At 48.7% G+C, this 141,662-nt stretch overlaps 2 protein-coding genes across 2 annotated transcripts; one reads left to right on the top strand and one right to left on the bottom strand.

Annotated features, from left to right (window-relative positions):
- The first annotated feature begins 70,181 nt into the window (after positions 1–70,181).
- On the top strand, positions 70,182–97,087 carry ARHGEF26 (Rho guanine nucleotide exchange factor 26). Its single transcript, XM_021540846.3, has 14 exons — positions 70,182–70,347; positions 71,746–71,782; positions 73,598–73,743; positions 77,123–77,179; positions 79,051–79,211; positions 84,632–84,784; positions 85,449–85,578; positions 86,695–86,769; positions 87,547–87,636; positions 91,160–91,314; positions 92,815–93,015; positions 94,161–94,228; positions 94,392–94,496; positions 95,206–97,087. Exons 1-14 carry the CDS (start codon positions 70,279–70,281, stop codon positions 95,346–95,348), a joined length of 1,590 nt encoding a protein of 529 aa, XP_021396521.3. The 5' UTR covers positions 70,182–70,278; the 3' UTR covers positions 95,349–97,087.
- A 1,285-nt stretch (positions 97,088–98,372) lies between these two features.
- Positions 98,373–113,561, bottom strand: DHX36 (DEAH-box helicase 36). Its single transcript, XM_021540829.2, has 25 exons — positions 113,352–113,561; positions 113,148–113,269; positions 112,039–112,240; positions 111,354–111,392; positions 110,457–110,627; positions 109,654–109,733; positions 108,712–108,786; positions 108,416–108,582; positions 107,775–107,856; positions 107,187–107,327; positions 106,606–106,708; positions 106,218–106,305; positions 105,333–105,388; positions 105,164–105,228; positions 104,530–104,673; positions 103,929–104,046; positions 103,479–103,577; positions 102,753–102,926; positions 102,376–102,462; positions 101,644–101,727; positions 101,446–101,545; positions 101,270–101,360; positions 100,752–100,872; positions 100,035–100,187; positions 98,373–99,406 (listed from the first exon to the last, which is right to left on the bottom strand). Exons 1-25 carry the CDS (start codon positions 113,559–113,561, stop codon positions 99,221–99,223), a joined length of 2,958 nt encoding a protein of 985 aa, XP_021396504.1. The 3' UTR covers positions 98,373–99,220.
- Positions 113,562–141,662: the final 28,101 nt, after the last annotated feature.

Genomic DNA, 141,662 nt, shown 5'->3' with positions numbered 1-141,662 from the left:
ACTGTTATCCATGTGCAGAATTTGTTTTAAGCAGCATTACATACCTGGGGATGAGACAGGAGTGGGCAGGGACCTTTTCCCTAGAGCTGGGGATCCCTGCAGCAGGCTCCGGCCCTGGTCAGTGAGGAGTCAGATCTTTGGCTCATTTGTACCAGAGCCCCCAGGCTGTCAGACACTGAGCACCCTTTCATCCTTGTGACTTCAAAGTGCTGCTCAGAACTGGGGAGAAAGGGGCTCCGAGTTACATCTGTAATTGAAGCAGATCTATTAGGCTGCCCTGCCTCGTCTCTGCAAAGCCAGTTGTTTGAAACCTTACAGCTAATGGATGTGTTCAGTTAGGGCATGGTCTCGTGGAATTATTGCAGCTCTTTTTAGCTCTCTGTAAATGCACCTTCTTGAATTTCATTTGAGAGGTAAATCAAACTACCTCATATCGTGTTCCACATAGTTCAAAAATATTCAAGGTTCTCAGAGAATTGGAAGTGAACAGTGTTATTACAAAGTTGGCCTTAGTGCTTCTGACATGGCCTGCAGATTTCATACTCTTTATCCAGAGGAGCTGAGAAAATTGTGATCAAAAAACCAAGCCTGGAGCTGTGTTCTGGTGGAGCAGCTACCTCGCTGCCAAAGGACTGTCAGAGTTAAAAGCATGATCTATTTTGGTGTGAGTTAGAAGTGCTGTTGGTAGAATCCTGCTGTGGTAGAAGGACAGCACTGATTAGAGGTGCTAGGGCTTTGGCCATGGAGACCCAGCCCAGCCCAGTGTGTGCCAGGACCCGGGACTAAACCAGTGTCCCCCACCATGGACCTTCACACTTGTGCCAGGCAAGGGACACGAGGGCTCCTGTTCAAGTCATGGCCAGCTGTGTCAGTATTCCAGGCTGGAACGTCCTGGTGGAAATTCACTGTTGCTATAGAAGTTGGTAAAAATGCAAGGCAGCCTTGTCTGAGGTGGAAGTGAGGTGTGGGTTCTGTCCCAGAGGGAGCAGCTCCTCTTGGGCTTCATCTGTGAGATTGCTTGATAATATGGAACAGAGGAAAACTTTAGTTAAAAATAATCAGGGTTGATTTTGAAGGTGTCAGGAAAGGAAGAGCCTTACAATGCCACAGGACTTGGGTTCTTTAAAAACCCAGTAAAATAACATGTTTGGAATTTCAGCTGTCTGATAGGGATACCGGGTAACCCCAGCCACACACTGGCTGGAGTCAGTGGCTATTGAATAGCAACCACCAGCTGCAGGCAGGCTTGAGGTCTAGCAAAGTATTCAAGAATTGCTGAAGCTGATAGTGAGGGAAAAAAAAGGAGAAAAGAGAATCTGGGATCCCTCACAGGAAATTGGGAAAAACATACATCTCACTGAGAAGCCAGGAAGCACACATGCACATGTATGTTCTTCCTGCTTCCTGAGTTTTCTTAGCATTCCCAATCCATGGGAAGTTCTAAAAAACATTTTAAAAAACACGTGACTCCAGCTCAGATTCAGTTTCCCTCAAGCAAAAAATGCTGCTTTTCTGCCAGATGTGTGGCCAGAGTCAGAGCAGGAGCTAGGACAGGGACGTTCCTGCTGCTGATGTTTGCTCAGTGTTCCATCACTGTCCTGCCTCAGTCTAAAGCCGTGCTGGGCAGCAGCCAATGGCAGCGCCGTGTCCTGGGCAGAAGGGTTGGCTCTGAAAGGGAACGTTTGCACCCTTGCACTGAACCACTTCCTTCTCAAAACCTCAATCTGTGTCTTTTAAGGATTACAAGGTTCCATGTAGGAAAACATAAAGCTTTTGTTGTTTTTACCAGAGGTGGTGCTTTTCCTTTGGAGGCTTTGCAGATCTCCATGAGACTCCAAGCTCCCTCTGAAAGTTGGAGCTGTTTCACAGGGGTTGCTAAGGTGATTTGCTGGGAAGGAAATGCACTGGTAATTTGCTGTTAAGTTGTTTACAGGAGAATATGAATAAAATTTTACTGCCTGAGCAAGGCAAGTGTCTGTGTCTGAGAGTGTTCCAGAAAGGCTTCACTAGAGAATAAAATAACTGTACAAATGCCCAATTTGTTACCCCCAAGGATGATAAAATGCGATGTCTGTGGGGCAGAGGCAGAAACATCTCGTGTCACCTTTTCATCATTTCAATCAGAATGTAAAGCATTTTCATTTTGCTCCCTTTTCTTTGATTTTTAAATGTATTTCTATATGTGAACGGTTTGTCAAGTGTTTACTGGAGAACATTTAGTGTTCCAAAGTAAATATTACACTGAGTCATCACAAATAGCTTTAAAGCTATGAACAAACCCTGCTGCCCCCATGCAGCTTTCCTCCCAGGAAAACAAGACAGCACAGCTAGTCTTTGGTGGGGGAGATAATCCTTCTTGACTCCAAATATCAGGACTGACTTATTCCTAGGATACAGTAATTCCACGTGCGGTACCAGCATGTGCTCAGCATCCTACCTTTTCCAATGTTCAGTCTCTCATGTTTTAGAAGGAAATAAAGTTATGGCTCATGGGGGAGAAGGTCTGAAGAACAAACAGTCTTGAAGCCTGGAGCCAGTGCAAGGGCGGTCTCAGGTATGTAAATTCGAGAGGGGAGCTGTGGCAGGGAGAGGCTGTTTGCCACCATGCCATCTCAGTTTGGCCTGGATTCCTCATTTCCTTCTCTAGAACTATTATTTTGGGATACTGACAGCAGATGATTAGGTGTGGTTCTTCACCTGGGCTTTCTGAGCTGGCGGAAGATGCAGGTCAGAAAGAGTACCTGTGTAGATCTGCTGACCTGACCTGTAAAGAGACTGCTGGAGAACTGTGGGATGAATTGTTCCACATCTTTCAGGACACTCTTGGGAGCTGGCTGGAGCTGTGGGGTTTGCAGCCCTGCACTCTGGCTGGCAGCTCGTTAAAGCCAATGGGACTGGTCACTGGATGGGCTCAGTCTGGGCTCTCATGGAGCTGTGTTAGCACAGGGGTTTGCTTCCTAACACAGCGATGGGTTTCACTAACGCAGAGGGCCTGACTCCATGTCAAAACACTCAAAATAAACACCATGAAATATTTACTGCCTTCTGCACAGCGAGTCTGAGCCACCTGAAAACCTGTCAGAATTCAGACATTGCTGAACCTCCTGAGTCTGTTCTGCATTTACCTTATCTGCAGTGTCTGTAATGAAAATACATTTCCAAATCTTATAATCTCCTCTATTCTTTTCCCTTTCATATTCTCTTAGTTTGTATTGCTCTATTACTCTTAATACAACTTTGGAAGACAAAATCATTTCCATGTCTAGGCCTTGACTTTCCACACTTCAGATTGATTTTCCCCAATGTCCTGGGCACAATGGTGATATTTAGAGTTTTAATAAAGAGAAGAAAGGGAAAAATAACTCAGTACTTTTCTGATAAGAAATGCAGATATTGTGACTTTGCAGGTGAGATAAAGTAATTTTTACTGAAGCAAAAATAAACCCTTTACTGAAGCAAAAATATTCCCATTTGTGTCTTTCTGTGCAAATTCTTACCAAGGAGAGGTGCAAAGAGGCAAGGGGGAATTTTATAGCTGCTTCAGTTTCTTTATGATTACTAAGATTTCCTTTTTTGCTCTTCCAGGCAGAAGAAGCTGTTATTTATTTTTTTCTTTTTCCAATGTAAATACAAAAAGTTTCACATCTTACATTCTGTGAGCTTCTGTATCTGTTGCAGGAGCATGCCTGGTGAAAAGAAAGCTGCTTTAGACAACTGCTGTGGCAGTCAGACTCTAGAGCACAGAGGGATGACTTTGGAAAATGACTGGCGTTTGAGTAAATAGCAAAACTCTAATTTCTTCACTGAACAAAAGTCCTCCCGAGAAAAGCTTCTTCCAAATTTTAGGCATTTGAATTAAATACAATCTAAAAATTCAAATGTTGCTTGCCAGGTTCCATTTGTATTCTGCAGAGAGCTCGTGCTAGCTCTCTGCATACATGCAGGTCTCATTCTGAAGGTAATTTAGCGTTTTTCTCACATAGTAGCTAAAAAAGCAGCAATTAACTCCATCTGTTTTCACCAGAAAAGGCAACATAAATGAGATTTCAAAGGTGCCAAAATGAGACTGGGAGGAGGTTTCCATTGGGTTTACCTGGTTCCAGGACACTGCTGCTCTAGTCTTGCCAAAGATATCACTGGAAATGTTTTATTGATAAAAATAGTCCCGTCTTGCATGTGTTGTTCCAAGGACACGCCTGCCATTTTCTGGCACTGCTCTGAATTTGAATTATAAAGAGCAGCACAAAGACAAAGCTGATGGAAAACAAATTCCTTTAAGAAGAACAATTCCTTATCCACCACACATTGATTTTGGAGTCTGTTTTTTCGTTTGTTTGCTGGCTTTAAGCATGAATTCATCTGCTTCCTTGTTTCACATGAAGGGAATTTTGCTGTGGGGGAGCACAGAGCAGGAGCAGAGGGGTGTGGGCGGGCAGGGTGTGCCCAGTCCCTGGGCAGGAGCGGGGCGGGAGCTGCTGCCCGGACAGTGGCAGAGCAGGGCTCAGCTCCTTCAGGGGCAGAAATCCTTCCCTTTCCTCCTTGCACCCCTACTGAAATGACCTTGGCATGAAGTCACACTGTTCTCTTCCAAGGAAACAGCCCCCCAGGCCTGTTCATTGAGTAATGTAAGCATCATCATTTTCACAGGCTAGTGTTTCAGATATTGGTTTCATTCTGATTTTTGTAGGCTGATACTCTATTAAAAGAAATTATGCAAATAATACAAGAATAACAAGCTAAGTTAGCAGGACACTTTGACTTATAATAGAGAAATCCAATATGCCAATGTAATTTTCTTTTTCAGGTGCACATATTAAAAACCTTTCTTTTAAGACACTTTTGATTAAACCAGATTAGGAAGGTTATTAAAACTGTCAAATTTCTTGTGAAGTTATATCATATTCTTGCTAAGAATTTTTCAACATGCTATTAATATAATAAAATAATTTCCACCCTTTTGATAGAATCAGAAGTTTATGTATCAGTCAGACATTAACAAACGGTGCTCAACAATGCATTCAGACTGTTCAGAATCCTGCAAGGCTCATCGTCCTTATGCAGGATGGTGAATACTGTTGTCAAAAAATAGAGTGATGCAGAAATTGCAGCTGCATGCTGGAGGAACTGGGGTTAAAGGGTAGATGTGGGGGAGCTTTTCTGTCTCCTAATGCACTTTGGTAGCTGAGGCAGGAGCAGCTGAATGGAGCCGAGCCTCCAGCGCTCCGGGTCCTGTGGGTTGGTGGTGCGGTGGAAAAGCGGCTGTAGCTGCAGTTTCTGAGGGATGGGGGTTACCATGGATACACTCAAGCGGCCAATTGGTGTGAATGCAAAGCTCTGATTTCTCTCTGCTTGCAGGAGGGTTTGTTCTGGTAAGAAACTTGTGCTGCTGCTGTCCCTCCTCCCACTTGGTACTGGAGCAGTGCAACTCTTGGATGCCGTGTGTGATGCTGAGGGACAGTTCTGATCATGTTTCTCGTATCTGCTGCCCACGGCTGGGTTCTCACACACCAGGGACGCTTCACCTAAATGTTATTTCAAATGAATGACAGAACTAAATAATGTGAGACCCTCCCCTGTTTTCAGACTGTGAGTATACAGGAGTGTGCCTGTCCTTCCACTGCAGGAGGAGATGTTTTTGTGGTGGAAAAAAATTCATTTCAATGCTATTTCAGTGATAGAGGTAATGATATCTGAATTGAATAACTGACCCCAAACTGACGCACATGAAAGAGAGTTACTAAAGTACACTGGCTGATACTGATAGTGTTGCTACTTCTAGATGTATTTCTTCTTGACCCATCAAAAAGTTGCTGAAGTCTTGCTGTTCCTCACCGTATTTATGGATTTCTCTTAGCTCAGTTGATACTAACTTGGCTGCTGTACACTAAATAGCCAGGTCCTTATGCTTTACATCTCTGCTGTTGGACTGTGAGTCTGTACTCATAAAAGCATAAATAACATAAAAGAAGTAGTTTGGATGGAGGAAGACCTATGTGCTAACCCTCATGGGGAGACAGGGGAACACAGGAAAAACCCCGTGTCCACTTGTATCCCTGCCAAGGAGATGGTATTAACATTATTTCAAATGCAATACAGCCAGAGCTGGAATGTTTCCCCTGGTAAATGCCTTTGGGAGGATGCTGCTATAAAATAAGTTCTTGTGCAGTGGATTGATTATTATGAAAAATACTTTTCCATAAGGACCCATAATTTTAGAAAGCACTATCCCTGAGAATAATAATGTGCCATGGTTGGTAAATGATTTCCTTTTAACTCTCAGTATTCAGATCTTATTTTGTGACATTACAAAAACTTCCCAGTTACATTTCCCCTTTCAGACCCCAATTAGATCCAAATGAAAGCTCGATTAACATGCTGATAAGAGCATTAACGTGCACTTAGGATCAATGCTTCTTTGTTAGCTGTGAGTGAAAATAGTTGAGTGCTGCTGTTTTCTGCTTTCATTAATGAGGTGTTTATCTCAGTTTCCATGCTGCAGGACTCAGGTGGAGCTGTCATTTCTTCCTGCCCATCAGAACTGCTGGATACCATGGGAATGTGTGATTAAGGACAGGCTAAATACCTAAGTAGGAGCAATGTGACTTTACCTGTCCTGGCTTGGGGCAGTCTGTGTTTGCCAGGCTGTTGTCAGGGTTTACAAGTTTTAGGGAGTTGGATATTTGACTCCCTAGAAACCAAGTATATGCCATAAATGAGTGTGAATATTTCTTCTGAAAAATCACTGAAAATAGCTGAATGTTCCAGATGAAATTGTAATAAAGCCTGGAGCATCAGTTTATAGAGTCAGCTGCCTATGGAGACATTTCTGACAGACTTCCAGCTATGAGTGGTGTGCTAAAGCTCTAAACCCCAAAGCTTTTATCCATTTTGTAATGTTTTGGATTGTCTCACTCCCACAAAATTTCCTTCTTGGAATTCCACTCAGTGAGTAAACTCAATAGTAACTAACAGCAACTTACTCCTCATGTAGTTTTTTAACTTCTTCAAAGTATTTTCTACTACCAGTTTTCCTTGAAAATCTGCAATTTTTTTATGGTCTTGTGAAATGTGTAACTTGCATTTGTTACATTTTTGCTGGTTTTGCAAAAAAATATGTTTGCAGTGGGACCAAGGATAAGATTTTATATGCCTTCAAATTGACTGCAAAATTCTAAATTCCTGAGTGCAGAGAAAAGCGAATCAGTTTTTAAATTCTCTCGTTAAGTAGTGGTAAGTTTCTAGATTAGGCTTTTAGAGAAAAATATAAAAATTAGAAATGTGCAAGACCACCCTCATACTGAATCCCTAATAAGAACGGATACCATTTGCTCTTTGCATGGGTCCTACTGCCAGGGTAGATCAGTGCCCAAGAATTTTAGAGTGGGAAAGCTCAGCTGAGAGGATATAAACTGTGAATGGACAAGCAAATGAGATGTGTGGGTACATCCAGGTGCTGCTGACAGCCTGGCAGTGGCATGTGCTGGAAAGGTTTTGGGTTAAAAACCAGATGTGTACAGGTTTTGCTATGTTTTCACAGGATGGTTGTGTCTATTCACCCAGATAGATGCTGAGAATCAGAGTCTTTCCATTCCAAGGAGCAGTGGCCAAAGCAGCCCAGAGGTCCTGAATGCCTTGATTTAATTGATTTCTCTCTTGCTTCAGAGTGCTGGTGACTTGCTCATCTCCTGGGCCGTGCTGTGTGGTTGTTGTTGTGACAGCTGTGCAGCTTGCTCCGAGCATTGCTTCAGCTCTTGAGTGTTCATATCTGGGACACCTTGAGAAAGGTGGCAATCCTTATTTATTGGCTTATCCTGAAGTGTGCCAGCCCTCACACTGCCTCCAAACTCCTGTGCTTTAAACTAGCTCTCTTAACGTGCAATGTGAATGTCTCCGAGGTCTGTTTAGGCATACTGAAAATGCTATTTAGTAGCAACTTGGGCTTTCTGTGCTTTTGAACCAGTTATGAGACCAGAATAGAGAAGAGTCTGAATCCATGCAGTAGCTTTTTCTGCAATTGTTTCCCTGTGTAGACAAGCACTCCCTATTGAGGAAAGTTGCAGGATTGGCACTTTTCCTGGCCTTGAGTGGCTGCCAGACCACAAAGGAGCTGAGATGTATCAACCTGTTGCAGAAAGCTGGTGAAAAGCTCATCCTTCACCTACTTTATGCCATCCTCTATGTCCTGGGGTTTGCTGATGGTGTTGGCTGAGTGTCACAAAGGTTCACGGCTTTCAGGCATGTTACTAGAGGGAAATAAATGTATATTCAGCAGGATTGTCTTGTGCTTTATCCTCTTCTGCAGTCATGGCTTGGAGAACGTGAGGCAAAAACCCCACAGTGAACGTGGAGGTTGGCCCCATCTGACATAATGAAATTCATCTTCCTGGGACATCAGACTTGATTAGAAATACTTTAACTTATGCTCAGAAGAGCTGGTGACAGCTTCAGCACCCTTTTACTGTTGTTTTCACTGCAGCTGCTGCAGCGAGCTGCTTTCCCTCTGCCCACGCCCAGCACGCAAGTCAGAGCTGCTGTGCTGTAGCCTTGCCTGTGAGCACCGAGGAGAACGGGAGGAGGGAGGGAGAGAGGGAAGGAAGAGGGAGAAGGGAAGGAGGGAGGGAGAGAGGCTGGCGGGAGGGAGAGAGGGAAGGAGGGAGGGAGAAGGGAAGGAGGGAGGGAGAGAGGCTGGTGGGAGGGAGAAGGGGAAGGAGGGAGGGAGAAGGGAAGGAGGGAGGGAGAGAGGGAAGGAGGGAGGGAGAAGGGAAGGAGGGAGGGAGAAGGGAAGGAGGAAGGGAGAGAGGGAAGGAGGGAGGGAGAAGGGAAGGAGGGAGGGAGAAGGGAAGGAGGAAGGGAGAGAGGGAAGGAGGGAGGGAGAAGGGAAGGAGGAAGGGAGAGAGGCTGGTGGGAGGGAGAGAGGGAAGGAGAGAGGGAAGGAGGGAGGGAGAAGGGAAGGAGGGAGGGAGAGAGGCTGGCGGGAGGCAGCACAGGAGACAGAGAGTTCTTTCCTAGGAAGGCATTTTTATTAGATCTCAAGATCGCATTTAGAAGAAAGCTGGTGTCACATTCTTCAGTGAGAGGCTGAGAGACATCCCAGGGTGGTCCTTGAGCAGTTTCCAGACTCTCACACAGGTCAGCAGCTGCTGGAGCCGTTCTCTGCTCACAGCCCGGGCTCTTAGAGCCACGAGTGAACCCCAGGCAGGGCGGTTGCACAGCATCCTGCTGAACCTCCCGGCAGAGGCTTTGATCTGGAGAGATAGTAAATGCATTTTACAGCTCTGAACACCTTCCTAAAAAGACGTGAAATGAGCAATTGTTGTTGTTTAACAGAGCAAAATGGAAACGGGCTGTTAAATATTTGCACTAGGTGCAATCCTAGTGCCGCTCTGTTCCAGAGGAGCCTCACTCCCTGTCATTCACTCTGCAGACCGGGCCGAGCCTCCCGGGAGCAATTCTGAGCAATTCTGAGTCACCACCCAAGGAATTAGGAAGTGTCATGAGCTAAACATGATCTTAACAAGCCACTATACACCTGCAAACAAAGGAGAAACCGCACAAGTATTAGTTTGGAATGTTTTTCAGATGAAAGTTACTGCCATTTGCTTGCACACAAATTATTACAAATTCTGAAGCAATAAAGAAGAAATTAATTGGTTTTGTAATCTTTTTGTTTTCCTCTGTGATTTAAAATTTGTTCCATTGTATTATTGCTCAGTGTCTAACTAATTGCATTTCTTCCGGGAATAAGAAAAGAATCAGTGAAGAGAATATGGAGAAAGACACAATGCAGTTTCACCTTTTTGATTCTGAGACCCTTTCCTGAATCTCAGGGAAAATGAGGAGATCCTTTTCCACCTTTGTGCCTGATTTAAGAGCCTGAGACAAATTCTGCAAAATTAAAATGAACTATTTTTCATAGCTTTGGTAGTCTTGGAGCCATGTTCTTGTCAAAATCTGAACTTTTCTTACAGCTTCCAAGGGGTGCCCCAGCAGCGAAGGGAATGTGTTCGAAGCTGAGTCTGCTAAAACTGCCCTGGGAAACAGGAGTAAAACCATCAATCTCATCCTGATTTTTGTTTGTATTTTGTCCATTTCCCCCCTTTCCCCTATGAAGGTGTAATGTCATAAATTATTTTGGGACATCAAGAGCTGAAAATTAATTTGAATTTATGATTAGCCAGTTGTGGAAAAGATTAAAATTTGACAGGAGATGAAATAATTTGTGTTCCTATGAGTACTTCTCACTTCTCAGCCACTGTAAACTCTTTGTGGAGGGATTTTCCACTTCTCTATTTTGAATTGCAGTAAAATGGAAAATATTTGAAATATGTCTTAAATTTTCAGTGGCTCCTATTATAAGCAGAAAAAAAGGGGAAACAAAACTTCTTGAGCAAGAAAGACTCAGAAGAACAGACCAGGACTGCCACGGATTATCTTTCTTTTTGAGAACAGGACTAAATTATTATTTCCTGGAAGAATTAAGCCTTTTTACATGACCTTTATTTTGTGTTTTATGAAAGTCAGTGGACTTTACTTTTATTGAAGCCCTACTTTTTTATCTCTTTAGGGAAAAACCCAAACAAAACAACCCACCCACTAGTGGCTCTCCTTCTACCATGAAGGAGTCTAATTGTGACATTTAAATTTATAAATGTGCTCAATAGTGGAGCAAATTAATAATTTAACTTAAATTTCTGTGAAAAAGCTCTTTCATCTTATGCCTAAAACTGGGGAGACTTTTTAAAGGAAACAATATGAAGATGCACCCTAAAACTCCATTCATCATTTCATTTAACTCCAGTAGTCAGCATGATTCTGGGGTTTTTATCTTTGGAGAGTAATAAAATAGAGTTAAATGTATATTTTTATTGTTTAACAATATTTTAACATTTGCTTTCTGGCATTACTCCAATACGCTGTGTGTTTGCCATTGAAGCTCAAATGCTTTTTAGTTGTTTTGTTCAGCTCCTTAAACACGGCTGTGCCTCTGGGTGCCCAGACAGCTTCACAGGCTGCTCTGCTGTGGGAGCATTCGCTTTCTGGGGTCTCAAGGTGTCCTTCTCCCCTGAGTTTTCTGATTTGAAAGTGACTGCAAGACAGAATGGGCCAAAGGTTTGCAGTTCTCCACAGGATTAATCTGAAAACAGAAACTTTCTCTGGAGTCTTTTTCTAGAAAAGACATTAACAGAAGTTATTGTTTTCTAAGCTAGCAAAGAGCACCCATAGCAGGGAACTCAAATGTGCTTTTGGGATATTTGATTTATTTATTTTATTCTTAATTACCTATTTTCTTTATTTATAAACTAGCATAGCCTATCACATGAAAGTGACTTGAATTATTAATTATTTTTAAAATTAGTATATTAAGAATGAGCACTGGTTTTAATAGATGCAAAAATGTTAATTTCATAGTAAATATGTAAGCATATATTTGGTTGGGTAGGGTGGCTGTGCACCAAGATGCAGGGAAGAAAAGGCCCTCAGTCTTCTTGTACAGAATGAAATTTAGATCTAGGGAAGCCAGTTTGGGAGGGCAGCTTTTGAGGGAGAGGCCCTGGTTTATGCAGGGTCAGAATGATGTTCATAGCCCCTTCCCTTCCCTTCCCTTCCCTTCCCTTCCCTTCCCTTCCCTTCCCTTCCCTTCCCTTCCCTTCCCTTCCCTTCCCTTCCCTTCCCTTCCCTTCCCTTCCCTTCCCTTCCCTTCCCTTCCCTTCCCTTCCCTTCCCTTCCCTTCCCTTCCCTTCCCTTCCCTTCCCTTCCCTTCCCTTCCCTTCCCTTCCCTTCCCTTCCCTTCCCTTCCCTTCCCTTCCCTTCCCTTCCCTTCCCTTCCCTTCCCTTCCCTTCCCTTCCCTTCCCTTCCCTTCCCTTCCCTTCCCTTCCCTTCCCTTCCCTTCCCTTCCCTTCCCTTCCCTTCCCTTCCCTTCCCTTCCCTTCCCTTCCCTTCCCTTCCCTTCCCTTCCCTTCCCCGTGGGAAGAAATTCCTGACCCTGTGGGAGAGAAACCAAACTTCCATGGAGTTTCATTTAATGAACACAGGGTAAGTTTCCTGCTGAGTAACTCTGTGTTAACGCTTGCTTAACCTCATTTTCTGAGCTCTGTACTGCAAGCATCCTGTGATTCAGCACAGAAAGAATTTGTTGTATGTTCTTCCTTGCTAACTGAATTTCTGAGCTTCACATACGTAATATCCTAACTATGTGAAGAAAGGGTAAAAACCCCATCTTCCAATACTGACTGCATAATAAATTAGAGAAACCAAAGCAATATGATAGTCACATAGTAGAAAAAGATAAAGAATACACAGCAGCATTGAAGAGATGAAAAATAATGTTATTTTTAGCATAATATGGGTGACCAGTAAGGCAAAGTATGGGACATTTTCTTTGCTAATATCACGTTTTGGAAGAGCCTAAGCATCCTGCAGAAATGAAGAGGCTTAAAGCTGAGGTGGATTTGGCTGGTAGACGGCTCAGTTGCAATTTAGTCTGGGCTCTAGGAAAGTGAGTGATGAGATTAGAAAGTTTTGGATAGATTTAGGAATGAAAAGGTTGAAATGTGAACGAGGGGCTCTCACTGTTGCGGAGCTGCAGCCTGTGATGGATGTGAGGATCCCGTCAGGATCCTGCCCAGCCGAGATGAGCCTGGTCTCCTCCAAGGCTGGGATTTCCAAGGCCTCCGGCACTCAGGGAAGTTGAACACTCACATCAGCTTTCAGGAAGTAATTCAGAAATAGAGTTCTGTGTGTCACTATGGGGAAATCCAAACTCATTCCTCCCCAGGAAGAGCAGCGTGGCGTTGCAGGTGATTGCAGCACTGCCAGCCTCTCAGCAATGAGCTATTTCTGGAGGGTTAGCTGCCAGTCCTTGTTTCAGTTTTAATCTGACTCTGCTGAAAAGGTCCAGTGCAGACTCAGCCCTGAGGTGGTGCTTATGTTATTCTGACTGGCAGTCTCTAGCTGTTTTCAGAATTCACAATTTGTGACAAAGGAGAATGAACAATGTCCACTAAAACAATTTGAAGTATGTCATTATGGTCTATAATTAAGCCATGATCTCTTTTTAAACTACAGGCCTTATAAGAACTGACCTTTCAGAATTCAAAGCCTAAACTAAAAGGGATTTACATAAGTATTTTTAATGTAACCATTATTTAAATCTTCCACTCTGTAATTAAATTTTGTCTCTTTGCAAAGGAGAATGAACTGTTCCTGGAAAAGCTTCTCATATGCTGAGCAGTATAATTAGAGAACTAGTTCTGAAAATGTCATACAAAAATGACCTTTAATGAAGCAATATCAAATGAAAAAGCTATTAAAGTTGTACAGCTTGAAGAATAGCTAAAAGTTGAATTATTGAAGTGGGTCCTGGGCCTGATGCTGTTCAGATCCCCCATGTGGGGTCCTTCTTGTGTGTAACAGAGAAAGGATGAGAACAAACAGTCATGTGGTGTACTTGGCACAGGAAATTGTGTAAGAGCTTGTGAAGGAAGGATTTCACTTTGTGCCATCACTGGCTGCAAAAAGATGCCAGGATGTGTTACCTACAGGGGCGGTGAAAAAGTAGCTTGTCTTCAAGGACAATTCCTGTTGGAATGACTTCTCTTGATGTTTTAGCTCTTGATTTAAAAGCACTTCTCATAAATCAAAGCACAAGATATCATTTAAAAAACAAACCACAGACAGCATCAAAAATCATGTTGTGAAAGATAGATGATATAATGACTCTCAAACATTTTGTTGCGCATTGCAGTTTTCCCTTTTTTACATTTATTGTGTGTCTAAAGAATTATCTCAGACCAGGTTGATTTTTCCTTAAAGTTTGAGTCGATGTATGTGGGAATATTATTGGAAAGGCAGAAAAAAGAGACAAAATACACAAAAATTTTTGTGTCCTGTTTTTTCCATCGTGGCTTGAAAAGCCACCTAGCAGGGAGTGTGCTGCAGGTGGTTCTGGCTTGTTAAGGGCACAAGCAAATGCAGAAAGGGGGAGGCTGAGAGCCTCTCCAGAGCCTGCTCAGTGTGTGGCACTGCTTTTCCTGGCCCTGCTGGGCAAAGGCTGCGGCGTGGGTCCATCTGAGAGCAGGGAGAGCCTCCTCCCGTGGGCACTGCCAGGGAGCTGGCTGGGCAGGCGGCCGCGTGGGGAGGTGCCAGCCTGTGCCAGCCGAGCTCTGCTCAAGGAGCCGCTTCTCCGAAACCCCCGAGCGAAGTGCTGACGACTTTCCCGAGACAAATCGGCGATTTCTGATTCATGCTGCAACGTGGGATGGAGATTTTTATTTGATTGCAATTTTTTTCATTCTGTAAGAGTTTGCTGGTAAAAAAGCAGTGCTGGTCTGTCAGAGTCCTCAGACACTTCATGCAGGAAGTTGGCACCAAAAGTTTATTTCACAATGTTTAAGTTTGTGGTGATTCATACTGCAGAAAAAAGTTACATTTTTTCCTCCAGATTTCTGCCAAATTGCGCTTCTGTGCTAGGACTCTTCTCATCTCTAACATCACAGCAGGGTTTTGATTGTCTGTCCTACCCAGAGGTAGTGCTGCTGTCCTTTTTTCTTCCCACAGACAGGAGTGGTCTGTGGATAGAGTACCACGACAGGGCAGCGTCCAGGATCTGGGAGCTGGTTTGGTGTCCTGCTCTAGCACGGATTTTCCCTGTGACCTTCAGCAAGTCTCTTAGCACGTCTGTGCTTTGCTGTCTCTATGTGTCCAGCTCTCTCAGAAGTGAGACTGTTCCTGTGGCTGCAATTCCCTTCTCCTCTATAGAAACAGAGTACTGGTATCTGATCTGCCCTCCAACGAGAGGGAAGGGTTTCTGTTCCTCCCCACTGCCTGAGGCAAGTGAACACCGGCAACAAGTAACAAACCTGCCTTTGCCGATGGGTTTGGGCCAAAGAGTTATTCACAGACCCAGAGCCCACATTCCCTCTACACCTTGACCTACTTCATCAGTATCAGGAGCCCATCAAAAATGTGACAGTAAATGGTTTCAGCCAGCAAGCTCTCATGCAAAATGTTTCAATGGTTGCTGAAGCATTAAGTGCTTTTCTCCTTAGCTGTACACTTAGCTGGCAGTGTTTTATTTAATCTTATTTACCTCTGTTTACTTGATCCAGTAGTGTAAAAGCAAAGCATTTTATGGAGGAAATAGATTTTGTTTGTTTGTTTTTTAAATGAGTAGTGGTTTTTTGCCTCTCCAGTCTTGTTTACTTTGAGTCAGTGAATTAGTCAAAAAAGGCTTTGCCTGTAAGTGCCTGAGCTGTCCCATTCAGATTCTTGGGTTTGAAGTCAGAAAATGGCTCCCTTCCTTTGCCAAATCCAGGCTATAAGCACTGGAACCGTGTGTCTGGGGGAGGTGGCTGCCCACAAACTTCTGAGCACTCACTCTGTCCTTGCACATCGAGCAGTTAGCAAACAGTACCAGAGCTGCTACAGCCTTCAGTGGCTCACCAGCTTCTGATTCTGACAGATGTGACTTGGTTTGCTGTGTGTTTGGGGAGTTTTTCACCCAACCCAACAAAATACTGCTCTGACTGCAGATGTTGAGAGAGACATGAGGCCAGGGAACACATCCCTGACTCACGGTGGTAATTTTCTCCTGTTTCCTCCCTAAGCCTTTGTTTGCCGACTCCTTGAGGGTGGGCTTCTGCTTTGATGTTTTATTGTCTCTCAAATCACTGGTTTTACTTTTAGCACCAGTAATTTTTGGAGTGCTTTGGAGGGAGGGGGGAAGGGAGAAAAAATAGATGTAGTAATTATTAATGTATTTGGTTGGATGATGAAGTCTCAAAGCTCATTAAAAATGAGAAACCATGGCAACCTCAACAATCCCTCCTACACACATTATATCTACCTAACAATGTGCAAAGTACATTTAGTGAAGAGAAATAAAGCATAAAGAAAGGGGAAGAAAAAGCATTCACTTTTTATATTACTATTTTTAGTTCTCAGCCCCTGCATACCAACACACTTGTGCTGGCAGCCCTTTGAACTCTTCCATGTGAAAAACAAGTAACTGATTATTGGATCTCTTCTCAGTATTGTTCTTTATTCTCCTGAGATTTCCTATGGTGCATTTTTAGTAAAGGACAGATTTTATGGGAGGTTGGTAGCTGAAGAAAGAAAATGTTTCTCTGGCCTTGTCCCCTCCTGAGACATTGGGAGTTTGGGGCAGTCCTGCCTCTCCTTGACTCTGCGGGTCACGAGTATAAATGTAACATTAGTAGTGGTCATCTGTCAAAAGAAAGCTGAAATTGCAGCTCTCTTAAGACCAGTTAAAGGATTTTAGAGAATACTGGGTCTTGCATCTAATTATGCCTATTTTGTGTTTTAAAATACAGAACATTTGCATCTGAAACTTAATTCAAAGTGTTACAGTGGTTTGTGTGGAACAGAAGACAACAGTGGTAGAGAATGCAAAAGCCAAGATGCTGTGACCTCCATCAGGCTTTCCTGATAAAGGTTTTTCATTTTCTGTGTCTGCATTGGTGCAGGATGTTTTGGTAAAACCTTGGAATAGTGACCCTGACATCACACTTGAACTGCACTGGCCTGCTCAGGAAGTTCTTCCTGCATTACAGCTCTTCAAAAGGCATGCTTTCCATAAGGGTCATTCATTCCAAGCTTACCCACGTTTTCTACACAGAGTGCCTGAATTCAGATTTGTCTGTTTAGTGAGACATTGGAACAAAATCCTGATGATGAGGCCTAGAAACGGAATACTGTAAACCAGAGCCCTTGGCTGAGCTCTGTGCCTCCCTGCATGAGCTGCTCCAGAAGGAGCTATCAGCGTGCTGTGAGAGCAGAGCCCAGCCCTGGGCTGAGGAGGAGGAGGAGGAAGAGGAGGGCAGTGCTGTGAGGAGGCAGCGTGGCTCAGCAAGCAGTGACTGTGCTGCTGCAGCAGCTGCTCGCCCTCCAGAGAGGCTGCAGCCCGCTGCAAGGTTCTGCTTTCCTCCTTTTCCTCGCTCATCTCCAGTGCCCTGGCAGGACAGGATAGCTTAGAGGTGTAGGAGTTCTCCAGGAGTCCATAGGTTCTGCAGGAGGAAAGATGCTGGGACCCCCCAAAGGCATTTGAGGTGACTTGCACTGCAGGGGTGAAAATTCCTTACAAACAGGTGGGGTTTACAGCTCCCAGGTAATCTCTGTAGCTAGGCATACATTTTTGTGAATAACTATGGGGGTATTCATTTATGCACACAGCAAGGGCACAACCTTTATTTAAGCAGTACTGGTTAGCTGACTCCTGGAATCTCCTGGTAGGAAAGGAAAGAGCTCCTGGTGCCTGGAGAATTCTCTAACAGGAATGTATCAGACAGCACTCCGTGTGGGAGTGCTGAGTGTGCTCACAGTACATGCAGTACCAAACTGAAATAGCATGTTTAGCACCCTGGAGACTGCCTGGGGACACTGATGCTTTCTGTGCTTTCTTTGCAGTGAAAAATAATATTATTTGTTTCGGCAGAAGGCTATTTTTATATTGAGGTGGTGTAATAACCTGGGGCTAAAGGAGCCCGTAGGTTAGCATAGCCACAGGGTCTGGGAGGATGTAAAAATGGGTTTGAGAGCTTCTGAGAAACTGTTTTCCCAAATGCTATGCATAGGGAGTTAAGAATCCCAAGTCCAAGGTTAATTAATTTCATTTATCTAATGTACCATATGCATGCTGTGATCATGGCAGCAGTGTATGAAATTTAGGGTTACAGTAAGAGGCAGTTTAGCACCAGGGTGCTGAGCATTAATGACCTGCTCTGCTCCATTCAGGCCATTACAGCACCTGGGTTTTAGTGGCATAAAACCCACAAAGGGATAGAAACCGAAGAGATGTTTACCTCTGTGTGAATTCATCAAATCTGATCATTATTGCTTCCTTAATGGTTTCTTTTTAGCAAAAGTCACTATTGCTTTAGCAAAAGTCACTGTGGCTTTTCAAGGAAGGATGAATTCTGCTGGTTTTCCTGCCAGCTTCTTAGGGCTGGCACGTTCTGTTCCTTTGCAGAGGGAATAATACTGAAATTATAAAGGTTAGCTGTAACTGGAACAACGAGCAAAAGGGGATGGCATACTTGGGATACTAATATTAGAGAATAAGGATGCTGCTGTTCCAGTGGGTGTGTAGTCCATTATCACCAGTATTTGGAGGGGTTTGAGAGACATTGCCTTGGAGTGGAGACAGATGCCTCACCAGAAGAGTAGGATGGAGTTGCTAATGGTTGATACAAAAGTTGTGACCTTCAAGTTACAGCTTCTGCAGTGTATTTTTTACTGAGACACCCAACTTTTTGCTTGTGTAAGCCATTATAATTCTCATTAGTATTTAACTATGTAACCCATCTTGATTTTTATGTTTGAAAAAATCTTCAGCTCGGTGGTCTTCACAGTGAGAAATAGCCCAGGTTGACTGTACCTCATGTGGGGACTTCTTTCCAGTCCTCAGGTTTCAGCATGTGACCTCCAGTGCTGTCCAGGAGCCATTTGCTTCCCTTTTCCAAGAGCTATCACTGCTTTTTTAACTGCACTTTTTTCTGGGGCCTAAACTGTATTCTGAGCTGGGATTTAAGCTGAAGCAATTATTTCACCTGGTATTTTCCATAGGGAATGATTGATGTATATACTGGAATGGTGAGATTTTTTTGTCTTATTTTCAATCCTTATTACTCTTGCATTTTTTCTGGTTTTATAATAATAGTTCTTACTTCCTAAAGTAACACTAAGCTCCTTGGTGGAAGAGTCAATTCATGCTGAGTCCTGGATGGATTTCCTCGCTGTTGAAGCCAGGAAGGCTTCAAAGATTTAATTTACCATCACAATTTTGCCTCAAAATTTCTGAGGGGCCTTGGAGAGCATTTGGCTCAAATGCATATACTTAAAAGTAGACAGTTTTAATTACTTAGCCTGGCAAGTGGCTTCTATTCAATTCTCTCTCGGGGTTCAACCAGATCAGGTTGATTCTCTGTGCAGTACATTCTGCGGGGTGTCACAGGGTGGCTAGCAGGAGAGAAACAGATTAAATAATTATATAATTGTGTGAGGATAATGACAGGACTTCGTGTTTTATTAGTAACCTGTGTTCAGGATTTGCCTGTGTGCATAATTACAGCAAAGCACACAAGTTCTTTGCTGTCTGTTGAGCACCGTGTGATGTCTGGCTAAGGAGCCGGCGGTGCATGGAAAGCTGTGGCACGTTTTAATCACATAACTTACTTCAGGAAACGTGCTGCAGGACGCCGGTGCATCTAGCTGTTGGAACAGCTAGTTAAGGTGTGGGGTCAGAATTCATTAATTCATAAATTTGCGATGTGCAGCTCTTACTGCTTTCAGACATTCTAGTTTAAACGGTCAGGTTTTGAGGACAGGATTCCTGAAAATGAAGGGATTTCTGTTTCAGAGCAGTTGAGAACTACCAGCTGGGGAATACCTTAACCAGTGAGTAGTTCTGAAGGGCTGCCCGGTATTCCCCCTTCGCCCCCGTTCTCGGTGTAAATGTTTTCTGCCTTAGCGTGCCCGGTGACCCCGCGCTGCCGCACAGCCGGTTCCCAGCGGATTCGGGGAGAGCACGGGGAGATTCCCCGCGGCCCGCTGCGCTCCGAGCTTCCCGCGAGCCGGAATGGGGGGCTGCAGCTCGGAGCCACGGCAGGAGGCGCTCGGCCACGCCTGCATTTATTAGCGCTTTATCCCCGGGAGCGCCCGCGGCAGGGCTCCGGCGTCCGGGGCCGCTCCGCCGCCGGGGCCGCGCCGGGAGCCGGGCAAGGGGTGCGCCCTCCTCCCGGCCTTGTGTGCCCTCCTCCCGCCCGGCAGGGGCTTGTGTGCCCGGCCAGGACTTGTGTGCCCTCCTCCCACCCGGCAGGGGCTTGTGTGCCCTCCTCCCGCCCGGCAGGGGCTTGTGTGCCCGGCCAGGACTTGTGTGCCTTCCTCCCGCCCGGCAGGGGCTTGTGTGCCCTCCTTCCACCCGGCAGGGGCTTGTGTGCCCTCCTCCCGCCCGGCCAGGACTTGTGTGCCCTCCTCCTGCCCGGCAGGGGCTTGTGTGCCCTCCTCCCACCCGGCAGGGGCTTGTGTGCCCTCCTTCCACCTCCCACCCGGCAGGGGCTTGTGTGCCCGCCCGGCCAGGACTTGTGTGCCCTCCTCCCACCCGGCAGGGGCTTGTGTGCCCTCCTCCTGCCCGGCAGGGGCTTGTGTGCCCTCCTCCCGCCCGGCAGGGGCTTGTGTGCCCTCCTCCCACCCAGCAGGGGCTTGTGTGCCCTCCTTCCACCTTCCACCCGGCCAGGACTTGTGTGCCCTCCTCCCACCCGGCAGGGGCTTGTGTGCCCTCCTCCCGCCCGGCAGGGGCTTGTGTGCCCTCCTCCCGCCCGGCAGGGGCTTGTGTGCCCTCCTTCCACCCGGCAGGGACTTGTGTGCCTTCCTCCCACCCAGCAGGGGCTTGTGTGCCCTCCTTCCACCTCCCACCCGGCAGGGACTTGTGTGCCCTCCTTCCACCCAGCAGGGGCTTGTGTGCCCTCCTTCCACCTCCCACCCGGCAGGGGCTTGTGTGCCCTCCTCCCAGCCCCAGCCTGCTCTCTCCTCCCGTTTCGGGAGCATTCCGAGTCTCTGGCATCGCCCTTTCGGGCCCTGAGGCAAACTCTTCAAGGCGTGCCATTTATTTCCTCTAGATCGTAGAACTTCTCTGACACAGAATTATTATTGTGGCACATAATTATGATTGGATGTCTTCATCATATAATTGCATGATATATAATGAGCAGCAAAAGCTTATTTCCTCTGCTCTTTGAATACTGAACTTCTGAGATTAATTAAGCCGATACTGAAAATGCTTTTAATTATATATGCTGCATAAACAGCGCTATTAAGATCAGATGAGAATATTATTGCCTGAACAGTTTCAAAATTTTTTCAAATACCCACTGTGTGTTTTATATTACTGTTTAAAGAAATGTGGGGATTTTTGCGAGGCTAAAAACCTCCCCAGACAGTGGATGGGATACTGAAGGAATACCTGAATATTTGCTGAAGCAAATCAGCTACTTTGCTCTAATTGCAGTGTATAAAAGCAAGAGACTGCAAAATTAAGAGTATTTTATTTGAGTAAATAAATGCTTCCACATTCTAATCCCTAATCTTTTGAGGTAGGAAATTCATAAAGTGTTTTGATCCTTCCTTCTAAAGCTGCAGTCACCCCAAATCAGAGTGATAGTGATGCCAGAAACGGTGCAATCAACAGGACACAATCAGTTCACTGTGCCAGGTTCCCTGCCCAGCAGTGCCCAGTGGTGCCCAGAACAGGAATCCTGTCAGCTGGGACTGGTTTCAGTAGCAATCTGCTCACCACTGACTGTCACTTTTTAAGTGTCTGTCTAGTTACATCTCTGGTGCCCTTTGCAGTGAGTATTTTTAGCATGCCAGCAGAACACAGGCAGAATAAACGTGGACTTTCTGGAATACCATTTGTTCTCTTGTGTTTCAGAAGACTTAAAAGGTTGACTAAGAATTACAGTTCTGTAGGCTATGCTGCTTTGTGCTGCTGTCTTTATCCATCTGTAGAGCTCCCCATCTCTTCCACAACGGGCATTTTGGTGTCTGTCAAGTGCTCAGGAAAACGGACTCACTCATGTTTCTGTCCCTCTCACTAGTCATTTGCAACCATTTGAAATGGATGTGTATTTCCAGCAAACTCAAATTCACTAATTGATGTACAAATATGCTCATTTACATGCAATTTGTTTTTTTTTTTTTAGAAATGCATCTATTTGCATAAATAAAACCTCTTTCCCAAATATTAGTGTGAACAAAAGCCGTTTTCAGGGATGCCAAAAAATGGCTGAATAGAAAAGCCAATTCAGAATTTGCATAATAGTTACTAATTGTTTTCCTTGCTATTAGCCTGTCTCTGCTTAATAGGCAATATTGGCTTCTGTTTCCTTTCTGGGTGCAATTTGATTCAAGAATACTGAGCTAGTGTAGAAGATGTTAACAGTTTAAGTTACCTAGTGAGCAGTTCCAGGGCCTGGCTGCACCCAGGAGCAGAGCAGTGGCACTGGCCGAGGTCAGCATCAGCCCCTCGCCAGGAACGTCCTGCCCTCAGTGGGGAGAGCTGGAGATTCTTATGATTTATTTATCACAAAACATGAGGAGGCTTGGGGAAAACCTCAGATTTTCTTTGGGGGAAGGAAGATATATCTTGATTACAGCCAACATCTTTGGTTGAATGTTTTGTTCTTTCCAAACAGTATTGCTAAAGCCTTGAGAGAGATTAGGGGAAACACACAAGGGTTTAAATTGGCAGTAAATAAATAAATAAATAAATAAAGCGCTGCTTTGCTTGAGTACATTTTATCAATTTCCTTCATTTAGAGATACAGAGAAAGATTTCGTGTTTTTACTGTCCTTGGTATTTATTGCAGTGTTCCTATGTTAAAATGTGGGAGTCAATATGGCTCGAGACCATTAAGTCAGACTGAGCTATCAACTGTCTGCAGGAAACACAATCTGGTCTGCTGGGCAGGGATTTATTCAATAGAGAACTATTGATTCTCCTTGCAAAGAATGGGAGGAAGAGTAAACCAGATGTTTTATGCTAGAGCAGAAAGGATGATTGCTTTATTTCACAGATGTTTTCTGCACCTTAGTAACCTCACTGCTAAAAATGAATTGCTTCATTTCAGTGGAGCTGGGGATTCCAGTGTGCCTGCCTGGAGCAGCAGCTGGGAGCAGGGAAGGTGGAACAAGCTGTGCTTCACCTGCAGCACAGCCCCATGGCAAAGGGACTGCCTGCACTGGGAAACACTTGGCATCATTCAGGGCATGCACAGTGAAAGGATTCAGGGAAACTGTGTGGAGTTAGGAGCTGGAGAAGTTTTGTAAAGCACAGGAGAGAGGAAAATCAAATGGCCCTCTTGGAGGATTTATTGGGAAGTGTAACTGAGATCCCTTTGTAACTCAGATTTGTCTGTCACCATGGGATAAAATTTGGTTTGTGCTACAGCAGTTAATAGAAGAATTGCATTTCCTTAGAAAAAGGAGAAGCAAGAGGGTAATTTTGGCCAAGTTTTCCAAAGCAAATTGCAAAGATTTGCAATTAATCTTGAGAGGAACGCATTGGATTTTTATTTTAAAGACCAAATCATAGGGAGGATCTGCTAAGTTTGTATAATATTTATTCAAGTACATATACAGAGAGGAGAAAACAGTGTATCTGCATCTTGTCACTTGATATTCTGAAATTCATATTTAGTGATGAAACACTGTATTCAGCACCCTCATCCTCTTAGGTCCAGTACAGCTTTGGGAAGCTGCCATTCCTTGTCAGCAGTGGCAGTTTGGGTTGCAGTGACGGGCCGTGAGCGTGCCGTGGTGAGGTTTGTTCATCCCTGCACTGTGCAGCCCAGCTGGGCAGGGTGGGAAGGGCTCTGCCCGGGGACAGGCACCGTGCCACCACTCCTCCTGCCACCCTGCAGCCGGGTGGCGAGCTGGCACAGGGCAGCAGCCTCACTGCTGCCTTTCTCTGCATGATCAGCACACAGGCAGCCCACTAAGGACACTCCTGTCTCATCTCCAGCACCATTCAGCAGTCCAGCCAGTTTTGGGGCTGAGAAAGATTTCTTCCCTTATTTGCAACTTTCTTTCCTTCTCTTGCCTATACTTCCTGCTTTTCACAGCAGTAGCTGTAAAAGAATTTCAGGAAGTGAATCTATTATCAGTCTTTACAGATGTTTCTTCAACTCCTTGGCCCTTTCTGAAGCAAATCTGTTTCCTTTGAAGATGCAGTGCCCCTTTCCATGGCCCCAGTGGGAGTTCAGCATCCACTGAGCAGGGCTGTGACTGGCCTCAGGAACACCCTGGTGAAGTTCTGGTTGGACATGTGCTGCTGTGTTCCTGTCTGCTCAGGAAAAGTGTGACACTGTGGTTTCCTTTGTAAGAAACGTATCTCTGTTGAAAAGGAAACACGTTTCCTTTAGAAAAGCAGTGTCACGAAGAAACCCATGGGCCATTCAAAGTGGTGTGCTGGAAGTGCTCTGTGTGTGACCAGGCTGGAAGTGCTGTGTGTGACCAGGCTGGAAGTGCTCTGTGTGTGACCAGGCTGAAAGTGCTGTGTGTGTGTGACCAGGCTGGAAGTGCTGTGTGTGACCAGGCTGAAAGTGCTGTGTGTGTGTGACCAGGCTGGAAGTGCAGTGTGTGACCAGGCTGGAAGTGCTGTGTGTGTGTGACCAGGCTGGAAGTGCTGTGTGTGTGTGACCAGGCTGGAAGTGCTCTGTGTGTGTGACCAGGCTGGAAGTGCTCTGTGTGTGACCAGGCTGAAAGTGCTGTGTGTGTGTGACCAGGCTGGAAGTGCTGTGTGTGTGTGACCAGGCTGGAAGTGCTGTGTGTGTGTGACCAGGCTGGAAGTGCAGTGTGTGACCAGGCTGGAAGTGCTGTGTGTGACCAGGCTGGAAGTGCTGTGTGTGACCAGGCTGGAAGTGCTGTGTGTGTGTGACCAGGCTGGAAGTGCTGTGTGTGTGTGACCAGGCTGGAAGTGCTCTGTGTGTGTGACCAGGCTGGAAGTGCTCTGTGTGTGACCAGGCTGAAAGTGCTGTGTGTGTGTGACCAGGCTGGAAGTGCTGTGTGTGTGTGACCAGGCTGGAAGTGCTCTGTGTGTGACCAGGCTGGAAGTGCAGTGTGTGACCAGGCTGGAAGTGCTGTGTGTGACCAGGCTGGAAGTGCTGTGTGTGTGTGACCAGGCTGGAAGTGCAGTGTGTGACCAGGCTGGAAGTGCTCTGTGTGTGACCAGGCTGGAAGTGCAGTGTGTGACCAGGCTGGAAGTGCAGTGTGTGACCAGGCTGCAAGTGCTGTGTGTGTGTGACCAGGCTGGAAGTGCTGTGTGTGTGTGACCAGGCTGGAAGTGCAGTGTGTGACCAGGCTGGAAGTGCTCTGTGTGTGTGACCAGGCTGGAAGTGCTGTGTGTGTGTGACCAGGCTGGAAGTGCTGTGTGTGTGTGACCAGGCTGGAAGTGCTCTGTGTGTGTGACCAGGCTGGAAGTGCTGTGTGTGTGTGACCAGGCTGGAAGTGCTCTGTGTGTGTGACCAGGCTGGAAGTGCTGTGTGTGTGTGACCAGGCTGGAAGTGCTGTGTGTGTGTGACCAGGCTGGAAGTGCTGTGTGTGTGTGACCAGGCTGGAAGTGCAGTGTGTGACCAGGCTGGAAGTGCTCTGTGTGTGTGACCAGGCTGGAAGTGCTGTGTGTGTGTGACCAGGCTGGAAGTGCTGTGTGTGTGTGACCAGGCTGGAAGTGCTCTGTGTGTGTGACCAGGCTGGAAGTGCTGTGTGTGTGTGACCAGGCTGGAAGTGCTCTGTGTGTGTGACCAGGCTGGAAGTGCTGTGTGTGTGTGACCAGGCTGGAAGTGCTGTGTGTGTGTGACCAGGCTGGAAGTGCTCTGTGTGTGTGACCAGGCTGGAAGTGCTGTGTGTGTGTGACCAGGCTGGAAGTGCTGTGTGTGTGTGACCAGGCTGGAAGTGCTGTGTGTGACCAGGCTGGAAGTGCTGTGTGTGACAAGGTCCGTGCCCGTGCCCCGGGCACAGCCCTGCTGGGTCAGTGTGCCATGAGAACACTGACTGGCACCCAGCACACAGCTGACTGCACCGCCTTGCTGGGGCACGCTTTTCCCTCCCAGAAAATTCCAGGATGTTTGACAAAAGAAAAGGGATTAGTGTTAGCATTTCCACTCTGCAGAGAAAGAAGTAAAGCAAGGAAGAGTTAAATTTGTATGAAAGAAATGGCAGAGTGCAATGTAAGATTCAGGTCTCCTGAGACTGTTTTTTCTGCTGCTCTGTTGCATCCCATTGCCATTTATAATGATCCTTTTTTAGAATAGATGGTGAATTGGAGAATAGAGATGAGGTATAATTTGTATATTGGCTAGTGATGTTCATCCATTTTCTGTTGGTTGCATTGTCCAAGGTGCCAAAAATATTTTGTGTAATCTCCTTTTCCTAGAAGATGTTTCTAAATGATTTTTCAGTTTAAAAACATGAAAGATGAGCAAGTCAGTTGGGATATTTAATTTTTGTGTAGACATTCAGCAAAGACCAGTGTAAAGGCTTTATCCTCCACAGTTTTTAATTTCATGTAGATAAGCACAAGCACACATTAATCTTTCCCCTGTCATGCTTAGCTGGGGTCACCATCCCCATTAATCTCTTGACCCACGTGTGTCTCAGCCTGGTGGGTTTGGGGGTTTGCAGTGAGGTGCCAGTGGGAGCTATTGGAGCTATTGCTGAAAACACCTCATGTACCCAGGTTCTCCAGAGAGCAGAAGAAACTGCTCTACTTTAAACTCCTCATTCAGCATGAAAAAAAAATATTATCTAAAAATCAAAATTTACAAACACAGTCTTGGCAAGATTGATCATCCTGTGTTTTAGTCATGGTGATTTCAATGATGAGATTTATTATTATTGCTACAAATTGGGGGATTTTCTTCTGTAAAATGCATGTCTTAATGGAGCAATCACCAGTTCTCTCTAAATCTGTGCTATCTTGCCTACTTTTTTAAGCTATACAACATAAACCTGTGGCATAAAGAGGCAGGAATAGCAAGATCAGTAAAGAACTAAATTCAGATTAAAGTCTCTTGATACGTTTTGCTTTTATCTGTATGCCGTTGATATAAATGATCATTATCATAATTAAACAAAAAGGGCACTGTGTGAAGTTTTTATTCCCTTGGTGATGCCACAGAAACAATATGCATTAAATAAATGTGATAGTTGCTATAAAGTCAACTTCCACAATAGCTTTTAAACTTAGCTGTAAAAATCTTTGGTGGTTGTGCCGTTCATAGTGAATTAATCTCTTGCTTTTTAGTTCATTGTATATTTTGAAGCTATAAAATTAATATTTACAGCTGTGTTATTGTATTGCTGTGTTACTTGTTACTGTATTAATGAATAGTTCATCATAAATAGAAATATATTCTCCTACAGTTTACTTTGTGAATGCTATTTATTTCTATTCTATTATTTCAGAAATCCTCACCTTAAGAACACTTGAAAATCTGTAAATATTATGCTGTTTTTGGGCAGGACTTGAAATGCTCGGTAGCTTCAGAATTGCAGACCAGTTTCCCTTTGCTGTTAGAATATGTGAGCTACACATAATTTTAAATAAAATTAGTATACCAGGTGTCATGTGTAGAGCAGGGTGTGTCTTAACACATTGTATGAAATGTGTTATTTTAGACAATATTTCACTCCAAGGAGATATTTCATTTAAACCCTTGATGATTTTGTATTTGCCTCTTATTTTCTTTCAAAAAGTAGAAGTCTGTTTTGACAAGAGTTTTACACATAGAAGCACTAATAGCATGGTAATTCTGCTCAGAAGCTGACAGTGCACAACTGGCATTGGGATAACCCCTTTCCCTGGCTGGAATTACAATCAGCCTTCAAAACTGTTGTTTAGGAGGCATTGTTAATTTGCCTCGTGCTTACTCACTAGAACAATAAGATCAGTTCAGGATTCCCTCAGGCAAAGTGTAATCATGATTTGTCACTTTTGGAGAAGGATGTTTCCATTTATTAATTTTCACTTTTTGACAGGGACTGGGGCTTCAGCAGTTGTAGTTTTTGAACACACAGTGTTTCACATGATTGAATTTTTCCCAACGCGTTGGTGTTCCCCGAATTTTGCAGCAGAATTGTCAAGACTCTAGAGCTACATCAAAAATTCCGAGCATCAGCAGAGCTCAGTTCAGTGGAAATTTTCTTTGCCGGGCGGGAGTTGCAGAGCTGCTGGTGCAGCTGTCCCGGAGCGTGGTGCTGGCTGTGAGGAAAGGTGAGGAACAGAGAGGAATGGAGAGGAACGGAGAGGAACGGAGAGGAATGTTGAGGAATGGAGAGGAATGTTGAGGAATGGAGAGGAACGTTGAGGAACGGAGAGGAACGGAGAGGAATGTGAGGAACGGAGAGGAATGGAGAGGAATGTTGAGGAACAGAGAGGAACGGAGAGGAACAGAGAGGAATGGAGAGGAATGGAGAGGAATGGAGAGGAATGTTGAGGAATGGAGAGGAACAGAGAGGAACATTGAGGAACGGAGAGGAATGGAGAGGAACGGAGAGGAATGTTGAGGAATGGAGAGGAACAGAGAGGAACATTGAGGAACGGAGAGGAATGGAGAGGAACAGAGAGGAATGTTGAGGAATGGAGAGGAACAGAGAGGAACATTGAGGAACGGAGAGGAATGGAGAGGAACGGAGAGGAATGTTGAGGAATGGAGAGGAACAGAGAGGAACATTGAGGAACGGAGAGGAACGGAGAGGAACAGAGAGGAATGGAGAGGAATGGAGAGGAACAGAGAGGAACATTGAGGAACGGAGAGGAACGGAGAGGAACAGAGAGGAATGGAGAGGAACAGAGAGGAGCGGCGTTCCTCCCGCAGGACCGGCCGTGCCTCGCGGCTCTGCGGCTGGGAAACGCTCAGGGACACCAGGGACCCTGGCACCAGCCAGAGCCGGGCAGGAGCCTGGCGCTGCTTGTGTGGCATCCCTGGGGAGTGCCGAGGAGGAGGGGGCCAAGGCCCTGCTGGAGATCGGATCATGGCAGGTCACAGGAATCTTGTCTTGTGGCAAAGGAAGAAGCCTTTTATCCAGGGGAAGGAATGGGGAAACCATTAGAGTTTGGAGAAATTTTACAAGGCTGCATCGTGTCATGTGGCACGAGAGAAATGGGACGAGCCTTTGGGAACCTCTCCTTAATCCTAGGAGTGAGGAAGTGGATCTGCACTTCTCCCTGACAAGGGTCAGATCCCAAATTAGTCTTTGAGTCTTTGTACTTTTATACCTCTTTATGCAGTCTTGATGTCAGCTGAGAAAACTGTCCGGGCTGATAGCATGGCTTAGCTGGATGTTTGCATCTCCTCCTGCCCTCCCATCTGCTCATAGGTCGTGTGCATTTCTGATGTTACTTTAAAATTATAGCAATGGTTTCTGGGCCATGTTAACTTCATTGTTAGCAGCGTCAAGCAGAATATCAAAGCAAAATCGGAGGAAAAAAGAGAATTTGAAAGCAGGGCCTGACTGTGTTATTTTTAGCACTTTTTGGAGTGACTGTTCTTAACTGCCAGGAGCTGACAAGCAGGAGAAACACAGTGTGAATCAAGATGTTCACTTGTCATCTGTTCACATGTTTAATTTGTGAATTTGACATGCAAATGGTTCCTGTGCCACTGGTGTTGATGTGGCTGAGTGATGTACCAGCCATGCTGGTGCCTTGGAGCAGCTCTCTGGGGGCTGGGGGCTCACAGAAACAGGGGGTTCTGGCCATGGCCTGGAGGCCCTGTGGGGCTGGGCATGAGGCACCTGTGTTGGGTTACCAAGGCAGGACATCCTAATGTGTGTTGGCTCTCTGTTGTGAGGGTGCTTGTTTATAATTTTTATAATAAAAATAGAACAAGAAATCCCAAGAGGAGTTTTCAAAAGTAGGCAGTATTTTTATGTATGCTGAAAGTGGGAATATAGTCAGAAACCTCCCAAAGAGAATGAACACTTCTCACTCTCCAGTAGGCTCCAAGATGTCTCAGCAGGAGACAAAAGGTTCACTTGAATGAGATCCTTATTTTCAGGTTTTCCCCACAGTGTGGTGTGGTGCCCACCCAGCCCAGGAGTGGCCACCTGAGGCCTCCAGGACCCTGCTGGCCAGTGCTCCATGTGCACATGAAGCCTGCCAGTGTGACTGCCACAGGAGAGAGAGGACTCATCACACAGAACAGGGGGAGAGGCATTAAAAATCAGCAGTTGTGCCAGAAAAGGAAACTGAATAAATTTGTCAAATAGTGGAGATACAGAAGGAGGAGGAGAAAGAATGCATGGAGATGGATTATTGCAAGAGAATGAAGCTACAACTGAAAAGTGAGGTGAACTCAGAGATAAATAGGATGAATTTAGCAAGGAAAACAACCGTACCTCAGTGAGCCAGGAAATCAAAATGTCAGGATGTTGTGTTAAGACATTTAATAGTTCTATGATGTGCTTTGTGGCATGTACCAAGCTACAGCAATTTCACATATTCAAAAAGACAATAGAAATATTTCCACTTGCCAGATTTTCCCAAGGCTTTCTGGTTTTTTACACTTGCTTGTCCATGGGGTTTTTCCATCTGGTCAAAAGATGTCCCAGTATAATGTGTGTGAGGGCTGAAGGGTGGGTACAAGTGGGGTCTAACAAGATCTCTAGAAGAGTCGTCAGCATCTGTTAAGGCTGGAGCTGACAGGATCCAGCAGCAGAGCCTGCAGAATGACAGGAGGCACGGTATCCTTTGTTCACATCGCAGTGTCCTGTGGCTCCAGTGCATGGGAAGAAGGGGGCGAGATTCTGAGCTGCAAGATCTTCAGGGTGGCTTGCAGCAAGGATGTACTCCCCTACCGACAAGGCACTGCTCTTTGTGCAGTTCCATGTGATCTTTTGCTCGGTTCCTGGCCGATTGCCTGGCTCTGGGGCATGGCTGGGGCAGCAGCCCCGCGAGGAGCGCCCTGCCCGTGCCCCTGGGCTCCCTCCTGGCTCTGCTGGGACAGAAAGCCCCACCGCCCGTGGCCTGACACTCGGCAGATCCTTGTGCTTGGTTTTGGCTTGCAGTCTGAAAGAGCAACAGCTCCCACGGTTGCGTGGAGCAGTGGGGAAGAGGTTCCATTGCTTCAGCCCCTGCTGACAGGGATGTTATTCCAAACGCCTCAGCAGCTGATCTGGCAAGGCTCAGGAAAACGTGTTGTGTTCCACAGCACAGCTGGGCTCCAGTTCCACTGGATTTTTTAAAGCGCTGGTTTAACATTTTCTTCTGTGATTCAAGTTAGCATTAAAACTCTGACAACAGCTGTTGCTTGATGTAGAAGTGTCAAATAGATTTTAAAATCCAAGACATTTTCCTTCCCAAATCACTTACACATTCTTCCTACAGTACCTGAAATGCTCATGAGGGTTGCTGCTGGCTCATAGAGCTAATGAATTGGATTTTAAACTCTGTATTTGCTACAGCTTATGACCCCCAATTTAGAAGATATATGAAACATGGAAAATGGATATAGAAACAATTCTCCACTATTTACATTCTCTTGTCTTATGATATGTAAGGGACTGATTTTAAAAAATATCTTCTAAGTTCAGTATATGAAGGCATGGGCATATACTGATTTATTATTATTGTTATAGACACGTAAAAAAATCCATTTATTTTGGGAAGTAATATGTTACTAAAACTAACTGTTGCAAAGTAAGCAAAATATTTCTTTAAAAATATCAGATGGTCTTGATTTTGTGAAAGGCTAAACCTTCAGTGCTGTATTGGCCTTGCACTGTTTTATTACTTTTGTATTCAGTAATTCCAGAGGCTTCAGATGGGATCAAGATGCTTGTGTGCTGCTGTTCCCTGCATAAGCTTAAGAATCAAGATCATCAGAAGGGTACCTTAATAAAAATTGTATTTTAGGTGATCAATAAAATCAGGCTATGGCAGTCCTGATCAGCGCTCATCCACTCGTAGCTGTTTTCCTAATTAGAGCACACGGGCCACTTCTGTTTGTGTGTGGTTCTGGTGGAGCAGAGCAGGGCCTTTCCTGAGGGGTTGGATGCTGGGATCGCTCTCTGGGAACCCCGGCATGGGCTGTGGGGTGCGGTGAGGCTGCACCTCCCGGGCTGTGGCTGTGGGGCTGGCTCCTGCAGGCAGGCACACAGCAGTGCTGCAGGCAGAGCCCATCCTCAGGAAAGTGTTGCTGTGGGGCACCTGTAGCCTGTACCCTCACCAGTGGGAATGAGGATTTCAACCCAGCCATGCTTTGTGTGTTTATCAGTAGCTAAGTGGCTAAATAGCCAAAAAATACTCTTCTTTTTTTAATACTTGATTTCCTTCTTATCAAAGTGTATGACTACTGCAACTCCCTCATGTGAAAACCAAAGATCTGACTGTGCTGTGAGGGGATGGGAGGATTAATGACTCATGCTAATTGTATGCTTGGAATATGCTGTTTGGAAGACTGTAAATATCCACGTTCAGCTTGAATGATCTGAAGTTCATGCCCTGGCTGGGCATTTCAATTCTCCACAGAACTGAAAGTACCAAAGGCGGTTGTGGGACCTGTCTGAAAACACAGTTCCCTGCCCTTCTTCTCCCAGACCATTCAGCACTAAGTGATGGTTAGAAATCTCTGCTAATGCGAGAATTTGGAGGTCACACAAGCTGTCAGCTCAGTCGGGCAGAGTTGGAGCTGCGTGGCTCTCCCCAGAGACCTTGGCACCGGCGGCGATCGTCTGCCGGCCCTCAGTCCTTTCATCGGTTCTGCTTGTCTAAAGAGATTTTCCTTTGCTCTTGTGGCTGCTGGTGGTTTCAGCCATCCTCGGGCCGCTGCTCCTCCCCTCCCTGCTGGAAGGCAGCAGAGCCCAGCCATGGGCTTGGCCTGCCGGAGAGGCTCCCAGCCGCCTGGGCTAGAGCTTCTCCTCGGAGACGCTGCCTCCCGAGGGCCCGGCCGCTGCCAGGCTGGCACACTCCTGCAGACCTGGCACCCTGCCCCTTCCAGACCTGCCTGCCCTCGGCCCCGGCTGCTTCCAGCCACGCAGCCCTGACATCGTCAGCGTCCCACGGAGTACGGCATAGAAAGCTGGCAACCCGGCACTTTGTCCTGATACTCTGTCATTTAAAGCTAAATATGGATCCGGGTCTGCCTTGGCTTGTTTTGGAATTGCCTCTTAGTTATTTTGGCACCATTTCCCACCAGTGTAGTAGGCTGCCATGTGTATAGACTGTTAGCTGTCATGGATGTGACTCACTGTTCACTTCAAACAGTACCTGGAATACAATCCGTCAATGAAGCATAACCTGAATTTCCTCCTGGCAGAGCCTTCCTGAAGCTGCCCCAGGCCCTAACCTCAGCTCTCCCTCCCCAGTCCCTGAATTAATGCAAGGCAGCACTCTCGGGTATTAGCACTTTCAGATTCACTTTACTTGGCCCAACAGACTTTTTTTCCCAAATGATGCTAGAACTTTTCTGCTTCAGTAAGATGCTTTTAGGTATAATGAGTAAAATGTAACCCAAATGCTACTGAGGGCTGCAAAAGTCAAGCCGAACCCCAGGACCAGGAGCATGTGGAATTCAGGCCCTGCTCAGAGTACCAGTTCCTCCTTTTTTCAGAGAAAGATTTCAACACCCCCCTGCTTTTCCTGCTTTGGTAACACAGTGTATGAGTTAGCAACTTGTTGCTTAGATGTTTGTGTGAGCTTGAGTCAGGTATCTTCTCTAAATGTGTGGATAGTGTAGAACATAAGTAGAAAAGTTCATCCTCTTCACATGCCTCGGGTGGTGGGTAAACTGAGCATTTTGAAGATGTATCACTGCTTATACAGTATGAAAACTTTTCACCAAGTTAGTGATTTCTGGGAATTTGGATGGATCATTTTTCCTCATTTCTCAGCTCAGATGAAGGCAGCCAGATTCCAGAAGATGAGAACATTTTCAGCGAAAAGTCACTGACAGTTTAATAGAGAGGATAAATTTGTAGTTGCAACACTCACAATACAAAAAATGGGTGTGCTTTTTATTCTGATAATAGAAGCAGCATTGTCAAAAATATCGACGTGGGAAAGCTCTTGTGAGTGCTATCAATAGGGAATTTTCTGAGGAAAAATTATAGGCTTTGGCTGGTGCCTAGAGTGGATAAATTCCCTTTTCATTGGACACCATTACTCAATGCAGCTTCAATATTTACAGTTCAACACCTACAAGAAACTCAGGATTTATCTTAGGGACAAATTGGTCCCATTTCAGCATTCACAGAGCAGTGCTGTCAAATTGAGTTTCCAAGTGCATTTAATTTTGTTCCTTTCTTGGAATGTAGAGAGGACTGGCTTTGGTAAGCCCCGTAACAGCTCATGGAGCACTTGCTCTTTGCTCCTTCCTACTCTGCTTTAGGAATTGACCTGGACAGCCCCTGTTATTGCCGGAGTTCAATGCTGGTGGATTAAACATAAAAATTAACACTGGGGCACAGTGAAGGGCTGCACCTTGCTACGTCACAGCTCACACTGCAAGCAGACTCACATCAGGTGATGCAATGGGCCACAGATGTATGTCTCACTGTCATTTCAACTTTATCAGCTTTGCGGGTTTCAGACTATATAGATCCTGTTCTTTGGACACGTGTATTACCTAAATGTTTCCCAATCAGTTTTCCTTAGGCACAGCATCTCTCAGTTCCATAAGATGCTCCAGCATTTACACAGTACATTTCCTTCCTGTCGCAACATCCTGGAGCTATTTCTTCAGAGACAGATTGTTTGAGTTTCTGCAAGTCAAAGAATGTTCAGTACTGCAGAAGAATCACCGAAGCTGCCATCACACGGTACTTCTGGCTGCACACACCGCATTCTGTTCATTTCTTTCACCTTCCAAAACCTATTGGGAAAGCGCCCTCGGAGCGCTTTAAAAGCGTTAACACGTTGTCAGTCACTGTGCTGTCAGAGCTGTTCATTTGTCCTTTCTTGCTTCCTTGGAGCTTAGAAATGATTAAAGAATGGAGCTGTTCCAGAAGCTTGTAAATACTGACAGGTTTTTCACTGCTCCCAGCTCCCAGCAGATTTGGCTAAACTCAACAGTAGTGAGCAAACGCACAGGTAGTTCACATACCCAACTTTCTCCCTGTTTTGTACCTAATTCCATGCTCAAACATGTGCCACACGTTGTTTGGAGTGCAGCTCTGTGTGCCAGGTACAGAGGTTCTGTGGAGAAAACGAGCACTCCCTCTGAGCCCTCAGGTGCTCACAGAGGTGCCACACCTGCCCTGGGCTGGCCATGCTGCCTGCAGAGCTGCTGGCTGTCTTTCCTTGTTCTTCTCCAGGTGCTGTGAAATCGCCATCCATAACAACTGATGACCACTGTAGAAATAACCTCTTTCTTTAAACAATGCTCTTACTATTGGAGGTCATATGTTTTCTGGGAGAATCCAAGCAATGCTTTTATCACAGGCAAAAAATACTAAGGAAGAAGCTCTGAAAGAGTGAATAGAATGGATCTCTGTCACACTAAGAGCGTTCTCCCACTCTCATGATCCTAAACGTGGTATTTGAGTGGTTGTTGAAGAACAAATGTGGCCTTCAGCAGGGCGCCAAGCAAGGCAGAACTGGAGTTTGTCGTGCATCATCCCCACTTCCCGTGGCTCTTGTCTGGGAGGGCAGGGCTGGGCTCACGAGCTGGGCACATGATGAGGGACAGGGAGATCTTTATTTGTTGTTTGTCTCTGGCAGCTGCCACAGGAGAACGAGCAGCTCAGCTGGCCTTGCCCAGAGCTCCCTCCTGTGCACACAGTGATCTCCGTGCTGGGATTCCCGAGGCTGCACAGCAAGGTGTCCACGCAGACACAGTCCACCCCTTCCCTCTGCCAAATGCAGAGCCACAGGCAGGGCAGGAGAGCTCCGTTCTGCACAACCCAAATGTTCTGTAACTCTTCAAATGATTTCCTGTGCCAAAATAATTTGGGCGTACATAATTGAGCATTAAAAATTGAAGTTCTGTTACCCATTTGTCTTTTTCCACACAAAGTGGAAGCTTGAATACACAGCTTCCTTGAACACGTGTGTAGTTTTTTTAGAGAAACATCAAGGAATTATTTCCTTTTTTCTGAATTTTAAACTCAACAGCCAATGTACTCAACCAAAACAGCAGAAAATACTAAAATGGATGTGAAAGGACAGCACAAACCATCTCAGCCTGGTTCAAGGCCTATGGTGTGCAGTGGCTCTGTGCTATAGACACCCGTATGCCCAGCCTGGGTTGGCAGAGCTGCTCGCTGCCTGTGCTCGGGAGCCACGGGAGCAGATGGTGCTGGAGCTGTGCCACTGCCAGGGTTTGCACATGTGAGGTTATGAACAGAGCCCAGTCAGCTAAAAGGGAGCTCATGTTACCCGTGCCTGCTTGGTGGGACTCTGCAGGAGCTGCTTCTGGTGTTTGCACAAAATGAGGTTTTTACTTCCACTCTGAGAGTTTGGAAAAATCTCCAGGCAGTTGTGAAACCCCACAATCACCAGGAGTCTGGTATAAAATGAAATGATGTCTCAATCCTAAACTCATTCACCATTGCAAGTCCATCAAATGGCCACTAAGGATTCTGCAGTGTGAATGAGAGCTGGTAGGAACAACTTCTCTGAAAGGAAACAGCTCTGTGTTTCTCAGATACAGTCTCCTCTGAAGTGAAAAGCAAGAGTTATAAATGTTTTACATTTCATCTTCTTGCATGACAGATCAGGTTTTTAAAGAATCTTTGGTGAAGGATCCCAAGAAGAGCATTCTGAAAATGCTCTTTTGTGTGAGTTTGAGTCAGATGTCATCTCTAAATGTGTGGATAGTGCTAGAACATAAGGAGAAAAGTTCATCCTCTTCCCAGGGAGGTTCATGCCCAGTGTCCTCAGCCCTGACATGAAATGATGGTGTGACCAGCTTGCAGTGCCTGTTGCTCCCCACATCCAAAAGGCCAGGGTTAATAGGAAAAAAGCTTATGACTTTTAAACACCTACAGTTTATGAATGTGGTAATAGGTATTGAATATTACATGTTCTGGCAGCAGGCCTTCTCTGTGGTGATGTGCAATCCCAACAATTGGAGCTAAAGGTGGTGGTGGTGGTCCTGGAGCTCATTTTTGTGAATAAAAAAAGATCAAATTCATAGCTGATTAAAACAAAGCTAAAAGCAAAGTTTATGCAATACTGACTAGAATGAAAAATGAAGCCCAGTGTCTGTCAATTTGCAGTGTTTACACAGTCAATCATCTCCACCAGCCAGCAAGAAGTTGTATTTTAAAATATTTTGTGTGTTTTTATTTAAAATATAAATATGGATGCAATATGCAATGTTCAAAAATTACCCCAAAACATCTGGAGGCCATAAAAGAAAAGAAATAGCTCAGTCCTTTGTAAGGATGAGCACAGCTTTGCAAATGGGCCATAGAAAAGGGGTGGCTGGGCTTCCTGAGCCACCCTGAGCAGGTGACCCAGCCACGCTGGCCGGGCTCTGCAGCTCCAGCAGTGTCTGCTCGGGAAGCACTGAGCAGGGCATTTCAATGTTCAGTCTCAAATCTCATGTGGCTTCAAATATAAACCCTGAGCAACCAAATCCACAGGACATTTCAAGTGTGCAGTCTCAAATCTCATGTATATTGCTTCAGATATAAACCCTGAGCAACCAGATCCGCAGGGCATTCACTTACAGGGTAATTTGGATACCTTTGGGGGAGGTTTGGGCATTTTCTTAATGTGCAGATAAAATAATCTTTCTTTGTATCCTTTTTTAAAAGATAAACTAAAGCAGTGTGCAGTTCAGAATTGGCTGCAACCTGTAGCTTTTGTTTTTGGAAAAGACCTTAGGGCCAAGCCCCAGTAACCTAGATCTGAGCACAGCCACTGCCCGAGCCTGGGTGCTGAGTAACCCAACTGTAATTAGTGGCAGAAACCCCAGGCTGTGAATTCCCAGCGAGCACGAAGGGATTACAGCCAGCCCTTGGAGAGGGAATGACCGTGTCAGAGTGCACAACCTTTCAACCAATGTGGAGCCTACCAGCAAGTCTGTGCACACAGGTACTGCTTTTGCATTTTTGTTTTGTCTCTGTGCAAACTTTTAACAGGACCATCACCATTCTCAGCCCCTCTTTAGTATTGAACTGTTCAGTGTTAAATACATTTGGTGAATATGAGTATTTTGTACATACAAAGTAAGAAATTCAGGGTATTAAAACCAGCAAGTAGCTGGGGTTTTATAAGATGCCTGAGAATTCAGCTTAATGCTGAATATGAAGAGTAATACTCATAGAAAGTGAGTAAGTACAACTGACAACATATCAGGAGTTTAGTCTAGGTCGAGGTGAAAATGATAATCCACAGACTTGTGTGTTACCTTTGCCAGCTCAAAACTCTGCCTCGGCAGTGCTTTGTTCCCCTTCCTTTCCCTGTTCACAGATTGCTGTCTCCTGGGTGCTTTGGCTGTTAACACAAGCAATATTTACCCAAATGTCACGCCTAATTGCATGTGCTAATGCTCTGTGCATGAGAGATGAGCAGTACAAAGGAGCTTCCTTTCACCTATTCTGACAGCACAGAACAGCTTAAGATGCAACCTACATTTTACGGGGTGGAACTAAGATTAAAGGACAATTTTTCGTGTAGATAAATGCACTTATCCAGTTTTAATCTGGTGACAGCAGCGTTTTCAGACTGGGACATACCTGATTGTACGGCAGTGCAGCTTAGAACATCCCAATATTCACTCCAGAAACAAGCTTTTAGATATCAAAATGAAGAGTATTTTCCATGGGAAGGTAGGAACCTGTAGGTTGTGCTTAACAATGCTGTGCACATCCTTATGCTTAGACTCACTTGTTTAAAGCAAAAGGATCAAATCCTGGGTCTGATAAGCTCAAAAGGCATCTTTTGCCAAAAAATCCAGCAATTCCAACCCAAGAATGTCACCGTGTTCCCTTTTTGAAAATACCTGATCGCCTATTGCTCATAACAGCATCACATTTTCTGGCCAGCCTTGTCTGAATGCAAACAGATGTGGAAGGGCTGGGAGCACCCCAGGATGTTTGCTGGTCAGGCAGAGCAGCAGAGAATCATGCTGGGAGCTCAGTTCCAGCTGTTACTGCTGGGCTGTCCCTGAGGTTTGTCACTGAGGAGCAGAGTTTCCTTAGGAGGGGAGCGGTCTATCCCTGAGGTCTGTCCCTGAGGTCTGTCCCTGAGGAGCAGGGCAGTCTCAGGCTCACTCTGTCCCTGAGGAGCAGAGTTTCCTTAGGAGGGGAGTGTTCTGTCACTGAGGTCTGTCCCTGAGGTCTGTCAGAGGTCTGTCAGAGGTCTGTCCCTGAGGTCTGTCCCTGAGGAGTGATTCTGGAGCACAGTCTCAGGCTCACTCTGTCCCTGTGGAGCAGAGTTTCCTTAGGAGGGGAGTGTTCTGTCACTGAGGTCTGTCCCTGAGGTCTGTCAGAGGTCTGTCAGAGGTCTGTCAGAGGTCTGTCCCTGAGGTCTCTCCCTGAGGAGTGATTCTGGAGCGGGGCAGTCTCAGGCTCACTCTGTCCCTGTGGAGCAGAGTTTCCTTAGGAGGGGAGTGTTCTGTCACTGAGGTCTGTCAGAGGTCTGTCAGAGGTCTGTCAGAGGTCTGTCCCTGAGGTCTCTCCCTGAGGAGTGATTCTGGAGCGGGGCAGTCTCAGGCTCACTCTGTCCCTGTGGAGCAGAGTTTCCTTAGGAGGGGAGTGTTCTGTCACTGAGGTCTGTCAGAGGTCTGTCAGAGGTCTGTCAGAGGTCTGTCCCTGAGGTCTCTCCCTGAGGAGTGATTCTGGAGCGGGGCAGTCTCAGGCTCACTCTGTCCCTGTGGAGCAGAGTTTCCTTAGGAGGGGAGTGTTCTGTCACTGAGGTCTGTCCCTGAGGTCTGTCAGAGGTCTGTCAGAGGTCTGTCCCTGAGGTCTCTCCCTGAGGAGTGATTCTGGAGCACAGTCTCAGGCCCACTCTGTCCCTGTGGCAGGGCTCCAGGAACGCGTCCGGCAGACACTGGATGGAGTCCTCCTCTCTGAGGATTCCCGCTCCAGCTGGATCCCATGTGCAGCGTGGAGCAGAGAGAAAAGCCGCCTTAATGAATCCTTCAGGCGTTTTCTCCAGAAATGCTGCATCCAAAAATAGAGTGTGGAACAGCAGCTGTGGCTCCCGTCCCGGGCAGAGCCCGTGCCCAGCCCGGGCAGGACAGAGCTTCCTCCGGGGCCGGCTGGGAGAGACGGCGAGTCTGGGACTGGGGAAGCACCCGGAATGAAAGGGAACGATAAAAAGAAGTCTCTTCCAAAAACCAGTCAATCTGGGTCTGATTGCACCACAGAGGGGAGTTCCTCTGGAGCTGGCTGCAAAGGGAAGAGGACCGGAGCCAGCAGCTGAAGCCCCTAGGCACGATGACAACATGTTTTGGAAAGTTCTGGATCAAGTCTTTTGTTTCTTTATTATTCTGTGGTTGAGCGTATGCCTCTGCTGGAAACGCAGTTTTGCTTCATCAACCACACTTGTTTATTTATAGGTTTATTTTCCTTAATCAAAATTATAGACTAGCTTTGCCAGTGCTTATTACACCAAAATAAAGTCAGGACAAAGCCCTTTGAAGCTACAAACATTTCAGGCCTTTCATTAGTATATTGAGGGTTTAATTCTTAGAAAGAAAAAATAAGCATTGGAAGCATAAAGTTTCCTGGTTGTTTTTTAAAATAATTTTTTAATCTAAGTAAAGGCATTTTTGAGATTCTTCATTTCCCTTTCCTCTTGTCCTGCTTCCCCCGGGCAGGCAGTGGTAGCAGCTGTCTCTGGTCAGAGGGGACCCCAGGGCACTCAGTGCCAGGGCTCTGGGCAGGCCTCTGGCCACAGCTGCAGGACTGAACTGCCCCAGCTGGGCACTTCTTTTTCATCGCCTTCAGATTTGGGAGATTGTTTATAAGGGGCCCCGATATTTTAAAAGTAGCCTGATGTGGTTCCTGCTTGTTTTGGTGGTAGATTGGCTGACAGCTTTCTGCTTGTGGTGCTCTCATTGAATACAGCCCTTTCACTTGAGTCAGAGGCTGAATGTGCAAACTCTTGGTGATACTAATCTCCTTATAATATTTCTGCCAGTCCATTTTATGGACTAGTATCCTTTTATTGCCTGGAGATGTCTTCAGATTTTCCTTTAAATGATGTTTCAAATTCAAGAATTGCACACACAGAGCAGAATAATCTGGGCTGGGTCCCGTTCTGCATGCAGAGAAGAATGCCTGTGAGACGTTTTCCAGTGTATTTGAAGAAAGAGAGTTTCAGCCTCTCTATCCAAGCACTGAGCTTCCTGGAGTGTCTGGAGGAAGCAGTTAGAGGCAGGAGAGTGTCAGCCACATCAGGGCTGAGGAGGTAGGGAGCAAGTGTAGATCTGCAGGAGAGCACCAGCCCTGCCACCATTCCTGCTCATCCCGAGCCCTGGGAGCATTCCCAGGACTTCACAGAAAGCTCATGCATTTATTTTGTCCTCTCCAAGTGCTGCCAAGTGTTTGGTGATGGTGACATGGAAAGGAAAGGGGCCCAGAAGTGCACAAAAGCTGTTACAAATCTCTGATTGCTAAAAACCATTACTTGTGTCCTTCCTCAAATTCCTGGTCACTACATCAGACCCACCAGGAGGCAGCTCAGCTGTTCATCTCCCACCTCAGTGACACAGTCAGATATCTCTGGCAAACTCAGAATATCTCTTTAAAATAATTTTATTAACCAAAGTGTTTTCAAATAATTAGTTGTAAAAGCTATTACCAGCAATTCCATATGCAGGGCTGCAGCCTGAGTTTGGGAAACATATGGGCATCCCAAACTGTAATGAGCAGGCACTGTCATACAGGAGAAAGAAAAGCTCTTTTTCTTTATTCTGAAACCATGGAATGAATGTTAATCAGAATAGTTACCATTTCAGCTAGCATCCATCAGGATTCAGGAAACACAAAACAGCAGCATGTCAGTCTATTCCCAGCTGGGAGCACAGTCCAACACGCCACCTGGCAGCTTGCTCCTCTGGGCAGGAGATCTAGGAAAATAGGAAGTATTAGTTGTGAGATTTCCTCTCCTTGCTTTAGCACACTTCCCCGGGACCTCTGGAGCTGCGGTGTCCTCGGTGGGCTCTGCACAGGGCTCTCTGTGACAGGCTGAGAGCAGAGTGAGGCTGCCCCAGGCAGCAGGGACGCCTGTCCCCTCCCTGCAGAGCAGCTTGCCTTTTCCTGATGGTGAATGGCTGGCTCACTGCAGCAGAAACAGCCCCCGTGGGACGGCAAGGTGGGAGAGAGCCACGGGTGGGAACCATCCCGGACAACAGGGAGGCAGGAAGGAAGGAAGGAACTCAGCTCAGCTCTTTGATCAGGCCCCAGCTGACATCCCATCTCATTTTCTTTTTCTGTTTTTCTACTTCTCTCTTCTATTTCTAATCATCAGGCTGACCAAGCTTCCTTCTCTGGGAGGCACAGGAGCCAGGGCTTCCTCTGTGCATTTGCTGCCTTGGTTATTAATTGCAGAAAAAGTAAGGTTGCTGGGGAAATCCAGGGTGAGATTTCCCATTCTGTCAGGACCTGCCCAGCCACTGGTTTAATTGCTCTGTGGCACATTCTGTCTTTAGGCTCTGTCCCTCCTTTGAACCATGATCACCTTAACCCCATCCCAAGTTTGATGCTCCCCACAGACTTCGGTGCTGCCACAGGCCAGTAATTACAGCATTAGTTCTGCTCTTGCTTCAAGTGAAGCACTGTCATTTTGTCTTTCATGGTAAAACCAAGCCTGTTCCACCTCACAATAGTTTGCTGAAAGCAACTCTTCCTGTTAAGTGAATTGTGTTTTCTTCCATCTCTCTTCTGTGCTCAGGAACGTCAAACTGAGTTCACACTTATTAGTGAGTACTTACCTGACACTACTCCTGCCAGTGCTTAACACAAAAGGCAGGTAAGTTCTTATTTGAGGTGTGAATACACTGGATGCCGACCCTAAATATGTTTGGTTCAAGAAATGTTACTGTTAACATTAACTGACCACGTACCAAAGGAACTCTGCTGTGTGGCTCCTGTGCTGCATGAATGACCACTCTGATGCTTTGCATGCACAGGGACACTGGCTTCATCCAGGGGACACTAGAGGCAACTGAAGGGTATTTTCAAGCCTAGAGCAGAGGCAGAAGCTTGTGAGGTACCGTCCTGCATTTGGAGAGAAGCCAAGCACAATATTGAAAATGTTGGTTTTTTTCCTGGGGAACATCCAATTGCTACAGCCGTTACTACAAGTAAGAGTAAGCAATGATTTTCAAGATTAGCAGCAGAACAAAGGGCTGAATAAACCCATTTAAAGTGAATTTAAAGTGAATGCAAGGTGAGACAACAAAAATGCAGAATGAGCATCTGGACATTCACAGGCTAGAAGGGATGGTGGCTCTGTCAGAGGAGGTTTGGTGTAAAGCAGCTTGGCTCTGGGCAATCCAGTCAGCTTCAGCACAGTGCACTTGTTGATCAAATCCACACCTTCCAGTGAAACCATCTGCAGTGTGATTTGTCCTGCCTGGCCAGAATGTAATGAGAACATATCTGTGTGTGTCAGTACACGAGTTTCTGTGCTGTTGTTGACAGCTTCATTGGCTGTTTTCATAAAATTGGAAAATAATCGTAATGCTGCCCATGTAGGAAGTGGAAATATTCTGAGAAAGTTGAATTATCTTTGAGAGCTCTACGTCAAAGGGATGAGGCAATGCAGCGCTGAATTACCAAAGCATTCCAGCCATGGAGCAACAGAACCAGGGCATGGGAGGAGGGAAAGATCGGGAATTTACAGGAACTGCCTGCCCGCCTTTGCAGAGAATATCTTGCAAACCTGTCAAATGTGGCCATTCCTTCAACATCTGCAGATGCAAGTAAATGTCTGATGACAAGTTTAGGTTCTGAATGGAGCAGCTGCACTGTTATTAGAAGATTCATAAAACCTACAAAAGACCTCATGAATTTCTAAAGCCTCTGAAATGAAGAGTGTGCAGAATAACATCTGCTCATCTTTCCTGAGGTCTATTGTTGCATCTGCCCTGACAAAGAATCCCAAAGAATGCACATTGTTTGCTTGTTTTCTAAACACTTTAGGAGCCACAGCTCATTTGAATCTCCAGGAATATCCTTTGACACGAATCCCCCCTGCAATCAAACAGGAATTTAAAAGAAAATCGGTTCTTGTTTTACTATTTGAAAAAGGACTCTGCTGCAAATCAAACAAGTACAGTTGCTGGAGGCACTGATGGGAATGGTCAGGAATTGAATGATTGGTCCCTTTCTGTGGTTTTGCTCTGGTCACACAAAGCTTTTGCTCCCACTAGTGACTGGGAGGAGGAAGAAAACCCAGAATTTTCTATGTCTGTAAAAACCTTACAGGGCTTCAACAGTACTGAAATAATTGAATGATGGTAACAGAAGTGTTAGTGAAGAGGTTACAGAGAAATGTGCCACCTCTTTTTCCCCCTCTTCAAAATACTTCAAACAATAACAGATGCAAGAATGGTAAACTGGAAAGTAAAATTAATCCCCTGTTGTTGATTTAGCTTCTGAATAAGCCTTAGTTCTTCATCCTTCTGAGTGTTATCCAGGTCGGAGGGTTGCTTTGTAAGATGGAAGATTTTCTGTGCAGAAGCTTGAAAAAGGCAGTGCTGTAGGAGATGCCCTAAGAATCTCTGAGCTATCTGGGGATTGTGCAGGAAAAACAGAAGTGCTGCTGCTGCTGGAAAAGCCACTGTCTTCACTCCATCACCATCAGTGAACAAACAAGGCTTCATTTAGTGTTGGACCAGTGTGATCCTGAGATTTAGCATGTCTGAAAGAGGCAACACAAAGACAACGTGGAACATTTGAATTTTTCTAACTGGATAATTCTTGTTTCCTTCTCTATGACCTTGTGAGTGGCGTGGGCAGTCTCAACATGATACAGGGAGCTCCTTCTTGACTGACATTTTCTAATTGTTTTGTGACCTCTTCTCCTCTCTCTCTCTTTCACACTCAAGTCAATGCTTATTAAAATAAATACAAAAAATGTATGTAATTAATATTGATTACTATAGTTAGTGGTGGTGAAAATAGAGTTTATTGGCTCTGATGCCTCACAGAGCCTCCTGCAGAAGCTGAAATTATAGATCAGAGTGGTGGGATGACTTTAGAATCTGCACCTCCAGTTTACTCCAGATAGGTCCAGATGACAGGTCCAGTCTCTTGGACTGGACTAGAATGGGATAACATTTCAAATATGACAAATAAAGTGATAATTTTGATCCAGAATGATAATATTATTTTAATGTTATTTTTAATGTACATAAATATTATTTCAATATAACCTCTACAGGCCTCTTTGTTACTTTGAATAACTGGTAATTGAAAAATATTTCCCATCTGTTTATAATAAAAAGCTTCTGCTCCACATCTGCCAGAGAAGAAGTCTTTGGTGGGAGAGAATCTGTGGCTTGGAAAAGAACGTGGTCTCTGTTCAGAGGGCAGAAATCACTGGGTGCACCTGCATTATCTGCCTGTTCCAACTGGAAATTCACTCACTCCAGAGATGGTTTCCTGGGAGGAGGAAGGGCTGCCAGCTCCCCCTCAGCCTCATCTCCACATCCTCCTCTGCAGTCATTGTCTAGCTCTGCCTGCATTTAATTTATTATGATTGCATCATTAATGAGAATCACACATTCGCCTGAGAATCACACCACGCTTTATTTTTTTATCTAGTAAAGTCAATTTGCATTTTATTTAGTCCATTCATATTATGGAATCTTCCCTTCATCCCTCTCCTATCGTCACAAGTGCCTTTGTTACAAATCAAAGCAGCAAGGACATACGTGTCTGAACCTCTGCCACCCAGCCACTTGGTGGAAAATACCTTCAGCCCTAAGAGTCAGGAGTCAGCTTCCAGGCTGTGACAAAGTTGTGCCTTTAATCAGTGTCAGAGGCAAACACACAAAGGCCAGAGTGGAGTAAGAGCTTTGGTAGTTCAGAGCACTCCAAAGGCTGCCCTGGGGCATCTGAGACTCTGTCTGGCAGTGACTATTTCCATGGCAGCAAAGCCAGGCCAAGTTCACGGCGGGGACGCTCAGAGCCAGCCATCCACAGCTCCAGGTTACCATTTGCAAGCAGTGGAAACAGTGATGTGTGAAATGCAAGAATGTCCTGAGTGGTGTTTATTGATGCAAGGTCCGATCCTCATTTCATTGGATATATCGAGCAGCTCGAACAACACTGGCAAGGAGTTATCAAACAATTACAGGATTAATTTGCCCTTTCAAAATTTGATTACATGTTTTGTGTCATCTTATCCTGTCACTCAGGGAAATCATAATTATGTTTCCCTGCAGCATAAATGTTAGTGAAATGTGCTGTCCAAGTCAATCAGTGTTATGAAGAAATGAATCCAAGCCAGTTCCTGTTGCTAATGAACTTTTCCATTAGCTGCGAGCTCTTGTCTGTGTCTGTGCTGCTCAGGCAGAGCAGCTTCAGCAGCAGTTCTGCTGCCTCTGTCGGTGTGTCCCCATGTCAAGAGGGCATGGAGTGCTGTTTTCGTGGAGAGCTGTGTCCCCTGGCCACCGATCAGAACGTGGGCCTTTGGTGGGTCTGCAGGTGCTTTTGGGTGGAGTTAGCATGTGAACACCCCAAAATGAGACAGGCTGAGCCTGGCACAGTGACAGCAGCCCAGGGCTTGCCTCTCACAGTCCTACCTCACGTTTGACAGTGCATTGACAAAAGGTTTACCTGCACAGCAATTAGAGAGCACAAATTCACGGTACCAAATAATTTGGGTAAGAAATCTGTTTTCTGTGCTGGTTCCTTTTAAAACCTCCATGATTTGCTGCCCCAGTCTCCTGGATAGAAGTGCCTGAGGAGTGGTGGATATGGAGCTGCAAACACAACAGTATTATTGAGGGGCAAATGCTGCAGATTTCATGTTCATTAACTGCCTGGACAGTAAATTGAGTTTAAGCATCCATAGCGCTATTCACTTTTGTCTTCAAAGCTTTGGAAATCCATCTTGCTCTGCAATGATATGGAGAAAACAAATAAAGCAAAAGGATGCACAATTACGAAAAGGTAGAATATGTTGTATCTAAAAATACCTTTAACCTCAGCTGAAAAATCAGAATAATATATTCCAAGATCTGCTTAATCACTGAGAAAGGAAGGATAAAATATTCTTGATATATGTAGAGCAAAGCCTTCTCCAGTTTTGGTCCATGTTGGGAACTGCTCAGCAGTGACCAGTGAGGGCACACACTGCTGGATGGGAAGCAGGTGAGCTGCTTCAGATTAACATTCTGCTGCAACCAGAGGGCTCAGCACGTCTGAGCCATTGACTGCAAATTGGCAGATGGCTGTGGTAAGAGGATTACCATGAATCAAGTTAGATGGCAAGTGTAACAAAGCAATAGCAAGCAAAAATAACATCGCTTTTTTCATTCCAATTAAAAACTAAGTGAACACCAATAGCTTTGAAGCATACTGAATGACAGCAGCTTTTGATGTCAGCTCAGAGCTTCCCCAAAGCTCCTCTTCCCTTTCTCATCTCCTGTCCTGACCTCCCTGAGGCTCTGCCTCCACTTGCACAGAGTGTCTGGAAGTTTTTCCCTGCTGCATTGGTCTGACAGCGCCTTGGCTGCTGGACTGTCACAGGCAGAACTGCCCTTGAGGTGCACCAAGAGAAGGACCCCCCATCCCTTGTTCTTCAGAGCACCACCAGAAAGCCTTGTGAACGCCGTGTGCCAGCCTGGAGCCATGGCAGCGTCCCAGCCCCTGAGCCCGTGGCACTGGGGGACAGGGATTGTTCACTGATGTGTGTTTGCTCTTCCTGTCCCTTCAATGTCTGCCCCCATCTCCCTTCTGCTGCCGAGAGAGGACACGGCCCACTCCAGACAGCTGAGACAGCCTGAGTGAAGTTTTAAAGAGCTAATCCCCAGGCTGGCAAGAGAAGGTGGAACAGGAATCATCTCTTCTTGTGCCCGTCCCACAGGACACCCAGCCTTGGGCAGGTCATGCCAGAACCAGCTGCTGCTGGAGAGGGCTCTGGTCCCATGGATGCTATTCCCAGCTCCCTTCCCCTGCACCAGCTGATCCCATTCAGTTCCTGAAGCTCTTTGCATTTTATTGCACTTCCAACTGCAAGAATTTCAGAGGACATAGAACCACAGATTATTTTCCCTGTTTGTCAGGCAAAGTTTGGTAGCTTAAAATGAGACATTCCAAAAATCAGTATGTGCTTGGTGCTGAGGGAAGGCCCCCAGGAGCCACAGCTCCTTCCCCACTTCTCTAACCAAAAGAAGGCTGGTGTGGAAGGAGGCAGGTTGGTAGAGAGCAGAAGATTTAAGGTTTGCTTGGCTCCACAGACCCTGAACTTCACACAAAAACCCAGGATGGCAAAACACCTGCCAAGGAACAGATCTCTTTGGCTCATCGATTACTTGATTTTTCTGTAGAGATTACTACTTAGGTCAAATCATTACCTGATCAAGGACATGTTATGTGTCGAGGCAGACAAGTTTTCCTACAGTGCATGGTGCAGCATGGAGTCTCTTTATTTTATTTATCACCTGCACAGTGCTTACATGTGCAGTGGTGTCCATGTCACAGGGGTGTCTGACAGAATGAAATAGGTGCAACTTGCAGTGGTGCTTCACCCTTGCCTGAGAGAGCTCAGAAATAACAGTCTGCTTCCCTGTCTCCCTTTCCTGGCTCCTGGTCCTTCTGGTTCCCAGCTGAGGACTCATTCACACCGAGATGCTCTGTTTGGTCTCTGTATTCCAACAGCAGCAGGGAGGGTGAGCCCACACAAGGCTTCTTCTCTCACAGACTTGGGCCATTTTGATGTGCTGAAGATGAGTTCAAAGATGAATTCAAAGATGAGCTGGTATTGTTCAGAGCAAGCTGACACATTAGAAGAATGTGATGTAGCATGCAATCCGTGGCACTGGGTTGATGAGCTCTTTTGGCTCCTTTGCTCTCTAGCCTCACACTAATTTTTGACCATTTCCAATAGTGAGGGTTTCCCAAGAGTGGCTTCCCCTTCTGTGGCCAGTTCTTAACTGGCTTCCCTTTCTGTCCCTTTTCTCCATTCTGTTGTTAGTCCCTTTAGCTCTCGCTCCACTGCTTCTCCCAGCTGGGGGTATTTCCTGGGACTGCAGAGGGGTTAGGTTTTGGGAGCAGAACTTGCCTGGCCAAACCCTGGTGGCACCACCCCGAGGGGAGCTGGCTGCAGCTGCCAGGCAGGGCTGACAGCTGCTGAGAGCAGCAGCACTTGGGTGGCAGCAAATCATCCCAAAGCAGTGCTGTGCTGAAGGGACGATGACTGCAGCCTGCCGGGCAAGGAGGTTTGCCAGCTGCTCGAGCAGCACTGCCAGGACCAGCCCTGTCTCAGCTGCCCCAGGAAGGGAGGCAGCAGAGGGGTGGGAGAGCCAAGCCACCGAGATAATCCAGGCTGGGCAGCACACTGCCTGCAGGCGGGCGGGGGGCTGGCCTCTGTGGGGTTCCTGCGATGGGACATCCCCAGCGATGTGCCACTGGCTCCAAACTGCCACCACCTGGGGCTGCTGGCCAGCAGGCAGCTCGATGACAGCCTTGAAACTGGAGAGGAATGAGGACAAGGGCATCATTCTAGAAATAAAATATATATCATTGCATACAGCTTTACCTGACACTAACATGAATGGAGGTCTTTTCAAGAGTTTCATGGGCCCAAACCGTTCAGTCCTCACAGGAAGGAAGTGCTTGAGATTTTGAAGGACTCTCTAGGTTCTGGTTTTCTCCCTGAGGTGTTTCCCTTCAACTGGTGTCTCTGATACTCTGTGTTACTGCTAAAGCAAATAGGTAATTTTGCTTTTTGTTAGCTCAGTTTAGGCAGAAGTGGGTAGAAGGACTAAGCAGAAACTATGCAAGAGGTTTCTGCCGTGGAAATGAGGCAGGAAAATTCCCGTCGGAGTGGCTCACGCAAGTGCCAGGGAGTGTCACCAGCTCTTCCTCGGGAACGATGGCAATTGCTGCAGTGCCACTTTGTGGTGGGATGGAGAACCAGATCCAGGGAAAATCTGCCTGCACGAGAACGGCTGCGGGAACAAGGGGCTGCGACACCGAGCTGTGGTTTAACGTGGCTCTGCTCTGCAGAGAGAAGGGTCACGGTCCCACCTGAGGGTGGGTGACCTCCAGGCCCTCTGGCCAAAGCCAGGGGGTGTCCCCAAAGCACCACGGACCTCGCCAGGCTGCCACCCTCCAAGCTCCCCAGGCTCCAGAGCAGAGCACGGTGCCCAACCTCTGAGCCTTCCTGCGTGTGAACCTCCGTGTCTGAGCCCTCCTCGCAGCGGTTCCTGCACGCCTGCTGTCGCCTCCTCCTGCCTCAGCCATCTTCAGAGCACGGCCGGCCCTTTGCCGATGCGCGGAGGTCAGCAGAGGAGCTGACAGCGGGATCAGAGTTTCCTTTTCTAATCTCCACGTGGATGGGACCAACCCCTCGCCTCTTTCAGGATTCAGCCACAGCTGGCTCGGCCTGCACAGCTGCTTTGCTCTAATCACAAGGGGAAATCCAGGCTGCAGCTACTGCTGCAGAAATTCCAGAAATTCCTGCTTCGGGTTGCCTGTGATGCAAATCAGGGCGTGAACCCGGGAGAAGCAGCGCTAATGCTGATCTCCCTCTGCTTCCTCCCGAAATGACAGCTTGCTTTTCTTTAAAGAAAATGTAGTTTACCCTAAATTTTTCAGAAAAGAGCAGATAATTAGATTCTATCGACAGGCACAGCTCAAAGTGTTTAAATTCCTGGGTGGTTTCTGCATTACTTGGTGAGAGGGACTGGGCAATGCTGCACCAGCCGAGTGAGGCATCACCTGGTGATTGACTGCAATTTTGGGTTTGAGCAACCTGCCTTGTTCTAATCATTCCAGTGCACTGGTGCTCCCTTAAGGACTGCCTGACTGTTCCTACCTAGAATGAAAACTGATCTGGTTTCTAAAGATACTCTCCCAAATTCTGGTAAAATGTCTTTGACAGTTACTCTGCAGCCAGGAACGTGTCACAGCACTTTTAGATCTCCAGGTGTATTTTTCATTTTCAACACATGCACTGTAGTTTAACCAAAAAACAGATTTTTTTTTTTTTATATGTCATCTCTTTATCACTTGCTCTTGGTGAGTGACCAGAGAATTCTTAAGGGGCAGAAGCAGCTCTCAGCTCCAGTGAGCAGATTATTTACAGTGTGTGCCAAAGCTACACCCTGGCTGCACACACCAGGCAGTTGTTACAGGCGTGTGCCACTTTGCTGAAGGATCTGTAATGCAAACTCCTCTCGGGCTTCTAGCACATCACTGCACTCAGAAATATTTCTGAGGTTAGAAATCAGATGAACAGCTCTGTCTAGTGGCGCTTGCAATAACTACATGAGAAGGTAGTTATTTCTAACAGAATTCAGTCCATGTGCTGAATCAAGTGAGTCTAAAAATAGCTGACTGCCTTGCTTTTCCACACGGCAAATGCTCAGAGTACTTCTGGAGACATGGGATAAACATGTGAGGCCACACTCTGCCACCAGCTTTCAGTTCTTTTAAGAGCTTTACTGCCTTTATTCCGTTTGCACCAAAAGCAAGAAAAATCCCGGCTTTGCCTTTCCTAAAGCTGTGGTTGTGATTTGAGGAGCCTGTGCTTCCCTGCCCCTGAGGTGTTTGGTGCTGGTGTCCCAAATCTCAGCTCAGCAGCCTGTTGCATGGCACAGGCACTTTGGTTTGGGTTTTGGGCAAGTTCCATGGTAGTGCTCTGTGTAGTTCTTAACAAAACCGTGCAAGTGGGGAAATGGTTCTGGGGGATCTCTCACTTGACCAGTTTATTGGTTATTCCTTACAACAGCCCTGTGGGCAGCTTGCTGCAGTCTGAAGTGTTCTAAAATACTATAAAAATTCTAAATTGCTTCAAATTTTCTGAAAAAACACCCCAAAAGTCACAAAAGGATAGGAATTTTTTCCCCTGAACTATCATAATTATAGAAATGTTCTTAAAAAAATTCCTTTATTCTCATGATTTTGGTACAGCAAATACATTATGTGGTGTATGAAAGGGGAGGAGCAGCACGCAGCAGCTGCTGGCTATTCTGTAGCAGCTTTGTGGTTCCTGTCCCCACGGATGCCCTGGGCGTGCACCTCTGGGTGTGCTCAGCCCGGTGAGCTGGTGTTCCCCTAGGGACAGCAAGTGCTTGCTGTGCTCGCAGGTGTCCTGGTAGCCAGGGCCGTGGATGCCAGCACTGCCAGCCTGCGCCCTGAGGTTCAGGCAAATGTGGCACTGATGCCCGCGTGTGGCAGAGCTCTTTGTCCTCAGCACTCCTGGGCGTCAGGGCCTTGTCTCTGACAGGTCTGAGCAGCCTGGCACCCACCCACCGCGCCTGCCTCTTCTTCCCTGCCACATGGAGCTGTGTGACAGCAAGCTTTGGGAGCCCAGAGCGCCCACCTGCCTCCTCCACACCCACCCGCTCCTCCCTGCCCCTGCTGCTGCTCAGAGAGCGATGGAAGTGCACTTGTGGGTAAGATGTTGATGGGAAAACAACACCTTTGCACCAAATGGGAAAATGGGGAGGGAGAAGGTGGCGAAGCTGCTGGGGTTAGAAGTGAGTGGCTGCTGTTGGATGTGTGAGTGCGCCTCCGTGTGCAGGCGCTGCTGGGTCTGACTACAGCCCCCTGTGTTACCCGTGCACTCAAAATTACTGAGCACCAATAAGAGATTGCACTACTTATTTCAGGGTAGGGATTCAGCATGTATCCTTGTCCAGTGACTTCAGGTTCTGGGGCACCAGAGGTCAGAGCCTAAAGAGGGAAGGTGAGGTCACTGGAACTTGCTTGGGATTTCGGGTGAGCCAAAGCACAGAGCGCCCATGTGATGCCCCTGTGTCCAGGTCACAGCTGAAGACAGATACTGCAGAGATTGCAAAGCAAGTGGCACATTCTTTTAATTTAAATCTGTCTTGAAACGAGGACTCTGCCATTTCTTAGCAGGCAAGGCTCTGTTCCTTAACCCTGGCAAGCAGGTAGAGACAGAAATAAAGCTGTGACTGGCTGGGAGCCGTGTCCAGCACAACTTTCATAAGGAGTCTAAACCTGCAGGTTTTTCTGAAATCTCCAATGAAGCCAACAGAACTTCCAAATGAATGCATTCCTGTTAAATCTGCTCCTCCCTCCCTCCTGCAGCATCCTGCAGCCTGGCCTCCCTTTGCATAGCAGAGCTGGAGATAAGGAGAGGTGGTCACAGACTGAGCCTCCCCTGCCCACGAGGGATCCGGGTCCCACCCCGGCCCACGAGGGATCCGGGTCCCACCCCTACCCACGAGGGATCCGGGTCCCACCCCGGCCCACGAGGGATCTGGGTCTCACCCCGGCCAACGAGGGATCCGGGTCCCACGAGGGATCCAGGTCCCACCCCTACCCACGAGGGATCCAGGTCCCTCCCCTGCCCACAAGAGATCCGGGTCCCACGAGGGATCTGGGTCCCACCCCTACCCACGAGGGATCCGGGTCCCACCCCGGCCCACGAGGGATCTGGGTCTCACCCCGGCCAACGAGGGATCCGGGTCCCTCCCCTGCCCACGAGGGATCCCGGTCCCACCCCTACCCACGAGGGATCTGGGTCCCTCCCCTGCCCACGAGGGATCCCGGTCCCTCCCCTGCCCACGAGGGATCCCGGTCCCACCCCTGCCCACAAGAGATCCGGGTCCCACGAGGGATCCGGCTCCCAGCCCGGTCCTTCTCGGGGCTCTGCTGTATCCCGGCGCCTGCAGCTGCTGCTCTCCGTGTGCCCCATCAGCCCGGGCTGCTTCTCTGCCACAGCCCTGCATCTGGGGCTCTTCAGTTCTCTCTGTCCAAAATGTGAAGCTGCGAGTCCTGGATCGTGTTTCCTTTCCCTCCTTCTCCCTTGTGCTGAGTTTTCTTCTCACATCTCCTTCTCTAGGCTCTGATTCATTTCACTCTTTGTCAGCTCTCGTTTGGCATCTCCCATGCTGTCTGCCTGCCAATTCCTTGCAATCCCCACTGTCTCTCCACTGTGTTACTTGGATGTCTGCCAGTTCTCAGCCTTTAAACTTCAGTATTTCTAGGATCTGCTCTCCTGAGATTTTTTTATCTTTTTTTTTCTATTATTTCCTCTCCCTTTTTAATATGTCTAACCATTTCTCCTTTGGCCCTGTGCTGAACTCTCTCTAGGCACAAGGAAAATAGGAAGGTTCTTTTGTGACCTGACTTGGAACAGATTGAATTCTGAAGGGTGGTGTAGAGATTTGTTGCAATATGCTCCTGGAGGTTTTATTCAAAATGCAGGGGCTCTCAGCTCTTCTTTAAAGGGATAGTGTGTAGATAAACCAAAATTCACAGTTTTAATATGCTCCAGTGATCTATATATGCTAAACACTTTCATTTTTGACAGCCTTGGGAAAGGCAAGAGTTGACAGTGTTATTCTGGTAATTTTATGCACTGTTCTTCCTATTTGCTATAAAGGGCATTTCCCACAAACAATCAAGTACTACTGAATGAGGGAAGCTACAGGGGAGAAAAAATTCTGGGATGTTTTTCCACGCCAACCCTTTGATCAGCACTGCAAATTTGGGAAAAGTCTATCAGTTCCAGTGTGTGCGTCCATGCCTCCCTAGGGAAGGCAGCTCCTCTGTTCTCCTTACAAACACATCTCGGAGCCTTGCTTCAGGCTCACAGCTGCTCTGAGATTCTGCTGCTGCTGAGCTGTGGGCCCAGCTCCTCCCACAGGGCTGGACTGGTGCTTGGTGGTGGGACAGTGCTGTGCCAGCTGTGGGTGGTGTCCTTCACCCGCTGAGCCTGACCAGGAGCTCAGCTCCTGCTGGGCCCCAGCACCAGCCCACGGCTCCCCAGCAGCTCTCCAGACAAACCCCCAGCCACCAGCCAGGAGCTTTATTTATCTTTGCCTGTGGCTTCATACAAACTCCAAGTGCAGTAATAAAGTGTGCAGCTTTCTCTGTCACAGGCTCCTGAATTCTCTCCTTATGATTTAGTGTTTCTACAAATAACTGTTTTTATTTACTCTCCTGAGCTGCACTGACAGCAGCGGGACTCTTGTTACAGTCTGTTGTGTTTCTTATTAGTGCCACATGTGTTCATCGAGCTGAAATACTGCAGCGAATGCCAGAGGAATATGCCCTAAGTGGAGGCTGAAATGTAGATCTCAGCATACTGCTCTCCAGTGGTTCATCCACGCTGCCTTTCACTGCTTGGCTTCTCAGCTCTTGTACGAGGACAGGCTGGTCTGTGAGAGCTGTCCCTGACCCGTCCCTGAGCATTGCCCCTGTGCCAGCCCCTGCCGAGGCTCTGCAGCAGCCCGGAGCACGGGGCAGGAGGCTCCCGGGGCAGCCCCGGGGCTCTGCCGGGGAGGAATCCGGGGCACAGCTGGGCACGGCTTTCCTGGGGCACGGCTGGGCACGGCTTTCCTGGGGCACGGCTGGGCACGGCTTTCCTGGGGCACGGCTTTCCTGGGGCACAGCTGGGCACGGCTTTCCTGGGGCACAGCTGGGCACGGCTTTCCTGGGGCACGGCTGGGCACGGCTTTCCTGGGGCACGGCTTTCCTGGGGCACAGCTGGCTCCTGCCGGGGCACGGCTGGGCACAGCTTTCCTGGGGCACGGCTTTCCTGGGGCACGGCTTTCCTGGGGCACGGCTTTCCTGGGGCACATCTGGGCACGGCTTTCCTGGCACCAGAGCCACCGGGGATGGGGGCTGACTGCCGGGGAGCAGAGGGGAGCTCAGGAAAAGCCCGTCCTGCCCTGCCTGTGCAGCACACCGGCCTGGGGACAGCAGGAACGCGGCGTGGAAGGCTGGAGCAGGTGAGGATGCTGTGAAGGAACGTGGCCTGGAAGGCTGGAGCAGGTGAGGATGCTGTGTGGGAACGTGGCCTGGAAGGCTGGAGCAGGTGAGGATGCTGTGTGGGAACGTGGCCTGGAAGGCTGGAGCAGGTGAGGATGCTGTGCTGAGGATGCTGTGCAGGAACGTGGCCTGGAAGGCTGGAGCAGCTGAGGATGCTGCACACGAGGCATCTCAGGAGCCAAAACCAACGTGAGAAAAACTGTTCTGAGCTCGGGGCCTGTGACATCTTTGCCAATCATGCACGTGGTGCTTGGAGGATCTGTTTAAATCCATTTATCTCTTACAAACTGGGGGTTTGCAAGTGATTTAATTGCTGGTTGGGTGAACGCTTGTCCCTGCAAAGCACTGCAAAATGAAAACAGCTAATAATTAATACCCAATAGCAATTATCACACTGGGTGTCTTTGCTGCAGCTCTACTTCACATGGGCAGAACTGAAATGGGACTGGGTCAACAATAATTTACCCTGCTTAGGAATGTGGGGTTTGGGCTCTGATGGACTTTTATTTATCATCTGTCTCCAGGTGAGATCAGTCAGATGTGGACAACCCTCAGTGAGTTCAGCTTAGGTCATTTTTGAAGGCAGATGAACAAAGCTGTCAGGAATGAGTCTTAAGTTTCCAGGGAGGCTGGGAGAAAGCTTATCCATTTATTATCCAGTGCTTTAAGCAGGGTCACTTTGGCTTTGCTGGATTCTATCTCCTCAAGGACAGGGAAATCAAACTTTCTCCATTTGCATTTTCACATTTCTCCTGCTGCAAGGCTCTTATTGTAAAATAAGGTGAAAAAATATTGAATGCAATTCTTCAGTTTCTACCAGGGGAAGAAATGACCAAGGTCAAATACTTTCACACTTTTTCCACCTTGAAGTTTTAGTCACGCTTCATCTGGAGACTTGTAAAGGTTGGTTTAAAACAAGCTTATCAGTCTAAGAATGTAAGTCATGAACAACTTCAGCTCTTTATCTTCCACAGAATTGAACTGCAGAGGAAACCAAGGATTAATAGGCCTTGGATTCTGATGTCTCAGATACTACAGTGCTGAGGGGGGGATGGACAGTGCTGGGGGGGATGGACAGAGCTCAGGAGGGATGGACAGTGCCCAGGGGGGGATGGACAGTGCTGGGGGGATGGACAGAGCTCAGGAGGGATGGACAGTGCTGAGGGGGGGATGGACAGTGCTGGGGGGGATGGACAGAGCTCAGGAGGGATGGACAGAGCTCAGGAGGGATGGACAGTGCCCAAGGGGGGATGGACAGTGCTGGGGGGGATGGACAGAGCTCAGGAGGGATGGACAGTGCCCAAGGGGGGATGGACAGTGCTGGGGGGGATGGACAGAGCTCAGGAGGGATGGACAGGGCTCAGAAGGGATGGACAGTGTCAGGAGGGGATGGACAGTGCCCAGGGGGGGATGGACAGAGCTCAGGAGGGGATGGACAGGGCTCAGAAGGGATGGACAGTGCTGAGGGGGGGATGGACAGTGCTGGGGGGGATGGACAGAGCTCAGGAGGGATGGACAGAGCTCAGGAGGGATGGACAGTGCCCAGGGGGGGATGGACAGTGCTGGGAGGGATGGACAGAGCTCAGGAGGGATGGACAGAGCTCAGGAGGGATGGACAGTGTCAGGAGGGGATGGACAGTGCCCAGGGGGGGATGGACAGTGCTGGGGGGGATGGACAGAGCTCAGGAGGGATGGACAGAGCTCAGGAGGGATGGACAGTGCCCAGGGGGGGATGGACAGTGCTGGGAGGGATGGACAGAGCTCAGGAGGGATGGACAGAGCTCAGGAGGGATGGACAGTGTCAGGAGGGGATGGACAGTGCCCAGGGGGGGATGGACAGAGCTCAGGAGGGATGGACAGTGTCAGGAGGGATGGACAGTGCCCAGGGGGGAATGGACAGTGCTGGTGCCCTGCAGCTGCTGCTGCAGCTCTTCCTGCTGCCCTGCAGAGCCCAGTACTGCAGCACCCAGGGCAGAGGGTAGGGCAAGGAGCCTGACAGGAACATGCTCTCAAACTGGGGACATCCAAACAGAGCCTTATTTACTAAAATGATTAAGTCATCTGTTCATTTTCACTGACTGGGGCTTGGCCTGTGAATACAGAAGTTGGAACTGCCTGTTCTTCACTTGTTTTTCCATGTCTTGGATAATTCTCTCTCCAGTCATGTTTTGTTCTATCTCATCCGTTGCCCTGTAAGACACAGTGTCTGTTTAGCAGCGACCGAGGAAATAAATGAATCTCCAAGGCAGGACACTTCTGCTCTCTGTCTTACCCTTAATAGGTATTGAAACGGATGAAATAATTCCTAAGTTGTTTAAGAATCATAGTAATTATTCCTACTTTACATGTGATTAATTTTTTTAAATGACTGGTTTTTATAGTTTGCTCTTTTTTTAAGTGAACAGTCTTTACCATTGTTTATCACAAAGGCACATTTAAATCTATTCTGTTCCATTTTGGTTTCTCAGAACAGTCTTTTCACTTCTCCATGGAAAATGGGAATGGACAAAATGTGAAGTATGTGTGAGTGAAATGATGGTGCGTGGCCTGGTGGAGAAATGGATCTTTTAAAAATAGTATCTTGCAACCTTTCTCCTAATGGATTCGGGACTGGCCTGTTCTGAGCTTGTTAATGTGGGGCTGGTGTGGCTGCCAGCTCAGCCGCCTCTGTTTAGCTTTGTGAAGAGCTTTCCTTACTGTATTTTTTAAATACAGAACTAAAACCATGCTGAGCTTTTCTTTTGCCCTGACAGGAGCTCTTATGTGTGAGCAGTGGCTGCTTTCCATGTGCTGTCCTGTGCAGAGCCCGGTGCTTTGGGAGCAGCCAGCCTGGCATCGCCTCTGGGGGCTCTGTAGGAACAGCCCATTTTGGGATTCATTCTTTGCCTGGCCTCCCTTGCAGAAGTGAGGGAAATAAATATCTGTCCCCTTTGGGAGGGAGCAGGACCATGGAGAACAGGCCCGGGGTAACATCCTGGCTCTGCTGGTACAATCAGGACGGGGAATTGTCCTGTCCTGACTCTGCTGGCACAGTCAGGATGGGAATTGTCCTCTCCTGGCTCTGCTGGGGGAATTGTCCTGTCCTGGCTCTGCTGGCACAGTCAGGATGGGAATTGTCCTCTCCTGGCTCTGCTGGCACAGTCAGGATGGGGAATTGTCCTGTCCTGGCTCTGCTGGCACAGTCAGGATGGGAATTGTCCTTTCCTGGCTCTGCTGGCATAGTCAGCATGGGGAATTGTCCTGTCCTGGCTCTGCTGGCACAGTCAGGATGGGAATTGTCCTCTCCTGGCTCTGCTGGCACAGTCAGGATGGGGAATTGTCCTGTCCTGGCTCTGCTGGCACAGTCAGGATGGGAATTGTCCTGTCCTGGCTCTGCTGGCACAGTCAGGATGGGGAATTGTCCTGTCCTGGCTCTGCTGGCACAGTCAGGATGGGGAATTGTCCTGTCCTGGCTCTGCTGGCACAGTCAGGATGGGAATTGTCCTGTCCTTGGCTCCACTGGCCTGTCCTGAGCAGGATGAGGGCTGCCACCAAGGCCTGTGCTGGCACATCACAGAGATTGCCATGGCAGGGATGGAGCCAAGGACTCACCAGCTCCAAATGTGATTTAATGTTTTTAATGGATTAAGGCCATGCTTCTATTGAGCTTTCTGCCAAGGAAGGAAAGAACTACAACTGTGCTTTATGAAAACAAGGTGAGTGAGCAGATGTGGGACAGTCCAGGCTGATCTTATTAAACAGACACAACCTGTGCAAGAGCAGAGGGGCTGCCAGCTGATACTCTAATTTATTCAAAACTATGCAATTAATTGAAGCATGGTGGGAAGAAATTATTTGTATGGGGTTTATAAAGGTAAGGTCCTGCAGGACTGAGATGTGTGAGACTAGAGAAAAGGGTTTTTCTTATCATTACCTTCTTCCTTTCCATATCAGTTTCCTTGGGTATAGAACTCCACGTAAAATCTGCAGATATTTAAACTGAAGACTTATTTCCTTGCTGTGTTTGACCTGTGTATGCAGTGACATAACAGACAGGAGAACTGAGAAACACTTCTTTTTATTTGGTTTCTTTTCCTCCACAAACCTGTTTGGTTCCAAATAGAAGCAGTGTAAATAATGCCAAATATATTGGTACCTAAATCCCTCCAGGTGCAATAATGCAAGGAATTTATGAAACCAGGTATGGACTGTTGTTAAAACACATTTTTCTTTCTGAAAACAGAACCGTGTATTAAATCAATTTGGAAATTAAGAATTGGAATTTGACTGTGCAAAGGACAAAGAAAGGTTTCTAATTATATTATATTAATGTCATGTATTCTCTGTGAGAAAGACTACTTTGGACTGAAATTTTAGAGCAGACCTCTTTGCTATCATACTTCTAGTAAACCTCCTGTGTTTCAAAGATCAGCTTTCCAATCTTTGTGTCCCAGGAGCTTGTTCTTTATGGGTATATTCCCCCTACTGGAAGCGTCTCAGTTTTTGCAGCTTTAGTTTTGGATAGACAGTTACAGTGAGGGAGTTTAGTCCAAGAATATCAGTGTGGTTTTTATCATTGTGATTAGGCTGCTCTGTTAATGGTTTACTTAAAACAAAGAGATCTTTGCTGTGGTGTTTGCTGCCCAGCCATAATATCTGGAGTATTTCAAGTATTCCTAGCTTTCCACGCACAGGGATAAGAGCATCTGCAGCTGGCTGTCCTTTTGTATGTATCTTGCTTCTGCCTGAAATATTTCCCTTGGAATTCTCAGGAGCTTTGGGAATGGTTTTTTAAACACCCAGTCTCTGGCTAGCTGCAGTTGGACACCCAGCAGTCTGTTGTATCCTGTGCTACAGGCAAAACATTTAAAATTACTGAGAAGCCTCCCTCAGAGCAGCTGGATTCTGTTCCTGGACAGGCTGGGCTCTGTCCTTGGAGGGAGCTGGGTGCTGTGCTGGGCCCTGCAGCACTGGGGACACTGGGCAGTGGTTAGAATGCCCAGCAGGGACTGGTTTTGTCACTGGTCAGTGTTTTTGCCTTGTCTTCTGAGCGAAGCTGAGCATTTCCAGCTCTTGTGGTGTCCGGAGCTCAGGGCTTTCAGCAGTGCAGAGACATGGCTGCTCCAGCCTCAGTTTCCTCCTGCCCTGCGGTGCTGCAGTGAACGTACTGTGGATAGAAATCGAGTTAAACATCAACGGCAAAGTAAAGAGTCAGGGTACAAGTTGAACTGTGGTCTGCTCGTTTCACTGAGGCATATGCATGGTTTTACGGTCTGAAGGCACCCCGTTTAATTAGTGTTTTGTTCTTCAGACTGTTAGCTCCTCTAAGAAATTATTTCTTTTTATCCCACTAAGAAAATGAAGCCATGAAGAAAAGCTGTTTCACGGTTTCTAGTGGGTGACAGTTTGCATTTGCCATTTCCCTCCATGGCCCAAGGTCAGCGCTGAAGCTGCTGAAGGACTCCCCTCACATCCCAGCTGCCCATAAGGAACTTCACTTTCATTGTATACTGATTTAAACCCGTAGCTGGCATTGGGGTAGAAGCTGATTCTAAGTCGGCAAGCTCGCTGAGGAGCGTTCCCAGAGGAGCTGGGACACCGGAATCCTTCGTGGCACAGCTGGAGAGGCGTGGGCTGTGCCGGCCGGCTGCACTTCAGACCAAATTCCTTTCCCTGGAGCTTTGTTGTGCAGTCCCTGCCACGTCACGGGAGTCCACAAGGTACAGGCAAAACTGCACCCAGGGAAATCCACGGAAATACAGCTGGAAAAAATCGCGTTTGATAAAAATGAGCATTCTATCCCCTCAGTGCACAACAGTTCACCTCATCTTGTTCACCTTCTATCTTGTTTTTAACACATCTGAGCTTAAAAATGGGTCTGCTCAACGAGCCCATCTAACTCCCAGTGAGATGACTAAATCATGGACTTTGGTTATTTTGCTACTTGAAGAATTGATTAATTATGACACAGAGCAAGTAGGTATTGAGCAGAGCAAACTGGCTGGTAACTCATGTTCTCTTCTGTCTTAGAGGGAAAAACGTGTTCTCTAGTTCCTTCTAGTGTCTGGCTTTTATCCCTGAAAATCACGGGATATAAAGTGCATCCCAGCATTCCCAGGGAATGTTACCCGTGGCTGCACTGACCCTGCGTGGGGAGGTGCTGAGCAGGGCTGGGCAGTGCCAGCCGAATTCAGCACCCCGGGGCACAGCGTGCCAGGGCCGAGTGCCCCTCTTCTTATTCCTCTGAATTCTTGAGAGAGAAAGAACATGCAGAAACAAGAACAGGAAGCTCTGAGTCTCACAGCAAACTGCTCCTTGCAGTTCTCTTTTCAGGGTTTCCAAGCAATGAAACAAAAGGTTTCTCTTGCTTTCAGATTGCATTTGAAAACATTTTCAGTCACTTTATTTCCCTTTCATCTCCTGAGAAACTGAGTAAAACTGTAAACGAAACGAAAGCACTTTGACACCACAGATGAATCCAGAGGTATTGAACAGCACAGAACTTGCTAGGAAGAAGCCAGGCAACATTTTCTGGGAAATGTTCTTGCTGTATGCTTGGTATCTTAATCCACTCCTACCTTTTGTATTGTATACCCCATAGGAGCATAATTCAACATTAAAAAACCCTCCTTACAAAATATACAATAGCAGCCTGTAAAAATGAAATGCAAAGCACAGAAAGGCCATGTACAAATACGAGCAGTGCTGAAACAGGGATCCCAATCCACAGGCTCCTTCTCATCACTCAGAAAGCCACAGAGCACTGTCCCTGTGCTGCGGGGGCACTGGGGGGGTTCAGTCCCTGCAGATGCTTTTCTCAGCTCCCCAGAGAGCACAGCCAGCACTGCTGGGGACTGCACAAACAGAGGTGCTGTCCCCAGGGAGCAGTGCCCAGCTGGACCCTGGGCACAGGGAGCAGTGCCCAGCTGGACCCTGGGCACAGGGAGGTATTGGTGTTACCAATATTGAGAATGGGATGTGCCCTGGCTTGTTTGGCCCTGCTGCTGAACCAAATGGTGGCCACGGTGGTGTTGCACCCCAGAGCCACCTTTGGCCAGCTGGATGGTGCAGCTGGGCACTGCAGACAAGCTCAGGTATGCCAAAGCTCAGGTGGCAGTGGATGGAGCTTCCCTGGCAGGGGTCACTCCTCAGGTTTCCCACTGCCAGAGGGGCTTTTAGGGCTATGGTGAAGGAAAGGAGTCGGTTCTGATGGAGGGTTTTAATCCAGAGCTCCTATTCTGGCCCACAGGCCTCCCAGTCTAGCAACACTTCCCAGCAGAACTGTGAATCCTGTCACTGCCCCTCAGAACTGTGAATCCTGTCACTGCCCCAGCAGAACTCTGAATCCTGTCACTGCCCCAGCAGGACTGTGAATCCTGTCACTGCCCCAGCAGAACTCTGAATCCTGTCACTGCCCCTCAGAACTCTGAATCCTGTCACTGCCCCATCAGGACTGTGAATCCTGTCACTGCCCCATCAGAACTGTGAATCCTGTCACTGCCCCAGCAGGACTCCCGGACCGCGTGGTTCCCCTCTCTTTTATCTGGAGGAGGGACAGGAGAAGGGACTATGGCAGAGGAGGTCTCAGGGGACAAAGGACACCTGGATGGCTCAGTGCCCCTGGGGATGGAGGACATCCTTTGAACGTGCCCAATCGCTTCTGGAATGCCAGGAGTGACAGCCAGTGCTGGCAGGGGTCAGGCTGGGGAAAGGAGGAGCGATGGACACACCGGGGAGGGAATCTTCAGGGCAGGAGCCGGGGTTCTGGGGGAAGCCGTGGAATCGCACCAACAGGGAGCTGCTGCCCGGTCCCGCTTTGCCACGGCCACGGCGGGATGCCGGGTTCCTCCGGGGCCGGTACCTGCGCGGTGCTCGCGGAGCCGCCGGGGCCCGGAGCGGTGTCCTCGTGCCCCGAGAGCCTCCTGCCTGCTCCAGCCCTTCCCAACTAGGAAAAGTATGTGGAGGGATCCTGCCCAGCCTCCGCTCCCTGCCGAGCCACGCTGACCTGCTGGAAGAAATCACTGTGCGTGGCTCTCGTGCCAAGTTTTGTCAGAGTAACGTGAAAAGCATTTAAACTCTTTGCTAACATTTATAAACCAGTTTATTCTCCGTGGCAGTGATGTTGGGCAAGGCTTCTGCTTATTTTGGGTCCAACCCTGCCTCTCTGGAAGAAAGCCTTTTGCAAGGTCTTGATCACCTTCAGTTTGATTTAAGGAATGAAATCAGTCTGTGACTGATTTTGAAACCAACCAAAAAGCAATGAAATTGTTTTGTCTGTGGGGACTTGTTTCACTGATAAACGAGCGGTCTCAGCCAGATTTGCTGCACAGGCAGAGTGCACTGGCCCTGCTGCTGCATCGGAGGCCTTGGCAAAGCAGGACCTGCTCTATCCACTCCTTTTTCCCTTCCTTTTAACACCAGAGCTCCTTCCTTTTGGGAATCTGTTTTTGGCTCAGTGAGTGTCTCTAGCCCCTCGTCTCTCTCTTGTTAGAAGTGCTGTATGAATTCCCAGATTCTCACTGCTCCTGAGCTGCTGCTGCTCCAGCTGAAGGGCTTTTCTCTCCTGCAATATCCTCATTTACACACCCACTCTCCTTGTGTCCTCCTCAGGACTGCACCTATCAAGTCTAGAATTTCAACTCTGTTCTGTGTGGTCACAGGCCAGGAAATAAGTCACAGTAAGGGGAAGGATGAAAAATGGACTTAGATAATATGACAGAAATTATTTCCAAATGAGAAGAACACTGAAGTGACTGCTAGAAAATTAGAACTTGGATCTGACTGCAAAAGAGATACTCAAGAAACTGAGCTCAGAGAAACCTTAGAATTGAATTTTGGCACGTCCAACAGCAGAATAAATCCCACTAATTAAAATGTATTTGAGCTAATTAGTAGGATCAGAGTTGAATTAGGAACATTTTTAATAGCTTGGAGAGGAAAGATAATAAGAGAAGTGCCAATTTTTCAAAATGTTTAGGAAAGGCGCAGGGGGATGGGAGGGTGGGAGAGGCCTCTGTCAGCAATCAGGAATTGGGTCAGGCTGGGGTTATTTGGGTGCAATGAGGCCTGAGCAGCCCGAGGCTGGCCTTGCTGACGGGGGATGCAGGTCCTGAGGCTGCAGCCCAGCCAGCACCCATGGGAACGGGGATGCAAGGGGGAGAGGCACGCTTCAGAGCTTCAGAGCTCATTAGAGAAAACAGACACAGCCGCCCTGCCTCCCCTCCACATTTCCTCACTTGCTGATGCTGTTGCTATGGCATTCACAAAATTCCAGCATTTCAATGCAGCAAAGGGGAAATCTGGCACATAACTGCAGCTTAATCAGTTGTTTGAAACGAAATCAGGTTCAGCATTTCTCAAATCACCCCAATTACAGAATCACAAGACCAGCTAGGTTGGAAAAGACCCTGAGATGATGGGAGTCCAACCTTTGGGCGGCCTGAACTGAGGTGAGCCTGCAGCCAGGGCGAGGCGTTCCCGGGGCTCAGCTTCTCACCTGAGAGTCAGGCCTGGAAATGCCAGCCCCTGGGCACAGCAGCTGCCCTGGCTGCGGAGCCAGAGGGGCTGTGGAGCCCCAGCTCAGCTGTGCAACCTCCTGGAGGGCAGGCTGGCCAAGCCCAGGGCTGCACAGGGCTGGGATCACAGCCCCAGAGATGCTGAGAGCAGCTGCCTCCTGCTCCCACTGCACAGGGATGCATCACACCCAGAAACTGCCAGCCATCAACAAGGAAACAAAGAAAAAAAACATTTTGTTTGTTTGTTTTGTTTTATTTTTAATTTCTGTATGGGCAGAATGTTCATTCCTTAAAAATAAATAAAAACCACACCAAAAAATCCAGCGGCAACCAAACTTAGGGAACAAGCAGCAGCTCTTTGGAGACCTGCCCCGATGCCCCTGCCACATTTGTGTGCAGGGCTGACAAAGGGAGAGCAAAGCAGAGCCAGCAATCCAGCCCTGAGCTGCACAGGCTGCCCCTGCAGGCTCCCAGCCTGCCTGAGTCTCTAATGGCAACCACAAAACTCTCCAGCTATGGCAAGCAGTGCCTCCATCCCTTTGTTAGGTCATGTTTGAGATCCTGCAAACTCTTTAAATAGCAACATCTTCTGAAATACAGTCATCGGATTAAACAGCTTCTATCTACATTTTCTAGGACTTTCTCTTAACTATTCTCCTATGGAAAGAATGGTCTTTGAATTACTGAGGGGAAATTCACTGTCAGAATTTTAAAATGGAATTGTAAAACTGGAAAAAAGAATGTATATAACTAAACTGGAGGTGAAGGGACACACTTCCCAGTTTCGCAATTCTCCTTTAATACTCAGATTAATTTCATAATCACTGAATAAAAATTAGAAATAAGTGTAACTTTTGGGACGTTTGGTAATCTCTGACAGAAATTACCTACTTTAATATTAGACTGACCTAGTCTTACTGGGCATGATTATCTACCTGGAAGCCTGTGGGAGTTTTACTAGTGAAAGTATTGAGAGGTATAAACTGTGTTGGGAAATTAAAAGCAAAACCAAAGAAGAACATATAATTCAAGCAAGGTGGGAAATGTTTTGCACATCAAAACATGAAATATGCACACACAAAATATGAAATACATTGAAATATATTGAAATCTCAAATACTTCCAGTTGGAAAATTCCCAGGCAGCTCTATAAATGATGGAGCTGCCAGGTGCCCTCCTCTCACAGAGGAGACAATCTCTGCACCCACCTCTGGGGCAGCAAAGGAAGAGACGTGACCAGGAACTAGTGCTGGTAAACTGGCTGGGAAACAAGGAATATCAGTCTAGATATTAGCAAAGGCAAAGTTCATTTCCCAGTCATAGAGAAGAATTTGTAACCTCCATGACAAGAGTAGCAGAGGCAGCAGCACCTCAGTCCTCAGTGTGTTTCTTGGGTACACATTCTCTCTTACGCTTTTTCTTTTCATCCCAGTTGAGCAGCAAAGCAGCATCTTGTTTCAACTTTGATGCTCCATGGGTATTACCAGGTCCTTTATTCCTGCAGTACAATGAGATGTGATTTTCCCCTAAAGCTTTTAATGAATGCTGCAAAGCTTTCTATTATTGCTGAAAAAAAATCAATTAAGAGGAAAATAGGAATAATGAAATGTGTTCTGCCATCTTGGATTGATTTACAGTTAAAATTTGGCTGAGCAGTGTTCAGGGTAAAGTCTCTCACAGCCTATGTGCAGTTGTAGAGAAAAGAAGGAGGGGCAGGAGGTCAGAAGGCTGGACCCTCCTGAGTTCTGGCAGTGCTGTGGGATTGCCTGTGTTGCTGCAGTAACCGTGTCCTCCTCGGGAAAATCCTGCTCCTGGCATTGGGAAGGGGCTGCACTCCCTGTTTGTGTCCCTGGAGAAGCAGTGAAAGCAGTGACAGAGGTGTCCCAGTGCCCGGCTGCCACACCGACACCTCCTCTCAGCTCATGGTGCCCCTTCACCCTGGGCTTGGCAAGGGCTTGTGTGGCACAGAGGGAGCCTCACCCCCTGCGTGCCAGTTCTGGGACAGAGAGCTGCTGTGAGCAGAGCACGGCTGGCCCTTCTTCAGCTGCCTGTCAGCAGCCCCAGGAAACAGAGAGTCTCAGAGAGTGCCATTTATACTGCAGCTCCCAGCTGGCAGCTCCCACAGATGGCACATGCAGCCGATTCCTCTGGGGGTTCACAGCAGCTGGGCACTGCTGGGTGCTGGTCCTGCAGCCACTCCAGGCCCCCCTCTCTGGGCACAGAGGGGACAGTGTGCTGGGAATGGCCCTGGGGAGGCCAGAGGCAGCAGGGACTGGGCTCCAGCGCCCAGCCAGGCTCACCTGCACAGCTCTGAAGCTGCAGGGCATGGCCAGGACCATCCTACGGGCCAGCAGCAGCGAGCACTGCTTGAGACATGAAGCACTGGGGCCATAAACAGAGCCAGGCCTCACTGCTGGCTTTGCTCTTTGCACAGAGAGGCAAAGTGGTTTAGATGGGGATGTAGGGAGCAGAAGAATAATCCTCCATTTTCCTTGGTAGGTTTTCAGGCAATAAAAATGTTCCCCGCTGAACATATCTGTGCACACCTGCCTCATGCTGGTTATGATAAATGTGGGCTTCTGGATATCCCAGAGTGTGTGCTGCGGGCAGGGATGGAACTGCTGCTGGTTTGTGCAACTCCTGACACCAGCCTGGAGGTCTTGCGCCTGGGAGATGGGAGGCTCACTTCAAACTGTCCCTGTCCTGACACCAGACTTGAGGTCTTGGGGCAGGGAAATGGGAGGCTCACTTCAAAGTGTCCCTGGAAGTGCTCAAGGTCCGTATGGGTGACCCGGAGTGCTGTGGAGATGGAGGAAAGCTGCCCTGCAGGTTCTGCCCCCGTGCCCAGGGTGCTGCGGGCTCTGTGCCGGGCAGGACTCGCTGGGCACTGCCCTGAGCAGCTCACACTGGGCACTGCTACACAACAGCCTCGGGATTATTTTAATAACCATGCTTACATTTCTTTCTTCTCTTAGATTACAGAGTTGGTTTTACTTTCCTGATGATGGCAATTTTATTGTAAGGTTTTATTTCTCTTTTACTGTGCATGAAATGGAACACTGAGGTGGCTGCTCAGGAATCAAAATTAATCCTGTAATTGTAGCACAGTGAATAAGTATGTGCAAGAGAATAATCTTGTAAAAGCTGATTACCTCGGTCATTAATAATTAGGATTTATGAGTTAAGTAATATGCTGCAACTATATCCAATAGCTTGGCAATTTCATGTGGAAAGTTAAAAGAGATAATTTTAGAAATAATCCTTTGGGAAATCCCAAGCGACAACTAAACCAGCATCTTAGGTTCTGCCTGTGGCTTTTCCCTTCGGCTCTGGCTGTTTGAAACTGGAGTGGCAATTTGCAGTCTTGTCTTATTTGTGGACATACGCATTTGTTCATTTTAATTTCTTTGTGCATTGCTTAATGTGATTCTTAGCAAGATTTTTTGTTTTACTGTGTTCTCTGGCAGAAGAATTAATAGTACATCTGAAGTTTAAGTGCATGTACACAGAGTTGTCTGGTCCTTACAGGATCCCCGGCAGGACACGATCCCCGGCGGGACAGGAGCCCTGTTCAGACAGGATCCCCGGCGGGACAGGATCCCCACTGGAAGGATCCCCGGCGGGACAGGAGCCCTGTTCAGACAGGATCCCCGCTGGGACAGGATCCCCGGCGGGACAGGAGCCCTGTTCAGACAGGATCCCCGGCGGGACAGGAGCCCCGCTGGGACAGGATCCCCGGCGGGACAGGATCCCCAGCGGGACAGGATCCCTGTTAGGACGGGATCCCCGGTGGGACAGGAGCCCTGTTCAGACAGGATCCCCGGTGGGACAGGAGCCCTGTTCAGACAGGATCCCCGGTGGGACAGGATCCCCGACGGGACAGGATCCCCGGCACACCCCGCCGGGCGCTGGCGCCGCAGCGAACGGCGGGGCCGGGCAGCTGGTCCTGCCCGCGGCTCTCCTCACCCGCCCGCGGTAACGCGGCCCGGCTCCTGCCGCAGCTCACCGCGCGGCCCCGGGCGCCGCTACCTGCGCGGGCAGGGGCCCGGGGCAGCCCGGCCGGGCGGGGCAGGGGCCGTGCCCCGGCGGAGGCGCCGCTCCGCCCGCCCCCAGCCGGGCCGCAGGTGGGGCGGGCGCGGCACCGGCGGCGGGCGCGGCTCCGCCCGGCCCGGCCCCGCTGGCCCCGCGCCCGGCGGGGCTGTGGCGGCGCTCGGGCCGCGCTCCGCGCCCGCCTCCCTCGCGGGCGGCGCCGGGCGGGCGGCGATGGACGGGCGGCCCCCGGCGGGCCCCGCCGCGCCGCGCTGCGGGCGGCCGGCGACCCCCCGCCCGCAGTCCCTCGCCTGGAGCAAGCCGCGGCCGCGGTCGTACCAGAGCCCCAGCGGACTGCTCGTCACCGACTTCCCCGTGGAGGACAGGTGCGCCCTCTCCGCGACTCGGCCCGCCGGCACCCGCGCCCCCTCGCCCGGCAGCCCCGCCATGGGATCGGTGTCCAACGGGACCGTGCGGCCGCCGCGCTCGCCCGCGCTGTCCCCGGGGCGTTCCCGGCTGCTCGCCCTGGCTCCGGACAGCCCCGTCGGTTCGACCGCCAACGGCACCATCTCCCCGCCGGGCAGCGGGCCGGGCCGCCGGCCGCGGCCGCCCCGGACCGCGGGGCTGGCCCCGCAGCAGCAGCGGATCGTGTTCGGAGCCAGCGCCCAGCCCGCACCGTGTCCCCGGGCTGCCGGGGCTCCGGAGGAGCCGGGAGGGTTCCCCAGGAGCGGCCGGGGTGCGGAGGAGCCGGGAGGGTTCCCCAGGAGCGGCCGGGCTGCGGAGGAGCCGGGACCATCCCCCAGGAACGGCCGGGGTGCCGAGCCCCCGGAGGGACCGGGACCATCCCCCAGGAGCGGCCGGGCTGCCGAGCTCCCGGAGGGACCGGGACCATCCCCCAGGAGCGGCCGGGCTGCCGAGCTCCCGGAGGGACCGGGACCATCCCCCAGGAACGGCCGGGGTGCCGGGGTCCCGGAGGGACCGGGACCATCTCCCAGGAGCGGCCGGGGTGCCGGGGTCCCGGAGGAGCCGCGGCCGTGCCCCGGGCGCGTCCCGGCGGGGCCGGGCGCGGAGCCCCCCGCGCTGCCCGGCTCCCGGAGCCCCGCGGCGCGCAGGGCGGGCTCGCAGCAGCTGATCCCCCGCAGCCTGGCCGAGAGCCGGCCCGCGGGCCCCGAGCGCGGCCCCAGGGTGCGCAGCCTGCTGGAGACCCCCCGGCCGGCCCCGGGCAGCGACCCCGAGGACGAGCCCGAGGGCGGCCCGGGCGCGCTGCGGCGCGGGCTGCGCTCCACGTCCTACCGCCGGGCCGTGGTCAGCGGCGTGGACCTGGACGGCTCCGCAGACTGCAAGAAGAAAAACAGAATGTCCCAGCCCATCCTGAAAGCGGTGGTTGAAGATAAGGAGAAGTTCTCCAGCCTGGGGAGGATAAAGGTGAGTGCGCTGATAGGTGAAGGGGCTGGCTCCGTGGGAGCGTGGCCTGCTGATCCTGCCTTTGCCATAAACGCTGGGAACTTTCAGTTTGGTTTTGTCCCAATGCAAAACTTTTCATAGTAACTGTGAGCTTTGAAAGTGCTGTTTTCCAAGTGAGGTGTTGGAGATGGCGGGCTCTGTTGAAATCCAGGCGGCTCAGAGCCTTTGCTGGCTGCCTCCTGCTCGCTGTTCCTGCTGGGTTCTCCAGCTTTCACAACCGAACCAGGGGCTTAAAACCTGTGTCCCAGAAAGCAGTAAACAGGAAAAACATAAGGGACATTGTCTTGATAAAGTCTGCGTGCTAGAATAGAGACAGAAAAATGAACTTCCTCTCTCACTTCTCTGAGACAGTATTTTTAAAAATCACTGAGTACTTTTTAAATTGATAGAAATTACTTCAGGTATTTAAATGCCTGAAAGCAATTTTAATTTTTAATGCTTGAAAGTAAAAGCAGCATGCCTATTTATAAATCTTGGTTGTAATCCCTTAGAATCCTATAGTAGAGTTACATTGAATGTTAATGTATTCAATTATAGAGATATACTGATAGTGTTCTTTTACTTATCATACTGTAGTATTGGATTTCCTTATTTTAGATATAACTTGTTACTGTATGAAATGTGTTTGTAGATTTATGTGTAATAAAGTACATCAGGCCAAGAGTTGATGCTGTAGCTTTTAAAATAATTATCAGCTTTATGGCAGTTTTCAGCCAGTTTATGGTAGTGGGTACTTCTGTGAAAACACTGCAAGGGTGAAATAGAAATTGATGAAATTGTGAACAGCTGCAGAGTGTGGTTTGGTTTGGTAGTAGACTTAAAGCAGTGTGTTGTGTTTAAGGTAGGAGGACATGAAACTGTGCTGTCCTTACGGAGTTCTCTGCAAGTAGTGTTTTATTAAATAGACTCTTGGGCCCTGGGACGTGTCGCACCAGAACAGCTGTTTGATCTCAGAGGTCTGTTGTGCTCTCAGAAGGCTCCTTGGCAAAGTGCTCGCAGTGGTTTTGTTTGCAGAGTGGAAGGGCAGCCTCCCAGAGCTGCGCCTCCACAGACAGCCCTGGCACAGAGGGATGAGCTGTAGGTTCCCTGAACCCCTCTCAAGCCAGTGTAATGTGTTTTTGAAACACGTGGAAATACATCTAAACAAGGTATGAGAGAAATTAAACTAGGGTAGCTTTTCACTTTCTCTGATGACACAGTTGTTTTTAATGAACTCGTGTCCAACATACGAAGTTTACAGATTAGGGCCTGTTGGTTTGGTGCCCAAGTCTTGAGTAAAACAGACATTCTTGTTACTGTGATTATTTTGCATTCTCCTCCTTCTAACATAGCTCTCTTTTCTGTTAAAATTATCTGCAGAAGATGCTGAAAGGACAAGGGACGTTCGATGGAGAAGGTGAGCCCTGTTCTGTCCAGAGCTGTTAATAACTCCCAAGGGAAATGAACTTCAGGATCGTTTGGCACACTTCCTTTGTATGGACTCTCAGACTCAGTACCTTGTTTTTCAGTAATGCATCTGAGATGTGGGGCTATAATTTTGGCACTAGGCCTATTTTAGGGCTATTTTAAAGACTATGCAGTGGCAGGCTAAAAAGTGTGTCAAGGGCTTCTTTTCCACTTCAGCTGCTGTCCCTCCCAGCACGTGGGCTGTTGGCTGTGTTTGCCTCAGCCCTGACAGTTCCAAGGAGGTTTGCCTGCCTTCCTGCCTGTGTCTGGGGCTCTGCCCAGTGCAGGACATTTGCCCTCAGGGGTTTGTGCCATCCCTGCAGCACACACCAAATGGTTACCCTAGGCTGGGGTTCACAGAGCTGTTTCTGCCTTCTCATCAGCTCAGGGTGCTGGGCTGAACCCTTGGGCTCTGCAAGCATTTTCTTTTCTTGCTACCTAGGCTTCAAATATAAGTGTCAGAAAAACACTGTCTGTGGAGTTGTATTTTTTGTATGTGGAGTTTGTATTTTTGTGTTACTCGTTAATTCTGGGTTTTGCCAAGTTTGCTGCTTTTCCTGATACTTCAACAAGAAAACAGAACTTCTGTAGACCCATCATAGATGTTATAATAACTGCTACTCTTGGCTTTTCTCTGCTTAATGCCTGTTTGAGGTCATCTCAGCTGCTGTTATCTTCCTCTGTGTTTTCAGAGCTTCCCACTGTGTTCTCTTTGCATCATCCCTTGCCCTACTCTATTTTTATCTCTTCTCACACTATCTCCTCATGATGTTTTCTGGATTCCCTTCCAATGGTCCTGTCTGTCTTGGATGATCCCAGCTAATAACCTTCTCTGGAATGCCTCCCACAGTTCAGTTGCTGTGACAGTTTGCTCTGTTAAAAGTGTGGAACTCGACAGCCCTTCCCCAGGAGCTGCCCCAAAGGCACCCCAGGTCTGGGCAGGTGGGACAGACCCACCCAGCCAGGCGAGCTGGGGCCCTGCCTGGAGCAGCCAAACCTCCACCTCAGTTCCCCTTTCTCTTGTAGGGCAAGATTGGATCTTATCCAAAGCCTGGCCCATCTAAAAGTGCCCTTCAGAGCCTGCCTGCTTAGTGGCTTCGTTGCTCTGTGGGTTTTGTGGTGCTGAATTTCTGCCCTTGCTCGCTGCTGGTGCCAGGGCTGTGTGGCCAGGGAGGTGGGGAGAGCAGGAGTGCTCCACGCCCGTGTTCCTTTGCCACTGACAGTGCCAGCAGTGTGTTTGGTCTTGGTTCACGGGGCTCGTGCTTCCTCAGGCTTTGAACTTTCTCTGTGCAATAGTTCTGATCTCAGGTCTCTGGAACTGGAAACAGTGGCATGTGAAGACAGCGTTCAGAGTTGACAGGAGAAGGGTTGCTGTGGGCAGCATGCTTTTCCTGGACATGAAAATAGTGAGACCTGCAGATCAGTGACTGCTCCACTGACACACAGCCCTGTTTTCTAATTGCTGGTTAATTACGGAACTGGGTACAGCAAACCAAGGACGAAAAAATTGTTTGCTATTTTTTTTCTTGACAAAGGCCACATCTGTTCTTTAATTCGGTCTGGGAGGATCTTTGGGTACAGTGATCCATTGTCACTGTGCTGCACCATTGTCCAGCCCAAATCAGTTGCTATCTTTGTCTCGTGGAGCGTGAGCAGCACAGTGACACTTTGGTTTCTTTCATTGTTTAAATGTTACTTTAAATTTTTATGAGAGTGATGAGACTAACTTTCTAGCAATGACTGACATACCGTTGTTATTTGACAGAAAATGCTGTATTATATCAGAACTATAAGGAAAAAGCTCTGGACATAGATTCTGATGAAGAGTCACAGCCCCAAGAGCAGAAGCTGGATGACAAGGTTGTTTTTCACTATAAGCCCCTGAGGTCGACGTGGAGCCAGCTCTCCGTGGTGAGTTGTGATCCTTGTATGGCCAGAGACAGCATCTCAGGGGGGTGAAGCACAGCTTCCCTTACTCGCTGCTGGAGTTTTTGGCTGAAGTTTGTCATCATCTTTTTCATCTCATAAGAACAACATGGGGGTCCCAGTCAGTTACTGGTCTTTGTTTCACATAAAAAACAATGAAACCAAGTTCATTTTAGTGTCCTGTATTTGGCAACGACACGACTTTACTGATTCATTATAAAGGGTTGTGTGAGTTCACTAAAAGGGTGAATTACACTAAAGAAAGGCTTCAGTTAGTTACAAACAAGTTGCTGCTCAATTGTTCTGAATCACTGCACACCAGCTCTTAGGCTGACTCGAGTGCAGATGTTTAATGGAAAGCATTTTGAGAAGTGCACAGCAGAGCTGGTGGTGCTGTGCTGTCCCTTGCAGAGGCTGGGGGGTGTCTGCAGGGCTTTTCAGAGCAGCATCCTTAAAGTAAATTCAGCTGTTCTGGCCAGGGCTGCAGCCTCACTGCCTCCCCTGCTCATAACCTGACAAAATACTGATAACAGCTGCTACTGCCACAGCTCTTTCTCCTATGTGTGATTTTGGGACTGAAGGAACCATTGAAATTCTGTGTTTACATGGTTATTTCTGTGGCTTCTGGAGGGATATCCCTGTCATGAAGGGTTTGGGGTTGTTTTTTGTTAATGTAACTTGTAGAATGTTGTAGATGCTCATCTTGGGCATTAGAGAGATTCTGCCTGACAAGATCACCTGGAGTATTTGACCATCAGCTCTGTATATCCCAATAAATGAGGGATTGAGCCTCAGGGAGATCCCCAAAATATCCCAGTAAATGAGGGATTGAGCCCCAGGGAGATCCCCAAAGGCTGGTTGGATTGGTCTGATTAGCAGAGCTGTCTTACAGATGCTGATGACCCTTTGCAGTTTAAAGTATTGAAAGATGAATCTCTCTGATTCAGCAAGTATAAAGATGGCAAGACAATGTGATTTTGTAAAGATGTGCTTTAATTTTCTTTTTCCAACAATCAAATACTTAAAATGCAGTTCATTGGCTTCATGTTGCAAAAAAAAAAAAAAAAAGTGTTTATAATGGAGTCAAATTGTTTTTTCTGCCTTCTGGGCAAACTAGCAGTTAAGTGTTCAACAGCTGAGGTATTTTGGAAGGAATGCTATTTAGTAATAATAATGATAATTTCAAAACACTAATTTGCTTTGAGACAAAAATAGCATGAAGACCATCTCGGGAGGAGAACTGTTCTATGCTGTGCCTTGCTTGCAGAAACCAACTTGTTCTGTACTGCTCCTCACACAGAAACTTTTGCACTGTCTGTATTTGATTTGCAAAATTGGAAGTGGGGAGTATATGGGAGAAGGTGCATGGAGAAACCAAAATCTGGGAATGTGAGACTCACAGTGACTGTGTTTATAACTCTGGAAGAATTACATGCTGTCAATGTGTATTAAGAAGTTAAAAAGCGAGTCTGGAGTTGTTGCAGGAAGTCGGCTGGAAAATGTCAGTGCTGGGTTTCACAGATGCTGGGGAAGGAGGAGGATGTGTGTGGTGTTCCTGCAGAGCCAGTGCTGGGGAAGGGGCAGAGGGTCCCTGGCCCTGCAGGACCTTCCCCAGCAGCTGCTGCAGCTCTGAGCTCTGGCCATGCTGTGCTGTGCTGCCCCTGGCTCTGGAGTGCCAAAGTCTTCGTGAGAGCAGTGATGAAAAGGCTGTTTCTGCCTTCCTGAAGGGGACTCACATGTTGGTTGTGACTGGTTTCTCATTCGTGGAAAAGTCAGCTGCTGTGAGTGGCTTTTGGGGCCACTCACGAGGTCCCTGTCCAGGGTCACTCGGGGTCCCTGTCCAGCGTCACTCATGGGGTCACTGATGGGGTCCCTGTCCAAGGTCACTGATGGGGTCCCTGTCCAGGGTCCCTGTCCAGGGTCACTCACGGGGTCACTGTCCAGGGTCACTCGGGGTCCCTGTCCGGGGTCACTCGGGGTCCCTGTCCAGGGCTGCCTCCCCTCCAGACCAGCCCAGGTCCCTGGTGTCTGTCTGGGCCCTCCAGGGCTGATGTCTGCACTGGCTCCCCTTTCTCTCTCTGTATCAGTGGGCTTGTGGTCACTTGGGCTTGTGGTAACTTTGGCTGTGGTGCAGCCACTTAGGAGGTTCCTGGGGAGTTCCCCCCTTCAGCACCTCCTTGTTTTGGAGGAACTTTTTGTCCCTGGTCACCTGTCCTCCTTTCATCCTTGCTTCTCACTCCGTGGTTGAATTGGTCATTGCTGGGGAGAAGCCAGTCCAGTGTGAGTAGCAGTGATGTTGGGCCTCTTCCATTCCTTTGGGCACATTCTTAGCTTAAATGAAGTTTTTGTTTGCTTAGTATCACACATGTGACATTTTCTTATATTATTTCAGCTTAAACATTTTGGACGCGTCAAAACTAGGTATTGCATTTTCTTTGGCAGAAATGGCCAGAGCAGTCTCCATAGCTGGGCCTGTGTCTTTTGGGAGTGTTGCTGGTGCTGGGGGGTGCAAGGCTGGGCCCTTGGCCTTGGGTTCACGTGCCATGAACTCATGTGTGCTCTGTGGGACACCCCCGTGTGTGACAGCTCAGGCTGGAGCATGGATTAGCAGCTGCCCCTGGACCTGGCTGCACTCCAGCAGGGTCTGTGCTAGCAGGGAGCACTGAAATCTGGGGGTCTGTTTGTACCTATTTCCTGCATTGGCTTATTTTTAGAAAACACTTCTGCTGCATCCAGAAAAAAGTTACATTGCACCTTTCAGGCCATTGCACTTCCTCAGGAATGCTCTGAAGCTTGCAGGCTCCTGATTAAAGTGTACTTTGTTTAATAAAATGACATCTAATTAGATCTTGCTCAGCATCCAGAAGTGTCAGCTTGGGGTGCTGTGGGAATCTGGGCGTTGTGTTCCAAAGGTTAGTGGCTCCCACACTGGAATGCTGAAGTGACTTCCACAGGCATTTACCTGGGAGTCTGTCCTTTGGTGTGGCACCTCTTCATTCCTGCTGTCCAGCACTGTGGGGCCTGCTGTGCAGGAATAAAATGAGGAATAATACAGCCTTTAAAATTCCAGGGAGCAGGTGGAGCAAAAGAGAGAGCTGTTGGTGATAACAAGTCAGGAGCTTTTGGAGGAGGCTGGCAGAAATGGGTGGGAGCTCTTGTGTGTCTGATGTGCCTCTGCTGCACGTGTGTGGTGCTGTGGCCCTTTCCCTTCCCTTGCCCGGCGTCCCTCCTCACCTGGGTTCTGTGTTTAGAACAACACTGGCTCTCCTTGGTGCTTTGCTTTCCAGGTGTTCTAGTCCTGTCTCTCTTTTAATCACATTTCCCCACAAAAGGTATTAAAAATATCTCTGCTTTGTCTTTGCAGGTGAAGAAGAATGGCCTGTCAGAAGGCATCAGCCAGGAGGAAAGGAAGAGACAGGAGGTACTCCGTGCCCTGGCTGCTCAGGGCTGCAGCCTGGCTCTGTGCTCTGCTTTTGATAAGGAGATGCTGATAAGAGTTCAGTGCCTGGCTTCCTGCCCTCCATGAAGTGTCCTCTCTGCCCATGGAGAGAGAACGACCCCAGTCGGTGCTGAGGTGCCTGTGTCCATGCCAGGGGCTCCAGCCTGGCAGCAGCAGGGTCGTGCTGTGCCAGGGAAGAGGTGCCATGAGCTCCAGCTCACGGAGGGGGACTGGCACAGGGTTTTTATAGCAGGGAGGAGCCAGGAGCAGCTGTCACGGCTCCCTGGGCTGTCCCAGGTGCTGGTGCTGTGCCTGCTGGAGCCCAGCTGGCCCCGGGGCAGGGCAGGGCAGAGCCTCCCTGCTGCCAGCAGCTCCCTCAAGGGCTGCCTGGCTGCTCTGTGCCTTTGCCTCTGCTCCTCGCGTCCTGTTCCTCCTCTCTCCTCCTCCCCATCCATCTGCTGTGCCCTCCTGGCTGCGGGGCAGTGCCAGGGGCTGGGAGCTGGCCAGGGCAGCTGGGTCCTGCAGCTCCTCCCGGCTGTGCCCTTCCCTCCACAGCAGGCAGCACCTGCCCAGGAGCCCTGCAGCCTTACTGCCATGCCACTCTGCCCAGTGTCTTCCTTCCTCCTCGGGGCTCCCTCAGCTCCTCCTGCTGGGAAGCAGGATTTGAGTCCAGGCATAGATTTCAGTGATGTCCTGTAGGAGCCATTAGTCTGTGTTTCCTGGAGCCATACTTGCATCCTTTCAAAAGGAACAAGTTCTTTGGATTCATTTTAAATGTAAAGTCTTCAATGTTACCAAAAATGTTTTCATGCCTGAGGGTTTTTAATTTGAGTTTTAGAGGCCAATTCTTTCAGTGGGAACCTAAATAAATGTTTTTAGGCTGCAGTTACATTACTAATTCATGCTTTTGCAGTATTTCCTTTAAACTACTTTTTATTGTTTATTCTTTATATGTTCTTTAAATTGCTTTTTAGAGCCTATTAGATTATTTTATAGTTACATACATTGTCATTGCAGAAAATTATGTTTGTCTTCTGCCTTTATTAATGCCCATGTCCTATCTTCATACACATCCCATCTTTCAGAATCTGTTAGTGAAATGGATCTCTGTGCATATTTTGGCTAAAGAGAACGGGTCACAGGCTGGTTTGAGCTAAAATTATTTTCAGAAAGTCTTTCCTTGCAAGCCTGAGCTGCCTGTGTGTGTGTGTGCCCTGGGAGTGAGCTGTCCCTGGGCTCACAGCCCTGGCCCTGCTCCTGTGCAGGTGAACCCAACCCAGCCCAGGAGTGCCCAGCAGGCACCAGGGAGCTGCCCCAGCCCCGGGTGTGCCAGGAGCCTCCTGTGCTTTGTGTTCCCCAGAGTTTGGGTCATGGGGGGGTGATTCTCCCTGCCTTGCACATCAGAAGCAAAGTGCCTGCCCCTTCCTGCCTGTGCTGAGGATTTGTTCCCAATTTTCCCTGCCTTGCACATCAGAAGCAAAGTGCCTGCCCCTTCCTGCCTGTGCTGAGGATTTGTTCCCAGGCTGGGCAGAGCTGCAGCAGGGCTCAGCCTGCTCCCTCCAGCCTCACTCTGTGCTCTTGGGCTCACACCTGCTGCTGAATTCTCTTCAGTCTCCTGCCTTGCAATTGCATTGAAAACTCTGAATATGGACTTCTCAAAAAAGACTTTTTTTCTAGTATTAGATCACTTATTTCTAATTAATGATGCAACTATTATAGAGATGAATATTTAAGTCATAATCTCTAGCTTACATCCAAAACTTTGCTTTGCACCCTGCTCAACATTTTCTTTTTTTTTAAGGAAAAAAGCCCAATCACTAGTAAGTCTCTTCTTTTTCCCCTTCAATTTGCAGGCAATATTTGAGGTGATATCTTCTGAGCACTCCTATTTGCTGAGCTTGGAGATTCTGATCCGGATGTTTAAAAATTCCAGGGAGCTGAGCCTCACAATGACCAAAACAGAGAGCCACCACCTCTTCTCCAACATCACGGATGTTTATGAAGCAAGCAAAAAGTGAGTGTGGCATTTCTGCATTGAACAGACCTGTGCATCCTTAAACACAGCAGCAGGTTTCTTTTTGGAACTGAGCTCACCATTTTAGTGGTGAGCATTTCTTCCAAAACTCTGCTGCTGTGGAGGTGGGAGGTGCGAGTGGCAGAGATGTGCACAGGAGGGAGGGGGGCTGGCCTGGCACTTGTGTCTCTGAGAATGGAGAGGGAAGGAAAGCACAGAGTGAGTCGCAGTGGAAATCAGCATCCCCCAAATCGAAACAGTTCTGGGCTAAACGCAGACCAGGAGGCAGACCTGGTCCTTGCAGGGCGTCAGGTGAAGCTCAGCCTGCCCTGCTGAGCTCTGAGATTGGAGCTGGAGCTCCACACTTGCCCTGGAGAGCTCCTGGTGCCAGCTGCTGCAGAGGTGCTGTCCTGGGGCTGCCACCCCTGTGTGAGCACAGGGCCTGGCTCTGCTGCCACGGGGATCAGCTCTGCCCTGCTGCTGCCTTTGGGCACATTCCTCCAGTCTGCAGCGGGAGCAAATGAAACCAGACACGTACAGAGAGTGCCTGAAGAGGAGGAAATGGCAGATCTTGCATGATACAAGTGCAGAACAGTCTGGTTCCTGGCAGTAATTACTGCCAGTGTTATTTAATCCAGGGCATGCATATGTATGTGCTCTCAGAGTACTTCACACTCCTCAAAAAGTTCCAGGATGTGGCTTTGCTTCCTTGCAGTTTTGTTCTGCAGCAGGTGGATTATGTGTTCCACATTACTGAAGCACCGAAGTGTCTGGGTTGCTTTTCTTGTCCTTGATCTGCTCTCTGCAGTGAGCACAGGGCTGCAGGGGGCTGTGCTGGTGAAGGTGCTGGGTGGCCACAGCTGCAGCTCTGTACAGCTTTACATGGATCTCTTTACCTGTGGAACAGAGAAATTTCAGAAGGAGAGCTGGAGGTTTAACAAGGATTCTGAATGTTTTTTTTTTTTTATTTTGTTCCCCCTTTTGTCCCCTTTGTAGAAATTGCAAACTTGTGAATTCTTTAGCATGAAACCCTCATTTACCTTTGGTGGAACTTGTGAAGGTCCATGTTCCAAGTCACAGTAAAGTCATTTATTTTTTTTTTTTTCTCTGAGACACCACAAAGTCTGTGGAATTTGACATCTGTTGTGGAGCAGTTTGACTTTTGTCTTCTGAAGTTCATGCAGCAGCAAGATCTTGGTTTTTGGAGGCTGATGTGCTGTGTTGAGTGCAAACCCAGCTGAGGAGCTGCAGAGCAGGAGAAGGTTTGGGTTTGGCTGGTTCCCTTCCTTTCTCCCTCTTTGTCCTTCTGCCAGGGTTGGGAGTTGTGTGGCCCAGGACCCCCCAGTCTGGTGGCACTGGTGTCAGGGAGTGAGCAGCTCATCAAAGGCTTTATTTTCAAAGAAAAGTTCCTTTTTCAGGTACTCCTTACACAAAGTGTGAGGAGTAAAGGTAAAGGACAATGGGGATGGGAAGAGCAGTGCTCTTAGGGGAACTCTAACTTCTCTTTTGATTAATAGTCTTCAAAGGAAGTGGGAGGGAGAGAAAAAAAGAAGAATGGAAAAATACCACACTAGCCTAGAATTAGTCTTATTCTTTCTTATCTGTGAAGTCTCATGGTTTAAGAACTTGGTTTTTTATGACTTGGGGTAAAATCAGAAGTCATAACTCCTTTTTAATCTTAAATGAAAACAATTTATTTCCCAAGTTTTGCAATACTGTCAAACTAAACCAAAGCTTTGTGCTGGCTTTGAGCAATGTCATTTGTGTGAACAATGGAAACAATTTTAAACCAGATACCAGCTTGGTATCTCCAAGCTGTTGCTTTCTGTTTTCAAGGTGTTTCAAAGCAGCAAAATCCACCCTTTTGTTATAAAGGGGAGCATCTGTCCCATTCTGCTGGTTTTTAAGCAGCCTTTGCTTAGTACAAAACCTGAGTGTGAGTGTAGTTGCCAGTGGTTTTGGTTGCTTGGACAAAAGTTTGGTGAGCTGAAGAACCAGAGCTGACAAAAATATTTCATACAAACCTTCAGTCGAAACTGCTTTAGCCTCTGTCTAGGAACTTGGACTTGGCACGTGTTTAATGGAAAGTCTCCAGTAACACCAGGATGGGCCTGCAGTGGCTGACAGGGCCGTGCCTGGGGGAACAAAGCTGCCTTTGTTGCAGGCAGAATGCAGAGAGCAGAGACTGTCTCTGCTTCTGGGAGCTCCTGGAATGTCTGGCACAGGGCAGGGGAGAGGAATGACCTGTGCAGCACATGCTGCTTTGTCCTGGGAACCTCCTGGCAGTGCCTGCAGGGAGCTGCAGCTCCCTGGCCCCTGTGTGCTGTGCAGGGCACAGGTGCTGGGACCAAACCCTCCCTGCGACACCAGAGCAGCATTATCAGGAAAAGATCCTGACAGAACCACTTTGACAGATTCTGTCTGGTTTAAACACTGTGTTAGTCACAGAATCACAGGGTGTGAGCACTCTGCTTGTGGTGGGTTCATGACTTGTCAAAACCATTCCCGTGTCCCTGTCCCGGTGGTTCCCGTGTCCCTGTCCCGGTGGTTCCCGTGTCCCTGTCCCAGTGGTTCCCATGTCTCTGTCCCGGTGGTTCCCGTGTCCCTGTCCCAGTGATTCCCGTGTCCCTGTCCCAGTGATTCCCGTGTCCCTGTCCCGGTGGTTTCCCTGTCCCGGTGATTCCCGTGTCTCTGTCCCAGTGGTTCCCATGTCTCTGTCCCGGTGATTCCCGTGTCCCTGTCCCGGTGGTTCCCGTGTCCCTGTCCCAGTGATTCCCGTGTCCCTGTCCCGTGTCCCTGCTCCCCCTCCCTCCTATGGGCTGGGAGCCTGCAGGGTTGGGTGGTATGTTTGTGTGTGGAGCTGTGTGTTGGTTTCCATTATTGAGATGGGAATTCACCAAACAAACTGATTTCAGTTCTGCACTTTAATCACCCTCTCTCAGCCTTTTAAAATTTTTTTTGTAAAAACTAATTTTGATTCAGCATAAAAGTGCTGTGGAAATAAGACTATTTTTCCTATTTTTGCTGTTTTAAATCCCCCTCCCCTTCCCTAAATAACAATAATGTTGCAGATATTCAGCTTCTGTTGCTGATGAGAAGGTTCAGATTTGGAAAGGTTAATCAGAAATCTTTGTTACTTCTGGCTGAAGTTATCTCAGGGTGGCAGATGTTCCTTCAGTGCCCCTGTGTCCAGGGGCAAGAGGCTGAATTCTGCTTGCTGCCCCTCCAGCGCTTTCTGTCCCTGGTGCTGCCAGCAGCACCCTGAGCTAAACCTGCATTTCTGAGTTTGGCCCTCAGGAGTGTTGCAGAGTGGATGGTTCTTTCAAACAGTGTAAGGGCAAGATGAGAGAAGTCAAATTCTGTCCTACAATGCTGTTTGACTTTCTCTGAATTGGATCAAACTTTAACCGGAAAAGTCCTGAATTTAACAAAGAGATGTTTGAAGTAAATCCTTCTGACATTCAGCAAAAATAGCTGCACACATCACAGCAAATTCCTTGTTGGTTAAATTGAATGGAATCGTTCCATCCCTCAGTCCTGAGCTTTATGGCAGAATCTGTCCTAAAATTGCAAGGGTTTATGATGTGTCTGGTTCACTGATTTATCTAATAATTAGCAGATTAGATATGGAAAACTACAGCTTTTGATTCAAACTTTGATGCAGGATTTTTTTATGGGACATATTGGGAGATGGGACTTTGACATACTACTCCTCTTTGTCCCTCTTTTCCTTTTTTTCTTTTCTTTTTTTCTGTCTTCTGCTCTCTGAGATTTTACCAGTGTTACAGTGAGTGTCTCTGGTGATGTCACTGATGAAGCACCAGATAAATTGTAAAGGTGGAAGTTGTGGCCCAGCAGGGTCCAACACCTTGTCAGTGTGCCATAGCACAGCAGGAAACGTTGGATTTCCTCATTTCCTGAGCAGAGGGAATTGGCAGCAGTGGGAGGTTCTCCCAGCCATAAACTGGTCTGAGCAGAGAGAAACAAGCCCCAGTGTGGGATGGGGCTCTGCTGTTTCTCCTGGGACACTCCAGAGCCCACACTTGCAGGCTCTTTTCTCTGTGATTGTATTGTTTGTGTGTGCCTTGGGGCTGGCACCAGACCCGAATGAGAGCACAGGGGCAGTGCTGGCAGCTCAGGGTGTGCTGTGCCCTGGAGGAGGCTCGTGGGGACAGGAGCTGCTGGGCTCTGCCTGCAGCACTGGCAGGGCTCTAACAAATCCTGCTCAGCACTTGCAGGCAGAGCTGCTCACCAGCCAGGGCCTCTGCAGTTACTGGGTCAGAGCTTCACAAAAAGCCCAAATCCAGACCAGAATCCCCCTGACTGAGCCAGTGAGAGCCTGGCAGCCACTCGGAGCAGCAGCTGCTGCAAGCACGCCTGGAGAGTGCCCGAGTTGAGTTCAGCCCTGCTGCTGCACCATCAGCTGCTGCTCGTCCTCTTCTGCTCCTCTCACGTGCTTGAGGTGTGTTCCTAAAGCAAACTTGAGAGCGTCACTTGGAAAAGGTGGCAGATTTGAAGAGCCACTGTTAGTGATATAAAAATTGAATAAAGGGCTGAGATTAAATAAGGCAGATTTCAAAATATTAGAGCTTAATGTGAGCTCATGTGTTCTAAGTGTTTCCTTAATGTTTTCTATGCTGTATGAGAATTTTTTATGAACTTGTTGACTCCAGGGAGTTGAGGATTCTTGCAGTGAAGGCTGATGTACAAAGGCTTCAGCCAGGACAGCTTTTCCTGTGTGGGGGGTGAGCTGCAGAACTGATCTGTGAGCTGTTCCAGCCCAGGCCGTGGGGGATTTCCAGTGAGCACCATGGAAATCAAGGCTTGTGCAGAAAGCAGTGGGAGGCTCCCAGTGCCAGGGACTCACACGTGGGGCAGGGACAGACAGCGGGGAAGTTGTCAGGATGGTCAGGGGGAGAGCCAGCTCAGGGTTTGGGTTCTGTGCCCGTTTGCAGTGTTTCCAGAGGGCTGCAGGATGTGGAGTGCCCTGTCCTGCTCCACCGGCACGAGGCTTTGTCCTTGGCCCAGCAGCCACACACAGCTGAACTCCATGGAGCACTTCTGCTGCCGTGCTGCCTTAATTGCAAGAGGAAATGTGTTAATGCGTGTATGGAGTAGTTTCATTTCTTCCCCAGCCCCGTTTCTGGAAATTCTGGTCTGACCAGCTCAGTGATGCTGTGTGGTCGTGGCAGTGGGAGAGTGGGAAGTGCCTGGGAGGTGGCAGGGGCCAGGAGCAGCCCTGGGCCCGTGTCCTGCCAGCTGTGCCCTCGCTGCCCTGCCAGAGGAGGGGTGGCCTCGCCTGCCAGCACCAGCCCAGCTGGCCTGGGTTGGTGGCCGGGTTGTGTCAGGGGAGCGTTGTGAGAGGAAGGTGCTGTTTGCACGTAGAAATCAGCAATTGATTTTCATTTTTAACCCCCCAGGTTCTTTGAAGAGCTCGAGGCGAGGCACCAGAACAACATTTTCATCGACGACATCAGCGACATCGTGGCGAGGCACGCGGGCTGCACCTTCGACCCCTACGTGAAGTACTGCAGCAACGAGGTGTACCAGCAACGCACCCTGCAGAGGCTGCTGTGAGCAGGGCAGGGCTGGGCCGGGCCGGGCTGGGCTGGGCTGGGCTCTGAGCTGTGCCCCCAAACAGCCTGGGCTGGGCTGGGCTGGGCTGGGCTGTGCTGTGCCAACCTGGGCTGAGCTGGGCTGAGCTGGGCTGGCTGGGCTGGGCTCTGAGCTGTGCCCCCAAACAGCCTGGGCTGGGCAGGGCAGGGCAGGGCTGGGCTGGGCTGGCTGGGCTGGGCTCTGAGCTGTGCCCCCAAACAGCCTGGACTGGGCAGGGCTGGGCTGGGCTGGGCTGGGCTGAGCTGGGCTGAGCTGGGCAGGGCTGGGCTGGGCTGGGCTGTGCCGTGCCCCCACCAGCCTGGGCTGCCCTGCTGGGCACCTTCCTCTGCCTGCCAGCGGCACATTCCCCTCCTGCCAGCTCAGGCTCACCTTCCCCCTCCTGCAGCAGCTCGGTGTCACACGCTGTGACAGTGGCCCTGTGTGGCACACCTGGGTCTGCCCTCGCAGTCAGGGGTGGCAGCTCCCGAGGTTTAATGTCTCTGCTGGGGCTGATGGATCTGAGGGAATAAAGCTGAAGGCTGGGGTGGTCTGACTCCTGCAATCACACTTCCTTTTTAGAAAGTAATGGTTTATTTAGAATGTAAAATATCCACTGAATCCTTGCATCCTCTCTCTCCCCAGAGCCACAAACCCAGCGTTTAAGGAGGTGTTGTCCCAGATCGAGTCCCACGAGGATTGCCGGAACTTGCCCATGATCTCCTTCCTCATCCTCCCCATGCAGAGGGTCACTCGCCTCCCCTTACTGATGGATGTGAGAGCTCCTGCTTCCCCCTCTCCCTGCTGCTTGTCCTCGCAGTGTTGGCATTCTCTCAGTCCTGGTTCTCTCCAGTCTCTTTGTGCCTTCTCCCTTACCACTCCTGTGGATTGTGGGCTCCTGCTGCACTTGTTTCTTGGCTGGGACTGGGCCCTCCTGCTCCCCAGTCACAAGATAAATACTTGGATGTTCTGGTAGGAAAATTGTAATTAAGGATCAGAATGATTCTGAAACTCAGGAGGAACCAGCATGTGAATGGTATGTAGTGCTAGGACTGAAATGAGCCCTGCTGCTGAAAAACAAGCCCTGCTGTCCTGGAGGATGGGTGAGAGCCTTGGGCAGGGAGTGCTCCTGGGAAGCTGAAGGATGGGCTCCGTTCCCAAGGCAGCTGTGTGAGTGGCACTGAGCTGTCCCTCCCTGTGCAGTGCCAGCAGCTCAGAGGGAGTGGTGGCAGTGCAGGGAGTGCTTGTCAGGCAGAGCTCACACCAGGAGTTGGGGTGTTTCAGTTCAGGTGCCAGGACTAAGTGAGGAGCTGGAGCACCAGCAGGAGTGCAGATTGTGTTCAGGCTCAGATTCCAGCACTGGTAGGAGCCAGAAACAGAACTGATAATTTTTTCTGTATATTTTTAAATTGAGCACTGATGAATTTGATCACCTGGATTGTTAGTTCATTCACAGACATTGAGTTCTCTCTTCTCTGCAGTACATTTCTAGGTAAAAAATGGAATAATAATCCAGTATTCCTGCAGTGTCACTGGGGGTGCCGTCTCCTTCTTGGTTTTTTTTTTCCCTATACTTCCTTCCCCTCTTTGGCTGAAATTAGAATCTAAACAATCAAATCAAGCATTTTATTTCCCACTCTTGTAATTTTGGGGTTTTTTTTGTTTGTTTGGAGATGGCTGCATGAACCTCATCCTGAGAGGTGCAAAGCATCACTTTGTTCCCAAACCTTTCCAGGGAGGCATTCCTTAGTGTGGCCAAGTGACCAGTGCTCCCTCTTGATCTCAGTGCACAGCTGTGATTCAGCTCCTGGATTCCAGTTAAGATGTGAAATCTCTGGGGGTTGCAGTCTGTGCTGCTTGGTGCTCTGAAGTGACTGCTGTTTTCTTTCAGACTATTTGCCAGAAAACCCCCAAGGATTCAGCAAAATACGAGAACTGCAAGCAGGCTCTGAAAGAAGTCAGCAAGGTACGTTCTCAGTTAATTCCTGTGTACTTCCAGTGAAAAGTGGATGTTCCCCATGCACAAGTAGCAGGCAGGAAGAGCACTGAAGCATAAGGGCTCTGCATTGTTGCATTTAAGGAAGGGCACTGGGGATTGGGTTTGTGCAGAATGACTGGCTCCTGCTTGGGAAAAGATCCCGAGCTGGATGATGCTGTGGTGATTCTGGCTTTGTGTGGGGAGCAGTGTGGGAAGTCAGTCCAGTGGGAGCAGGGTGTGTGTGGAGCTGATCAGCAGCCTGGGCAGAGCAGGGGCCCTGCTCAGCCAGGGCTTGGGCTGAGCCTTTGTTCCCCCTGGAAGCACAGACTGTGGGATCAGGGCTGAGGGGGAGCAGGGGTAAGGGGGATCAGGGGTGAGGGGGATCAGGGCTGAGGGGATCTGGGAGCAGTGCAGCTGTGGGGCCAGCCCTGGTCACTGTGCCCTGCAAACACCTCGTGCCCCTGCTGGGCTGAGCCCCAGAAGTGCCTCTGTGCCTTGCTGGCTCTGAGCCCCAGAAGAGGCTCTGAGCCCCAGAAGTGCCTCTGTGCCCTGCTGGGGTTTTTGCCCCAGAAGTGCCTCTGTGCCCTGCTGGGGTTTTTGCCCCAGAAGTGCCTCTGTGCCCTGCTGGGGTTTTTGCCCCAGAAGTGCCTCTGTGCCCTGCTGGCTCTGAGCCCCAGAAGAGGCTCTGTGCCCCAGAAGAGCCTTGCCAAGGGCGCAGCAGCAGTGCTGCAGCTCCAGGCCCTGCTCAGCCCCTCTCCCTTGCAGCTCGTGCGTCTGTGCAACGAGGGCGCCCGCAAGATGGAGAGGACGGAGATGATGTACACGATCAACTCCCAGCTGGAATTTAAAATCAAGGTAGGATGAGGATCATGTTCCTGCCCAGCCAGGACAGTGAACAGTGGAACTTCATCTGCGTGTCATACCCAGCGGTGATTCTTGCAAGGCGATCTTTGTGGCACAACAGAAATTAAAACTTTTGGTCGAGTCTTTTAGTTTTAGTAGAAGGTGATGCTACAGCACAAGGGACTTTGAATAAATACTGAGTGTAGAGTATTCTTTACTGTAAAGATAAAGCTGCTGTGAAGATTGTGGCATTAGGAGAGCGGCCAAAGGCTGCTGCTCACTGCTCAGATTTGCTTAGGTACCTGTTGGGAAAGGTGTGCCTGGGAAAACACTTGCAGGCCACGGAAGGATCCAGGGGGAGTTTGTCCTTCCCCTCAAGGGTGGGTATCACAGGTTTCTATTAAGAACTTCCTGCACAGTCTTTTGTAGGAAACAACAGCAGATCCAGTCATAGGTAGAGAAGGTTTATTGGATTTTCTTCAAGTACATTTATTGCTTCTATTCAATGTTTGCTACAATCCCATTTCTGTAATTGATGTCTGCTTCCATTACACAGTGAGGATTCTTCTGGGAGAAGATTTTTTCATTATCTGGCATGTAATGAGTGGAGGTTGCTTCATGGTTTTAAAAGCACAGCTCTTGAAAGGCTCTGGGTCAGGCTGGGGGCAAATGCTGCCTCCAAAAAAACATTTTCAATTTGCCTAAAGTATTTTTATTCTCAAATTTTGTCTAAAAATTCATAGTGATAATATTTGCTTATAGCAACAGCAACAACAAAGACTACACTTCTGGGCAAGTGACAGCAGAGCATTTCCTAACCAGTCTCAGCTGGGGCTGAGCTGCTCCCTGGGGATCTGCAGGGTCTGGAGTCCCTCTGGCCCTGCCCATCCCTCTCTGTCCCTCTTGTGGCTCCTGGGTGACCCCACCTGCCCCGGGGCTTTGTCTTTTGTGCTTTTGTGTGAGATTTCCCTTGGTGCATCCAAGCCCCAGTCCTGCAGCCCCTCAGCCCCAGGGCAGGGAAGTCCCCCTCTGGTTAAATGCATTTTTCCCTTCCGAGAGCCTCTTTTCTGCAGCAGGGACATGGTGCACGTGATTTGCTCCTTTGGCAATTAAGGAAAAATTAAAGTAAAACCAAGCTGCCTCTGGAAGGGAGTCAATTAGGAAAATGAACTCATTTGGAGTACAGATTAGAGGAATTTTTTGTTCATCCTCAAATAGAACTTTTTAAAGTATTTTTTGTTTGTAAAGCAATCATCATGGGACTGTAATTGTGTTTTACAGCCCTTATAAATCAGTTAAAGTATTTCTGTTCTTGCCCAGCCTCACAGAGTTTTGGAGATTGTTTATTATTTTGTTGGTTGTAACTGTGGAGAGCTTCATGGGAGCCCAAGGGAAGTGACTCAAATCTCGTGTTGCCTGTGTGCATGGCTCAGCTGTGCAATTCAATGTTTAACTAAGTTTCAGCAGTTTTTGGTGCTGCATTTTACCTCTCTTGCAGGAGAGCAGTTGTGGGCGTTTGTTTTAGGGGGCCAGTGTGTGTTCTCCACAGTGAGGTCTCAGCCCCACGCTGGGTTTGGGTTTGGCCCAGCAGGTACAGGCAGGCTGCTGGGCCAGGGATTAAGGGATTCAAAAAGCCAACTCATGCAGAATGGGGAGGGCAGCTGCCAAACTGCGTCAAGGGATGCTGTTTGAAAGTGTGGGAAAGGTGCTTACATGAGGGGAAACAGGCAGCCGTGTTCATTAGTGCAGACTTGGTCTGCCTGGGGCATCTGTGTCACCAGGAGAGTCCCACATCCCCTCCATCCTCCCGGCCCAGAGGAGCAAAGGGCCTCCTGTGGGCTCTGTCTCCTGCAGCTGGGAATAATTTGCATTAATAAAGGCAAGTCTTCCCATCAGGCAGCTCAGATCCTCTGGGGCTGTGGTGCAGCTGCTGCAGGGGTTGGTCTCACTGGGGAGAAGGGGAGCTGCTGCTCCCTCCAGGTGAGCTGTGGGATCCTCCAGCCATTTCAGTAAAGCCTGGCAGGGAGCTGGGAGCCCCAAGAGCTCCAGGAGCTCCAGGAGAGCAGCCAGGCCCTGGAAAGCTTCCTGTGCTGCTGCCGAGGGGGAGCACCTGGGCGCTGGGGAGGGAAGGTGGCTGTGCCTGCACCTCCTGGGTGACACGGCTCAGGGAATGTCACCCTGCTCCAAGGGCACAGGGAATGTCACCCCTGCTCCAGGAGGGGCACAGGGAATGTCACCCTGCTCCAAGGGCACAGGGAATGTCACCCCTGCTCCAAGGGCACAGGGAATGTCACCCCTGCTCCAGGAGGGGCACAGGGAATGTCACCTCTGCTCCAACGGCACAGGGAATGTCACCCCTGCTCCAGGAGGGGCACAGGGAATGTCACCCTGCTCCAAGGGCACAGGGAATGTCACCCCTGCTCCAAGGGCACAGGGAATGTCACCTCTGCACCAAGAGGGGCACAGGGAATGTCACCCCTGCTCCAAGGGCACAGGGAATGTCACCTCTGCTCCAATGGCACAGGGAATGTCACCCCTGCTCCAAGGGCACAGGGAATGTCACCCCTGCTCCAGGAGGGGCACAGGGAATGTCACCCTGCTCCAAGGGCACAGGGAATGTCACCTCTGCTCCAAGAGGGGCACAGGGAATGTCACCCTGCTCCAAGGGCACAGGGAATGTCACCCCTGCTCCAAGAGGGGCACAGGGAATGTCACCCTGCTCCAAGGGCACAGGGAATGTCACCCCTGCTCCAAGAGGGGCACAGGGAATGTCACCCTGCTCCAAGGGCACAGGGAATGTCACCCCTGCTCCAAGGGCACAGGGAATGTCACCTCTGCTCCAAGAGGGGCACAGGGAATGTCACCCCTGCTCCAAGGGCACAGGGAATGTCACCTCTGCTCCAATGGCACAGGGAATGTCACCCCTGCTCCAAGGGCACAGGGAATGCCACCTCTGCTCCAGGAGGGGCACAGGGAATGTCACCCCTGCTCCAAGGGCACAGGGAATGTCACCTCTGCTCCAAGAGGGGCACAGGGAATGTCACCCCTGCTCCAAGGGCACAGGGAATGTCACCTCTGCTCCAATGGCACAGGGAATGTCACCCCTGCTCCAAGGGCACAGGGAATGTCACCTCTGCTCCAGGAGGGGCTGTGTGGTCCCGAGGACACTCAATCCCATGTCCCCAGTGCTGTGGGAGCTGCTCTCGCCCTGCAGACACATTCCTGAAGTCAGGCTTTGCCCTGTGCCTCAGGAGGTCTCAGTTCCAGCCCCAGTGGGATCAGTCAGGTCTGTTCATTTCTCTTTTCAGTGAGCACTGATGACAGGAGCCCGAGTGATTCCCAGGTATTTGCAGCTGTTACCTGTGTGTTGTAGCAATGATGCAGTCCCTTAAACTTTGGTAACCTCTTCGTGTTTGTAGTCTCTGAGCTTTGAGTTTATTCAAATTTATTTTCCCCAAATGGATTGTACTCTGTTCTCTGATTTTCAAAAATTCTCTAATTTGGAAGGATTAAATGTGATTTTCTTGCCCTGCAGCCATTTCCATTGGTTTCCTCTTCACGGTGGTTGGTGAAAAGGGGTGAATTAACAGCTTATGTAGAAGACACTGGACTTTTTTCCAAAAGAACCTCTAAGCAGCAGGTGTACTTCTTCCTCTTCAATGATGTCCTCATCATCACCAAGAAGAAGAGGTAAGAGCTTCACCAGTATAAAACTACTTTTGTGTTCAGTCTTTGAATCACAGTGACTTTTAACATGATCCTGGCTGTGGAATGAGTTCAGGAGTTATTTGAGCCTTTATCATGGGTTACAAATAACAAGTAACTGCTTGTTAAACAGGATTTACTTTTAGCAAACACAGTTAAGATTCCACGTTGTCAGACGAATTAAAAAGATGATTCTTTATGCCATAGCAGAGATGAGTTTGGGAAGGATAAAGTGTTGGGAATGTCCTTTCCCTGCACGCTTGCCAGGACTGCAGGAGCACGAGGCTCCCTGTGCCAGGGCAGCACAGCAGCAAACAGAAATGCTTGTTGCTAGCTGGGGTCGAATGCTGGTGCTTTTCCTTGAGCAGCTGAATCTCAGGAGAGTCTTAGCATTGCACTAAGACATCTCTCCTCACTCTGTGCAAAAATGGCCCTTTCTGAGGCTCTGCCCAGAGTTCATCTGCAGCCCAGGCTCAGCAGCCTCTGCCCGCTCCGTGTGCTGGAGCTGCTGGGGCAGAGCAGCTCTGAGCTGCTGGAGATGCTCCAGAGCAGGAGCCAGAGGGGGCTCAGCCACAGGGCTGCTCCCCAGCACGGGCCAGGAGGGGACACAGGGATTTGGAATGGGGATAAAAGTCCACTTTTCCCACTGTCCAGCTTTTAGTTTATCTGGAATGTTTCTTCTGACACTTGTCCTTGTAGCCCCTGCTGTGGGTAGACACGATCTGATTTTTTTAATGTTAAAAATGACATAATTCTTGCCAAGCAGTGTCCTGAGAGGAGCAGGGTGGGGATGCTGGGTCCTGCCCAAGGCCGGCCGAGCCACGGCTGCTGCTTGGGAAGGTCAGCCCAGTCTTGCAGCTGTGTGTGGGATGGAAGTGGGGAGTAGGAAGGATTTGTAGAGCTGTATCTGTTAGTTAGTAAGAAGTGGTGTTATGATTAGCTGTGCACATGTACAGACTAGTTGATTAATTCATAAGAAATGCATTTATTATTCATTGCACAAATGCATAGACACATTTCTTTTTCAGACACAAGATTCCCATGTAGTGATGGGATCCCAGCTGGGATTGCCAGTTCTTCCCTTGGCTAAGGAGTTATTTTGACTGAAATACTGAACTGACTTCTTTAAAAAAAATACACCCTCAAAATCCCCAAACTTACCCAAGAAAACCAAGCCCCAACCAGCCCTTTTGTGGCTCAGAGATCCGAGTAGCATTGGTTCCATTGGAAGCCATCGTTTGGGAGTGCACAAAGTCATTCTGCAGAAAGCAGCCAAAGCCATCTCAGTGTTTATTTCCCAGAGCAGAGGTGGAAATGTCCCTGGGAGCTGCACCTGGGCTTTGTGTCACACCAGAGCTCTGGCAGACGTGGTCACCCCGTGTGGAGCTGGAAGAGCTGTCCCTGCCGCGGTGTGGGACGGGGCTGGGGCTGCTTCCAGGCAGGCAGAATGGGAATGCAAGCCCTGAGTGCGTTTTGTGCCTGCAGTGAGGAGAGTTACAACGTCACCGAGTACTCGCTGCGGGAGCAGCTGCTGGTGCTGCCCTGCGAGGAGGAGCCCGGCTCCTCTCCCGCCAGGAGCGCGGCCGGGATGCTCCAGCGCAGCTCTGCCTCGCACCTCTTCAGGCTCCTGCTGCTCTGCAACCACGCCGGGGACCAGGGGGAGATGCTCCTGGGAGCAGAGACTCAGTGAGTACAGCTCCTGAAGGGAGCCCAAAGCACTAAACATTTCTTTATTCATTTGTTACTAACTCTGGTTTATTAATCGAAACTGCTGGGCAAGGCTGGATGACCCTGCCTGCAGAGATCAGTGGCTGTGCCCGGGAGGTGCCCGTGTGGGGCCAGCCCTGTGCGGGGTCCGTGCTGCCAGCTGGGTGCCACCGAGCAGGGCACTGGGACGCTGGCGTGGTGCTGGTGGCTGCATGGCACAGCAGGGGCAGCAGGGCAGGGTTAGAGCAGGAGCAGCTCTGCCTCTCACGGGCACCCTGAGGAGTCCTGCCTGAGAAAGCAGCAGCAGCCAGCGCCTGCTCTGGGATGCACATTGCCACCACCTTCCACACAGCCCCCCAGCACTGAAAGAGTTCATTTGTTCTGGGGGAAGCTGGAGCGGGACAGAGACATGAAAGGGAGTGCTCCAGACATGTCCCTGCCTGGAAAAATCGATCGTTTTAGGTTGGCTTTCAAAGTTTGGAATAGCCATGAAAGGAACTGAAGATCATCAGTGCTTTCTATTAAAGATCTCATTATGAAAGCAGGAGATGATTCAGACTTGTTTGGAAATGCAATTTTATTGGGGAAAAAATGCGGGACATTTTTAGTTGTCTGGGCTTTGTATGAAGAGACATTTTGTTCTGCAGACTTATTATTGATTTGTTCTGTGCTGTTTGCAGTATAAATAGCAGTCCAGCTGATCACCACTCAGAGCAAGAGTCTGAAAAAAATTCCTGTATTTTAAGTTAACTATTTTTATAGTCTTATCTTTTGAGAAGGATGGGAAGGAAATTTCCAAGGCCAAACAGTTCAGAGAGTTGAGTGTGCCTTCGGAATAGTTTTGTGCAGGTAAAACTGAAAGATTTTCTCTGACCCAAAGATTATACCAGCATGGTTTGATTGTGTTTCACCACCTCCTGTGGCATGTGGGTCCCAAGGAGAAAAGTACCAGTGTTAGGTGAGAACTTTGTATGGCCCTGTGAAGAAGGCAGAGAATACTCAGTGGTGGTGATACACAGGGGTTACTCACAGGTGCCAAAGGGAGAGATGCTGGCACTGGAAGAACTGGGGGCAGTCTCAGAGCTGAGCAGGGCATGAGCTGGGACACAGGTTCTGCTTTGCAGGAGTGACAGAGCCCGCTGGATCACGGCGCTGGGCCAGGACGGCGACGGGCACCACACGGACAGGACCAGTAAGTCCCAAGTGCTGGGGCTCGTGAGTGCCCTGCAGCAGGGCCGGGCTGGGCTGGGCTGCCCTAAGCCCTGGGGGAAAGGAAAGTGGAAATTTTTAAATAAATGGTGATGTGCCCCTGCCCTGTGACTGGTTCAGCTGAGCTTGCCTCACTCCTTCCCCAGCACTGGCTCAGGTGGAGATCATCAGAACGTACACAGCCAAGCAGGCCGATGAGCTGTCTCTCCAAGTCGCTGATGTCGTTTTGGTTTATCAGAAAGTGAATGATGGTGAGTGAGGATTTTGCTGTCAGTAACCATTTGTCACGTCTGCAGGGGGATCCAGCTACAAAAACTTGTTTGCTATTACACAGGGCTGCAGTGAGTAAAAGTTCAGCTTCCAAGGAAAACGTGAGCATTTGGGTTCGGGTTTCTAAAGGAAGCAGCAGATGCAACCAGCTGTAGAACATGGCTGCTGGCCAGTTTTGGCATGGGAGGTGTACACAAATAGGAAATTGAATTTGTCTAAAACCAGGGAGCTCAGACATTCTAGCGAGTGCCAGGGTTGTCCAAGAAAAACAGCCCCAGCGTGCCGTGCCATGGCCTGGGCTTTCCTGCCACAGCTCTGGCACAGGGTGGTTGCCACAGGATCAAGTATCCCAAGATCAGTGTCATTCTTGCCCAGACCTGCCCACAACTGCACTGATAGCACCAAGTGCTGGCTCAGGGATGCAGGAGGGACTAAATTCTAACTTGCTGTTGCTCAATTACCTGTGAAATCAGAGATCCTGTCCCTTGTGCTGCGTTGCTGTACTACAGCATTACTTCAAACTATATCTGAATGACAGAAAGGACAGCAAAACTGTGCGATCCTTTGCACTGTTTTTTACCTAGTCTGGCTGGACTGATTCCCAGCCAAGGCAAATGCAGAACGTACCCCGGTGCCCGCAGCCCGGGCTGGGTGAGCTGCAGAGGAGTCACTGCTGTCCCTCCCCTGCAGGCTGGTACGAGGGGGAGCGGCTGCGGGACGGCCAGAGGGGCTGGTTCCCCTCGGAGTGCGCCAGGGAGATCACCTGCAGGGCCACGCTGGACAAGAACATGGAGCGCATGGGGCGCCTGCTGGGGCTGGAGACCAACGTGTGACCGTGTCCTCACCCTGCTGGGGCTGGAGACCACCCCTGGGGCTGGAGACCAACGTGTGACCGTGTCCTCACCCTGCTGGGGCTGGAGACCAACGTGTAACCCTGTCCTCCTCCTGCTGGGGCTGGAGACCAACGTGTAACCGTGTCCTCACCACCCTCTGGGGCTGGAGACCAACGTGTAACCGTGTCCTCCTCCTGCTGGGGCTGGAGACCAGCATGTAGCCATGTCCTCCCCCCGGGACGGGGGCAGCACAGCCAGGCCCAGCAGCAGCACTGCAGGCTGGCGCTCCCTGCTCCGGCAGCGCCCCGAGGCCTGGCCCCAGAGCAGCAGCGCCTCGGGCACTCCTCTGCAGCTCCCTCCTCGCTGCCTCCTGCTCTGGGGCACCTGCAGTGGTTTGCACAGCAGAACTCTGTCGGGCCTGGCCCCTGGCCCCGGTGCTGGGCAGCAGTGCTGGGTACCCTGCTCCTGAGCAGCTGCAGCCCAGACCCGGGGACGTTTCCCTCGTGCGAGTGGCCCCTGAACTCCAGTGACAGCTCTGGGCTCCGTCAAGGCTGACCTACCTCTCCATCCAGGGATGGCCCCGGCCCGGCACGGGCAGAGCTGGCACCACCAGAGCTGCCAGGACTGCAGCTGCACCTCCAGAGGAAAAGGCAGCAGCCTCTGCAGTGGTGCTGCTGCCCATCTCAGCACAGGTGTTTTACTGCAGAGCAACTGCTGGAGTGGGGCAGTTGTTTCTGCTGAGGCCTTGCACTTCACCTCTGTGTGCTCCAGAGCAGCGGCGAGGAGGTGACACCGAGGAGAAGGTGACACCGAGGAGAAGGTGACACCGAGGAGAAGGTGACACACACTCAGGGCTGAGCAGGGCCCTGGGCAGGGGTCAGAGAGGTGTGAGTGTGTTTGATAAACCCCCCTGTAAGGACCAGCTGCTGCCTCAGCAGTAGCAATGAGGGGACAACTTGCAGTTCCAAGGTTTTCTTCCTGTGCCTTCCCAGCCTCCGCTGGTTTTTATCCCGTGAGATGCTGATTCGAGTGCTGTGTGAATTGGGTGCTTGTACAGATGTGTGGCTCTAATAATTTAAACTACACTAGGAAGGCAGTAATTTTGTACAAAAATACTTACCTGGACAGTGTGACAGTGGTTATACAGCCTTGCTAATTAATTTATAAGTGGACTGATAATATAGTAATGAGAGAAACTGTAAATGGAACAAAGACTTATTTAACATAGTAAAAACATTGCTACTGTTTTAACAAATTTTACTGTATACATGTGGATGTTTAACACAAAATTGAATGTATAAATCCAGGCATTAATTTTATTCAGATTTTTTTAATACACTGTATATATTTTTCATACCTAGTTTTTCCAAAAATGCTGTAATGTTTTGTGAAGACATTTTTCATTTTTCCTATTGTTGGACACAGTTCTTCAGGAATTAAAAGACTTCTATGATTTTATAGGACAACAATCAATAAAGTACTTTTAAATCCTTACTAAAAAAAGTTTTGATTTTGTTTTAAATGCCATGAAGCTCGTGTCCATACCAAACTCAGCTGTAACTGTTCACTCCCAGCCTCCTGTCCCTGGAGCCCAGGGCAGGGAGCTCAGCCACTCCACACACTGATTAGCAAAAAAAAAAAGCAATTTTTAACACTGACCTCTCTATTAGCACTGCTATTGCAAAGCAAATAATCTGAAAACTCAAGCCCTTCATCAGACCTTGTGCACTTTGAACACACCCAGGCACACACTCTCATTTTTCACTGGAGGTGGGCTTTACACCAATACCTCCTTTTCCCAGATGTATTTTGTTTCTAAAATAACACACATAGCCCAATCAAGTGGACAGAACACAAGTGTTGGAAATAAACAGTAAATTTTGGCACCAAGGTTGAGGAGATCCAAGGCTTTGTCTGCTGTGATCTGCAAATTATTTTCAACAGCTGTATCAAAACTTCATCATTCAGGCAAACTAAGATAGCATCAAAGTCAGGCAGAATTTACTGCATCACTGAATTGCTACAGTCCATAACCCAGAGTTCTGGAAGGTGCTGGAAACTAAGCCAGCAGCAGACCTCATTAAGTACAGCAGGGCTTTGACCACTCTTTGTCTCGGGCTGGCCATTTAAAAACCAAGTTACAAACATCACATTACCTCTTCAAGATCTGAATAACCTGATGCCGTGGTTTAAGCCTGGCTTGCAGCACATCCCCACGTGGGATGGAGGAGAGGTGAAGGGGCAGAGTGAGAGAAGTCCTGGGTTGAAAACAAAGCTGACCCTGTGCCTCACAATGGGGGTTTGAGGGAACCAGGACTGCCATTCTCACCTTTGTTTTGCATTAATTAGTTAAAAATTAGCCATAATTCCTTCAAAGACCATGAAAAAGGAGAATGCTGCAGGTACCATGTGCCAGCCTGTACTTTCTTCATTCCATTTAATCGAGCCAGGCCAATGCCAGCACCAGGGCCAGCTTTTTCTCTGTTAATAAAGCACAGATCTGTGACCAGAGCAGCCACTCTGCCCATGCAGCCCCTCACGGCTGGCCCCCACTTTGTTCCCTGCTGCCCCAGTGATACCTTTTGTTTCCAGCACAGAAACTCCTCACTACAAATTATTTCCTTCCCATTTCCACAGAGTTATCAGTTATTTAGACCCCTTTTATTTCCCCTTTGAGTCTGGGGCCGCCGGCTCTCACAGCCACCTCCTCCCTCCCTGCAGTCTCTGTTTCATCTGTTTTCCCCTTGCTCAGGGATTTCCTCCTCATTTAGAACACCTGAAGGTGAAATAGTCAGCTGGTGGTGGGGAGGGAGGTTAAACGATGTATTTTGTGCAGCTGGCAGTGCCAGTGAGGAGCTTGGCACCCTCCCTCCCTTGTTAACCCAATGGAAAGCACAGTCTAGCCAGTACTTGGGCTTGTTGCACCTGAGCTCTTCTGCTTTCCTCAGAGTAAAGCATAAATCCTCCTGAACCTGATGATTAAGGTCATTTTTGCAAAGGAAAAAAAAACAACAAAACACTACAGAAGGGAGAAAAGTTGTATTTCCAGGCTTTTTTTTCTCAAGGATAAACCTCAAAATTCTTAACAAACTTTGTCATTCAAATAATCTTCCATAGCTTGAGATCATTCACAACAGAACACTCAAAACATCGAAAACAGTTGAAATAAGACTTGCAAAAAAAGACTCTTAATGGAATACTATAACTCGTACATGAACTTCTTAAAAAAAAAAAAAAAACAACAAAAAAAACCCCCTCGAACGCAATGAAACCCTAACACATAATCCAACATGAACTTTATCTAACCATGCTTTCTGCAGTCTACAATTTCAGTCTGTAGTGATGATGGATGCGGACAGAAAGCAAAGGAAGATTAATTGAATGGGATGAAATGCAGAAAAGGAGAAGAATTTCTGAAGATTGTTTCCTCCCACCATAAAAATTCACCAAGTGTTTTCAAGTTTAGTTAAATTAAGCTGTAATTACCTTCTGTGAAAGTGCTGGTGAGCAGACTGCTGCACAGCTGGAATAACACAGCAAGTATAATTACTCACCACACCTCATTAAAAAGAAAAAAAATTAAACAGTTTAGGTATTACTAAGCAGTATTTTAGCAGGTTTTTTTAAAATATCTGTTACCTGATGGGTAAAAAACCCAAAGAAAAGAGCTACAGCAGGACAGGAACCTGACACCAGCCAAGAACTGCCTTTCTGTCCCTCACAAGGCTACAGCGAGCACAGAACACATGCACACACACACTGCCAGCTAGCTCCGAGTGCTCCCCAGGGGGAGGAGAGCCCAGCTTACCCTCCAGAAGTGGTTCCTCAGCTAAAGAAAGGCTGTGAAGGGCAGGGAGGGGCTGCTGAAGGCGTCAGCTGTAGCGCTCGCCCTGGAAGCGCGGCGCGAAGTTCCTGACGCCCTCGTTCTCCTGCGTGGTGATCAAGTCTATGATGGCTGTCAGCACTGCCGTGTCCCTGCTTTTAATGTCATTCCAGTCCACCGGATGGGGCTTCTCTATCTTCTCTTGTAGAAGATCATCAAGTTCTTTTCTCAGTTTCTGGGAAGCGTTGGAATAAAGGAAAAGAAGGAAAAAGCAAAGAGATGGGTAGTTAGAGCTACACAGAGCATCAACAGAGGGATTCCAGTGCCTCGGGCCCTCTGTTCTCCCAACCTTTACCCCTGCTCTTCTCCCCCCAGTTCAGTTCCACATTGCTGTTTTCAGGATCAAACCCTGTCCCTCAAAACCCAGTCTCTTTGATGAGAGATGACCATCTCTGGATGTGATGCCTCTAACAGCCCACCCAGCACTCGGCTAACTACCTCAGGATTAAAAACACCAGTTTAAAATAAAAATGAAATTTTAAAAAGAGGTATGATTTCTGGGATCTAGTATTAAACAGTGTGGGTGTGGGAATGGAACCCATTCCTGTTCACTGAGGAGCCCTGCTCTCATGTTTCCATATCCATGTGGGTATCTCCTGTACTGACCAAGTCATCCCACAGCATCTGTGCAAAATTAGATCTCTTTTGCTTACTTTGTGTGCTAGAACTGCTTGCTGGGAGTGCATTTCAAGCAGCATCTCCCTGAGCAATAAATCAATCCACAGCAATATCAAATCCAGAAATCCCTAAGCAAAACCAGTGTTACACTGATCCTTCCAGCTATCTTATTTTGAACCAGTTACCTTGACCAAGTTTGCTATTTTTTCTGGAGACTGGAAAACAATCCACTCATCCACAGCGATGGTGTCCTGGTCCTTATCCTTCTGAATGGATATATCCCCTCCAAAGAACAAGAGGCAGTATGGAGACACCTCTGTACAATCATACAGGTAAATCTGCACAACAGAGAATTGTCTGATCACCCTCAAAATATCTCAGGTGCCATCAGCAACCTTAATGAGACTCCTACAGAATTCCAGATCCTTACTCAGTAACTCACAAATTCTGAATAAATGCATGAACAACTCAGTTCAACAAAAGTCACATGAAATCAGATTGCACAAGGGCAAAAATGGTCCCAAGTCTTTCAGTCTTTCACACCACACAGTGGTGAAATCAAACCAGATGCTCCATAACAATGAGAGGAAATGTCAGCATATTAAGAAGTGTTAAAACTGGATTGAAATGAAAAAAAATTAAACTAAAAGAATTTACACCTGTTACTGCCAGACATTAAAGAAACCCAAATCCTCAAAAAAAACCCCAAGAACTAAACCACAGAAGTTTCTTATTTGTGGTACAATACCCCAGTATCACAAAGGATTTAATCTGATGGTGTGTACAAGGAATGGCCTAGGACAGGAAGGCCCCAGAACAAAGGCTGAACCCCTCTGAACCCTGATCCAGCCTCTTTCAAGAGGGGATAATAAAACAAATCCACAAGCACAGCTCCAACTCACACTGCTGGTCCTCATCTTCAAATGGTACACGAGCCAGTTATAATGGAACTCTGTTTCCTCCACATTCACAGATTTGGGGTGGATATTAACTGATCCATCTGTCTTGGTGCAAACTTTCACCCTTCAAAGAAAAAAAACAAAACAAAAAAAAAAAAAAAAAAGAGTCTGATAATACAAGAAGTGATAAAACAGACCAGGATCCTCAGGGTCTCTTTCCCCAAATAACCAAAAATGACAGTGTTTGAACTGCTGCTGTAGAACCCCTTTAGAGCAGTGCTACTGAGCTGTTGTAACATTATCCATGGCATGGTAAGGTCACACAAGTTATTTCAGGTGTCAGCAGGAATCCAGATGTTAAGGAATCAACAATCCCACCCTTCTCAGAGGAAGTAACACACAAGCACAACTCAACTCTACAGTGAGATTCATGCATGCACTCAAGCCACTGCATCACTTTGCCAAATTATGCCATGTAGAAACCCCCTTGAATACAAACCAACATTAAACCAAACCCTCACATTTTTCTCTTTTTGCTGAAGCTGGGCCGGATCTTTGCCACTTTGGGATAGAGGCCAGCACAGATGACAGCTTTGAGCAGCTTCTCATTACCTGCAGGAGACAGCAAAGTAAGGGAGGCAGCTCTGCAAGCCGAGATTTCAGCTGGGATAAAGTCTCCCTTTCCCTCCACAATTACCTGAGTTGGTGTTAGATTTGGGATCCTTGGGGTTTCTACTATTCACAAATCCAGCAGCAAGGAGATGCTCAGCAAACTGCCCTTTCATGTTGTGCAGCATCTAGGAAACAAGGAAAATTGCCCCGGAGTGATGCTGTGCCAAAGGCTCCCCCTCTTCCCCACACGGGATCCTGCCTGAGCCTGGCAGGACGCTGTTACCTGCATGGTGTTTGAGGACAGGAAATATTCCCAGCAATAGTCCTTCTCATTCCAGAGACCACAACCCCGAGCCTCTTCCCAGCCCTAGGAATGAAAACTGGAGCTGCAAGCGTTTGCAAGGGAACACTGCAAACAGGGACAGCCAAAACTGGAGGTCCCAAACAGTCCCACCTTCCCTACCAGGGAGAAAGCAAATCCTTTCATCTCTCTGTACATGTGCACACACCACAGTGCAGAAAAGCACAACCTCACAATGTGCTGAATCACAAGCTTCCTTTTTCCCTGGCGGGCAGTGATACCTGGCTGTGTTTGCCAGAGCAGCCACCTTTTGTTGTAATTAACGAAGTTCTGGGCAGTAATTGCATTTTCCAGGCCGTTTAATTCCTCCTCTCCTCACCACAACACAACACAGCACAACATCCAACACTTCTGAAGTTGGCTTCAGCCTCTTGTAGAGGCCAGAAGGACAAGAATGAAAAACTTCAGCAAGGTAACTATAATACTACGTTTCCTTTGTCTTTTTCAGACTTGTCCACCAGAAATGAGGATACTGAGTCTGGGGACAAGATTATGCAACACTAGAAGAGTGAAAATCAGTTTGGTTTTATGTTTCTGTAGAAGCCAAAGAAGAAAGCCTACAGAACATGAACTGATTAGCTTTTTCCTGAGGATCATCTATATTACTCAAATTAAAATTCTAGAAGAAAAAAAACCACATGAAACCATGCTTACAGTAAAAGCATTCACCACAGTCAGATGATCGCTTTTCGTGTTCCTTGACAGCTCCTTTCTTCTTGCATCTGCGATTTTCTCTTTGCCCTAAAAATTAGAACCTACATAATACCTAGACTGACATGACAGTTCTCTTCTCCAAATTCAGGTACATCTGTACAGCAGTACTTTGCACGTAACACACAAAAATTATAATTATTTTAAATATTCCACAAGAAAAATGATAATTCATAGTATGTGAAGGCAATCACACTAGTAAAAATGTAATCACCATGACATTTATGAAAGTGCTCTTAGACTATAACACCTCACTGAGTCCCAGCATGCTCCTGAGATTCTTGAATTCCCACATGTCATTGTCATCTGTGAGAGTTTACCAGAGGGATGACAAAAGGGTCCTTGAAGCTGAGGCTGGCTGCAATGGTCAGCACGGGGTCCAGGCAGCAGAACAGGGCTCCAAACAGGATCATCTTCCCGATGTGTGGCTCCACGGGCAGCCGGGCCAGGTGCACCCCCAGGGGCGTCAGCTCCTCCTGCCTGTCCAGAGCGTTCTGCCGGGGCAGGGCACAAAGGAAAGAACACACACGGCACGTGAAATGGGGAGGATTTCCTTGGAAAAGCCACTGTACACAGACACCACCCCCCAATACCCAAACCAGAAGTTTCTATTTATGGGTACAACTCATTTATGTGAATATCACCAGAGCAAAGATCAGCAGAACCAACGTGCCATGAGCCCCTCCTTCCCCAGCACCCAAGGGAACAATGGTACCAGTTCCACGTGCCCCATTTGTGTCCAACCCCTCACTGACCCACTGCAACAGGCAGCAGGGGTACAGAGGAGGGAGTTAAATCAACACCCACAGGGAACTTAAGTGCAGGGTCACTTGTCTGTCTGTTTGGAGTCATTGACCAAGTCCCTCAGAAGCACCCTGCAGAGCCCACAAGCACCAAGGATTGTGTGGGGTGTCCCTCTGTGCAGTGAGGGTCCATCAAGGCTCTGCACAAAGGGTAAGGGGCTGCAAAGCCCAGAGCTGTGCAGTCACACCTGCCCGGTGACACCCCCAGCACCACAGCTCTGAACAGATGCAGCAACACTTTACCAGCTCCATGAGGTGATTTATGGCCAACATCACAGCATCACGAGATGGAGGGTCCATCAGTTTGCTCAGAAAATAGGCAATTCCACCAAGCCTCAGGATCTGAAAGAAAAACCACAACAAAAGCCTGCAGCAACTGGAGAAAGAGGGTTGTCTAAAACTGGTTAGCAGTAACCACACTCATGGATACAGTGTGAGTAATTCACAGCCCGACTTTCAAGTTCACCTTTTATTGATACCAGACAATTCTGTTTCCCCTGGGTTTGATGCACCCAGATACAAGTGTGCATTTACAAAAGTCGCTGCAATTACTGGCTAAATACACTGCATTTCTGGTGTAACAGAATTTTGGTTTAACAACCCTAGGCTCAGAGTTGCATTAACTTATTCTTTCAATCACTTATCCCAGTGGAAAATTAGATAATAAATATATTTGAAGATTTCTCCATTTACCTTGATTTGTAAGCAGAGCTCTTCCAAGGGTGTCCTCAGGATCTCTGGTAACTGATAATCATCCAGGAGGCTGGCACGCAGTCCGTTGTACAGATGGTAACAGTGGCCTGGCTGAACTCTGCAATGATTTCAAGAAACTACTCTTTTGGGTTTGGCCATTTATTGTTTGTTTTTTTGTTTTTTTTTTCCCAATGAAACTGTGACATTATAGCTCTGTTTCTTAAAAAGAGTTTCCCAAAACTCCTCAAGGAATTAGAACTGAAGTGCATTCAATTGTAGAAGCCACTTCAGTCTTCTGAAGACCCATCAGCAGGAAAGAGGCAGAGAGAACACAGAAATTAATTTTTACAGTTTCCACTTTACTGTATCATCCTCCTAAATCAGGTGTGAGGGCAGTGACAAAAATGACAACAAAATGCAGGACATTTTTCTATAGGAGGGAAACTCTGGAGTTAAACACAGCACAAGTCAATTCAGCTTCCTGGGAAGGCAAGGAGATCATTCTCTGCCCAGGAACAGGAGCCAGCAAATAATAAAGAACCTTCAGCACTGCTGGAAACTCAGCATTCCCAAACTTCCCTGAGCACCCCACTGCTCCTACCTTCCTGCTCGACCCTTCCTCTGCTTGGCATTGGCTTTGCTGACCCACTCTGCTGCCATGGTGCTGATGTTGTTCTGGGTGTCAAAGTGAGTCTCCTTTATTTTCCCCCCATCTATAACGAACACGACGTCATCAATTGTGATGCTGTTGAAAAAAAAAGAGGAAGAAAAAGCAACTTTTCATCTTTGCAAGTATGACCTGGGATTGGGTTTGGCCCCTCTTTATTCCCTCCCAGAGTCAGCAATTCAAAAGATCTGTCTTTGGAATTTCATTAAGAACTGTGCTAGTGAACAGTTCAAGAAAGAGCTGATTTATTCTCCTTGGTAGGCAGAAGTCCCCACTTGGATTCTGAACAGAGGACAGGCAGCTCAGATTATCCTGTACAAATCATTCTAGCAATTGTTTAGTATTCCTGTAGTTTAACGGTTCAAAACAATGTAGCTGGTGGAATTGTTTAAAACAATTCTAGGAAAACACTGTTTAGTCTATAAGTATTTCTAAAGATAAAGTGTTATAAACTAATGGCACAAACACAGAAACATATTTTCGGGAACGTCAAACGGGTTTATACTTTAAATTATCAGTTCCATTTATTTGTTAAACACATAGCTTTCCTGGGCAGCCAGGCACTTACCTGGTTTCTGCAATGTTGGTTGCAATCACAATTTTCCTCACTCCTGGCGGGGTCTTCTTGAACACCTGTAATTATCCAGGGCCTGTTTATGTCTTTGCCAAGACCAAACAAGTGCTTCATTCTTTTTTTTTTTGTAGTTGTGAAATGTTGCAATAAAAGAGAAGCATACCTGAGTCTGGTTAACCGTAGGCATCAGTGAATGCAAAGGTATGATAATAAACCTATCTGAAAGTTAAAAATCAGTAAAAGATATGGTGTAAGCACAGAAACTTCAAATTTTACAGGAAAATTTGTTAGATCAACTATGCAGAACAGAGAAAATAGGCTGCAATTCAGGCTACTGCTTCTTGCTCTGAGATCACAGAGATTTGTATCATAACAGCAAATTCTAAAGTAAAAATGTATAAATGTCTTTTTTATGATGCTATAATATGATGAGTTAAGACAATATATAAAGTTATGTATAGTAATTCAGAATTGCTTTTTAAATTCTGAAGTTATTAAATAATTGCTCACGTTTAATACACAAACTGACACTCAGTCTTTCAGTGAACTGGAATTCTGCATCTATGGAATGTACACAACCACACTGCAAGTCACTATCTGAACAGCCAATGCCCAGCTAAGACAGGTGAGATGGAAATTTCAGAGATGCAAAAGCACAAGTTAAAGTGTCAGACAGGCACAGGGTACTTGAGAGTCTAAGCCTCAAATCAACAGGATTTAAGGGAACTATCAGCAAAGCAGGGGAAGCTGCTCAAGGATGAAGTGCACACAGAATGGAGTTTAGTTTTGGTGGGAGTTCTCCCAGCTGCAGGAAAGGACAAGAGGAAGAAGATGCAGGTCAGGTTGTTTTTCAGATTGTCACTCCCATACTGAGAAAAATGAGTTGTTGTTAGCAGAGGAAAGATATCACAGACACACAGACACTGCTGAACACTTTGGAAAGGAGACAAGGGAAAAAATGAACCCAGCACAACTGCAGCAACCCCATGCAACAGGAGTCTGTCCCCAACAGCACTGCCAGAAGTCCCACAGAGAGTTTGGGTTTTACCTGACTTAAACATGACTTGAGACATCAAGAGCTCATGCAAAGTGCTGATGTTATCCCAGCCTGGCAGAAACACCAGAATGGCACCATCCTACAGGGAAAAGAGGCATCAGAACCGAAAAGAGAGATCAGAACTCATCACACACTGCACAGAGCCAGCTCCTTGCACACTGATATATGGTGAGATCTGAGACCTCAGTGACCCAGCCTGGTACAGTCTGTCAAGGGCTTTTTTTCCCCATAAAAAGCTACCTCCATGTACTTATCTGAACATAAGAGTAATTCAAAACTGTTCAATTACTTAGAAGAGCAAACAATTTCTCTTCTTTCTGTGTGACCAGCCAAAGTCACTGCCAGCTCTGGCACTGCCCCCAGCCCAGTCCCACTGTACCTCCTCTTCCAGCACAATGTGTCTGATCAGTGCTGCTATAAGGTCCAGGTCCACCTTGTCATCATCCATCATTTCCAGGGCACTGATTGTACTTGCTGAATACCTGCAGCAGGGAAAGCACAGACATGCCAAGCCAGGGCTCCTGCCACCCAGCCATGAACCCACCTGCAACCAGCTCAGTTCTTGGAGCAATTCCTGCACCTCCAGAGCAGGTTTAGCTCAGTGTGATTATTGTCAGTTCAGAACAGCTAAAGAATTATCATGTCACAACTGAACTGTTCTGAAGCACTTGCACGACCTCCCTCCTTCTCATCAATGAGCCAGGGACTCACAATTTGTATTTAGGTAATGAACTGAAATTTAACTTGAACAACTCAGAGGTTTCAAAGGGAGCTAATCCTGCTGTCTCTAAAGCACTTCACTAGCTGCCAGCCAACTGTACAGGCAATTCCATCACCATTTTCCACAGTAGCCACTACCCCACTGTTACTAAAACCCAGCAACACAATACAGCACTAATTTATGGTGGTCACTTCAGAGCTGCCTGAAAACTGAAAGCAGAAGAGAAAGCTGGGCCCAACCTGTCCTGCAGCTGCCTTAGGTAGCCTGGCCACTGCTGCCTGTAGATCTCCTCCTTCTCCTCCTTCTCTGGCCTGCTCATGTGGCCCTGCATGAAGCCCTTCCTCCAGTGCTGCCGGCGGTCTGTCTTTTCCGGGGTGTACCTTTACACAGGAGGGGCAAACACAATTCCATTTGAAACTGAGGGACTCTAGAGCAGCTGCACAGTTTTCCAAAGCATGGACAATATGCTGTGCTTTAGTGAGATCATCTGGAAGAATCTTCACTTTCTCTTCCGACAGAAATCTTACAAAAGCACGGACCAACCAAGCATGAGAACATGTAGGAAATAAAAAAGTGAAGAGCAAGAAACACTCGATTGATTTAGAGACCTGAAAATTCACCACAGCAGCAAAGAAACTGTTCTTCTCCTCAAGCCAACATCCCCAGGTAACTGTGAATACAGCCATCTGTAATTACTGTACAAGGCCCCCCTTAGGAGGTTTTCTGTTGAAAAATACAGGCAATTCTTCTTTATGCCAAGCTGAGCATACACTAAGCTAAGGCCCCCCCAAATAGTCTCTGAAATGATGTCCAGAAAAAACACTTGCCTCAACTTCTCAATGACATCTTCGAGCAGATATTCCACCACTGGGAAAGTGAAGCCAGGGATGTGAATCATTGGGCAGTGGTCTGTGGAGGGAGGCAGAACTCGGTTTTAAAACTACTGATGAAATGCCACACTGAAAGAATAGAAGCAATAAACATTCCTCACTAGTTCTGCAATATAGCTGCTGTGTCTACAGGACATTTCCAATTGTCAGGGAAGATGTCAAATTCACCCCCAAATAAGGCTGCTGAATAAAAAAACACGACAGGCAGCAGGCAGTATTCTGCACACCAATTCAACTGCTTCCAGCCACTGGAAGAAGCTGGGAGACTGAACAACTCAAAGCTCAATCTGCCTGCCCCCTCACAGCAAGAATGCTAAAACATGGTAAATATTTACTAGGAAAACACTCTATGGATTCTGTTTCCATACTATGTCTGAAAAGCAAAACCAGAAGCAATATCAGGTCGCAATAATGAAATAAAACTGAGAGAAACTGTATCTCCAGCAGCTGGCAGATATTTGTAAAACTGAAGTAATTTCTTCTTTTGATACAAATCAATTCTATAATTCCAGAACTGCACTATACAGTAGAAGCCTAAATTACTTAAGAGGAACATTTCTAGGAAGCACTTCACCTACCAAAGTACTCAGAAAACTTCTCTGCATTTAAAGTAGCACTCATCAGTATGACTTTCAGATCCAGCCGAACATTCAGGAGATCTTTAATAATGCTCATTAAAACATCTGATTGCAGATTTCTTTCATGGATTTCATCAAGAACTACATGACTGATGCTGGACAAGTGTCTAAAATAGAAGGGAAAGAAGTTAAACTTTTGCTTTTAGAAAAAATAAAAAGCAGAGCCATGACTGTTTGGAACAGCTCTTACTCATTTAATAATTGCATTCAGAGTCTCATTAAACAGGAGCTCTTACTTATCTGACTGGAGCCACTGCAGGACAATTCCCGTGGTACAGTACAAAATTGAACCTTGCTTCCTTGGCAAGCGACTGAAAGAGACACAGGAAGAACTCCTCAGATTTCCTCTGTACTTAACAAAATGCCCCAGCTGCAGGTGCCACTGCAGACATGGCGCAGATGTGCCTCACTCTGCCTCCCCCACTCACAGCACAAGGGCAGGAACAAGGAATTAGGCCACTGCTGCACCACTTTTGTGGCTGGGGAATGGATATGGGAGAGACCCTGACTTCCCAGGCACCCTCTGCATCTCCTGCACACTGAGGTGCTGCAGGTCTCCAGCTCAGCACACAGGGCACTCACATGCACAGCACTGGGAGCAAAGAGAAACAGCAGAGACTGTATGAACCCCAATTGAAATGCTGGGAGGGCTCAGCTCTCCTCTCTCACCAGCAGTTCTGCTCCAACAAAAGGGTTCCCTTATGTGCTGCGACTTCAGATTTTTAAATTATAGCCAACTACAAATGTAAAAGCTTTTGCTCTGCAAGCCCCTGTCACTGCATAGTCCCAGGGAATTAATCCATAAATATGTGTAGCAAATGCACAGCTTTCCACAGAAATACGGTTTGGAGGATTCTCCTCTTTAGCATTTTCACTTTTCCTTGAAATTCATTGATTAGGGACATCAGTTTCAATTCTGCCCACAGCAGAATCTTTTACAAAAGCTGAAAACGGGACATACTAGACAAAGCCTAACTTAGACTAGCCATTGTCACATGGGGCATAAAACACAGTAAATGCACTCAAACCTTCTCCTAAAATTCAAAAAAAACTCATTCCTTCCTTGCAGGAATTCCTTCAGAGGAAAATATCAGCAGGAAATCGTTTCTTTCTTTTAAGAACTACTTTTCAAATTGTCTCCTTTGGATAAGAACAGGCCCTTGCCACGAGCCGCTCACCTCTGCAGGCGGATCTGGTACCCCGTGCTCCTGCCATTGCCACAGCTCTCTGCCCTCTCAGCAGCCACTCTCTCAGCCACCTGAGGGGGACAAAGAAGATCAGGCTGATCTGTGACTGAGCTGCTCAGCAGTAGGAACACTTGGTACTGAGATGGTTTGTAAGTAACAAAGAAACGCCCTGAAAAGCACCTTTTCTCCTCCCCTGAGAGCAGCAACCCAGGGACAAGACTCTAGAGGAACACAGCCACTCGGGCATGAGCAGCTCACTCCCCTTTCAGCAGGGTGAGCTTGGCCATCTGACACCGAACTATCAAGGAGAGTAGCTACTGAGCATTTGAAAGTCAGATTCTTTCCTGCTCATTAACACACTCTAGAGGGCCTGACACAACATTAGTTTTTGTCTTAATGGGCATTCGCATTGCCCAAATCCATGAAAATCACAGATACAACCCGTGACTAAGGCAGAGCAGAAGGAGGCTGCAGTGCCAGTACTCCAGGGATGGCTGAGCTGTGATTACCCGGTCAGTGCACGTCACCAGAACAGCAATCCCCAGCAGCCTGGGGCACAGGCAGTGCCCGGGGGGCAGCAGCAGGGGCACTCACAGAGATGGCGCTGATCCTGTGCGGCTGCATGCACACGATGTGGCACTGCCCAAATCCAGGAAAATCACAGATACAACCCGTGACTAAGGCAGAGCAGAAGGAGGCTGCAGTGCCAGTACTCCAGGGATGGCTGAGCTGAGAATACCCGGTCAGTGCACGCCAGAACAGCAATCCCCAGCAGCCTGGGCAGGGGCACTCACGGAGATGGCGCTGATCCTGCGCGGCTGCGTGCACACGATGCGGCACGTGGAGCCCAGCCCGCGCTCGATGTGGTCGTCCAGGATGAACTGCGTCACCTGCGTGGTCTTCCCGCAGCCCGTCTCGCCGCTGATCACCGTCACGCGGCTGCTGTTGATCAGCTTCACCAGCTCCTGCCCACACAAAGACACGACAGCTACTGCACTGCTGCTGCACGCACACTGCACAGGACGTGCAGGACTCTCTGCTCCTCTGGGATGAACTCTGAGCAAAGTACCGACAGCTGAAGAAGTGCTCGGCTGCCTCTCGTGAAGCTACCAAAAACGTTTAGCTTAAACCTCACAGAAGCCATTTCTGCACATTTGCACTTCCCATGTGCACGGTTTAAAGCGTACCCAACCTCAACACTAGCTTTAAATACGTCAGGTCCTGTATGAAAACAACATAAAAGAACTAAAATGAAAGCCTGAAATACATTTCTAACCTGTCTGCTTGCTGCTTGGCTCCTGTAGATTGGAGGCTGAACACAAGAGTTTGTCCTGTTGGACTCCAAGCAAGCACAAACTAAAGGTTTTCAGCACAATATTTTAACATTCCTTGTCCCAACAGACACAGTTTCCCAGCCTCGTCCTCCCAGCCCAAGGACTGTTGAGGGGAGTATGACTAATTTAAGAAACAAATGCTAACAGAAAGGACATTATGGTAAATAGAGGGACTGCAGGGAGGAGCTCACTAATCACCCACTGAGCCTGCAAAAGCAAACATATCACAATGCTCCATTTCTACTGCATACAGGGGATATCAGCCTAAGAATTAACAACAATTAGTAACAGCCCCTACTGTCACTGACTTTATCCTGTGACTGGAAAACTAATGGCACTGAGGTCTAGCACACTCACCTCTCTCATCCCGTATGAGGGGAGCTTCTCTCGGAATCTCTGGAGAAAAGAAAAAATGTTTCTCTTTAAACAGCTTTTCAGCACTGAAGCAATAGAATAGATTTCACCTCTAATCTGGGCTAAACTGCAAAATAACGACAAACTGCTCAAACTTGTATAAACACAGGCCCGTGGGAAGTAACTTCAATTCCATGTGTTGTTTCAGTTTTGTTCAATTAGAAAAACTACTCCAGCCCAGCAATTCAGTACATGATGGGGTAGGTATATACAGGTACAAGAGCGGGGCCTGGTATGGAAAAGAGAGCTGGTGTCCAGGGTCAGACAATTTCCTATATGTGGCTGAAACAAAACCTGTTTTGAAGAGGCCATTCCTTCAGAGCCCAGTGTGTGCTTTCATTTCAGACACAACTGCAGGGACAAAATCCATAAAAAAGAAAGAGAAACCTACCCAATAAAACGTGTCAGCTTCAAATTTCAGATTATAACTCTTTCTGAAATTTGTCATTTCCAATTTTTAATCACTGTTCTATCAATAGTATGAATTTTATGAATTCTAAAGATAATTTTTAGCAAAACTTACATCATGACAACTTTCTAGTAATTTACAAGATATTACATTTTGAGGTTAGCTTAATTTTTTAAAAATTCCAATGAAAAGTTTTCAGCTTAACAGAGGGGAAAGTACCTGCATTTCAATATATCTGGGATCAGATCTCTTCTTCATTAAGTCTTCTTTAAGTTGCTCATCTAAATCAGCATCTTGCTCGGTTTTTTCACAGAGGAATTCCACATCCAAATCCAGGGATGTTTTCTTCCAGGCTGGTGTCTGTCTGACAGGAGCTTTCTCAGCATCTGGTTTCACTTTGGCAGGCTGTTCTGGAGCAGGGCTGGAACCACAGAACACGAACTTCAGATTCCCCAGCTGTGCCTGGCCACATGCAGAGTGCAGCTAACTACAGCCAGCAGTTAATGAGCCAACAGTCCAGGGGAACAGAACCAGGGAATGGTTTGGGTTGGAAGGACCTTAAAGCCCAAGCAGTGCCAGCCCTGCCATGGCAGAGACACCTCTCGCCATCCCAGGCTGCTCCAAATCCCAGTGTCCAGCCTGGCCTTGGGCACTGCCAGGGATCCAGGGGCAGCCGCAGCTGCTCTGAGTCTGTCACTGCAGTGAAAATCATTAAACCAAATAGAGTCTCAAACTACCAACCACCAAAAACCCGACTTCAGGATCTAAAAAACAACACGTTCTTTTGTAACATGTTATTTTGTACCAAATGGAGCCACAGAGCAACAAAACATCAGCAGAGAATGACTGCTAGATCCACTGTCCCATAACTGGATCCCTCAGCCAAAAGGAGCACAAGTCCCCTCATTTCAGCACACCAGCCTATTCCAGCTATTCCTGCAAATCCTGAACGACTCCAGAACTGACCCTGCGAAAATGTTCCAAGACTGCACAGCAACTGAAAACAGAAGACAAAAGCCACCTCTGCAGGAGTAATTCCAGAGGCCAAGGGGGCTGAAAATCCCATATATCTACTGCAGTAAGCCTAGAGATGAGTTAGAATTTTAATGAGTTTAAGGTGAAATTTAACACCCCAAACTCAGCAATAATGAAAGTTTTACAGCAATTATTACAACCATTTCAGTGTGACAACACATGTGGAGAAACTGGAGGGTGTGTGTTGAGCCAGTGCACTCAGTAAAGGTAAATCACTTCCGATACGTCTTCCTGACAGCTTATGGAAAGGAAATTCAAAATCAATAAAAGAACCGGTGATTCTGTCTCTTTACCCCTCCTCATCGCCGGACCACCAGGACATGGCTTCCTGCTCTTTGTCGTTCTTGGCCTGGACGGAGTTCAGCAGCTGCACGATCTGCTCTTCCCGGCGCTCGTCCATGCGCACCACGGCTCTCTGGGCAGAGGAAGCACAGCCCCGTCAGCCGGGCGGCACGGAGCGCGGCAGCCCGCTCGCCTTCGCTCGGCCACCCCCTCACCTGCTGCCGGTCGGCGTCCCGGTTCTTCTGGCCCTGCCGGCGGGCGTACCACATCCCGATCTCGCGGCCCTTCAGGTGCCCGGGGTGCCGCTCCCGCCCGCCGGGCCCGCCGGCCGCGGAGGAGGCGGCGGAGGCGGCGCCGCCATCGCCGCCGCGGCCCCGGCCCCGGCCGCGCCCGCGGCCCCGCTCGCGGCGCTGCTCGTAGCTCATGGCCGCGGCTCGGCCCGGCTCGGCCCGGCCCGGCACGGCGCGGCGCGGCCCCGCCTCTTCCGCCGGCACCGCCCGCCTCATCCGCCGCGCACTTCCTCCCGCCCGCAGCGCTGGGGACCGGGGTTCGAGTCCCGGCCCGACCGAACCCACCCGAGCGGCCCCGGTTCGAGTCCCGGCCCGACCGAACCCACCCGAGCGGCCCCGGTTCGAGTCCCGGCCCGACCGAACCCACCCGAGCGGCCCCGGTTCGAGTCCCGGCCCGACCGAACCCACCCGAGCGGCCCCGGTTCCAGTCCCGGCCCGACCGAACCCACCCGAGCGGCCCCGGTTCGAGTCCCGGCCCGACCGAACCCACCCGAGCGGCCCCGGTTCCAGTCCCGGCCCGACCGAACCCACCCGAGCGGTCCCGGTTCCAGTCCCGGCCCGACCGAACCCACCCGAGCGGCTCCGGTTCCAGTCCCGGCCCGACCGAACCCACCCGAGCGGCCCCGGTTCCAGTCCCGGCCCGACCGAACCCACCCGAGCGGCTCCGGTTCCAGTCCCGCAGGCTCTGGCTGGACACCAGGGAGGAATTGGCCAGAGGGACACCAGGGAGGAATTGGCCAGAGGGAACCTGGCTGTGTCTGAGCCACAGCAGCTGCAGCAGCTCTGCAGACCATTTCCCCGTGGGAATGGTCACAGCAGCAGTGGGGCTCAGTGGGACCCTGGGCTGCCAGCCCAGCTGGGTCTGCAGGCTCTGGGACAGCCTCCAGCACAAGGTCTTTGCAGGCTTTCCCTCCCAGTTTGTGTCCCAGGCCCTGGCACTGGCAGCCAGGTGTGCCAGCAGGGTCCCAGGGAAGCACAGGTGCCCTGGGCTCTGCTCCTCCTGCCTGGCACGGGGCGCAGGGCACACACAGCTTGTGCCACGTGTGCCTTCCCAAACAGAAAACCAGCAATCTGAAACTGCTCTGAGGAGTTTGCATTCCTAATTACTTTGGTCAAACACGGCTTGAGATGAAAAGGTCTATTTTTAGAATGTTTCCAGTAAGGATCCCAGCTTTTTCTTTCCAGAGACAATGAGTTTCCTGTTTGTTTTAAAATAGAGGCTTAGTCTTCTACTTCCCTAAGAGTGCAAATTAGCTGCAGTGAAATTAATTACTGCAATGATTTGCCTTTTCTGTACACCAGCAGGGGTAGGTGGTGCAGATTCCCACCACCGGTGGGAAGCAATGGGGACCTTCAAGGCCATTCCTAATTAATCTTCTGTGCTGTGCCTGGTGCTCAAGGGGATGCTCACAACCTTCGTGCAGCGAGTGAGGTGCTGAGCAGTTCTCGTGTTAAATACTCCTGCCTGTGCTGGCTGTGCTCAGTCACCTGCACAGCCTCCCCCTCTCCTTCCTTGCAGGGCAGAAACAGAACCTGTGCAGTCTCTTCAAAGAGTTTCCTTGAGGCAGCCCACAGATGAGGTAGAGAAAAATAATCAGCAAGCCTGGAACAAACTGCCAGCCTGGGAGATTTCTGTTGCCTGCGGGCACTGAAGCATAGACAAAATAAGATATGGCATATTTACACTCAATCTCTTTAGGAAGGGAGATACACGGGTATTTTATGAGATGTTAAAGGTATTTTTCAAAAATGCAGCTGAGCAGGAGTTAGAAATGACAAGTACAATTTTCTCTCTCCCCCTCTATTACAGCCATCCTATCATATATTCAATAAACCCTCCTGCCTCATTCTCTCATGCCTGTTTTGTTCCAGAGAAAACACTTTGATGGAGCAACTCTTTGCTCACAGAACAGACAGTGAAGAGACAACCAGCTCCAGAGTCATTACTGTCACCCCAAGGAAGTGCCACTCTCCAAGGTCTGTGCTTCCAGAGGGAACCAAGAGCATCCCGGGTCCTGTTCTTCAGACAGCTCCATCAGACTCGCTGGTCCCACATCCCTGGGGATGGCTGCTCCCCCTCCTGCTGGCAGCTCTTACAGCTTCTCCTCTTGGTGGCAAAATCAGCAGCACTCCAACAAGAACCCCTGTATTTATGGACTCCCAGAAGAACCCCTGTATTTATGTATTCCCAGAAGAACCCCTGTATTTCCTGCAGAAGGATGTGGCCAGTCAATGCCTGGGGGAGTCTCCTTCTTTAACACACGTGGGAAATGCAGAGTGATGAGAACAGAGTGACTTTTCTCAGACTTTGGGACTTCCAGACAGGATGAATAAAGGAGATGCTTTCCAGCTTATTGATGTGTGGCCCAAATTGATCTTTCATCTCACGCAAACCTGAGCAATGCATTGAAGTTATTTTTACAAGGCTTGCAGGGGTTTCAGGCTCTGCCCTTTCCCAGCTGCAAAGCAAATGCCAGCTGTGAAGCTCTGGCAGCCCCTGCTGAATGCCAGCTCAGCTGTGACTGCAAAGCCTGGAACTTTTACCCACAGGAGCTTTAGTGCCTGGCACTGGGTTATGCCTGGGAAGGTGTCAGAAGTGGATGAGTGGTGATTCTTTGTGGTGCAAGAAGGGAAGAGTATGTCCAAAAGTGCCGTGCAAAGCCCCAGGGCACATAAAACACATAAAACATAAAGTCACTGCCAGCTGCTCACAAAGAGCTGCTCACTCCTACTGCAGTCCCAAGGCTGAAGCTGAACTGGCACCAGGGGATGTGGGGAAAGGAATTGTTTTTTTTTTTTTTTAAACATCATCTGGAAACTCCTGCAAGGAGAGCCACAGGTATGAACCTGACACAGTGATTTTATTCACCAAGCTGTACATGGCACACGAGGTCTTGGCAAGAACTGGTAGATTAAAACCAGGCTGAGTCATCACTCCCTTTTGCCCCCAAAAGCAGGAATTCATCTCTGTACGATGCAACAGAGTGAGCATTGGTTTTTTACGAAAGGGATGATCAGTCACATTTGAAGTATCAGCCAGTTCCTGCTGTGACTCAGATGATAAGCTGGTGTTTATCAGATGGAGAGAGAAGCGAGTATTTGAATACTCAATGCATCTGCTCCATCTCCTGTGTGTGTGCAGAGCTGAGCACGAGCTGCTCTGGCCCTGAGGTCACCCTGCTCGGAGCAGGAGGTTGGATTAGGTGACTTCCAGAGAGCCCTTCCTGCATGAAGCCCTCCAGAGCTCCTGTCTCACAGACTTCACTGGGCTCTCATCCCACTCCCACCTGCTGTAATGCCCAACAGCCACTGAATTCCACACTGGAATTCTCTGGAAAATGTCATCTTTTGGAGAGAAACTTCCTATTCATTAAGATAAAGTAACATAATTCATACTTACTTCCTATCATACACAAATCACGCAGGTGCACACAAAAGAAGAAAACCCCAGTAGAAAAACACAAGCAAATAGGAAAGAAAAAGTTATTATAACATCCAAACAAAAACCTACATATTCCTTATAAGTGCATTGATGTGAGTTTAAAAATAAAGGGGGAAATTTACTGTGCAAATTGCTTTTGAAGCCTTGGAGACGCTAAATGAATGCCCCTAAATGTCAACATTAAAGGGAATTTTACAAAGAATCAGATTCTTTCTCTGTGCATAAGGGGAAACTTATTTTGGAGGTATTTTGCTCTGTCCATTATTGTTATTATTTTAAAAATTATTATTATAAATCACATCTCCATTCTTTATAGACTTTAAAGCCATAGAATCACAACATGGTTTGGGTTGGAAGGGCCTTAAATCCCACCCAGTGCCACCCCTGCCATGGCAGGGACACTTCCACTGTCCCAGGTGCTGCAGCCCCAGTGTCCAGCCTGGCCTTGGGCACTGCCAGGGATCCAGGGGCAGTCACAGCTGCTCTGGGCACCTGTGCCAGGGCTGCCCACCCTGCCAGGGAACAATTCCTGCCCGAGATTCAACCCAAATTTCCCCTCTTTAAGTTTGAAAGGGGGGAAAGGCCAGCGCAGGAGGAAGCCAGCAGCCTCTGGCAGCTTGGCTGGAAGCACAAGGAGCGCCCAGTGCCAACAGCACCGAGTCCTCAGGGGTTTGTGGCTGTCCTAAGAGTCCAGGCCGGGCTTGTGCTCCGTGCAAAATGCAGTTAAACGCTGCTTGAGGGGATTTGTCCTGCTCCAGCACCCGCAGGCTGTGCTGGGGAAACAGCACAAATGCATTGCAGGTTTTTATCCCGGTGTTAAAGCGCTTAAACGCTGCTTGAGGGGATTTGTCCCGCTCCAGCACCCGCAGGCTGTGCTGGGGAAACAGCACAAATGCATTGCAGGTTTTTATCCCGGTGTTAAAGCGCTTAAACGCTGCTTGAGGGGATTTGTCCCGCTCCAGCACCCACAGGCTGTGCTGGGGAAACAGCACAAATGCATTGCAGGTTTTTATCCCGGTGTTAAAGCAGTTAAATGCTGTTTGAGGGGATTTGTCCTGCTCCAGCACCCACAGGCTGTGCTGGGGAAACAGCACAAATGCATTGCAGGTTTTTATCCCGCTGTTAAAGCAGTTAAACGCTGTTTGAGGGCATTTATCCCGCTCCAGCACCCACAGGCTGTGCTGGGGAAACAGCACAAATGCATTGCAGGTTTTTATCCCGGTATTAAAGCAGTTAAAAGCTGTTTGAGGGGATTTGTCCCGCCCCAGCCGCCGCTCCGGCAGCGCAGCGCGGCTCGGGGAGCTTTTCCTGCAGCAGAGGGAGCTGCAGCCCCGCGTTTCCATCGCATTTCCACCGCGTTTCCATCGCATTTCCATCGCGTTTCCACCGCATTTCCATCGCATTTCCATCTCATTTCCACCGCGTTTCCACCGCGTTTCCACCGCGTTTCCATCTCATTTCCACCGCGTTTCCATCGCATTTCCACCGCATTTCCATCTCATTTCCACCGCGTTTCCATCGCATTTCCACCGCGTTTCCATCTCATTTCCACTGCATTTTCACCGCGTTTCCATCGCATTTCCACCGCATTTCCATCTCATTTCCACTGCATTTTCACCGCGTTTCCATCTCATTTCCATCGCATTTCCACCGCGTTTCCACCGCGTTTCCATCTCATTTCCATCTCATTTCCATCGCATTTCCACCGCGTTTCCATCTCATTTCCACCGCATTTCCATCTCATTTCCCCCGCGTTTCCATCTCATTTCCCCCACATTTCCATCTCATTTCCCCCACATTTCCATCTCATTTCCACCGCATTTCCCCCGCATTTCCACCGCGTTTCCATCTCATTTCCCCCGCATTTCCATCTCATTTCCACCTCATTTCCATCGCATTTCCATCTCATTTCCACCGCATTTCCATCGCATTTCCACCGCATTTCCACCGCATTTCCACCGCATTTCCCTCGCGTTTCCATCGCATTTCCATCGCATTTCCACCGCATTTCCCCCGCGTTTCCATCTCATTTCCCCCGCATTTCCACCGCGTTTCCTCCGCATTTCCCCCGCGTTTCCATCTCATTTCCCCCACATTTCCACCGCGTTTCCTCCGCATTTCCACCACGTTTCCATCTAATTTCCCCCGCATTTCCATCACATTTCCCCCGCGTTTCCATCTCGTTTCCCCCGCGTTTCCCCCGCGTTTCCCCCGCCAGCCCGGCAGGCGGGCAGGGAGCGGGGACGCACTGGCAGAACGTAGAGAAACCAGGCACTGCTTTACTGCGGACATCTCCGGTGGCCCCTCCTGATTCCCCTTGTGCAGCTCTCCTTCTTTGGGCGCTGTAACAAAAATCAAACTTAGGTAAGATTGGTATAGGGTGAACAAACGAGCTAATTCCTCAGAGCCTCATAATACAAAGTTAGGTAAGGGAAAATCCCTAAGAATGGGATGGAAAAATTAAGGAGTGCACACAGATGCTGCAGAGCCTAATCAAAGTAGGTTTTTTCCATGTTCTTATGGGAAGGATGAGTAACTGAAGATACAGTGCCTATACCTTCCCTTCAGTCAGTTTATCAGTAAAAATGGGACTCTCATGCCCAGATAAGGAGATCATTTCCTGAGGCTCCAGCTCAGCCCTGGGTCCAAGAGGAAAGGCTGAGCTCCTTCCCGTCCCCTGTGTACGCGTGGCACTGTGACACGCGTGGTGTGACACATTTCCTTGGGCTGCAGGCTCTGAAATGGGTCTCGTGATGTTTTCTGTTCCTGGAGCAGAGCCAGGCCATGGCTGTGGGGTGGGAGGCACTGCTGGGAACCTGCTCACTCAGGTGTGCTTGGGCTGCAGCCCTGAGCTGCAGCACTGACCTGTGCTTCCATCACCTGCCCTGCCCACAGATCCGTGCTGCAGGGACCTCAGGGGTTAAAACATTTTGTCTCAGTTCTGCCGCTGCTTTCGAACTGGCCTGAGTGGGTTTGCAAGGCTGGGAGCAAAGTTTGGCTGGAGGAGTGTTTCCTTCTGTTCCAGTGTGGCATTCCTACTGATCCCCCACAGCAAGAGCAAACAAAACCAATTTGTGAAGTCGATTCTTAAAAATCCCTCTCAGCCAAGGCAGGGATGCCTGTGTTGTGCAAGGCCTGGAGGCACTTGGGGGAGTTTAGCCAAATCACAAAGTGTTTGTTTCAATGTCCTCCCTTTGTTTTGGGAGAACAACGTCCTGAAGGATCTCCCTTCCCTCGCCAGGCTCTGAGCAGGGCCAGCAGCTCTCAGGGCAGGGCGGGAGCCAGGGGATGGATGCACATCCCAGCCCAGGTGGCCCAGAGATGCCAGAAGCTCTTCCCCCTCTGGGAACCCAGAACAGAGCTTGTTCTGTGGCAAAATCAAGTACGAGCAAGAACTGAAATAAGCCTGGATGGTAGAAGAGACTTCTTTAAAATCCACATTTCCCGTGTGCTTCTTGTTTGTTCCGCAGCACATCGTGGTTTTACACTGCATGGAAAGGACTCGGCAGAAGCAGTGACACAGACAAAAGCCTTCATAAGTAAGGAAAAACCCTTTTTTAAAAATACCTCTGCCCTCTGGAGCGCTGGAGTACCTGCCACTGCAATTCAGTCAGCATTTTTCTTGTCTAATCTCCACATGATGAACTCACATAGCCCTGAATGACTCAGTGTGTTTATTATTTTTAACAGGGAATATTGCAGTCTCTCACCTACTTTTAGGCCACTGTGTTATCTTTTTTACATTTCATTACTGAAACAAGCAATCGTTTGAAATAAACATCATAAATTTCTGTATGTGCTTCTACCTAGTCCTAAAAGAATGCTACAGCACTGACAAGGCTTGAAGAGATTTAAAAGGGTGATAAAAGATTCACAGACTCTGCATCTCTGATCTCCAATTATATTCTAAGATGTGTTATTAAATTAAGTCTAATTTAAACGTCAAATATATTAAATGCTGTAATTGGAGCAAGGTTAATGTATAGATTGAAAGCATCTCCTAGAACATTTCTTTTAAACTGTGCGTTCTGTGCTAAGCGATTGGAGTTCACCCAGACTCTGAGGCGATGGATAATCCTCCTCATTTGCAGTAATCCCCACCCAGTGAAGTTCTCTGAATTCTTTGTAGACCATCAGTGGTTCACGGGCACTTCCCCGGGTCCTGGAGCTGTTCTTGTCAAGTATTTCCCAGTTTTCAGTAGTGTTTGCTGTGAAAAGGCAGTCCCTGAGAGCTTTCAGGAATTTTTGGGAACACTTAAAACCTCCCTACTTGTACTTGCTCCAAGTCCCCCTCTCTTGTGTGTTTCTCACGTGGGAATTTATTGACACTAAAATTGGCTGTTTCGGGAGAAGCAGCACACACAGAATCGTTTCCCCGTGCAGATGGCAGCAGCTGGAGCTGAAAGCAGCACAGGAGCCTCGCAAAGCTGCTGAGCACAAACCCTGCAAGCAGAAACGAGAGCAGGGGCAGAGGTGGGGGAGAGGAGCTGCACAGCCCTCGCTCCAGGCAGGAGCCAGCTTATTCCACTCCTTCCCCCTAGGGCACTCAGTCTCACACTGCCCCAGCAAGGGGAAAGGACAAAAAGCAGGGCAGTGATGCTGAAGGTGAAAACCACGTCTCAAAGCCCTTTGCCACTCTGCCACCACAGGAGGAAGGCTGCAGAGGTTAGGTCAGCACCATCAGGCACCGGAGTGAGCTTTCCCAGAAGGGCAGTCTTGGAAAAAAGGAACTCGGGCAAATTTCCATGTGAAATGCTCTGGCTGGACAGTGTCCCCAGCTCCCTGTACTCATTCCACAGCCCTTAAAGGTTCTGCAGAGGTGACAGAATTGTTAATTAATCCCTTTGCTGCACCAGCCAGAAGGGCAGACTGAGTTCTCTTTTTGCCCCTCCAAAGCCAGGTTCTGCCTGTCTTTCATCTGAGTTCCAAGGCCTGGTGTGTGGAGAATAAAAGCAATGTAAAATAAAGCACATGGTCAATGAGCCCTGAAATCCCCTCACACTGCCCCAGCATGCCTCAGAGTTACAGGGACTTGTGCAGTTTGGCTCAGGCAGAGCAGATCTCTGTCGGTGCTGCATGCACACTGCAGGAGTTTTCATGACACATTATCTCTCCTTTTTTCTCACAGAATTCCGTGGGAGTCTGAATCACACATGAACTAGGGCTGAATCAAAACCTCAGGACCTGGTTCACTGGACACTTCAGATGCAGAATTAATCCCAGAGTGAAAAACAGTCACTTTTCAGTGGAAGCTCACAGGACTGACCCACTGGGGTTGGTTTTCTCACCTTCCTGATATTTCTGGGACTTGGCCTTTCAGGGCTGCCTGTAACACAGCTCATCTGGAGAGCTGTGCTCAGGTCCTGGTCATCTTTCACAGAACAGAATTGACTCTGCTTGCCCCTTCTCAGTCTTGCTTTCCCAGACACCAGCTGGGACATCCCAAGCTCAAATAGGCAACCTCTGTGTACAGCAACATTAACAGAGATCTGTGGTTCTGTACCTTTATCATCCCTGGCTAGCAGAACTTACAGACATTAATTCCTTCCTGGCTGTAAGGAAGAGAAAGCTCTGTAATCCTTTTATGATCATTTAATAATCCATCATTCCTTTAGCACTGCCCCACTGCTCTTGCCAACTAACATTTCTAAGTGGGAATATTGCCATTTGGAACAGCTGGACGTGCATTTCTGTAACGGAGAAGGGAAGACAAGAATTGTGAGGGATCTCTTTTCTTCCCCCCGTGACGAGCTTGGCTACCTGAGTTTATTCCCTAGTGGGAATGAGAGCCGGGCTAGTCAGCCTTCCCCATTTTGAGCTGTCCACTGACAAAGACTGGAAAATTGCTGATGACAATCCTGTGTTATTTGCTGTTCTCTCACATCCTGAGCAGCTTCAAACGGGGCAGACACGAGATTCCAGACTCCCAGCTCCAGCTGAGGCAGGGCTGAACTGCGAGGGAAACACTCCCCAAAGCACAGTTCAAGCCTTCAGGGCTGGGAAATCATCATTTCTTTAGCATCAGCTTCTCTCCACTGTTTTCTAGAAGGAGGGAGAAGGAAAAAAAAGTAGAAGTTTGGGAATAATTAATTTGAAGTGAGCCCTGCTTAGGCGAGTGCTTCTCCACCAACTCTTCTTTTAAATATTTCTGATAATGGGATGCAGCTACTTACACCTGTGAATTACAGAGGTAATTTGCACCCACTTAGAGCTCCGTTTTGGGGAGGTATAAAAATACCCCAATAACAGGAATCTGGTCCATTCCTTACAACCATTATTAGAAATGAAACTAGAAATTATTTTAGCTTCACTAATAACAGGAAAATCAGGCAGAAATGTGCCTTTGAACATTCTGTGACAATCTCGTCTGCCACTAAATGCATGAACACCGTTCTGCAAGAGTTCTCCTTGCTTTTCATCCTCCTGCCCCCTGCAGCCACCCCCTTCACAAGGGGGAAGATGCTGGAGGGAAGCAGAGTGTCCCAGGACTCTTCCAAGCCATCCCAGTGCTCGGCTCACTGAGCTGTCCCGGGTCTGTGCTCGGTGCAGGAGGCTGCAGCATCCCTGCACTGCTGATCCCCGGGAATGGCAGATCCATTCTGCACGTCCCCTCCACAGTGCACACTGCACGGCAGCCCGTGGACCTGGAATGAGGGCTCCAGGGAGAAAGCACTCAAAGAAAGGGGCTGAAAATAGCCTCCAGCACAAAAAGGCTTCTGCGTCCATCCCACCTGGGGACATTCTGTGTGTGAATCCTTTCTGATACAAATCCTGCACAAACAGGCAGCATTTAAACCCTGTAAGTGAGCAAACTCAAACTTTTCACAAAGAACTGCCAAGATAAAAAAAGCTGTTTTTTTTCCCCAGGGATTCTTCCACATACACTGGAACAACGCTAGGATATTTTGGGAATGCTGTTCCCCTGTAAAGCTGACTCCAGATTCTCCATGACAGGTAATTGTGGCAGGTAACAGAGCAGATGACCTGAGATTGTCCAAACAGATTAAAGTGAGCAGGAAAATGAAGGGCTTTGAAGGCAAGGCATTTGGATCATCCCTCTCTGCAGTTACAGCTGTCATACTCCACATGACAGCTACAACTTCAATTTCTTTCAGCTTGATTTGATCCCTGTGTGACAGTCCATCAAATTCAGGAGTCAATCCCAGAACTGTATCAGAACTTCCCCTAAAATTCACGGAAATCACACTGCTTCTAATTCTGTTGAAATAAATGGCCTGAAATTAAAACTCTCCCCAGCCTTTGAGAATTATTTTCAGTGGGAGTGCAGCACCTCCCTAAGGAAATGTGCAGCTGAAAACTGTGGCAGAGCAAGAGCAAGGGCAGCACAGAGCCCAGCGAAGGCTGTGCTGCAGGAGGCTGCAGGAGGCTGCAGGGGGCTGCAGGAGGCTGCAGCAGGCTGCAGGGGGCTGCAGGAGGCTGCAGGGGGCTGCAGCAGGCTGCAGGGGGCTGCAGGATACTGCAGGAGGCTGCAGGAGGCTGCAGGAGGCTGCAGCAGGCTGCAGGAGGCTGCGGGAGGCTGCAGGGGGCTGCAGGATACTGCAGGAGGCTGCAGGGGGCTGCAGCAGGCTGCAGGGAGCTGCAGGGGGCTGCAGGAGGCTGCAGGGGGCTGCAGGGGCTGCAGGAGGCTGCAGGGGGATGCAGGGGGCTGCAGCAGGCTGCAGGGGGCTGCAGGGGCTGCAGGAGGCTGCAGGGGGCTGCAGGGGGATGCAGGGGGCTGCAGGAGGCAGGGCTCATCCATCCTGGGTGCAGGAGGCAGCTCTGCCCCGGAGCCCTGTGCTGCCTGCGGAGCCCAGCAGGCTGGCAGGGCTGGAATTTCAGCTCCCTGGGCAGCCAGGGGTGCCAGCCTGCCTGCAGCTCTGCCTGCTGAGCACTGGCAGGAGCACGCTGCACCCTCCCAGCTGTGGGGACACATCCCTGCTCTGCAGTGCCCTGCTGCGTGCAGGATTGCTTCAGTGCCTCCATGCCAATATCCCCCCAAAAATGGGCAAAATGGGCAGAGAGGCCACACAGCTCCCAGCCCAGTCCTGCTGGCAGCAGCACCTCTGCCAGCTCGGGGACACCCTGAGGCCCCAGGCCCAGCACAGGGACCTGCACCAAACACAGATCCCAGGGCGAGGAAAACCAAGAAAACCTCTCCCTTAGCACTGCTCACCAGGAGCCTCCGTGCCAGGGATCCCTGGGTTGAGTGTGGGGCTGCTCACACACCCTGGGAGAGGAGCTGAGCTGCCCCTGGGCAGAGCTACAGCTCAGCTGGCACCTGGTGGGACCCCTGACCCCCAGCCCAGAGCTCTCCCGGGCATCCCCAGTATTCCCTCTGCTGGCCCTGCCCAGGCCTCTCCTTCTGCCAGGGAAGGCTGCTGGGCTTCCTGAGAGTGTCCTGGCACAGCCCCTGACCCTGGCACAGCTCCTGGCACAGCCCCTGACCCTGGCAGAGCTCCTGGCACAGCCCCTGACCCTGATAGAGCTCCTGGCATAGTCCCCGACCCTGGCACAGCCCCTGACCCTGGCACAGCCACTGACCCTGGCACAGATCCTGGCACAGCCCCTGATCCTGGCACAGATCCTGACCCTGGCAGAGCTCCTGGCACAGCCCCATCCCTGGCACAGCCCCATTCCTGGCACAGCCCCATCCCTGGCACAGCCCCCCATCAGCTGCCTGGGGCTCCCCAGAGCCAGCCCTTCCCCTGGGCTCCAGGTCACCCTCCTAAGGCTTCTGTCTTTGCTGTTTACAGCTGACGTTCCAAAATTCATCACAAATCAAGCAAATCCACTCATGTTACTGGCCGTGCCAAGTGTAAAGTACAGGCACTAAAGGAATCAAACTTCATTTTAACCCAATCCAAACAAATCTAAATTAGGAAATTTGATTATTGAAAAGCAGATGGGACAGTAAGGCATTACATGACCACTGCTGCAATGCCTGATTTATAAAAAGGAAAATACTATTTCATCAAAATCCATTCTTATAGTAATGGATATATGAGATAACTATGGCCCATTAAACCAAGTTATTATCTTAAAATGCCTATTGTAGTGATAAAAACTACAGCAAATACAGTCTCTTACTGCAGGAGAAAAAAAATACACTTAACTTGAATTTTTTCTTTGTTCAGGGGTACATCAAATGCATCAACATCATCAGCCACAATTCTATTTGGTGGAAGTTGGAAGTTGTGTGCAAATCAGGATTAATTCTCTTGGCAATAGCAGAGGACCCCCATTGCAGTGCCAGGGTGCCACTGCCTGCTCCGAGGTGTGCTGAGACAGCCACACGGGGATTATGCAACAGGGCAATTAATTAAACATTCAGAGCTCCCTTTCCCAGCCTGGCTGTGGCTACTCGCTCACTCAGCAGCAACGATCTCCCAGGGTTCTCCAGAGAAGGAAATGGGTTAAACTGATGAGGTATTTTTAATGCGTGTTGACAAAGGTCCAGAGTGAATGTACAGTTGCATTAGTTAAACTGGGACTGCTCTGCTCGGCCTCAGTGGGAATGCCTTCCTCTTTTATTATTTAAAGCTTCTGGGTTTTTTCAACATTTCCTTATTCAGAAAGAAGAAATACATCAGATGCAAATCAGCTGGGAAAATATTCCTGCATTTTCTATAAAATCACATTGAAGAAGCCATGGAACTTTGTTTCATTTTCACACTGTCTTTACACTTAATGTGTACATACCCCTTTTCTTTTCCTAATTGCACTGGAGGGTGCAAAGAAAGAGGAGAGGAAAGGCACATGCTGGTGCTCAGCTAGAACAGAGGTCCCTGCAGGGTGAGGACCAGGGACACCGTTCCAGCCCCGTGGTCTCAGTGCCCACAGGGACGGGCAGGAACAGCCTGGCAGGAAAATCCAGCCCAGGTCCTGCTCGGTGCTGGAGCTGCTGTCACCTGGGGGGCAGCACCTGGGGGCTGTGGTGGCACAGGAGACCAGAAGCAGAGGCCATCAGCTCCTGAGCTGCCAGCCTGAGCCACTCTGGGTGCCAGCAGCCTGCTCCCGAGGCACGGGGAGGCACACAGCCCAAATTCTCCTGTACAGCAAAGCTGCCTGCACTGGCACTACAAATGCAGTGCTGGTGTCTGACTCCAGCTCAGAAGGCTGAATGATTGCTTTATTATAGCTATACTATAATACATTAATATACTGTTTAAATGAGATACTAAAACTGCAAACCTACTTGTTCTAACTAACAAATCTAACTCACAACTCGTGCCCCTCTCTGAGAGCCCAGCCCCAGGTGTTTGAGCCACCAGCTCAAACAATCCTCACCACAATCCAACCAAGCATCACCCCAGGTAAACAATTCTCCAAACACATTCCACATGGGAAAACAAGGAGCAGAAATAGAAATTGTTTTCTCTTTCATTTCCCTCTGTGCACCTCTATGAAAAATCCTGCGAGAGAGAAGAATGTGCCTGGCACACTGTCATTCCTGGAATCCTTCCACGGGGAATTTCCTTCCTTTCCTCCTGCTCTGAGGGCAGAATTCAGCGCTGAGTGATTTGATCAGACTGTGATTGTTTTCTACATGTCAGCAATCTGTGTTCACACCCACTCAGACCTGCCTGCATGCTGGCTAAGCTGCACGTGGTGCCCCGTTTCCCCCTCAATTCTAAAATATTCAGGTGTCATTTCTGGTGAACAGCAGCACTGTGGGGACTTTTTAGGGAGACCCCAATCCATATGGCAACTGGACTTAAAATTATCTATAGGTACAAGTTCCCTGGTGAAGGAATGCATCAGTCTTGTATTAAAAACAGCCCAAACATAAACAGATTTTACTGTTATTGCTTTAGATAAAATCTTTCACCCCTTCCAAGGTTTTATATCATTTCACACTTATAGGAAAGAGTCCCAAAAGCTTTCAAATGGGATTCAGCCACAGCTGCTCTATCATAAATCTAGAGCATTAAAATGTGCAGTGAGAGAGTTTGGCTAAACAACCTCTTAATTTCCTTCACGTGAAGCAGCTTTTATAAACAGGAACAGCAGCAGGGATGGGAGCTTGTTCAGGACATGGAAATGGAGAGAAAAGGAGAGCAAAACAGGAGGAAAAGCAGCACTGGAGGAGGCTGAAGGAGAACATGGGGGAGCCAAGGAGAATTAGCAAAGTCTTTGGAGTCAGAGAGCACGGGAGGGAAGGGGAACATTCACCTCAGCCATGCGTGGTGGGACCACCAGCCCCACTCGTGAAAAGCCCCCTGGAGCCACTGGAGATCCACTGGCAGTGGGAAGGCAGAGCAGCTTAGCCTGGCATCACCTGTGGGACTCCGGGAAGAATTTAGATTTTGCAATCTGAGAACAAATTTACAAATTGCCTTGCAGTCCTCTCAAATCAATCCCTCCATGACTGAAGTAATTCTCTCCCTGAATCCTGATGGAATTCCTCCATTTCTGGCTCCATCCCTGCTGCCAGCCCAGGGTGGGTACTGGGTGTAAGTGACTGCCCAGTGTACTGCAGATTTCAGCAGCCACACCAATGAGCTTTCCATGAGCAGCAAATTCAGGATTAATACCAACCCCAAATGTAACACGGACACACCCAGCATGCAAACTGCTCCTCACTCTTGTCCAACCAGCTAAGCTGGCAACTGGCCACTCTTACACAAATACTGAATACCAGAAGAAAGAAAAAGAAGCAAGAATCCTACAGGTCTTATTTCTCACTTAATTAATCAGAACCATATAACAAAGATTCTGTTGTTCATTGCAGGGGAACAAATGTTATTCAAGACGGAAAACATATTTTTTCCTGATACCAGCAACCAAATGGCAGCTAAGTGATGAACTGTGGAAGAAAGCTGGGAAGAGTTTTCCTTCCTCTTCCTTCCTCCAGCTACCACGGCCATCAGGTGAGCACTGCCGAGGTGCTCGATCCTGTCCCTGAGGGCAGAGCCCGGGGCTGGGGAGCAGCCTGCTCTCAGCTGGACCCTGCTCCTGAGAGCAGCAGCGGGGCTGGAGCTGCTCCCAGCCACCCAGCCCGGGGCCCTGGGGCTCTCCAGCTGCACTGCCTCCTCTGGGACAGCTTCTTGGAGCCTGGAGAGAGCCCCTTTGACTTCAGCATCTGCAGGAGCTCCTGCCTGTCAGATCAAACGCAGTGGTTGTGTCAGCCTGGGCAGGTACAGCTCCAGGACTGCTCCTGCTCTCATTTCAGAGCTGCCCTTTCTACCCAGCGCTGCTGGAACTGCTGCACGTGTGCAAGCCGAGCAGTCAGCTGTGTGTTTTCCTTCCCCACAATGCCTCAAAGGCTTGGGAACAGAATGTCTCCCTCCCGCTGAACACACTCCACATATCAGCACCACTTCGTGGGCTCTACCTTCCTCTGTCAGCTCGTAAAAGTGCCTGCCAAGTTCTGCCTTGGCTGGGCTGGAGCAGCCCCAGGATGGCCCTGCTGTCCCTGAGGCACAGCTCACACTGCAGGGCACAGCTCACACTGCAGGGCACATCTCACACTGCAGGGCACAACTGACCACTGCAGGGCACATCTCACACTGCAGGGCACAGCTCACACTGCAGGGCACAACTGACCACTGCAGGGCACAGCTCACACTGCAGGGCACAGCTCACACTGCAGGGCACATCTCACACTGCAGGGCACAGCTCACACTGCAGGGCACAACTGACCACTGCAGGGCACAGCACTGAAAGGGTGCTGGCAGTACCCTGGCACCCCAGCCTGGCAGTGACCTGGGATCCCAGCCTGGAAGTGACCTGGGATCCCAGCCTGGCAGTGACCTGGCATCCCAGCCTGGCAATGACCTGGCATCCACAGCCACACAGGAGCCACCCTGAGTGCCAGCAGCACAAACCCTGGGAGCAGCTGGGGGTTGGAGCTCTGCGCGTGGGCCGTCAGGGAGAACAGGCTGTGTGGGTTTGCAGTGACCCTTCCCTCTCCAACCCTGCTATTCCCCAGCCAAGTCCCAGCAGAGCTGTCCCCAAGCTGCTCAAGGGCAGCAGGATGGGGACCTGAGTGGGAGCTGTGGCTCAGCTGGGGCTGAGCAGAAGGGGAGTGGGCACTGCAGATGCTGCAGCGTGCTGTGGCACCGTGCACCGGGGCAGGAGCTACAGCAGCAGCACCAAGAACAGAGAGGAGAGCACAGAGCAATGGCCCAAATCTGACCCAGGAGCCCCAGGGTTACCGTGACCCCCAGGCTGGAGGGTCTGCCTCTGCCTTCTCCCAGGTAAGGCACTCACCTGTCTGCAGGCCAGGCTCCCTGTCTCTCACAGAGCTCTTTTGGCCCCGTCTCACCTGGCTGAGGTGTCCCACGCCAACTGCAATTCCAGAGCCCCCAGGGTCTGTCCTTCCAGGGTCTGAACTGGGTCCAAGCCCAGTCCAGCCTTACATCCCGTTCCCAGGCGTGCACAGCCCAGCCTGGAGCAGGGGGTGGGAGCAGCGGCCCAGGCTGGGCAGGCACCAGCTGGGACGGGCTCTGCTGCTGGTTTCAGAAAGCCAAGAGGCCACAAACACCTCTGCAGCTTCTGAGGCAGACTGCCCACAGTGCAGTGGGAACCCCCGGAGCCCTGCGTGCCCTGGGAATGTTTGTTTGCGTTCCAGGAGCACATCCCTGCTCCCACACCTCTCCCCTGCCCCCTGCTCCGCTCTCTCCCAGTGGATCTCAGAAGGATACAGGCTGACCTGCTGAGATTTTGGGCAGCCTGAGCTCAGCCTATTGAGGCACTGTGGAGCTGTGGAACTGAGTCTCTGCTGCACCTCTGGGCTTTGCTGCAGTCCCAGAGCATAACCACAGTCTCATTCCTGACTTTTCCCACTGTCTCTGCTACTGCCCCACAGCAACCACGAGCTGCAGAGCCAAATCCTAAGAAAGGCTGCTTTAAGATAAAACAAAATAAAAGACTCCCTCATTTTAAAGCAGAAGCACAAGGCCCCAAGCAAAAACATGCACACAATTAAGTTGATTTGTGCATGGAAACATGGTGAGCACACAAAAATGCAGCATATTTCTTAATTCCCATGTTGCCTTGGGCTTCTGACTTCATGGAAATTCACTCCAATATGTTAAACCCTATTTGTCCTTTGAAAAACAAACCCCCATTATTTACCAAAGTGCCCAAACTGAATAAATATGATTGTCCCATGCTAGCTGGATTGCCTATTTTAAAAAACCCCAAACTAGCAGTTCATACCCACTTTATTAATATAACTGTCTTTTCTGCAGAAAAAAAACGAAAAAGACAATGGCAGAGTCTCTTATGTGTTCATATACATTAATCAGGAAGTCACCAAGCAATGTTCATAATCCAGGGAAGCTTCTGCTTTCCAGACCAAGCTCAGCACGAAATTGTGACCCATATTGAGTGAGAGATCTCTCTCCTGGGCTGAATTAAATCCTAAATTCCTGTTAGCAGGTTGGTTATTAAAATTAACAAAGTGCACTTCCTGATGGAACAAGGTGTTTCAGAATGAGACTCTGGGAAGTCTCCTCAGGGGTCAGACCCTGTAACCTCACACAGTTGTGTCTCATTTTGTGGGCATATTGGTTCTACCAGACCAGTAGCTGCTGTTTCAAAAAGGAACAATAAAACTTTCAAAACTGAACAAGTGGGGGGACTAAGACACACAAAATCCTGCAACCCACGGGATTTTTGAAGCCTTGGATGCTGGCTCATTCTCCCACTCCTGACTCCAAAGGGGTTTATCCCTGACCTTGGCAGGTTCTGCCAACACTGAACACTCAGGACTATAAACCCTGGGAGCTCCACTCACAGAACCTCTGCTCACTTTAGTTAGGAAGGGTTTATCAAAACACACACTTCTGCAGAAATGGGACACCTGGATAACTGCTGCTGATTATTTTGTACCTCATCCACCCGAGCTGTTGCTTTTCAATTTGCATATATAATCAGGTGTAAGAAAACACCTGTTTTACCAATTCAGGCAGTGGCATGACAGAACGTGACCCCCATCACGTACTTGCTGAGGTTTGTAGCACTGATTGGTGTCCTTACTGCAGGGATCAATCCCTGCTCCTGCTATGATGGTGTTTACTGAGACCAAACCACAGAGAACAGATGAACTCCAAGCTCGTCAGAATTAACTCCTGACAAACAATAACCAGGTTCAAACTGAACACTGTTAAACATAAATTAGAGCAGAGTGAAATACTAATATTGAATTAGCAGCAAGATTCTTGGAGTAATTGAAACACTCAGTGAAAGTCATGAGCTGTGATGTTTAATTGAAATACCTTTCTGTCAGCTGGACAGAGTAAGAAGCTGACAAAGTTTTGTTTGAAAGGGATGAAGTGTGTGTTTGGTGATAGCTCAGGGAAATGAATACTTGCATTTAGAGTTGTGAACACCTCCATGCAGGTGAAACTTTGCTACCAGCACCCACCCCAGGCCCACCAGGGCAGGTTCAGAGGTTCTGCCCCACTGGGGCTTGCTGGCCACTGCAGCTTAGAACAAGACATCCAGCACAGATTTCTTTCCAGCTGGAAACGCGTCCCAGTCTCTCCAGCTGAGTCCAGGACAGAGTCCTGTGTGGTCCTCAGATGGCCACGGGGACACAGGGGTGTTCACATCAGGTGATGGAGCCAGCCCAACCCATGATAGCCCCGAGGAGCTCAGCCCCTCACGGGGAGGGAGACCAACACAGCCTGAGGTTTCAGACACTAACAGCACAGGGATAGCCCAGTGAGCTGGTATTTCAGAGCCAATTTGGTGACCATGCTGGCTCCAGGAGAGCTTCCAGCATGGACACTCCGGGTGCTGAAGCAGTCCCAGCTCCTGAGAGCAGCCAGAGGAGGGAGCAGGGCTGGCTGGACCCAGCACCTCCCCTCATCCCCGGGCTCTGGGAGCTCTGGGCTCGGCAGGAGCACAGGGCAGAGCTGCCTGGGCACCACAGAAGGGCAGGGTTGGTCCCTGTGCCCCTGACATCCCTGGGCAGCAGCTCCAGCACCAGCTGCAGCTGCTCCTGCTGCACAGGGAGGGAATGAGGTTTCCTTATTGCTCAACAAAAGCTGCTCTGTTGGGACGCTGTGGTTGGGTTTGTGGTGCTCCTGCTGCCAAACACCTGCATCTATTCAGACACAAGTGCAAGAGTCATGGTTTGTGATCTGTGTTTCTGTTGTCAGACAGCAGCCCCAGCAAGGCTCCCAGTGCAAACTGCCTGGAAACTGCTCTGAGCTGGGTTTGGGTGTCCTCACACCCTGTGCACCAGGAGCGAGCAGGTGAGTAACAACAGCAGCCCCTGAGCTCAGCGCTGGGCAGTTCTGCACTGGCAAAAGTGCTGCAGAATGTTTGGGGGATAATCAGACCCTTCATTCAGTTCTGCTTTTTCTTTTGTATTTTTAATGTCAGTTCTGCCTCGCTTCCTTTTATCTGCATAGTGAGATTTTCCCCTTGGTTCTATTTGAAGTGGTGTATTTTATTTATTTTGTACTATTAAGATAATCAATATGTGTATTTTAAGAAGGACAGCTTCATCAGACTCGCTCTGTTTGTTTAGGCTGAGTTTATCTTATGGGCTGGGAGGTGACCAGGAGACGTTTCGGAGTGCAGAGCTGTGCCTGTGCCCGCAGAGCAGCCAGCTGTAGTTGGATCTCAGCAGTGCCTTCTCCAGGCTCACACACCACACACTGTGCTCGCTGTGGCAGTGGAGGCTGAGCTCAGCGGGCACGCTGCACCCTGAGCCCCCTGCCCTGCGGATGCTGGGGGCTCCTGTGCTGCACGTCCCCCTCCTCAGCCCCAGCCCAGCCCTGACGCCCAGCACACCCAGCCAGGGGCACAAAGCTGAGCAAGAGCAGCTCTCTCCGCAGCCCAGTGGCCGTGGCACGGTGGCACAGGGATGCGGGTACCTGCCAGGGGTGCCACAGGCACAGGGACACTCGGTGCCAGAAGCCCCAGCACATGAACAGAGCTGGGGGCTGGCCAGAGCTGCTGCACGGGCACTGCTCCTGCAGCGTGCAGCCAGAAGGAACCTCCAGCAGCAGTGCAGCTGCCCTCCAGTAGCCCCGACAGGATTCTCTTACGGAGGCACTGGCACAGCCTTTTCATCGCTGCCAGAAACCAAATCTGGATGGGAAGCCCGGGGCTCTTAATCTGGATTTATGAGCCCGCTACCAACTCCTTAAGCCATCTACAAGCACTTGAGGGGCTGGATTAAAGTCAGCTGTGTGGGAAAGAATGTGAGTCTGTCAGCTTCAATGAAAGCCTGTCCACCTTGCACTGATCCTGACTCTGACCCCAGGGACTCGCTGGAGTTTGCCTGGGACACACACACAGCAGATGAGCAGCTCCAGCTGTATTTTGGAAAACTGCACGACTCAGCTATTTCTCTTCTGATCTTTTTCATCTCTCCAGAGCTTTCTTGGTTCTCCTGAGGAGCTGAGTTTGCACATCCTTCCCACAGCACCTGCAGGCTGCTCCCACCTTCACTTTGCACCAGATTTTATCTGGCTGGCACACAGCACTCCCCAGGAACTCCTGGAGCAGTTTGTCCCTAAGAATCCTGTCCCCTGCCTGAAGGACCGGGCTGCTGTGCCTCCTGGCAGCTTTTCACTCTCTGTGTTACCTGAGCAAGCACAGCCCTGCTCCTTCCCAGGGCTCCATGGATGGGGCCAGCTCTGGCTACCACGACTGCAATTGTTCTCTGGGCCTGGTGTGCTGCACCAGGATTTTGCTGAACCTCTGTAGAACATAGTCAGTATTTCTTTCCTTCCCGCACCGTGTCCTAAAATAACACTTTTTAAGCCCAATCCCTGTCATTCTGGGGAAAAGTGTGTATGGAAAATTATTATGTTGGGAACATGTATTTAAACAGCTGCCAAAAGTACACAATTTTAAAATAGTAAGAGCAAAGCGGAGCACTGTGGGGTCTGGCCAGAAGAAATCTTCACTCCAAAAAGCTTATTTCATATACACAATAATTTACCCAAACAAATAATGCTAATAATATTTATGGGATGAGACGGATCTCTTTTGAATGCCAGCACAAGATTTAAACTAACTGACAAGAGGCATAATTTACCTTGAGTTCTCTTCATTAGGCACCCCTGGCAGCTTCTCCTGAACTAGGAGGAATAACAATTAACTTCAGATGGAAATATGAAATCTAAATTACAGTTGCTAAACGTAAGAAGAGTAAGGAGAAGATTCTATTATAATAAGATATATTCAAATTACATACACAGCACCTTTAATTTGGGAGAGTGGGCTCGTTAGGAATGACAGAAATGTGGATAGAGTATGAAGTTTGGTATTTCTTTATATTCCTCAAACAAGCAACACAAGAGTGCACCTTGTTTCCTCTCAGGATTTATGTACAGAAAATCCCAACCTGCTTCTCAGCTGTTAGATACAGGTACCACTTATCACACATGCTGCTGGGCCTATTTCCACCCTCAGTCTCCCAGAGGTTTCTGCAGAGGACACCAGGAACTGTGCTCGGAACTCCAAGAGAGTAACAACTTCTTGAGTTCCCAGCCCTCCCTCTGTGGAGGACTCAAAGGCAAGGAGAGAACTCCTCCGTTGGTGTTCCTGGCTCCCTGTGCTCCTGTGAGCTGGGGAGCTGCAGGACACCCTCCTGTCCCACAGCAGCCCCTGCTTGAACATTTATTGCTTCTATGGGAGCTGGAGCTCCAGGGGGACAGGCTGGGAAGCCTTCAGGGGCCTGGGGCACTTCGTGTCCCTCCTGCTGCCAGTGACTGGGGATGTGGCCACCAGGGATGTCCTGGAGCTGGCAGCTGGACTCCTGTGGCAGTGCTCCATGTTCCACAGCATCCCTTTAATCCCAGGCATTGTTCTCGGACTGTTTCAAATATCTTCCATTGACATTCAGACAATGACATGTCACTGCTCCCTCGCACATGGGCAGCTCACTTTGAGTTATGAGATTTCATTTTGCAGCTCGCATGGGAAGTGGAATAAACGAAATTAAAATTCCTGGTAAGAACAGCAGCCGACTGATACAGAACCAAGCCCTCATAAAACCCATTATTCTGGTACAGTTAATGAGAGGAAAGAATTTATAAGACAAACTACTTTTTTTTCCAAGAGCATGTAAATAATTTATGAATTGAAGTTCTTATGGAAAGCAGGTGCGACCTGTACTATAAATGGCTGCAGCTCTAGAAAACTGGAATGCTCACTGAATACACCTTGGTAGGTAACCACAGAGCACTCTTCTCTAGAAAATAGAAACCCCAGAATTGTTAGTCTTTGTTTTGGCAGAGGATAATTCTAGCATGTAAAATTGCATCATCTTAAATACCACCTGGAAACAAATGGTGGAAGTATGTGCTGTGTTAGAAACTGCTGCAACATTTCAAACATTCTTGTCCTGCTTCTTTTCTCTGAAAAGCAGCGAGGAGCCCCAGGGAGAGGCTCTGGGAGCAGCACACAGCATGGCAGGAGCAGAGCAGGCAGAGACGTTTCAGACACGTCCTGCTGGGCAGGAGGCCGGAGTGAAACCTGCCCTGAGCAGCATTTGCACCCTGAGAAACGCTGCTTTCAGTGCCTGTGGGCTCTCAGCCTCCAGGCACACCAAGGGCACCTCTGCCCACCTCCCCACCCTCGGTGCCCGGGGCTCAGCTCGTCCCCTGTGCCCTCCACTCCCACCTGGGTTACAGTGGGGAAAGGCTTTTCTGGACAGGGGCAGAACAAAGGATAACTGGACTCTCTTTCCAAAAGCTGCCATCCTTCACCTTCCTTGGGCTGTCACCCAGGAAAGCTGTTAACATTTAAAATGCCAGGAGCTCCTTTTAGCACTGGATTTTTAAGTTATTCCCAGAAATTGTCAGATTATGCCAGGGAAGTGTGATTTCACACTGGGTGCTCATCACTTTGCCATGGAAGCAGAGACAGGTCCAGAGTTTTAACCAAAGGCAGAGGCAGCTGCAGCTGCAAGCAAAGCAGATGTTGTGGCTGACATTTCTGGGGGGAAGGTGAGTTGTAATAAACACATTCATTAACTTTCTTCTAGCAAAACCAGGGCACGGACAGGCAGCGGTGTCACCTCCTCAGCTGCTTCTTTATTCGATCTCCTGGCACCCAAACCCTGTCAATTTGGCAAGTGGTCCAGCCAGATAAACCCTAGAACTTCAGAAAAAACTTCTTCAGAACTTTTGAAATTCCAGAGCTTCTAAATCTTCTGAGTTGGAGCTCAGAGAAAAGGAAAACCACCACTGGCTGACCCTGCTCCTGAGCCCTACCACCAGTACAGAAACGTCACATTCACCTGGATCTGCATGCCCTCTTCACCATGTACACAGCTTTCTGTGTGTCTCAGCTCAAACAAACGGACCTCAGGTGCCTCTTATTTTAAGGCTGATGCAGAAAAAAACTTAATTATTACTATGTTTGAAAATCTGATTGTGCTTCTCCACCACAAGATGAGAAGAAAATTAAAGTATCACTTGTAAGTATCGTTGTAATAACTAAAGTTGGGAACTCTGAATGCATCTTAACAAAGCTGTGATCATCTTCACAGATTCAAACTTCTAATCTCCTAAAATGCTGCAAGCAGAATGGTTCCTTTTTAAATCCTCCAAAAATTTGGATTATTCCCTCTAATCTTGACTAAATCATATTAAAGATAATGAAAACATATTTTGTTTTAATCGCTCTTGGCGATATCATCTGAGAAATCTCATCCTTTAATCCCCTCAGTAGTGCCATCGAGATGAGTGCAAAGATTTGGTTCATGGCCAGGGGAAGGCACAGCCAAGTCACTGTGATTGTGGAATATCTGACACTCATGAGGGTGCTCAGGGAGCACAGGGTCACCACAAAAACCCCAACAGCCACATTCCACTCTTGTCTCACACACCCTCCCAATTGTAATCTTGTTCTTATGAAAAACACAGTACTTTGTCATGTGTCAGCCCAGCAGTGCTAAAGGCTTCTTAAGAAACCAATATCTGCATCAGCCACAGTGGAAAAAAGCCAGCTGTGAGATAAAAGGAAAAGTACCTTTTCTTTACTGCTACCATATCAGCTATGAGGATTATCCAGGATGTCTGACACCAAGTTATCCAGGATGCTGCAGGGTGTTCAGGAGCGTTTCAGAGCACAGGATACACAAGACCTGGGAAGACATAGGAATAAATATTTATAAACATTCTTGTGAATTTTGTTTTGGCTCAGCCATCAGAGCAGAACATTATTTACATAATAAAAGCAAGCTCTTGTCTGTAAACAAGAACTAATAATCAGGGTGATAATATATGCTGAGGGTAGAGAATTTTTGTCTCAGGTAAAACAAATAAAGCTCATAAACATGAGAGCACCCAGTCAGTGAAAAAGGAGGAATAGTGTCACACATCATGCAGCGTGAACTGTGCCCAAAGCTGAAGAACAGTTGTAAATGATGCACAAGCAAAGGCAGTGTTTACCTAAAACTGTCGAGAAAAGCTTGAATAAAATATAAGGTCAATAAAACCTCTCTCTGAGGAAATTGTAAATTGTAAATGGGAAAAGCTGACATTTCACAAGGTAAGCAGTGACTTGATGCTACATTTGGAATGTAGAGGAGCACAGGATGTACCTGCACTGCCCTCAGGGCAGGAACCCCAGGCAAGCACTGCTCTGGGAGCTCAGGGGAGCTGCAGGCACAGGTGTGCAAATTCCTCCTCACACACAGGGTAAAGAGAACAGAAGTGAGACAAGCTCAGTGCACTGTGTGGGGTGTGTAGTATTTTATAGCCATTGTTTTGCACCATTCCCTCACCTAAAGCAAGAACAGCAGTGTGAGAAATAATTCTTTCAAATATGAAAATAAAGAAAATAATTCTGCTAGTTCTGAGCATTTCTGAATATTTTCCAGAGGAAGTCTTGATGGACTGAAGGTCAGACTGTAACTATAACAGTTGTCTAAGACAAGAAAAAGTTAAAAGTCTATGAAACCATGTGGAAATTTCATCAATGCATGACTGTATTTCATAAGAATCCTCACAGAACAAATACTACTGTTTGCAGTTCTCAGAAATGAGGAATGCATGTCACAATTTTCACAGGAAGAAATTCAATCAGGTGTGCTGTTTAGACCTTCATGCCCGGTAGGTAAGTGTTATGATCCCCTGCAAGCCAAACACCAGGATTTGCTCTTCGCAGGAGCTCTGCTCGCCGAGTGCAGCACCCTTCAGCGAGGGGGCTCTAAACCAGCTGAGCTGTATTTTCAGGGCAGGCTGCTGGGTTTTGGGCTGGCTCTGGCTGTCTCCGAGGGAGGCAGGGAGGGAAGGAGGGGAGCCCAGGCGTGGGCAGCCCGGTGCCCGGCAGAGCCGCTCTCCTCCGCAGTGCCAGCCCGGCTGCTCCAGCTGTGCAGCACAGCTGGCACCACCTGCTCGGGGCTCGCCAGCCCTGTTCACCTCTGCAGCAGCTCACGGCTGCTCCAAAGCCAATTCCCTGAAGAAAGAGGCAGGGACGCTTTGTGCTTGATGTCTAAACTGAGAGTTTGTTTTCCAGAAGCTCTTCAGGCTGAGAGTTGTGATTATTTGTAAGAGCTCACAGCGTGGCACACTGAACTGGGGGTTCCTGCTGCTGCTGCCACTCACAGAAACCCAAACTCTGCTTCCAGTCAGAGAGCAAGGGCATAAATCCAACCCAGAGCAGTGCCAGGACATTCATGGGATTGCTCTGCCCACGGGTGACAGAGCTGCTCTGGGGCTGTGCAGGAACAGCAATAAAAGCTCACTGTAGCTACTGATACACATAAAACCCAAACTGGTGAGGCCAAGGAAGACTCCACACTTGTCTTTATCCCGCCCCTCCCAAGGTCAGCATTTTTAGAAGCACACGTTTTTAGTGCTCAGGATACCATCAGTGAAGTTATGCTGCAGTAGGTACAGAAAAAGCTGCATTTATAGTCTTGTATTTAAACAAGATGTAAACTCACTGTAACTTCAAAACTTTTCAGAGGAGCAAATCGATTTGACATGAATGAGTGCCCTTGGATTGCTGCAGTCAGGAGATATGGCTATGGACCCAAACCACTCGGAGAGATCCTGATATACATTACACTTACAAAAAAAATCTGAATTTGAGTTCAGAGCCCAATTTCACAAGTCAAACCCATTGCTGATCCAAAACCAGACTTGCATAGGTCAAATTTCCAGAAAGTCTACACTCCCTTTGCTGCACAGGTAAGCAGAGTAGTTTTTATCACCGTGGTCTTTCTTCAGGGTAATTATTGAACAGTGAGAAGAAAGTTAATTATGGTTTGGGTTTCTTTAACCTGGAAGAAAAACCAGCAATTTTGTGCTACTATGAGAAAAGTGCCTGGTTGTTTTCTGCCTTTTCTTATCCTCCCCCTGCCCAAGCTCAGAGCAGCGAAACATGGGGTAGGGGGAGGAAGGTATATTTTAGATTAGATGTAATTTTCCCTTCCTCTCTGGAAAGTAAACAACAACAGAAGCTTGTGCTTGTCACAGTTATGAGTAAAAAATAAAAAATAAACCAGCACTTCATAATAAAATCACCTGGCATTTAGCAGACACCGATCTCCCCAAAACACACAGAAAATGTGATGCCACAGAACCTTGTCAGTCACAAACAAGTATGATGGAGGAAAGCACAGACTTCATCATTTTTTTAAACACAATTACATATTCCAAGATCAGAAAGCAGCTGCAGTCACATATACCTACAGTACAATGCTTATACACGGCCTGGCTAATGTGTGTTTTAATATTCATATCTTATAGATATGTAAATATGCATTCTCAGAGAAAACATACATCGTGCACTCTAAGCCGGACGTGTGTTACCAAAATAATGTTAACCATCTATTTCTGCATTTCAAATTATGAAATCTTTGGAAGTTCTCCTGTTCTTTACAAAATAAGTAGTTTTCTAATTCTCATCCCTCAGTTCTATGTGTATTTCGAGACATCCTAGTTCCCAGTTCCCTGCCAAAATCAGCGGTGTCTTTGAAACTTCTTAAGGAATGTAGTAGGTCTGGAAACTCTTAGTAGGCTCCTAAATCCCCCTGTAAATGCTGGCAAATTCCCAGCCTGCCCATTCTCACAGGGATACAGGGCCTAATTCCAAAGCCATTAAACGCTGGGGGTTCAGGGGCTGCTTTGACCCTGCAATTATTTGATCCTCCTCGCAGTAAAGCTCCAGTGGCACAGCCACAGAGGCAACAGGAGAGGCAGGAGCAGAGCGGGCAAACTGGGAAGGGAGAGGCAGTGGAAGAGGAGCAAGCAGGGAGGGAAGGAAGCCTCAGGAAGGGGAGCAGCTCCAGCTGCAGGGGAAGAGAGCACCGCTGGCACCGTGCGAGCGCTGCCCAGCCCAGGCACGGAGCTGGCAGTGCCAGGGCAGCTCTCGGGCCGGAGGAATGGGAGCAGCTCTCCGAGGCTTGGCCGGGAGCAGGGATGCTGCGGGTGGAGCTGCCCCTGGCCCGGGTGTGCTCACTCGGCAGCAGGATGCAGGGTGTTCATTTGCTCTGCCACCAGCTGAGCTGTGGGGATGCCCACACCCCGCAGCTGAGCACACGGGGCACGAGCAGCTACCCCAGGACACGTCCCAGGGCACAGCCACCTCCTGGCCCTTCGTGTCACCCGTGGAGCTCCCCAGGCCCAGGGGAAGGCAGGACAAGTTCTCACTGCGACAAACAACAGGGATTTGTTTTCCCATATTCACACACAGAGCACATTTGCTCTCTCATATTTTAAGACAGAAAATCTAATGTAAACCATTAGGAAAACATCTTGGTTTTCTCTCCCAGATCTACTGTCTCAGTGTGGCCTGAGAAGGATGGCTTGGGTCAGGACAACTCTCTCCATGCTCTGACAGCCCAGAGTCAGCACTTTTTCCTC

This window comes from Lonchura striata, chromosome 10 (genome assembly GCF_046129695.1).
Source record: "Lonchura striata isolate bLonStr1 chromosome 10, bLonStr1.mat, whole genome shotgun sequence".
NCBI lineage: Eukaryota > Metazoa > Chordata > Aves > Passeriformes > Estrildidae > Lonchura > Lonchura striata.
This window is presented reverse-complemented; position numbering and strand designations above follow the sequence as displayed.

Coding starts and splice junctions, on each gene's coding strand:
- DHX36 (XM_021540829.2), bottom strand. CDS start 113,561: ATGAGCTACGAGCAGCGCCGCGAGCGGGGCCGCGGGCGCGGCCGGGGC. Junction 110,628..111,353: donor CCTCATACGGGATGAGAGAG/GTGAGTGTGCTA, acceptor TTGTGTGGGCAG/GAGCTGGTGAAGCTGATCAA. Junction 107,857..108,415: donor GAAGTTTTCTGAGTACTTTG/GTAGGTGAAGTG, acceptor CTCCCTCCACAG/ACCACTGCCCAATGATTCAC.
- ARHGEF26 (XM_021540846.3), top strand. CDS start 70,279: ATGTCCCAGCCCATCCTGAAAGCGGTGGTTGAAGATAAGGAGAAGTTC. Junction 93,016..94,160: donor CTCCTGGGAGCAGAGACTCA/GTGAGTACAGCT, acceptor TCTGCTTTGCAG/GAGTGACAGAGCCCGCTGGA. Junction 94,229..94,391: donor GCACCACACGGACAGGACCA/GTAAGTCCCAAG, acceptor CTCCTTCCCCAG/CACTGGCTCAGGTGGAGATC.